General features: G+C 36.9%; 16 protein-coding genes, 1 non-coding gene and 7 pseudogenes across 20 annotated transcripts; 11 read left to right on the top strand and 13 right to left on the bottom strand.

Annotated features, from left to right (window-relative positions):
- LOC141830478 (uncharacterized) overlaps positions 1–820 on the bottom strand; it is a 3,691-nt pseudogene extending 2,871 nt beyond the window's left edge.
- A 6,390-nt stretch (positions 821–7,210) lies between these two features.
- Positions 7,211–7,815, bottom strand: LOC141830603 (uncharacterized). Its single transcript, XM_074718005.1, has 2 exons — positions 7,744–7,815; positions 7,211–7,669 (listed from the first exon to the last, which is right to left on the bottom strand). Exons 1-2 carry the CDS (start codon positions 7,813–7,815, stop codon positions 7,211–7,213), a joined length of 531 nt encoding a protein of 176 aa, XP_074574106.1.
- A 467-nt stretch (positions 7,816–8,282) lies between these two features.
- On the top strand, positions 8,283–9,453 carry LOC141830477 (uncharacterized). The gene is made up of 3 exons (XM_074717905.1): positions 8,283–8,804; positions 8,910–9,047; positions 9,131–9,453. Exons 1-3 carry the CDS (start codon positions 8,283–8,285, stop codon positions 9,263–9,265), a joined length of 795 nt encoding a protein of 264 aa, XP_074574006.1. The 3' UTR covers positions 9,266–9,453.
- Positions 9,454–9,730: 277 nt separating this feature from the next.
- Positions 9,731–12,904, bottom strand: LOC141831247 (uncharacterized). Its single transcript, XM_074718658.1, has 8 exons — positions 12,823–12,904; positions 11,770–11,911; positions 11,579–11,686; positions 11,215–11,427; positions 11,004–11,114; positions 10,450–10,644; positions 10,017–10,191; positions 9,731–9,908 (listed from the first exon to the last, which is right to left on the bottom strand). The coding sequence occupies exons 2-8, from the start codon at positions 11,842–11,844 to the stop codon at positions 9,871–9,873; spliced, it is 915 nt and encodes a 304-aa protein (XP_074574759.1). The 5' UTR covers positions 11,845–11,911; positions 12,823–12,904; the 3' UTR covers positions 9,731–9,870.
- Positions 12,905–13,886: 982 nt separating this feature from the next.
- Positions 13,887–16,187, bottom strand: LOC141830476 (uncharacterized). The gene is made up of 3 exons (XM_074717904.1): positions 15,486–16,187; positions 14,424–14,678; positions 13,887–14,351 (listed from the first exon to the last, which is right to left on the bottom strand). Exons 1-3 carry the CDS (start codon positions 16,185–16,187, stop codon positions 13,887–13,889), a joined length of 1,422 nt encoding a protein of 473 aa, XP_074574005.1.
- Positions 16,188–18,357: 2,170 nt separating this feature from the next.
- LOC141830475 (uncharacterized) lies at positions 18,358–19,822 on the bottom strand (annotated as a pseudogene).
- A 2,949-nt stretch (positions 19,823–22,771) lies between these two features.
- Positions 22,772–24,312, bottom strand: LOC141830474 (uncharacterized; annotated as a pseudogene).
- A 3,167-nt stretch (positions 24,313–27,479) lies between these two features.
- Positions 27,480–28,957, bottom strand: LOC141830473 (uncharacterized). The gene is made up of 2 exons (XM_074717902.1): positions 28,016–28,957; positions 27,480–27,941 (listed from the first exon to the last, which is right to left on the bottom strand). Exons 1-2 carry the CDS (start codon positions 28,955–28,957, stop codon positions 27,480–27,482), a joined length of 1,404 nt encoding a protein of 467 aa, XP_074574003.1.
- Positions 28,958–33,910: 4,953 nt separating this feature from the next.
- On the top strand, positions 33,911–34,511 carry LOC141831185 (calmodulin-binding protein 25-like). Its single transcript, XM_074718602.1, has one exon. The coding sequence runs from the start codon at positions 33,945–33,947 to the stop codon at positions 34,452–34,454; it is 510 nt and encodes a 169-aa protein (XP_074574703.1). The 5' UTR covers positions 33,911–33,944; the 3' UTR covers positions 34,455–34,511.
- Positions 34,512–37,432: 2,921 nt separating this feature from the next.
- On the top strand, positions 37,433–38,888 carry LOC141831244 (uncharacterized). The gene is made up of 2 exons (XM_074718654.1): positions 37,433–38,362; positions 38,448–38,888. Exons 1-2 carry the CDS (start codon positions 37,433–37,435, stop codon positions 38,886–38,888), a joined length of 1,371 nt encoding a protein of 456 aa, XP_074574755.1.
- Positions 38,889–40,395: 1,507 nt separating this feature from the next.
- LOC141830733 (guanylate kinase 2, chloroplastic/mitochondrial-like) lies at positions 40,396–43,520 on the top strand (annotated as a pseudogene).
- Positions 43,521–49,648: 6,128 nt separating this feature from the next.
- On the top strand, positions 49,649–51,126 carry LOC141830472 (uncharacterized). The gene is made up of 2 exons (XM_074717901.1): positions 49,649–50,584; positions 50,671–51,126. The coding sequence occupies exons 1-2, from the start codon at positions 49,649–49,651 to the stop codon at positions 51,124–51,126; spliced, it is 1,392 nt and encodes a 463-aa protein (XP_074574002.1).
- An 801-nt stretch (positions 51,127–51,927) lies between these two features.
- LOC141831016 (guanylate kinase 2, chloroplastic/mitochondrial-like) lies at positions 51,928–55,234 on the top strand. Of its 2 annotated transcripts, none has more exons than XM_074718467.1 (5): positions 51,928–52,233; positions 52,381–52,512; positions 53,847–54,038; positions 54,401–54,755; positions 54,825–55,234. In XM_074718467.1, the coding sequence occupies exons 1-4, from the start codon at positions 52,009–52,011 to the stop codon at positions 54,737–54,739; spliced, it is 888 nt and encodes a 295-aa protein (XP_074574568.1). In that variant the 5' UTR covers positions 51,928–52,008; the 3' UTR covers positions 54,740–54,755; positions 54,825–55,234. The 2 variants fall into 2 exon arrangements, with proteins under 2 accessions (XP_074574568.1, XP_074574567.1); XM_074718466.1 differs by having other exon boundaries at positions 52,378–52,512.
- An 8,174-nt stretch (positions 55,235–63,408) lies between these two features.
- LOC141830470 (uncharacterized) lies at positions 63,409–65,025 on the top strand (annotated as a pseudogene).
- Positions 65,026–73,004: 7,979 nt separating this feature from the next.
- LOC141830732 (guanylate kinase 2, chloroplastic/mitochondrial-like) lies at positions 73,005–76,143 on the top strand. Its single transcript, XM_074718155.1, has 3 exons — positions 73,005–73,109; positions 74,401–74,592; positions 74,955–76,143. Exons 1-3 carry the CDS (start codon positions 73,005–73,007, stop codon positions 75,291–75,293), a joined length of 636 nt encoding a protein of 211 aa, XP_074574256.1. The 3' UTR covers positions 75,294–76,143.
- A 1,380-nt stretch (positions 76,144–77,523) lies between these two features.
- On the bottom strand, positions 77,524–80,818 carry LOC141830678 (UDP-rhamnose/UDP-galactose transporter 6-like). The gene is made up of 6 exons (XM_074718098.1): positions 80,622–80,818; positions 79,333–79,543; positions 78,849–79,033; positions 78,578–78,778; positions 78,246–78,407; positions 77,524–78,154 (listed from the first exon to the last, which is right to left on the bottom strand). Exons 2-6 carry the CDS (start codon positions 79,460–79,462, stop codon positions 77,822–77,824), a joined length of 1,011 nt encoding a protein of 336 aa, XP_074574199.1. The 5' UTR covers positions 79,463–79,543; positions 80,622–80,818; the 3' UTR covers positions 77,524–77,821.
- Positions 80,819–82,375: 1,557 nt separating this feature from the next.
- Positions 82,376–89,598, bottom strand: LOC141831207 (uncharacterized). Its single transcript, XM_074718621.1, is given in 14 exon segments — positions 82,376–82,429; positions 82,431–82,553; positions 83,412–83,579; positions 83,708–83,732; positions 83,813–83,868; positions 84,335–84,503; positions 84,569–84,715; positions 85,516–85,580; positions 87,276–87,417; positions 87,507–87,632; positions 88,106–88,669; positions 88,877–89,053; positions 89,163–89,283; positions 89,535–89,598. Coding segments are annotated over 14 exon segments (1,998 nt in total). The 5' UTR covers positions 89,596–89,598.
- A 9,720-nt stretch (positions 89,599–99,318) lies between these two features.
- LOC141830887 (putative protein ABIL1) lies at positions 99,319–102,234 on the bottom strand (annotated as a pseudogene).
- A 5,307-nt stretch (positions 102,235–107,541) lies between these two features.
- Positions 107,542–118,317, top strand: LOC141830595 (uncharacterized). Of its 2 annotated transcripts, none has more exons than XM_074717998.1 (16): positions 107,542–107,860; positions 110,208–110,329; positions 110,434–110,522; positions 110,593–110,634; positions 111,075–111,168; positions 112,155–112,194; positions 112,277–112,374; positions 114,609–114,673; positions 114,831–115,327; positions 115,406–115,490; positions 115,575–115,688; positions 116,636–117,204; positions 117,301–117,436; positions 117,544–117,612; positions 117,750–117,878; positions 118,009–118,317. In XM_074717998.1, the coding sequence occupies exons 1-16, from the start codon at positions 107,640–107,642 to the stop codon at positions 118,120–118,122; spliced, it is 2,484 nt and encodes an 827-aa protein (XP_074574099.1). In that variant the 5' UTR covers positions 107,542–107,639; the 3' UTR covers positions 118,123–118,317. The 2 variants fall into 2 exon arrangements, with proteins under 2 accessions (XP_074574099.1, XP_074574098.1); XM_074717997.1 differs by having other exon boundaries at positions 115,575–115,700.
- Positions 118,318–119,084: 767 nt separating this feature from the next.
- LOC141830646 (reticulon-like protein B2) lies at positions 119,085–121,567 on the bottom strand. Of its 2 annotated transcripts, XM_074718053.1 has the most exons (6): positions 121,295–121,567; positions 120,035–120,215; positions 119,808–119,949; positions 119,655–119,724; positions 119,368–119,580; positions 119,085–119,287 (listed from the first exon to the last, which is right to left on the bottom strand). In XM_074718053.1, exons 1-5 carry the CDS (start codon positions 121,485–121,487, stop codon positions 119,411–119,413), a joined length of 756 nt encoding a protein of 251 aa, XP_074574154.1. In that variant the 5' UTR covers positions 121,488–121,567; the 3' UTR covers positions 119,085–119,287; positions 119,368–119,410. The 2 variants fall into 2 exon arrangements, with proteins under 2 accessions (XP_074574154.1, XP_074574153.1); XM_074718052.1 differs by having other exon boundaries at positions 119,186–119,580.
- A 6,739-nt stretch (positions 121,568–128,306) lies between these two features.
- On the top strand, positions 128,307–129,174 carry LOC141830934 (pathogen-related protein-like). Its single transcript, XM_074718384.1, has 2 exons — positions 128,307–128,456; positions 128,529–129,174. The coding sequence occupies exons 1-2, from the start codon at positions 128,328–128,330 to the stop codon at positions 129,105–129,107; spliced, it is 708 nt and encodes a 235-aa protein (XP_074574485.1). The 5' UTR covers positions 128,307–128,327; the 3' UTR covers positions 129,108–129,174.
- Positions 129,175–129,590: 416 nt separating this feature from the next.
- On the bottom strand, positions 129,591–129,664 carry TRNAE-UUC (transfer RNA glutamic acid (anticodon UUC)). The gene has a single exon. It is a non-coding gene; the product is annotated as a tRNA-Glu (tRNA).
- Positions 129,665–135,213: 5,549 nt separating this feature from the next.
- On the top strand, positions 135,214–136,194 carry LOC141830593 (uncharacterized; annotated as a pseudogene).
- A 1,304-nt stretch (positions 136,195–137,498) lies between these two features.
- LOC141830591 (heat stress transcription factor A-4b-like) lies at positions 137,499–139,405 on the bottom strand. Its single transcript, XM_074717994.1, has 2 exons — positions 138,919–139,405; positions 137,499–138,619 (listed from the first exon to the last, which is right to left on the bottom strand). Exons 1-2 carry the CDS (start codon positions 139,156–139,158, stop codon positions 137,624–137,626), a joined length of 1,236 nt encoding a protein of 411 aa, XP_074574095.1. The 5' UTR covers positions 139,159–139,405; the 3' UTR covers positions 137,499–137,623.
- Between the last annotated feature and the right edge of the window lie 1,815 nt (positions 139,406–141,220).

The raw sequence follows: 141,220 nt of genomic DNA, 5'->3' as shown, positions 1-141,220 counted from the left end.
ATTAGTATGCGCATAATTTTATAATTTTATTATTATCATTATTAATTGTATTTTTATTTTTTATATATATATTTATTATATATTAAAAAAATTAAGCCCCGGTTGAAAAACTAGTCTGGATCCGTCACTGGATGGAGGTGGAGTGGATGGTTAGGTCGCGCACGTTGAAGTCACTGCAATCTATGAAACGCATAGTCTCGAGAAAAGGGCAGGAGGAAGCGAGGAAGGCACAAAGGAAATTAAAGCTTCCGTCGTACATGTCGAGGATGATGCACTGATCCATTTTGAGGGAGGTGAAAAAGGTGGTGAAGGCGACGGTGGACGGAACGAGGCGGTTGCAGAATCCTAATCCCACCTTGATTCTGCGCAAAGAGAGACTCCTCAGCTACTTGATGGCGAAGAAGCTGCAGCTTTCCCATCTGAGATTAAACCATATCCTGTATCCGGAGGTTTCGAGGATGAGATCTTCCACGCCCACCTCAATGAGTTCGCCGACGAGCAGTTGCCGGAGGGGTTTAGGTAATTCGGTGACTTCGTGGAAGACGATGTGGCATTGGCGGATCAGGGCGCGGGGGAAGGTGAACTGCTGGCTGATGTCGACGCCGCCGGAAGGCTGAACGACGTTGAGGCGGAAGGCGTCGAGTCGGGGGATGGAGGGGAGGAGACGGCGGAAGCGAGAGCAGACGGCGGAGAGGGCGACGCGCTGCTTGATGGGGAGGAAGGAGAGGATGGAGATGAGGAGGTCGTCGTGGAGGGAAGTGAGAAGGTCCTCCGCCGGTGCGCTTACCTGTTCACGCCGGCGCTTGCATTGGCTCTCCATCACGTCTATCGAACTGCATGTCTCTGCCGGACGGCGACGGTGGCTATCCTCAAACTTTCTCTCTCCCCTCAAACTTTCTCTTTCTCACATTCTAATGACATTTCTATCCTCTTCTTTTTATTTATTTATTTTTTAATTTTTATTTAATTTTATTTTTAATTAAAAATAGCTCTCATATATTTTTAATTTTATTTAGTTTTATTTTTTTAATTAATTTAATTTATTATTTTTTCATCAATACGGTGTTTTTTTCAATTTTATTTAATTTTTATTTAGTTTTATTTTTTAATCAATTTTATTTATTATTTTTTATCAATACTTTGTTTTTAGAATTTTATATAAATTTTATTTAATTTTATTTTTAATCAATTTTGTTTATTATATATTTTTTCAATTTTATATAAATTTTATTTTTAATTAATTTTATTTATTATTTTTCCATAATACTTGTATTTTTTTCAATTTATTATTTTTTAAATTTTGTTTTTTTTATTGATTTTATTTTTTTGTTAATCAGATTTTTTTAAAATTTTTTTATCAGTTTTAATTTTTTGAATAATTTTTTTATATGTTTATAATCTTTTGTTTATTTTTAGTTATAAATTTTAGGAGTTATTATTTATAAAAAATTTAAAAAGTATAAAAATATGGATCAAAATAAAAATTATATACTAAATAAAAATTAAATAAAATTTAAAAAATAATAAAAAATTAATTTAAAAATAAAACTAAATAAAAATTAAATAAAATTAAAAAATATATATATATATAAGTATTAATGAAAATTAATTAAAAAATTAATTAAAAAAACAAAACTAAATAAAAATTAATTAAAATAAATATATATATATAAGTAAAATAAAATTTAAAAAATAATAAACAAATTAATTTAAAAATAAAACTAAATAAAATTAAAATAAAATTAAAATATATATATATATAAGTATTAATTAAAAAATAATAAATAAAATTAATTAAAAAATAAAACTAAATAAAAATTAATTAAAATAAATAAATAAATAAATATATAAGTAAAATAAAATAAAAAACAAAGAAAAAAAGGGTAAAAATGTAATTTGAATGGGAGAGAGAGAGGAGGGGAGGGGGGGGGCATGCGGTGTGAGGGGTGGGAAAAGCAATTTGCTTTAAATGCGCGTAGGCGGTTGGTTTTAATAACGTTACCGAAAAAAAATATCAGATAAATATACATTTAACTTTTATTTTATTTTATATAAAATTATTATTGTTATTGTTAATATAGATTATTATATGGTCGTTTTAATTAAGAAAAATCTTATGAGAAGATATACTGATTAGATTTAGTCATTGTTTTATTTATTTACACCTATGACAACTTCAATTACTTGACAATTATAGTAAAAAATCAATTACTAATTTTTTAGTTTTAAATTATCAATCTGATGAATTCAACAAAAAGTGAACAATATTTATGACAATTTAATTATGCAATTTCTTAGTATTTAAATTTATCCACAATATTTGAGAAGAGTTTTATCCGTAATTTAAATTTAAATTATTAAGTGCAAAGAAGAGATTTATCCTTAAAATTAAATAATTTTTCACTTATCTCCGTCGATATTGCAAGAGGAATTTAAGAAATATTAAAAGGTCCTTCGTACAAAGATTTATCTAATTAAACTTTTATTTTTATTTTATATATATAAACTTTTTTTCTTAAATTAAAGTTAATTGTGAACCCCATCAATATTCTTTCTTATTGGTGAGAATGTTGCGTCTTAAAGCGAAGCACCCGTGTAAGCAGGTGTGGACGAAGCGGAAGTGAGAATGTCGTCTTGAGTAACGCAGACATTAGTGGGAATCCAATACCCCGAAAACCTAAGGGTTCCTCCACAAGATTCATTCACGGAGGGTGAGTCAGGGCCAAAGATCAAGCCTAAAGGCATAATTGATATATGGACAATAGGTGAATATTCCTATACTACCCCTTGTTGGTCCCGAGGGACGGAGGAGGCTAGGTTAGCGAAGGATGGTTATCGGTTCAAGGATGCAAGGTGACCTTGCTTTTTCAGGGTAAGAAGGGGTAGAGGAAATGCCTCGAGCTAATGTCAGAGTACGAGGTGCTACGACGTGGAAGTAACTCACGAAAATCCATCATGAGATTTATGAAAAGATTATGATATTCTAGAGACATTAGATTGGATTTATAAGTATTTGGTTTGATATAATGAAAATCGTAGAGTGATCACAAAACCTCATCCAATGGTATCAAAGTACTTATGATCTAAACAAATAGTCACAAAGTGTGAAGTTGATAGATCATAAAGTAATGCATATAGGGCTTTAATTTGTAAGTAGATGAAGTAATTAGTGTAAGGACCTTGTGAGCTAAAAGGGAGGTTGAATAGCTCTACTTGAACTTTTGTCGACGAAGGATTCTTGCTACATAGCCTCTCAACTCAACAATGCTAACACGAGGAATTTACTTGGTATCCGCCTCCTTGAAGCGACTAATCCAAGGATCTTCACTCAGCTCACTCTTCCACTATATTCTCTCATTTTCGGACAAATCTCTAAGGCGGAGAAACCTTCTTACAACATATTACAAGTTGTATACAAAACAACCAAGCAACACAAGGAAGAAGAAGAGTAGAGATGTTACACAAAAGTGATGAGTATGCTTCTTCTTCTTCAAGAGGTTGCTTCAAGCTTTGTAAATGAACACCAACAGGTTTCTTAATCACAGTAGCACAAGGACTTGGAGCATGAACAGTATGGATGTATCCTTCCATGAGCAGCTCTCACCATTTAAACCAGTTCAATTTTTAAATCATCAGTCGACTGATTTTACCATGCCAGTCGACTGATTTGGTCAATGTCAGAAAACAGCCACTGAACTGCTGAAGTCACACCTGATTCTGTCAGAATTTCAAATCCCAGTCGACTGACTTTTTCTTATTAGTCAACTGTTATGCTATCAGTCGACTGATGTGAATGATCAGTCGAGTCATTATTTTACCTTCTGTTTGCTTCCGAAGCAAAGATAGTCGACTGATACAAAAATCCAGTCGAGTCTATCAATTCCAATCGACTGATATGGAGATTCAGTCGAGTCGATTCTCTTCTGTTTGCTCTCGAAACAACTTCAGTTGACTGACTTTGAGAATTAGTCGACTGATCAGAGAAACTCACTCGACTGCATGACTTTGAATGTGTAGATTCTATAAGCATTCATTAAAGGTTATCTAAAGCTGGTAAATCATAAGTCCAATAAACTAGTCATCAAAAATTCATGAACTGAGCTTCTAGACAATGACACTACTGTATGATTCAAATCCAACATTAATGTTCTATTTGGATGGGGGTGATAGAAGATTCATTAACGAACGAAGAAGAGAAGGAAAGAAAGAGAAAAAGAGAGAAAGTAAAATATTTATGTTTCTCTTGTTTGAAAGAGATAGAAAGTTTATTAACGTAATATGTGCTATCTTGTTTGGAAGGAAAGAAAGAGGTAAAATTCTATCAATATTACACGTAAAAATTGAGACCCATTAGCGACGAATAACCCATTAGCGACGAATGCATATTATCGTCGCTATCTAACAGATTTTAGCTAACTAGCAGATTTTCTACTCCCGTTTCTCTTTTTTTCCCTTATATCCGGTAATACATGCACATCACAATAAACCCTAATACATACACATCACAAAATAATATTCAATAACATATTCACACACAACAAACACAAAGTTTAACACAAAGTTTATCACATAAATTTATCACATCACAAAGTTCAACACAATGTTTAATACAAAGTTTATCACAGCACAACAAATACAAAGTTTAACACAAAGTTTCAAAATACAAACATTATTCCAAGAACTATGGTAAACAAGCTCCCCGATAATTATATGGAAGTTCGAAGCCTGCAATGGAATAATAAAATGTTAATTTGATTAACAAACTGACAGGAATATCAAAATGTTGAAATAGTGTTAAACATTGTGTAAGAAGCAAAACTGATGCGGAGAATACATACCACACGATTGAATTTTAGAATCAAGAATTGATAGCTCCTCCTGAAACAGAAATTAGGTTAATTATAACTACAATAATTAAGAACCAAACAACATTGTCAACATTTCTACTTTACTGACCTGTAAATGCAAAATCTCATTCTGTAACATAAAGTTCTTGTGAAGAAGTGAACTTAGGCATGTCAAGCTACTTACAATGCCAATGTGATGTAAAATATTAAGACAACTATTAAAAATACCACATTAAATAAGTTTTTGCACTTGTAACTTTTATGCTAATTAAAAGGCACTGAGACACAAACTAATCGCATCAAATTCTAAAAATATGTACCTCCCATATAATTGCAGATTTATCATTTGATGATGATGCTAAATACTTCCTTGGTTGGAGAACTGTAAGAACCATACTTCATCATGGTGTTCTTGCAATATCTGTCACGATGAGGAAAAAATGGTTCAGAAAGACAAATAGTAGAACTGACTTAAATAATTAAATAATCTATCAATAAACATATTGCTAATGCTCCAACTATTCACACACTCCCAAAGCAAATATATGCACATAAATGTTAACTCTGAACAATGCAAAATAGCTTCAAAAAAATAACATATGAATGAAGGTATAGACTATCAGACTTCAGAAATTTGTGTACTTAAATACAAGAGAATCAAATATATAAATAGCACACTAATGAACACTTCCCACCTGTGTTGTTTGAGAAGGTAATTGGTCCTTTCCACACTGATGATCTGTGTACAATGAGAGACAACCTTCAACAGAGTTGTGGAAATAACAAGCTTCTCTTTGAACATTAAGAGCCTATTCAACCAAGTGCTCCAACCTCCTCTCAGGTATCATTATTGATGGAGGAAGCAATTTTTGCAGCTCATCTAGAAGTCTCGTCCGTGAATCTGAAATCTCTGTTCCCGCACCAGCAATTTCTTCGACACCTCCCATGGATTTTGATGAGATTTCCAAAAGGAAAATAGGGATGGGGGCGGGGCTAGGGTTTACAGAGTGAGGAATGGCGGGAGGAAAGGCAGAACTGGGCAAGGGGAGGGGTGTAGGTGAGGCACTGGAGCACGCTATTAAGAAAGCAAGAGTTACCGAGGTTTTTAAGGCCGAGAGGAGCGGCGCCTCCCCTGCGGCAGTGCGCGTGCCATGTCATATGCAGACCCATCAACGCCCGCTGCCGAGAGCCGCATTAGTGGTTCCGTCGGCGATTTCCCTTTTCCTCTTCGACGCGTCGGAAACCTCCTCCTCTCGCTCCTCATTCGCCGCATCAAATCCGATGGCTCCGCCGCGCCACGTCTGCCGCACCGGTGTCGTCACTGCCGGTTCCTCGTGGTGGTCGACAACGCCACTCGTCCCCAGATGCCTAGAGGAGGAGGAGAAGGCGGGGTAGGAGGCGAAGGAGGAGGAGGAGGAGGAAGGCGAGGCGGCGAAGCGAGGGAAAGAGACGTGAGAGGAGCAGCGGGGAAAGGAAAATGGGGCGGCAGGGTAGGATTTTAGCGAATGTTAGCGACGAAATGTTATGTTTCGTCGCTAAACATTAGGATTATTAAATTATTAGCGACGAATTATTAAGTTTCATCGTTAAACATTAGGATTATTAAATTATTAGCGACGAATTATTAAGTTTTGTCGGTCGCTAATGTTTAGCGACGAAAAAATTATTTCGTCAAAAAATTGAACGGAAGCGGGATTAGGATTTAGACAAAAATTAACGAAGAATTTTAAAAACTGAAGTTAGCGACGAAATATTAATTTAGTCGCTAACTGTTAGCGACGAAATTAATATTTCGTCGCAAAAACTGAAGTTAGCGACGAAATATCAAATTTCGTCGCTAACGTTAGCGACGAAATTAATATTTCGTCGCAAAAAACTATAATTAGCGACGAAATTTGATATTGCGTCGCTAATACTTATATTAGTGACGAAAATAGAAATCGTCGCTAATATTTCGTCGCTATTTTTATAATTTCTTGTAGTGGAGTGCGAGCGATTAGACACTAGACGGTGATGACACATGTTATGTGAGGAACGACGACGCAATACCAAGATATCTAAATAGATATAAGTTAATTTAACAATTAATATTTTAAAATAAAAATAAATATAAATATAAATATTTTTAAGTTCTCTTCCTCTTCCTTACACTCCAAATTAAAACATAAGAAATTCTAATAGCATGGAAAGGTAAAATTTATTTTTCTCACTCATTCCTCTCCTTAATTCACTCCATCCCAAACAAGATTAAAATTTTCCTTCCCCTTATTTACTTTGTTCTCCCCTTTCCTCACCTCCTCCCACACAAAGTGTAAAGTAATAAAAGGGTTAAAAACATTTGTATCGATTACAAGTTAGCAACCCTAAAATTTCATTTCGATGCAGTTAGTAATACTGGAGGATACTTCAACAAGAGACTCATTGGAAGCTAATACATCGTCGAATTGATCTCTGCTGGTGCGACTCTTCAGCTTTCGCAATCCCAGCTGCTTTAACTCCTCCTCCATCTCCTTCTGCTTCGAGAGAAACCCTCGAAATGTCTTCTCGGGCATGATCATTCGCAATTTAATTAGCTCTACTGCATCTGTAGATCCATGATGAAGCAACTGATCGTCCCTTGCTGTTTCATTGGCGCTCTGTATATGAGCAGCACCTACATGGATATCAAATTCGTTATCACTGTGATGGCACTTCTTCAGAAACTGCGTGAATATCATAGTCGACGATTGATCTTTCAGATCGAAGTCGAGGTTGAAGATCACGACGCCCTCTTTGTCTTCCCGAGAAACAATTCTATCAATTTCGTTTTCTGCTGCTAATCCCTGTCGATCAAAGCATGCAAATTATATATGTCAGTGTGCATAAAATATCTATCTATCTATCTATCTTCTCTTACATTTGGGGTTGTGCTAGAATTCAGCATGAGCCAAGCGGGGACGGATCGAAAAGCAGTTCCGAAAAGCTTCATCAATGCATAGGGAGGATCTACCGGCGGATCGAGGCAGAGTAGTAACGACGCGTGCTGGACCTTGGGAGCTTCAATGCGCAGATCATTGGTGACGTTGACGGTGAGCGACTCGAGCTTTGGGCAGCAGACGTCGGTGGTGCGGATGTAGGGGCCCTTGTGTAACAGGACTAGATGCTTAATGGAGGTGGAGCGGATGGTTAGGTTTCTCGCGTCGAGTTCGTGGCAATATATGAGGTGCAGAGTCTCGAGGAAAGGGCAGGAGGAGGCAAGGAAGGAGTTAAGGAAATTGAAGCCTCCATACAGGCTGATGAGGAAGCAGTGATCCATTTTGAGGTAGGTGAGAAAGGTGGTGCAGGCGATGGTGGCCGGAAGGAGGTGGTCGCAGAAGCCTCCCACCGAGAAATGATAGAGAGCAGGAAAATGTAGCAGGAAACATAGCATGACACACGTGGCGGTCCACGTGTGTCATGCCACGTGGACTGCCACGTGGGTTTCATGTTCTCTCCCCCCTCCCCAAAATCCCGAAATCGAAGCCTCTTCGCCATTTCCCTCCTTCGGCGAAAACGCAAACCCTAACCTCGTCTCTTCCTCCTCCTCCTTCGCGCCGTCTCTTCCTCCTCCTCCTTCGCCAGCTTCCGTTTGCCGCCGTTGTTGCCGCCGAGAGGACCGCGCGTTCCTCCTCTCTGCGCCGCCTCCTCTTCTGCGCCTTTTCCTTCTCTTCTCTGCCGCCTCCTTCTTCCTCCTCCTCCTTCGGCGAAAACCCATTTCCCTCCTTCGGCGAAAACGCAAACCCTAACCCTCGTCTCTTCCTCCTCCTCCTTCGCCAGCTTCTGTCGCCGTCTCTTCCTCCTCCTCCTTCGCCAGCTTCTGTTTGCCGCCGTTGCTGCCGCCGAGAGGACCGCGCGTTCCTCTTCTCCGCGCCGCCTCCTCTTCTGCGCCTTTTCCTTCTCTTCTCTGCGCCGCCTCCTCTTCTCCGCGCCTCAGTCGATGTAACGAGAAATAATTCAATGGAGAGATAGAGTTCTTGTAGTCAACTTCAAATAGTTGGAATACACACAACTTCTTGATCGATTCTTGATCGTGATGTTTCGCAGGTATCGTTTGGCCCGATCAGTTGGCTGATGGTTTCTGAAGTATTTCCTATTCGTACAAGAGGGCGCGGAATCAGTCTCGCAGTTCTAACCAATTTCGGGGCGAATGCATTAGTCACATTTGCCTTTTCTCCCCTGAAGGTATCATAAAGTTCAAGATTCGATATCATAGTGTTCTTAAGTTTTATATCAGGCAAATTATATACTTCGAAACCATAATGTAGGAGCTTCTTGGGCCAGAGAACATCTTTCTTCTATTCGGAGTGATTGCCTTGCTCTCGCTTGCCTTCGTTCTTTTCTACGTCCCGGAGACGAAAGGCCTGAGCTTGGAGGAAATAGAAGCTAAGATTCTGAAATGAAGCTGTTCATCTTGTGTCGCAAACGAATTGTCGATAGCTGACAAAGCTATTTCCAGAAAAGTTTCAGTGAAACACATCTTCATTGTTCAGTTAAGTAGCACAAGTCCCTTCCTAGTGCCAAAATGTTTCACGATTTCACTTTTCAGATATCATTTTTGTAAAAGTAAATGGATTTATACAGATTACTATTGTGATGTGTTAAATGGATTACAATAAAATGAAAAGAGAATAATTCACACCAAAGCCACAAATAAAAATGTTTCAAGCATTTGAAGAACATATATCTATATAAAAGATCATCCCAAGAGTAAACACGGGAAAGAAAGATGAACTCCTCATCTTCCTCTATATCGTTCCAATTTTATCGGATGTCTCCGAAGCGACATGAACTCATCTTCCTAATCGACAACACTCTTCTATGCTTCCTTTACATCCATAAAGCTATTAGCCATCTGAGCCTCAGCCTTAGCATAATTAAACTACCTTCAAATTACAAAATGTACAAGATGGATTCCATTCAAGCAACATTGTTCTTATTTCCAGATCAAAGAGTGAGCTAAAACTAGCCTCAGTTAGCTGTACAACTTCGTCGGTGTGCTGCCGTCTCAAGACGGAAAGGGCGGCTGGAGCCCGATCCTCCTCTCTGCGGCAAAGATTCAGAAACTTGTTTAGTTTTTGTTGGAGGAGAACAAATAAGCGTCTCAGCAAATGACAGTCATTTTGTTTGAGAAGAAACTGATAGCAGACTCACCTCCGGCCGCGACGAGCTTCTCGACACGAGCAACGATATGCTTCCCGTAAGTGTATTTTTTAAGCACGTTCAAGTGGACCTTGATTCGCGAGAGGATCAGCTCCCGCTGCTGATCGTCGCACGTCTCTAACACTTTCTGTACGACGTAGTTGCCAAATTGATCTTTCATCATGGCCTGCCATTGAACAAGTAGAGAAACATACAAATTCAAGAACAAGGAATGTGGAAAAGGCAAGGCAGAACCAATGCCGAAACTCTAAATTCAAGTACTCAGAATTTAAATGCATGAACCAATGTCCAAACTCTAAATTCAAGTAGGGTGTCAGCTAAATTGCATCATTAGAAAAGCTCAGAAGGAAACAAACACAATAGACCAAAGGCAGGCAATATATCCAATTACGATACTTCGACGAAAAGCATGGATGAAGCAAACCTGGAGAGGCTCATTTTCATCAGTCGAACCCAACATCTCATTCACCAAAAGCTGTCGTTCTTCAAGACTACCAAAAGTCAAGCACTTTTCAATGACATTTGAAGCAAATTTCTGCTGACTCATCTGTACTATTTGTCCAGTTAATTGCTTAATCATCACAGATCGCTCATCCGGCTTTCCATGCTCCAGCACATGCTGTCAATATACATACATACAATGTCGTAAACAATGTTCTGAACTTTAAATCGAAAGAAAAACAAAAGCTTTTTTGAGTTACTTTGCAGAAGCATGGAAGAAGAACAAAGGTGAATAATTGAACAACTTCACCAAATCTTAAGCAAGGTCACTAATGCAAGATAATTGGAGAACAGGTTGCCATTGATACATTCTCAGGAAGAAAATTGAATGAGTCTGCACGGTGCTTGTGAGATTCGCAGACTTTAAAGAAAATTTAATTGGCTTGTCATTGCAAACTATATAAAAAGGAGGAACAATTTTTTAATGTATCTGAGGCTGATCCAACAAGAATAGATTATTGTTGAGGAACAACAGACCTGAACAACATAATTACCATATTGGTCTTGTGCCAACATGGAAACAGAATGTAAAATCTCATCCATGACAATCTGCTGAGTATTAGGATTGCCACAATGCTCCAGCACTCTCTGAGACGATAGAAAAAAAAAAATAATAATAGAAGTAAAATACGCAATCACATATACTAGTACGACAGCGAGTCAAAAGTTTAAAAAAAAACTGCAGAACCTGTATGACACGACAACCATATGGATGAGTAGATAGTGTCACAACTTGATTATAGAATGTTGAGATGATGAACTGAATTGCATCTTGTGGGACACACTCAATACACTTTTGAATGACATGGTTCCCATTTTGATCTCGCACACAGTGGATGACGTGCCCATCAAGCTCTTGAACCATCTTTATCTTCTGGTCCAAGTCAACTACTTCTATTGCCTGAAACAAGAAGTGAAACACAACCATGAGCATACAGTAAAGCAGAAGTATGGGGATTATAGTGTAAACAAAAAGCAGAGTAAAGTATCAACTGAGGTGAATTAATATATTTTATAAGACACTAATTGGATATTTTTCAGCTAAAAAGTACCTTCTGGATCACTCGACAACCATACATCTGGAGGCTGAGAGCCAATACATGCCCATTAAGGTGGTCAGCTAATTCCCTTCTCTGAGCTGATGAGCCATGTTCAAAAAACTAAAAGCAGAAAAATTATAAGGACCTTTTGAAGCAATTCAGAATAGAAACTTCATAGAGTTCATTGGAAAGTCAAATTCTACCTTCTGAACCACATAATTCCCAAACACATCAGTCATCAGAGACAAAGCGTGAGGCATTATCTCAACAAAAACCATGTTTTTTTCTTCAGTAGTAGCTGTTTCAAGTTTCTGCTGTATGAAGCGGCTTCCATACTGATCAGCGCTGGAAAGGAAAGTTAAACTCAGAAATTTTTATGTATGCTAATGAAAAATATCTGATACAACGGTGAATAAATTGGAGTATTGACTACTATTGTAAAACATAGATGTACTAATAGTTTAGTATGACGAATTAGGCAGATAAGATTAAGAGGAAGATCAGAAAATTCACTATTAAGGTGAGAATTTTGTTATGCTAGAATTTCCAGAGTAGTAAGAAAAATTCCTCAGAGATAACAGAAAATGTTAGGTGCTGTGCAATCATCTAGTGGTCGTATACTAATACTATTAACACCTAATCTGAAAGTGAATACCTGTATCTCCATAGCCAATAGCTGTGAGAAGGATGCCAGTTATCATTTTTATATGATAGTCCTTAAACTAAACTTGCTCAATGTAACAATACCGAATAAAAAGAAAACCCACCAATATCCCAACAAATATGATAGTTCCACGTAATTATAACACAGCTGTGCAAACTAAAGCTATTTATCTACCTGAATTCTGAGTGTATATGAATTTGTTTACTCTGCTGGATCTTATCACATGAAAGTTACTTATTTGTTGATACTGATCTAGTTGGTATTAGCACAACCCATTCTGATTACAGAATTACACTATTCATTCACCAGGTAGGGATGAACCACATGACTTTGAAATAAAGTCCATACTAAAGCCAGTAGACTGTTATAGGCCTTAAACCAAAACGATCTGTTGGCAGGTTTAGCTATGAGACTAACTTCTATAGTCTAGCAACTTACAACAAATACCTATGGCAAAAAGTGATCTACTAGGCAGCAGTTGAAGTCCACCACCACTGATATGCTTTTTGGGGTTTGTTACCCACCATTGGACTACTAGTTCTACTCCAAACCATTGGTAGGAACTTCAGATATTAAGAGTTTGGTCCCTAACCTCAGACGCAGAAGAAGGAAAAGGCGCAGAAGAGGAGGAACGCGCGGTCCTCTCGGCGGCAGCAACGGCGGCAAACGGAAAGGGAGAGAGGAGGCGGCGCGGAGATTCTGCCGAAGAGGAAGAGACGCCGACAGAAGCTGGCGAAGGAGGAGGAGGAAGAGAGTTTTCGCCGAAGGAGGGAAATGGGTTTTCGCCGAAGGAGGAGGAGGAAGAAGGAGGCGGCAGAGAAGAGAAGGAAAAGGCACAGAAGAGGAGGCGACGCGGAGAAGAGGAACGCGCGGTCCTCTCGGCGGCAACAACGGCGGCAAACGGAAGCTGGCGAAGGAGGAGGAGGAAGAGACGGCGCGAAGGAGGAGGAGGAAGAGACGAGGTTAGGGTTTGCGTTTTCGCCGAAGGAGGGAAATGGCGAAGAGGCTTCGATTTCGGGATTTTGGGGAGGGGGGAGAGAACATGAAACCCACGTGGCAGTCCACGTGGCATGACACACGTGGACCGCCACGTGTGTCATGCTATGTTTCCTGCTACATTTTCCTGCTCTCTATCATTTCTCAATTAGATAAATCTTTGTACTACACGAAGGTTATATATATATATATATATATATATATATATATATATATACGAGTTTGATATCCTGCGCAACCGCCCGATGCGCGCTCGTGCGCGATCCCATCTCAGTCGTCCATTTCTCGCGATTGCACAGTGTTTCTCTTCGGACGTTCGCCGCTTCCCGTCGTCCGTTCATCGCCGTCCGACCACCGATTGCCGCCGGACCGGACCCATTGGAACCGCAACTCACCGGCGGTCCGGCGGGTGCCGGAGTCCGGCCCCGATTCGGCCGGAATCCGGCCGAATTCCGGCTGAAATCGGCCAACAAACATTAAAATTAGATATAAGCATTAATTAAAGGTTATATATGTCCAACAAACTAATCATCAAAATGCATGAACTGAGCTTCTAAACAATGACAGTACTACTGTATTTTCAAATCCAACAGTACTTAAGTAATAAAAGGGTAAAAAACTAACACTTCGTATCGATTACAAGTTAGTTAATTAGGAACACTAAAATTTCATTTCGATGCAATTAGCAATACTGGAGGATACTTCAACTAGGGACTCATTGGAAGCTAATACATCGTCGAATTGATCTCTGATGGTACGACTCTTTAGCTTTCCCAATGCCATCTGCTTTAACTCCTCCTCCATCTCCTTCTGATTCGAGAGAAACCCTCGAAATGTCTTATTGGGCATGATCATTCGTAATTTATTTAGCTCTACTGGATCTGTAGATCCATGATGAAGCAACTGATCATCGTCCCTTGCTGTTGTTTCTTTGGTGCTATGTATATGAGCAGCACCTACACGTATATCAAATTGGTCATGATTGTAATGGCAATTCTTTAGAAACTGACTGAATATCATAGTCGACGATTGATCTTTCAGATTGAAGTCGAGGTTGAAGATCACGACGTGGTCTTTGTGTTCCGGAGAAACAATTCTATAAATTTCATTTTCTGTTGCTAATCCCTGTCGATCAAAGCAAATTATATATGTTAGTATATACATAAAAGATCGATCGATCTATATATCTTCTCTTACGTTTGGGGTTGTGCTAGAATTCAGCATGAGCCAAACAGCGACGGTTCGAAAAGCAGTTTTGAAAAGCTTCATCAATGCATCTAGAGGATCTACCGGCGGATAGAGGCGGAGAAGTAATGACGCGTGCTGGACCTTGGGAGCTTCGATGCGCAGGCAAGCGACGACGTCGACGGTGAGCGACTCAAGCTTTGGGCAGCGGACGTCGATGGTGTGGAAGTTGGGGGCGATGTGTAATAGGACTAGATGCTTGATAATCTTTGTCGGAGAGATTAATATTTTATTGAATTATAATACAATTCAACTTATCTGTAGAGATGACTTGAACTGATAATTTCAAGCTGCCAGAAGGGACTGGTGTTTTCTTGATCACCAATGCTAAGTCAATCTCATGATCGACTCACCGAGTGTCGAGTCGAGGCCTGCGTTCAACGCAGTTTCTTTAAAACAGATTCGTCCCCTCCGGTGATGCTTAGAGGTTTCGACGGACGTCTGTTTCCCAGGATACAACGACAAAACCGCGCTGTCCACCAAGCACAGACAAATCGCGGCGAACTGAGGTGTACCTGAATGCTAACACGAGTGAGAGAGATGGGGAGGTGTGGTGGTGGCTTCTTGTTATATATATATATAAATTTTATATCTCTTTAGCTCAATATTTGGACTCTTATATAGAGTCTTTACATGTACGTTTACATGCAAATAACTGACATTCATGCATAGGTTTATGCATTTAGCAAGCATAACGTTCATGCATTTATGTATGAATGTTCATTTGAGCAAAAGAAAATATTTTCAAGTGGCAAAATGTTGGTTCATTCACTTGGATCAATTTTGCCCTGACCGGTCCGACATTTAATGCACATAGGTCGCACTCACACACAAATTACCTTACAAATAGTGCAATCTGGGCCCTGTATTTGCACCCTAAGCATTTGTTCATAACATTAATTCTTGTGACACAATATAAACCAACTACTATGCCTTAAAACTTTTAAATTTCCATTCACAAAGGAACTTCCTCCTTCCACTATTTTTTTTTTTTTCCATTCAAATTTCCAACACTAGATGCTTGATGGAGGTGGAGTGGATGGTTAGGTTGCGCACGTTGAAGTCATCGCAATCTATGAAATGCAGAGTCTCGAGAAAAGGGCAGGAGGAAGCGAGGAAGGCACAAAGGAAATTAAAGCTTCCGTCGTACATGTCGAGGAGGATGATGCACTGATCCATTTTGAGGGAGGTGAAAAAGGTGGTGAAGGCGACGGTGGACGGAACGAGGCGGTTGCAGAAGCCTAATACCACCTTGACTCTGCGCAAAGAGAGACTCCTCAGCGACTTGATGCCGAAGAAGCTGCAGCTTTCCCAGCTGAGATTAAACCATATCCTGTTTCCAGAGGTTTCGAGGATGAGATCTTCCACGCCCACCTCAATGAGTTCGCCGACGAGCAGTTGCCGGAGGGGTTTAGGTAATTCGGTGACTTCGTGGAAGACGATGTGGCATTGGCGGATCAGGGCGCGGGGGAAGGTGAACTGCTGGCTGATGTCGACGCCGCCGGAAGGTTGAACGACGTCGAGGCGGAAGGCGTCGAGTCGGGGGATGGAGGGGAGGAGACGGCGGAAGCGAGAGCAGACGGCGGAGAGGGCGACGCGCTGCTTGATGGGGAGGAAGGAGAGGATGGAGATGAGGAGGTCGTCGTGGAGGGAAGTGAGAAGGTCCTCCGCCGATGCGCTTACCTGTTCACGCCGGCGCTTGCATTGGCTCTCCATCACGTCTATCGAACTGTCTCTGCCGGACGGCGGCGGTGGCTATTTAAATGCGCGCAGGCGGTTGGTTTTAATAACGTTACCGAAAAAAAATATCAGATAAATATATATATTTAACTTTTATTTTATTTTATATAAAATTATTATTGTTATTGTTAATATATATTATTATATGTTCGTTTTAATTTAGAAAAATCTTATGAGAAGATATACTTATTAGATTTAGTCATTATTTTATTTATTTACATCTATGACAACGTCAATTACTTGACAATTATAGTAAAAAATCATTTACTAATTTTTAGTTTTAAATTATCAATCTCATGAATTCAACAAAAAGTGAACAATATTTATGACAATTTAATTATGCAATTTTTTAGTATTTAAATTTATCCGAGAAGAGTTTCATCCGTAATTTAAATTTAAATTATTAAGTGCAAAGAAGAGATTTATATATCCTTAAAATTAAATAAATTTTCACTTATCTCCGTCGATATTGCAAGAGAATTTAAGAAATATTAAAAGGTCCTTCCTACTAGGGCTGAGCAAAATTTTGATTAAACCGAATAAACCGATCAAATCGAACCGAATTAAAAATTCAATTCGGTTTATTCGGAATTTCGGTTTTATTTAATAAAAAAATTGGGTTTTTCGGTTTAATCGGTTCGGGTTCGGTTTTTAAAAATTTCGGTTCGATTTACCCGAATAAACCGAACTAATCTCATTTTAATCGGTTCGGGCAGTAAAAAAATCTGCAATAAAATCTACCCGGCCCGCTACGGCAGTAAAAAAACCCTAACCTTTCCGCCTTTCGCCTCTCGCGACTCTCCCTTACGCCGCGATTCCCTCGCTGTTGCGACCTTCCTCTTCATCGCGATTCCCTCAGAGTTCGCCGGCGCAACTCTCCACAGACCGCTTACGCCGCTGCGGCTCTCCCCTTCGGTTCTTCTCTTATTCTCGCTCTCTTCGGTTCTTCCCCTCATTCTCGCTCAGCGCCGTCGCGAGTGGCGATTCCCCTCATTCTCGCTCAGCGCCTGATCCCCTCTCCTGCTGGCCGCTCGATCCTGCCTGTGCTCGCCAGTCGCCGCCGACTTACCCTAAATCCGAGACTTGAGTCTCTCCTCAAGAATTACAGCACAACAATGGCTGGTTTAAGGGTACTTCAGATTTCCGTTCATTAAGGTTTTTGTTTCAGTTACAGTTCTTGAGCAATTAAGCATAGTTTTCTTCTTGTTAATCCTTCACGCCATTGGCTATAGCTTTGATTATGATGATTATCACAGGTATTGACACAAAACCTTTGTGAAAAATCAGTTAATTCGGTTTATTCGGTTTTTAACCGAATTAACCGATATTTTATCGGTTCGGTTTATTCGGTTATTATTGAAAAATTCGGTCGGTTCAGTTTGGTCGAAAAAATTTGGTTTATTCGATTTTCGGTTTATTCGGTTCGGTTCGGTTCGGTTTTAACCGAATACTCACCCCTGCTTCCTACACAGATTTATCTAATTAAACTTTTATTTTTATTTTATATATATAAACTTATTTTTTCTTAAATGAAGGTTAATTGTGAACCACATCAATATTCTTTCTTATTGGTGAGAATATTCTACCTTAGAGTGAAGCACCCGCACAAGTAGGTGTGGACTAAGCGGAAGTAAGAATGTTGATTTGAGTAGTGCAAATATTGGTGAGAATCCAATACCTCAAAATCTAAGGGTTCCTCGGCAAGATTCGTTCACGGAGGATGATTACAAAATAGGTGGATCCGTTGAGACTTGGACCCGTGGATTGTTGAGATACAATCAAAGTCTCAGATTGAACATATATGAAAAAGATCTTGAAATAATTACAAAATAAAGATATCTATATTATTAAAATAGACAATATGATACCATTGTGAAAATATGTGTGAATTCCATATATCCTTTCTAATATAGGCATCGAATAAACCTTATCGAAAATAATTTCTAGTCTCCTCCTAACATTTATTTTTGGGTGTGCAGAGTCTATAAGCATTAATTAAAGGTTATCTAATCACAAGTCACAACAAACTAATTATCAAAAATGCATGAACTGAGCTTCTAAACAATGACGGTACTGTATGATTCAAATCCAACACTAAAGTAATAAAGGGTAAAAAACACTTCGTATCGATTACAAGTTAGCAACCCTAAAATTTCATTTCGATACAGTTAGCAATACTGGAGGATACTTCAACAAGGGACTCATTGGAAGCTAATACATCGTCGAATTGATCTCTGCTGGTACGGCTCTTCAGCTTTCTCAATCCCATCTGCTTTAACTCCTCCTCCATCTCCTTCTGCTTCGAGAGAAACCCTCGAAATGTCTTCTCGGGCATGATCATTCGTAACTTAATTAGCTCTACTGCATCTGTAGATCCATGATGAAGCAACTGATCGTCCCTGGTGCTCTGTATATGAGCAGGACCTACATGTATATCAAATTGGTTATGAATGTATGGCACTTCTTCAGAAACTGCGTGAATATCATCGTCGACGATTGATCTCTCAGATTGAAGTCGAGGTTGAAGATCACGAGGCCCTCTTTGTCTTCCGGAGAAACAATTCTATTAATTTCGTTTTCTGCTGCTAATCCCTGTCGATCAAAGCAAATTATATATGTCAGTGTGCATAAAATATCTATCTATCTATCTATCTATCTATCTTCTCTTACGTTTGGGGTTGTGCTAGAATTCAGCATGAGCCAAGCGGGGACGGATCGAAAAGCAGTTCCGAAAAGCTTCGTCAATGCATCTGGAGGATCTACCGGCGGATTGAGGCGGAGAAGTAACGACGCGTGCTGGACCTTGGGAGCTTCAATGCGCAGATCAGTGGCGACGTTGACGGTGAGCGACTCGAGCTTTGGGCAGCAGACGTCGATGGTGCGGATGTAGGGGGCGTTGTGTAACAGGACTAGATGCTTAATGGAGGTGGAGCGGATGGTTAGGTTTCTCGCGTAGAGTTCGGAGCAATATATGAGGTGCAGAGTCTCGAGGAAAGGGCAGGAGGAGGCGAGGAAGGAGTTAAGGAAATTGAAGCGGTCCGTACAGGCCGAGGATGCAGTGATCCATTTTGAGGGAGGTGAGAAAGGTGGTGCAGGCGATGGTGGCCGGAAGGAGGCGGTCGCAGAAGCCTCCCACCAGATTCTGCGCAAAGAGAGACTCCTCAGCGACATTGATGCCGAAGAAGCTGCAGATTTCCCTGAGATTAAACCATCTCTTGCATCCGTAGGTTTCGAGGATGAGGTCTTCGACGCCCACCTCGACGAGTTCGCCGACGAGCAGCTGCCCGAGGGGTTTAATTAAGTAATTCGGTGACGTCGTGGAAGACGATGTGGCATTGGCGGATCAGGGCGCGGGGGAAGGTGAACTGCTGGCTGATGTCGACGCCGTCGGAAGGGAGCACGACGTCGAGGCGGAAGGCGTCGAGTCGGGGGATGGAGGGGAGGAGACGGCGGAAGCGGGAGCAGACGGCGGAGAGGGCGACGCGCTGCTTGACGGGGAGGAAGGAGAGGATGGAGATGAGGAGGTCGTCCTGGAGGGAAGTGAGAAGGTCCTCCGCCGGTGCGCTTACCTGCTCACGTCGGCGCCTGCACTGGCGCTTCTTCAAGCCCATCGAACTGTCTCTGCCGCACGGCGGCGGTGGCTATTTAAATGCGTGCCTGCGGTTTTAATAATATTACCGAAAAAAATATAGCACATAGATATAAATTTAAATTTTATTTTATTTGATATAAAATTATTATTGTTGGTGTTATTGTTAATGTAGATTATTTATAAATAAGAAATAAATCTTTTGAGAAGATGTGATCATTAGATTTAGTTTATTATTTTATTTATTTACATCTATGACAAAGTCAATTACTTAACAATTATAGTAAAAAATCAATTACTATTTTTTTAATTTTAAATTATCAATCTGATGAATTCAACCAAAGAGAACAACATTTATAACAATTTAAATATATTTATATATATATAAAGATTTATCTAATTAAACTTTTACTTTCCATTTATATATATATCAAATAGTCACAAAGTTTGAAGTTGATAGATCATTAAAAAAAAATGATAAATCTCAATCAATTAAAGGACTTAATCTCTGGAGATGACCGGTTCGGTTACACGGAAGTTTCCTACCGACCACCAATACTTAAATCGAAAAAATTCTTACAAATACGCCATAACTAGGGATCAAACCATGGGTCCCTGGGTCACAACTCGGATGTTCTACCATTGCACCATTACCCTCAGGGACGAAATTGATAGATCATAGAGTGATGCATATAGAGCTTTAATTTGTAGTAGCTGATGCAATTAGGGCAGATGATTTGTTCATTGAATTCTAAATCTGACTCTGATTTTTTTTTTTTCTTAAATGATCAGATTGGATTCGGATTGATCGGATTTAACTTGAATTTAAGATGGAGAAATTATTTTAAAATCAAATCAAATTTTGATTTAAAAATTAAGATATTTTATATACATAAAACCAAAAGGTTAGTATGAGATAGAATTGAAAATTTATGAGAGAAAATAGTAAAAAAAATAAATTAATCAGGTTATTTGAGTTTGGGTTCGAGTTCGGATTTATAATTTTCAAATTGAGTTTGAGTTCAACCGTTCATGTCAAATTTGGATTGAGATTTTTTAAATTATTTTTATTTTGATCCGAAAAAAATATAGCAAATGCTATTTTGTTTAACCTCGAAGAATATAAAATTAAATATAGCTAATGGTTAGTTATGCTTTATATGGAAATTAATATATTTTTAATATGTAATTATTTTAAAGAATTCTTCTTATTTAATATCTTATTGATAAATATAATCAAGGGTGTCAATTCGAATTGGCACCCTAATAAAATAAAATAGTGTATATTAAAAAATATAGCAAATGCTATTTTGTTTAGCCTTTTTGGGAAGAATATAAAATTAAATATAGCTAATGGTTAGTTATGCTTCATATGGAAATTAATATATTTTTAATCGACATCGATGTGATTATTTTAAAACTTAAGAGTAAAAATTAATCATAATCTTCTTCTATTCCAATGAAGAAACTTATCCAAGAAGCATATGTTTATTTTAAACATATATCCCAATTTTTATATGTAATTGTTATGGTCGTGAGAAGCGGGTCTCGGTTATCAATCAAAGAGCCCAAGTGAGTCGAACCCTCCTTCAGTCGTACATCCGAGTTTGCAGTCCGAGTCGAACCCCTTCAAGGGCCCGAACCGAGTCAAGGCCGAAGCCAAGTGGACGCTCTCTGCGAATACGAATCTGATTCCTTAGAGATACGGACTCCAAAAACCCGATCCGAATCCCCGAAACGGACTCCTCAATCCGAACCGAACCGATTCTCACTATATACCCGAGCTCTCGGATATTCCGATCAGAGCAGCCGGGTCGACTCGGAGACCGAGTCGGATTCGCGAGGGAGCGGGCACCCCGAGTTGAGTCGGCCCTGCTGGAATGCTAACCTTGGAGACCGGTCCGAAGCCTTGAATCGGATTCTACCACCCGAGCCGAGTCAACCCACTCGGATTTAAGCCGTGTCGACTCACCTACTTTGCCCTGACCCGATCCCGACACTCCTCAACTCTCGTCACCCCTCTCCATCAAAGACCACTCCTCCCATCATACGGTATGGGTAAGATTTCCCTAACACCCCTGCTACTAATCATGATAATCCTCTGACAGATGTACGTGAAATGACCCTGCAATCGCAAGTCAACGATGAGGCATATATCTCCATTCCTTACTGGTGATGGGACAACCACCTTACCAGTGATGGGACAACCACCTTACTTACGACGTGACCTGACGTCTAGTACTGATATATAAGGTCAGTCCTCTCATAAAGGAAGGTATGCGCTCTCACAATCCTCACTTCCCATTCTCCTTCTTCTCCGTTTTCTCCTTCCTCCTTCGCGAACTGACTTAAGCATCGGAGTGGCCGCGCCAGGACAACTCCTGACCTTCCTTCTCACGGTTGCTGTGACTGAAGGTCTCGGCAACTCTATGGTTCCTTCCTCTCAAGACCTCGTTCGAGCTTGGTGCTGAGAAGAGTCAGACGCATCCAGGAGCGGATCTCAACAGGAACAGTAATATTGACAGAATTTTATAATTTCTCATTCGTCCTCTACATACGTTATCATTTTTAAAAAGTGAAGATATTTTTATAACTTTATATATTTAATCTTCATTCACTTTCCTTCCTCTCAAATAAAATAAGATAACACATGTTAAATTAATGAACCTTCCATCCCTTCCAAGTATTCCCTTTTTCTTTCCTCCCAAATAAGGTAACACGTGTTAAGTTAATGAACCTTCCATCCCTTTCAAACAAAGAGAACATAAATATTTTACTCTGGTCACTTTTCTTTCGATGTTAGTATAACTTAAACATCGAAAGAAATTTATCAAAAATAATTTCTAGTGTCCTCTTAACTTTTATTTTTGAGTGTGCAGATTCTATAAGCATTAATTAAAGCTTATCTAAAGCTTGCAAATCATAAGTCCAACAAACTAATCATCAAAAAATGCATGAACTGAGCTTAATTCTAAACAATGACCGAACTGTATGATTCAAATCCAACACTCAAGTAATAAAAGGGTAAAAAACATTTCGTATCGACTACAAGTTCGCAACACGAAAATTTCATTTCGATGCGGTTAGCAATACTGGAGGATGCTTCAACTAGGTCGAAGTTTGATCTCTGCTGCTGCGACTCTTCTGCTTTCTCAATCCCATCCGCTTTAACTCCTCCTCCATCTCCTTCTGGTTCGAGAGAAAACCCTCGAAATGTCTTCTCGGGCATGATCATTCGCAATTTAATTAGCTCTACTGCATCTGTAGATCCATGATTAAGCGACTGATCGTCCCTTGCTGTTTCCTTGGTGCTCTGTATATGAGCAGCACCTACATGGATATCAAATTCGTTATCACTGTGATGGCACTTCTTCAGAAACTGAGTGAATATCATAGTCGACGATTGATCTTTCAGATTGAAGTCGAGGTTGAAGATCACGAGGTCCTCTTTGTCTTCCCGAGAAACAATTCTATCAATCTCGTTTTCTGCTGCTAATCCCTGTCGATCAAAGCATGCAAATTATATATGTCAGTGTGCATAAAAGATCGATCTCTATCTATCTATCTATCTTCTCTCACGTTTGGGGTTTTGCTAGAATTTAGCATGAGCCAAGCGCCGGGGACAGATCGAAAAGCAGTTCCGAAAAGCTTCCTCAATGCATATGGAGGATCTACCGGCGGATCGAGGCCGAGAAGTAACGACGCGTGCTGGACCTTGGGAGCTTCGATGCGCAGGTCGGCGGCGACGTCGACGGTGAGCGACTCGAGCTTTGGGCAGCGGACGTCGATGGTGCGGATGTAGGGGGCGTTGTGTAGTAGGACTAGATGCTTAATGGAGGTGGAGCGGATGGTTAGGTTGCTGGCGTAGCGTTCGGCGCAACATATGAAATGCAGAGTCTCGAGGAAAGGGCAGGAGGAGGCGAGAAAGGAGCGTAGGAAATTAAAGCGTCCGTACAGGCCGAGGACGCAGTGATCCATTTTGAGGGAGGTGAGAAAGGTGGTGCAGGCGATGGTGGACGGAAGGAGGGGGTTGCCGAAGCCTCCCACAGCGATTCTGCACAAAGAGAGACTCCTCAGCGACTTGATGCCGAAGAAGACGCAGATTCCCCTCAGATTAAACCATCTCTTGCACCCGGAGGAGGTTTCGAGGATGAGGTCTTCCACGCCCACCTCGACGAGTTCGCCGACGAGCAGCTGCCCGAGGGGTTTAGGTAATGCGGTGACGCCGTGGAAGACGATGTGGCATTGGCGGATCAGGGCGCGGGGGAAGGTGAACTGTTGGCTGATGTCGACGCCGCCGGAAGGGTGCCCGACGTCGAGGCGGAAGGCGTCGAGTCGGGGGATGGAGGGGAGGAGACGGCGGAAGCAGGAGCAGACGGCGGAGAGGGCGACGCGCTGCTTGATGGGGAGGAAGGAGAGGATGGAGATGAGGAGGTCGTCCTGGAGGGAAGTGAGAAGGTCCTCCGCCGGTGCGCTTACCTGCTCAAGCCGGCGGCTGCATTGGCGCTTCATCGAGCCTATCGAACTGTCTCTGCCGCACGGCGGCGGTGACTATTTAAAAGCGCGACGGTGGTTTTAATAACGTTACCGAAAAAATATCAGATAAATATAAATTTAACTTTTATTTTATTTTATATAAAATTATTATTATTATTGTTATGGTTAATGTAGATTATTTTATTTATTTACATATATGACAACGTCAATTATTTAACAATTATATTAAAAAATCAATTACTAATTTTTTTAGTTTTAAATTATCAATATGATGAATTCAACAAAAAGTGAACAATATTTATGACAATTTAATTATGCAATTTCTTAGTATTTAAATTTATACGAGAAGAGTTTTATCCGTAATTTAGATTCAAATCATTAAGTGCAAAGAAGAGATTTATCCTTAAAATTAAATAATTTTTCACTTATTTCCGTCGATATTGCAAGAGGAATTTAAGAAATATTAAAAGGTCCTTCGTACAAAGATTAGAATAAAACTTTTGGACGGCAGCCGAAAAAGGATCGCCGGTGGGTAAAATACGCGTCGCCTTGACCTAGAACCGGACGCAGCAGCGACCACTCGGCGGTGGATCTCTCTCGCACGGTAAGTTGAGTGAGAAGAAAGTGCATGGAAGCGGTGCTTCCTGTTCATTTGCCTCTTCTATCTCTTGAGTAAATACTGTTAGGTATTCAAGATAAGACAGGCTGGAGATATCGGAACAGGGCCCTCTGATGGGTGGAAGTCAGTCGGTGTCGATGATAAATCATGCTCCACATACTTCACATCAGGCCGGTCAAGATGGGGCTGCAAGTGGCGTTGGACAACCCCCTTTGCGAAGGAATTGGACGGGACTTTTCAAGGATAATCGCAATGTTACAAAAGCTATGGGTCTAGATCAGTATGAAGCGAAAAAAGCAAGGTTAGAGTTCAACTATGATGATATTGATAGTGTGGAAGAATCGATTGGCTATATGTCTTGTAGGTTGTTTCATGGGAAGGCATCCGGGCAGAGACGGGGTGCGTATCATTCGCTCCAAATGGAGAATTCCTCACCAGTATTTCATGCATAAAAGTGGTTGGATGGTATTCCATTTTAACAAGGAAGAAGACAAGGAGACAGTGCTACATGGCGGACCTTATTTCGTCTTCGGTATTCCTCTATTCTTGAAGATCATGCCGAAATGCTTCATGTTTGAAGAAGATGGACGATATGTTCCAGTGTGGATACAAATACATGGGTTCCCTCCAGATTGTTGGTCACAATTGGTGTTAAACAAAGTTGGCTCTGAGGTGGGCAAACCATTATACACGGATAGTTTGACGCGCACGCGAGAGCGATTGGATTATGTACGGCTAATGGTGGAGATTCCTACCTTTGGAGAGCGAATTCATGAGGTTCCCATAACTCTTCCAACAGGGGTTCAAGTGGACTTGAAGATCAAATATGAGATGACTCCTGCGTTTTGTCAAGAATGCAAAAGGATGGGGCACCAAACGGAGACTTGTCAACGAAGGGAGAAGCAGGTTGGACAGTGGCATACTCGGGCTGAGCATCAACCCCGAACTGATCCAAATGCACATGATCAAGGGCGGCCACGATCTCAATCGGCTAGGGGTCGAGGGCGGCAAAGAACAAGGTATCGAAACCGTACAAGGCCGAGATGGAGGCCAATGCAACAACAACCAAATGTTACGGTGTCGGAGGCTTAAGAAGGACTTGCAATAGTTTTGAGATGCAGCCTCGGTCCCGGTGGCTATTGTGCCCTCGGATGATGGACATGTTGAGCAACAAGGTACGGGTACGAGAGCGACACAACAACCCACACAAGTGGTGAGGTGGAATGAAGAATTGCAGTAAGAAGAAGTGGCCAGCCGACCACAAGATCCAGTAGTACAACTGGCCTTTACAGGTGGGGGGAGTTCCTCCTCCTCTTCGTCATCAGATGCGTTATGTGATGGTATACCGGCTGGTGAGGACCGTTGTACAGCATTGAAGACATCTACATCCTTTATAGTGTCTCCAACTACCTTAGCAACTACAAATATGGACAATGGGAGTAACACACTGGTTCCAACAGTTGGACGAACCCTAAACCCTAAACACCGGGCATGAGCAGTCCGAAGAGGTGGACAATGAAGGTGGCTTCATGGAATATTAGGGGCTTCCACAAGCCTCTAAAGCATGGAAAAGTGCAACATCTTCTCCGACAAAAAAACATTCAAGTTTTGACGTTATTGGAGACAAAGTTATTGGAGACATTCAGGTTTTGGTGTTATTGGAGACAAGCCTCTAAAGCATGGGGAAGTGCAACATCTTCTCCGGCAAAAAGACATTCAGGTTTTGACGTTATTGGAGACAAAGTAAAGTTTGCCTCTTTAAGCACAATTTTACAACGAAGGTTCTCAGATATGGCACATGCACATAACTTTGATTTTTCTAGTCATGGGTGAATATTACTTTCATGAGATTCCCAGAGGGTGGATTTGGACATTCTAGTAACTACGGAGCAATATATGCATTGTCATGTTTGTTGTTGTATTTTTGGCAAGAGCTTTCTTGTCACTTTTATATATGAACTTTATTCTATAGTTACACGGCGGTCGTTATGGGAGGCACTTACGGATTTGGGGGACTCTATTTCTACTCCATAGATGGTTATAAGGAATTTCAATACTTTTCTATCCATCGATGAAAAACAAGCTAAGGTGGGCACCGGTCACCTAAAGCTGGCAAATCATAAGTCCAACAAACTAGTCATGAAAAATGCATGAACTGGGCTTCTGTATGTGATTCAAATCCAACACTAAAATTTCATTTCATTGCCGTTAGTAATACTGGAGGATACTTCAACTGGGGACTCATCGGAAGCTAATATATCTGTCAACCTAATAACTTATAGATGATCCTCATGAAATTCTGATTTTCATACTTTGTATCGTCCATTACACATTTAGTATAATTTAAGCATCGAAGGAACCTTATGAAAATAATTTCTAGTGTCCCTCTTGACGTTTATTTTTAGGTGTGCAGATTCTATAAGCATTAATTAAAGGTTATGTCCAACAAACTAATCATCAAAAATGCGAGCTTCTAAACAATGACAGTACTGTATGATTCAAATCCAACACTTGAGTAATAAAAGAATAAAAAACATTTCGTATCGATTACAAGTTAGCAACCCTAAAATTTCATTTCGATGCAGTTAGCAACACTGGAGGATACTTCAACTAGGGACTCATTGGAAGCTACTATATCGTCGAATTGATCTCTGCTGCTGTGACTCTTCAGCTTTCTCAATCCCATCTGCTTTAACTCCTCCTTCATCTCCTTCTGGTTCGAGAGAAACCCTCGAAATATCTTCTCGGGCATGATCATTCGTAATTTAATTAGCTCTACTGCATCTGTAGATCCATGATGAAGCAACTGATCATCGTCCCTTGCTGTTTCCTTGGTGCTCTGTATATGAGCAGCACCTACATGTATATCAAATTTGTTATCACTGTGATGGCACTTCTTCAGAAACTGAGTGAATATCATAGTCGACGATTGATCTTCCAGATTGAAGTCGAGGTTGAAGATCACGAGGTCCTCTTTGTCTTCCGGAGAAACAATTCTATCAATCTCGTTTTCTGCTGCTAATCCCTGTCGATCAAAGCAAAGTATATATGTCAGTGTGCATAAAAGATCGATCTATCTATCTATTTATCTTCTCTCACGTTTGGGGTTTTGCTAGAATTCAGCATGAGCCAAGCGCCGGGGAATGATCGAAAAGCAGTTCCGAAAAGCTTCGTCAATGCATCTGGAGGATCTACCGGTGGATCGAGGCAGAGAAGCAACGACGCGTGCTGGACCTTGGGAGCTTCGATGCGCAGGTCGGCGGCGACGTCGACGGTGAGCGACTCGAGCTTTGGGCAGCGGACGTCGATGGTGCGGATGTTGGGGCCGTTGTGTAATAGGACTAGATGCTTGATGGAGGTGGAGCGGATGGTTAGATCGCTCGCGTAGAGTTCGGCGCAACATATGAATTGCAGAGTCTCGAGGAAAGGGCAGGAGGAGGCGAGGAAGGAGTGAAGGAAATTAAAGCGCCCGTACAGGCCGAGGACGCAATGATCCATTTTGAGGGAGGTGAGAAAGGTGGTGCAGGCGACGGTGGCCGGAAGGAGGCGGTTGCAGAAGCCTCCCACCGCGATTCTGCGCAAAGAGAGACTCCTCAGCGACATGATGCCGAAGAAGCAGCAGATTTCCCTGAGATTGAACCATCTCTTGCATCCGGAGGTTTCGAGGATGAGGTCTTCCACGCCCACCTCGACGAGTCCGCCGACGAGCAGCTGCCCGAGGGGATTAGGTAATTCGGTGGCGCCGTCGTGGAAGGCGATGTGGCATTGGCGGATCAGGGCGCGGGGGAAGGTGAACTGTTGGCTGATGTCGACGCCGCCGGAAGGGTGCCCGACGTCGAGGCGGAAGGCGTCTAGTCGGGGGATGGAGGGGAGGAGACGGCGGAAGCAGGAGCAGACGGCGGAGAGGGCGACGCGCTGCTTGACGGGGAGGAAGGAGAGGATGGAGATGAGGAGGTCGTCCTGGAGGGAAGTGAGGAGGTCCTCCGCCGGTGCGCTTACCTGCTCACGTCGGCGCCTGCACTGGCCCTTCTTCAAGCCCATCGAACTGTCTCTGCCGCACGGCGGCGGTGACTATTTAAATGTATACCGGCGGTTTTAATAATATTACTGAAAAAATATAAATTTAACTTATTGTTGTTATTGTTAATGTAAATTATTATATGAATACGGTAGTGCGTTTTAATTAAGGAAAAATCTTATGAGAAGATTTGTTTATTAGATTTATTCATTATTTTATTTATTTACATATATGACAAAGTCAATTACTTAACAATTATAGTAAAAAAATCAATTACTAATTTTTTAGTTTTAAATTATCAATCTGATGAATTCAACAAAAATGAACAATATTTATGACAATTTAATTATGCAATTTCTTAGTATTTAAATTTATCCTTAATATTCGAGAAGAGTTTTATCCGTAATTTAAATTTAAATTATTAAGTGCAAAGAAAAGATTTATCCTTAATCTTTCACTTAGCTCCGTCAATATTGCAAGCGGAATTTAAGAAATATTAAAAGGTCCTTCGTACAAAGATTTATCTAATTAAACTTGAATGTAAGATGAAGAAATTATTTTAAAATTAAATTAAATTTTATTTTAAAAATTAAAATGCTTTGTATATATTAATATTAGAAGGTTAATATGACAATGATAAAATATTAAGTTAAAAGTGAAAATATAATAGAAAATAATAAATTAATCAGATTATTCGAGTTTGGATTAAGTTCAGATTTATAATTTTCAAGTTGAGTTCGGATTCAACCGTTCAGATTGAATTTAAGAGATTTTTTATAATATCTTTATTTTGATCCGAATTTAATTCATTCGAATCATCCGAATTGATATCCCTAATTTAAAATAGTGTATATTAAATAATATAGCAAATGCTATTTTGTTTAGCCTCGAAGAGTATAAAATTAAATATAGCTAATGGTTAGTTATGCTTCATATGAAAATCAATATATCTTTAATATTATATTATTTTAAAGAGTATTATAGCTTATTTAATATTTTATTGGAAAAATAATTATTTTATTACGATCCTTGCATAAATATAATGGTGTCAATTCGAATAAGCTAGATAGACTCGAGCCGGATTAAAATAATATATTATTAAAAAATCTCAATTTGAATTCAATTCGAAATCCTAAATTTAAATCCATATAATCCAACCAACTCAAATAATCTTAAAAAAACTTTTTTAATTATTTTTTGATAATTTTTTATTTTTATCATAATATTTTATCATTATTATACTAATATTATATAAAATATCTTAATTTTTAAATAAAATATGATTTAACATTAAAAAAATCTCATAAATTCTAAATCCGAGTCAATATGAACCCGACTTAAATTTAATCCAATCAAAAACATCCAACTCGAATCCAAAAACTCTCAACCCTAACTTTTTTTTTTTTTCAAATGATCAGATCAGACCTAATTTTTGACACTCCTAAATCTAACATTCATAAGAGTTATGGAATTTTTAAAATGGGATGGAGATTGAGGCCGTGTTTGGTTAGAGGACGAAAATAAAAATTTTCACTGTAGAAAACTTTTTTATATTTACTTTATAAAAAATAGATGAATTATTTTCTATTCTTCTATATAAATTTATCCGTGAATATTTTTTATATATGTCCAAATTTATCAGAAAGTAATTTCTTTCCTCCTAACTTCCAACTGTACAGTCGAATTTCCTCCTAACCTCCTTTTTTTTCCCTTTTCTTTAAGATTTTTTTCTTTTTTCTTTCTTTTTCCTTGTCTTTCTCTAGAATTTTTTTTTGTCCACTTTGAATTCCTTTTCTTCTCCGTTCCATCATTCGGAGTAAACAAAAGGTAAGAGTGCAAACAAATCAAATTGAGTCAAATAATATATATATTGATAAAATATATATATATATATATATATATATATATATATATATATATATATATATATATGATATTCCAATTCAATTTCCAAGTCAAAAATACAAAATATGTTTACACTTTCAGTGGATAAATTGGCATTAATTATCTTTTTAATATATAAATTGGATTAAAACTAGTCAAAATTGCTTACATTAGCGTCAAGTCAACTAATATTAGTTTATTAAATTTAATGACAAATAAAAAATTTCAAGTTACAATATTATATATTTAGTTTTATTAGGCTCTTTTAGCAAAAATCCAAAGAGTTTCTAGAACGAGGAGCAAAAAAAAAAACTGTTGATTTTAGAAATGAGATAAATGGAGAATTTTCTTATTTAATTTTTGCCCCCGTAATGTTTGACTTTCTAGAACAGATAATATTAAAATTGCAAGAATGTGGAGGGGCTTGTTGAATAATCTAAACCTGCGTGGAAAATTAAGGGGGGATTTTTTCAATTTACACCCCCTTAGCTTGTTACTTAATATAGAAATTTAAATTGTAATAGCTCTTCCCTGATAATTGAAATAAAATAGATAATTAACGAAGTAATATTATCATTAATGGGTGAAATATATTTGATCTTAGAGTATTTTTTATATAATTTAAAATATTAAGTATATTTTATTTTACTTATAAATTTAACACTCATCTACTAGACTAAAACTATAAACGAATCAAATGTACATGAACAAATTTAATATTTAATTGATAGAAAAATCTTTATATTTATTCAATATAAATGAACAAACTTGAAAATTATATTAAACTAAGTAATTAAAGGTGTAAATAAACAAAGAAATCTTCAAACAATCTCAATTTAAAAACTTAATAATGTCAAAATGAATCAAGCTCGAAAAAATAAAAATAAAATTAAGTTTGAACAATCATGTTGGTAGCTTTGGTTAATTTTATATTCAATTCTCTTTTTTCTGTTAAACAATCTTGAATAATATAAAATTTAATTTAACTCACACATCAAATTTGTAATGACAAGAGTAAAGTATTTCTAATAAGAATATAGTTACATCATCAATTCTAAGTTTCTATCTTTTTATACTAATCATAGATGAATTCACTTGACACATCCAACATACGGTACCATGATGCATGTTATTTGCAGATGATATTATTTTAATAGATAAGACACGTGAAAAAGTAAATGTTAAATTTAAATCATGACAAAAAATATTAGAAGTAGAAGGTTTTAGACTTAATAGAGTAAAAATAAAATATATAAAATTTAAGTTTAATAATATTAAACGTAATGAGATAATTGTTAAGATAAGATATAGATAATTGTTAAGATAAGATATGAAAAGTTATCTATAACTAAGAGTTTAAATATTTAAAATTATTTTTATAAAAGGATAGATATAGAGATTAAGAAAGATGTCTTATATAAAATACAAGTATGATAATTAAATAGAAGAGAGTGTAAGGTATTTTTTTTATGATTGTAAATTACCTATAAGCAATGGCAGAGTCAGAAATTATAATATACTTGGACTGATCTAATCCCAAAAAATGTCTCGAGCCAATTAAGTTTTTATAGCCTACATAATTAAGTTTTTCTCTTTTCCAATAACATTGGTTGTTTCCATCTACCTTCCTCTCTCTAGATCTTGGTCATCGAGCCTCGAGGTAAAGCCTAGGTAAACTAACATGTGCCTCCCCCCCTTACCTCTAAGATTAAAAAGAGTTTTATAAAATAACAATTAGACATATTATTTTATATGGAGTTGAATGTTAGACTATAACTCTAGCATATCAATAGAAAATGAGAGTTGTAAAGATGAAAATGTTAAAATTTATGTGCAAACATACAAAAATTAACAAAATAAAAAATGAAAATATTAGAGAGAAAATCGTGATTACACATATTAAAGGAAAACACATTTAAGATGATATATACATGTATGTGGACGATTAATATATAGATCAAAAAAGATTTGATTAGTAATTATAAAATGAGATAAAATTTATTTAAATATAAATGATGATATAATAGGGGATAGAGTTCAATAGTGTAGAATGATCTATATAGCTGATCTTATCTTAGTAGGATAAAGATTTATTGTTATTATTGTATTCAACTCGCTTCATTTATAACCCTAGTGCTCTTTCAAATCTGAGTGTGTATTTTAGTAATTGTGAAAATACAACGGATAAATTTGAAAAAAAAACACAATGAAAGTTCTCGGGGTGAAAATGGAAAAAATCGTCATTAAAAATGCGCATTTATAATATTCTCGAGCGGGCCCCTCAAACAATAAATCAAGCACGTGGATCGCATCTGACGTCATGCGTGGGCTCACCGCCTCGGGGATTAGCTAAGTGCTCACGCAAACGCATGTGAGAACGCGGCACCCGGTCAGCCGGACGGCCCGACCGCCCCCGGACCGGTCCGGGCCCCACAACCTCGCCTCCTCGCTGTCGGTCCCTCTCCTCGACGCCCCAGCCGCAACGCCGTCCTTCCAACGCGCCCCACCGCGCACGTGACCGAACCGACTTCCGCACCTCACTATATTTTTTATTCGGCAAAAAAATCTGCGCCGTTGAATTCCGACATTTCGCGAATCTCCATGTAAATAAACCCGGCCGATTTCTCCGGTCCAGTTGGTAAGCAATCGCCCACTCCCCACAGCAAGCAGAGTACGGAGTGCGCGGCAACACGTGGCCTCAGCCACGCGCTTTGCCGGGTCGCCTCCACCGCCTTCATTAATCCCCTACACAATTTCACTTCGCCCCTCCCAAAAATTAATAAAATCTACCTTTACTTCTCATAATTTATAAAATATAATGCATATCCTTAATTTCGCACTTAATTAAATTGTTTATTTTCCATATTTTAATTATTTTTATTTATGTTTTTTGAACTGAATAATTGAATAATGTTTTTGACAATAAAAAAACAAGGGGCAAAATAATAATTTTTAAATAATTGGAGCTTAAGTGAAAGTTTTGAAGATGGGGGGCTGAAGTGAATTTTGCTCTTAATTCGCCGACCGCCCACCCACCGCCACCGCCGCTATAAATTTCGCGTCTGCGATTCCGCTTCGATGGAACGCTTCGAAGAAAATTCTGAGAAGGAGGAGCAGAATCCGAAGATGGAGAATTTCTCGTCCATGGATCCGTGGACCCACCGCCCCAGCGCCTTCGCCGGCGGCGGCGGCGGCGGCGACTCCGCCGGCCTACTCTCCGAATCCTCCTCCGCCGTCTCCACAGCAGCCGTCCCCTCGCCGGAGTCGCTCTCCTCCTACCCGCCGCCGCGCGGCGACTCGCGCGCGGGCCGCGTCGCCAGGAAGCGCAAGTCGCGGGCCTCCAAGCGCTCGTCCACCACCTACATCGCCTCCAGCCCGGCGCACTTCCGCGAGCTGGTCCAGCGCGTCACCGGAAACAGGTCCGCGGACGAGGTGGATCCGCCGGCGACGGAGGAGGTAGGGAGCCGTGTCTTCTCGCCGCTCGACGCGGCGTCGGCGGCGGCGGTCTTCGACCCCGCCGGATTCTTCTGGCCGGGTGGCAGAGGCCTCGTTCCGGATCCGGCTGTCGCGGAGTTCGACCCGTTGCTTTTGGCGGCGTCGGGTTTTCCCACACTCGACTCCTGGCACATGATATGAGGGGTGATGTAGAAAATAGTTTTTCTCAAGTGGTTTTTTTAGAAATATTTTTGTGAATTTCCAATTTTCAGAGGGCCTGTGTGATAAGTTTTCCCGGTGAAGAGACAAGACGAGATCGTAAAACTAGGGGCGTTGGAATATCTGGGAGCAGAAGAATGATCTCAAATTTTTTATTTAAAAATAGATCAAAAGTATATTTTTTTTAAAAGGAAAATAAAATAAAATTCTACTCTATTAATGTAAAAGGCGTATCCAATTAGATATTTTAAAAATAAATCTGATCGATCAATTCGAGTCGATAGATTAGCGTTGGAAGTTTGGGGATTCATGTCGGATTGGATGCAGAATTTAATTTGATTTTTTGTTAAATTGGATCGGATGAATCCGAATATATTTAAATTTAAGAATGGATTCGAAATTTGATTTAATTTTTTTTTAAATTGAATTGGATTAGATTCAGATTTTTTTTTTAAAAAAAAAAATTGAATTGGATTAGATTCGGAATGATCAGATTGGATTGATTTGAATTTAAGATAGCAAAATTGTTTTGAGATTAAATTAAATTTTATTTAAAAATTAAAATACTGTATGATGAAATAAAACATTGAGAGTTTTTTTTTTTTTTGTGTGTACATCGAGATTAAAAATAATGACGTCTTAAAAGTGGTGACCTTGGAATATCTAAGTGCAGAAGAATGACGATAGGTCAAATTTAATATTTAAAAATGCATCAAAAGTATTTTTTTTGAAAAAAAAATCTAAATTATTAAAAAGATATATTACTTCACTATTTAATTATGTATAATTATTTTATTATTTAACTCTTCCTCAATGTTATTATTTTTTATTAAAATTTTAAATCAATCAAACATATAATAATTACAAAAATATAATTACTAGATTTGAATAAGAATAATAAAAATTTATATTATAATATTATTAAACAATATTCAAGGATAGGATGGGAGAGGGAACTTACCATGATAAATTGGGAAGCGCACATAGCGGCCAACCCAGATGCCAAACCCAGATGCCCAGTATCCTCATTTTAAATCTATCAAAGATTGTTAATATTATTTAAATCTTTTAAACTTTGATAGTTATATTTATCTAAGCTATAATAATCATGATATATATATATATATATACTTTATTACTATGAAAAATAAAATTAGTTCATTAAGCTTTAACAAAGATTAGTAAAATATTATATAATTATAAAAAATATTAAATAATTATAGGAGGTATTAATAACACATTCCATGACAGTTTTATTTTACGGCAAAAAAAATGCCCTTTATTATTATTTTTATCAAAATAATATCTTTTTCTAAAAAATATCAAAACAATTATTTCTTATCTTGAAAATATTTCATATTATAATAAAATTATTTTAAATAATTAAAATTATTATATATGAAACACTATTATATCAGATACACTCAAAATCATTTAAACTTTGTTGGAATAAAATAATAATTTTGATTTAGATGGAGAAAATATTAAGTTTTTAATAAGTACATAAGAATATTTTTAAATAAAAATATACTAGAGTAATATTTTATTTTAACTTTTTTTTAAAAGTAGTTTTTTAAAATACTTGTTTTTACAAAATCTTTAATAAAATAATGGATGATGTTTTGATTTTTACCCTTTATTTTAATATTCAAATCAATTTTATCAAAATTTAAAAGAGTAAAAATGACGTCATATTTTTTTCCCCAAAGGGCGCCCATTTTTAATGTTTATGAAAAGGCCATTCTGGTAATTTCCTTGAATTCGGGCAAGGAAAAAGAGAAAAAAAATAGTGGGTAAAAATCCAACCCCTCCAATCTAATCTGATCGAATCCGAAAAAAATTGAGGTTAGAGTTGATAATTTTTGATTTTGAGTTGGAGGTTTTTGATTGGATTAAATTTAAGTCGGATTCGGATTGACTTGGATTTAGAGTTTACGGAATTATTTTGGATATTAAATCAAATTTTATTTTAAAAATTAAAATATGATATAATATTAATATAATAATGATAAAATATTATGATAAATTGAAAAATTATCAAAAAATAATAATTTTTTTTTGAAATTATTCAGATTGATCAAGTTATATGAGTTTGAGTTTAGGATTTGAATTCATATTGAGATTTTTAATAATATTTTATTTCAATTTGATTCGAATCCATCTCACTCGCTCAAATTGATACCCTTAGTTATATTTATGCAAGATTATAATAAAATAAATATTTTTTTCAATAAGATATTAAATAAGATAGAAGACTCTTTAAAATAATAACATATTAAAAATATATTAATTTTCCATAGGAAGCATAACTAATCATTTGCTATATTTTTTAATAAACACTATTTTAAATTAGGAGTATCAATTCGGATGGATTAGATGAATTCAATTTGGATCAAAATAAAAATATTATAAAAAATCTCAATCCAAATTCGACTTGAACGGTTGAATCTGAACTCAACTTTAAAATTTTAAATCCGAACTCGAACTGATCTTTCCAAACTTGAATAACCCGATTAATTTATTTTTTATTATTTTTTCTCATAAATTTTTAATTCTATCTTAATATTTTATTTTTGTCATACTAACTTTCTTAAATAAATATTGTTCATTTTTATTGAATTGATCAGATTGATAATTTAAAACCAAAAAAAAATTAGTAACTGATTTTTTACTATAATTGTTAAGAATTGACTTTGTCATAGATGTAAATAAATAAAATAATAAACTAAATCTAATAAACATATCTTCTCGTAAGATTTTTTTCTTAATTAAAACGACCACTGCTACCGTATTTATATAATAATCTACCATAACAATAACAATAATAATAATTTTATATAAAATAAAATAAAAGTTAAATTTATATTTATCTGATATTTTTTTGGTAACGTTATTAAAACCGCCGTCGCGCTTTTAAATAGTCACCGCCGCCGTGCGGCAGAGACAGTTCGATAGGCTTGATGGAGAGCCAATGCAGGCGCCGGCGTGAGCAGGTAAGCGCACCGGCGGAGGACCTTCTCACTTCCCTCCAGGACGACCTCCTCATCTCCATCCTCTCCTTCCTCCCCATCAAGCAGCGCGTCGCCCTCTCCGCCGTCTGCTCCTGCTTCCGCCGTCTCCTCCCCTCCATCCCCCGACTCGACGCCTTCCGCCTCGACGTCGTTCACCCTTCCGGCGGCGTCGACATCAGCCAGCAGTTCACCTTCCCCCGCGCCCTGATCCGCCAATGCCACATCGTCTTCCACGACGTCACCGAATTACCTAAACCCCTCTGGCAGCTGCTCGTCGGCGAACTCGTCGAGGTGGGCGTGGAAGACCTCATCCTCGAAACCTCATCCAGATGCAAGAGATGGTTTAATCTCAGGGAAATCTGCAGCTTCTTCGGCATCAAGTCGCTGAGGAGTCTCTCTTTGCGCAGAATCGCCGTGGGAGGCTTCTGCGACCGCCTCCTTCCGGCCACCATCGCCTGCACCACCTTTCTCACCTCCCTCAAAATGGATCACTGCCTCCTCGGCCTGTACGGACGCTTCCATTTCCTTCACTCCTTCCTCGCCTCCTCCTGCCCTTTCCTCGAGACTCTGCACCTCATATATTGCGCCGAACTCTACGCGAGAAACCTAACCATCCGCTCCACCTCCATTAAGCATCTAGTCCTGTTACACAACGCCCCCTACATCCGCACCATCGACGTCTGCTGCCCAAAGCTCGAGTCGCTCACCGTCAACGTCGCCGCTGACCTGCGCATTGAAGCTCCCAAGGTCCAGCACGCGTCGTTACTTCTCCGCCTCAATCCGCCGGCAGATCCTCCAGATGCATTGACGAAGCTTTTCGGAACTGCTTTTCGATCCGTCTTCGCTTGGCTCATGCTGAATTCTAGCACAACCCCAAACGTAAGAGAAGATATATAAATAGATAGATAGATGGATCTTTTATGCACAGTACTGACATATATAATTTGCATGCTTTGATTGACAGGGATTAGCAACAGAAAACGAAATTGATAGAATTGTTTCTCGGAAAGACAAAGAGGACGTTGTGATCTTTAACCTCGACTTCAATCTGAAAGATCAATCGTCGACTATGATATTCACTCAGTTTCTGAAGAAGTGCCATTACAATATTGATAACGAATTTAATATCCATGTAGGTCCTGCTCATATACAGGACAATCAGTTGCTTCATCATGGATCTACAGATGCAGTAGAGCTAATTAAGTTACGAATGATCATGCCCGAGAAGACATTTCGAGGGTTTCTCTCGAAGCAGAAGGAGATGGAGGAGGAGTTAAAGCAGATGGGATTGAGAAAGCTGAAGAGTCGCACCAGCAGAGATCAATTCGACGATGTATTAGCTTCCAATGAGTCCCTTGTTGAAGTATCCTCCAGTATTGCTAACTGCATCGAAATGAAATTTTAGGGTTGCTAACTTGTAATCGATACAAAATGTTTTTTACACTTTATTACTTTAGTGTTGGATTTGAATCATACAGTTAGTTCTGTCGTCATTTAGAAGCTCAGTTCATGCATTTTTTGATGACTAGTTTGTTGGACTTATGATTTGCCAGCTTTAGATAATCTTTAATTGATAGTAGTGTGTTTGTTCGTTAGCTGGAAGGCTTGAGACTTGAGTTTGAGCTGATGTCTGAGTGGGAAGAGATGCCCGGGACCGTCGGTAGACGGGATTATCCAAGTAAGTCGGGTAAATTGAACGGATGAACAGAGCCAGAGGGTTGAGCGATCTGAGGGATACAAGTGCGGATGTCAGGGTAAGGCAGGTTACTTGAGATCAACCATATACAACCTCATCTGGGTAAATGGAAGTGAATAACAGAGGATGTCGGGTATACTAAGTAATCTACAGAAGCTGAGAGTGCTGGGTTAACAGAATAAGTCTGAGTAGACCAAACACTAAATGACTTGAGTGTTGATGACGGAGGCAACTTTCCCGAGACCACCCATAGATGGGCTTACCCGGGTAAACGACATGGATGGCCAAGTAGGCCGGGTAGCCTAAGTAGTGAGTAACTTGCGTAGTGACAACGGATTGAAGGGGGAGGCGTGTTACCCGGAACTGGCCATGGGTGAGAGTAGCTGGGTAAACACTATGCATTACCGATCATGCCGGGAGAATTGAATAGTTGGAGTTAAACTGACTGAATGAACCGAGTAGGTCAGGCAAGCCTAAGTAGGTCCCTTGTTAAGCAGACCTGATTACTAACCGCAGCATGAGGCGAAGTGCTCGGGACAAACCAGAACCGGGCAAACAGGGTGAAAGATCAAACAGGCCGGGTAAACAGGGCTAGCTGGATAGGCTGAATGGCCTGCGCCATGGATAACTGGGCTTGGGTTCATAGGGTCACGTTGACCATGGACCCCGGGACCGGCCAGATTGGATCGCCTGTTGACCTCTCCCGCCACGTCGGACCCGGACAAGACTTACCACATCACTTATAGAATTTGCACACCCAAAAATAAACGTTAAGAGGACTCTAGAAATTATTTTCGATAAGGTTCTTTCTATGTTTAAGTTATAGAGAAAGTTTATTAATGAAAGCGAAAGGGAAGGGAGGGAGGTAAAAAAAGGAAAAAATAAAATATTTGGAAATATTTATGTTTTTGTTATTTGGAAGAGATGTATTCATTAACGTGTATTATCCTATTTGAAAGATTCAATTTGAATTTTTATAAAAAAATCATCTTGTTAATTACTTTCAACTACTATTAGCGTGAATGAAGGGTAAACATCTATATTATAACAATTATAAAATCATAATTACGAATATTTTTAAATAAATTATATTTTAATTATATTTAAACAACATATTTGATAAATTTAAAATTTCGATGGAAAATAAAAATATTGAATAATATTTAAAGATAAATGTATAATTATACGTGATTGCGATTGCAACTTCGAACGGACGAACACGAACGGCGCTCGAGCCGAATACCGGCGCCTTTTTCTCTCAGACGTCATCATCTTCTCTTCTTCTAGATGCTTCTCCGAAGTCTCTTCTCGTCCCTCTTGCTCGATCTCAGCTCCCTTTCTCGCCGTCTCTCTTCCTTCGCCGCTCGATCGCCGGCCCTACCTCGCCATGGATCTTCCCTTCTTGTCGCCAGCCGGCGCGCTTCGGATCCGTCGTCAGGGCCTCTTCTGCCGCCACCGGCGGCGACTCCCCGCGGCCGCCCGACCCGCCTATTGTTCCTCCAACCCCTTCCAAGGTCCTGCTTCTCCCTCTGAATCATGATTTAGGGCATAGCTTTCATGCGTGTATTCCTCTATATGATCTTCAGAAGCTAGATCATAATCGATCGATTTGCTTATGTGTTGGCTGAACTGATGAAATTGATAACCGAGCTTTGCAGCAGGCGGAAACGGTAAATGGGATTGAAGCAGCGTTGGGTTCGACGTTCAGTTCAGATCCCTTATCTCCTCCTTCGAGTCCCCTAATCCTTGTTATCAGCGGACCAAGTGGTGTTGGCAAAGATGCAGTGATCAAGGTAATATGCCATATTTGCTGCATATGTTAAGGTTGCCCAACCTGACTTGAGCATTCATAATCAGTGCCATGCGGACCTTTTTCTAGATTAAAACGTTCCTTTGTCGATGTGTCTGACAATATCTACTGTTTTACTTGATTTATTGCACTCAACAGATATGTGGAATCTAGGAGGGTCTCTCATCTTGTTAGAGGAAGATGTTTACTTTATGCAAACTCATTTGAGTAAGCAAGTAAGCAAAGAATATTTAACTCTTTTTGTTTAACCACTAGTTCTGAACCAGAAGGCTAAATGTGGAGTCAATTCTTCTATTGTAGTGGCTGGCTGATACACCATTGTCACTTTGTGTATCTTCATCACGGACAGCCTATTAAATTCTATACAATGCTATTACTTGGGGCTAACTTTCCAAATAATGTTTCATGACCCAACAAAAACCTAAAAATATACAAAATGGTTAGGCACCTTGATGATCTATCATGTGAAGGATTTATGCCTCATACACACCTAAAAAAAAGCAGGCAATTTTCATTATCATGTGAAAATCATAGAGTATCATTTTATTATTTTATGCAATTTTATGATCTATCTTGTTAGAGGAAAGATGTTTACCCTTATGCAAACTCATATGAGTGAGCAAAGAATATTTAACTTATTTTGTTTGACCCCTAGTTCTAAACCAGAAGGCTAAATATGGAGTCAATTCTATTGCAGTGGCTCGTGCACTATTGTCATTTTGCTTAATCTTCATCGTGGACAAACTGTTAAGTTTGATTTTCATAATGCTATTACTTAATGGGGCTGACTTTCATATAATGTTGCATCACCCAATAAAAACCAAAACGTAGGACATTTGGCCCACAGACTTGTCATAAAAAACCAAGCGGTTAGGCACCTTGATGATCTATCATATAAGGGATTTATTACACCTAAAAAAGAGAGGCAGTTTTCATTAATGTGTGACAATCATATAGTATCGTTTGAGTCAATATTGCTGTCAAGATAAAATCAGTTTTTTCTTTGAAAAACAAAATGCAATTAAAGATCAGTTGAATATCCTGAATCCAATTTCTATTTTCTGTAAATTGAATTGATTTTTTTAATTTTCAAAAAACATTTATTTGATAATGTAACTTGTGTCATGTTGTCATACTTTTTTCGTGTTTTGTTAGAGTCTTGTGTCTGCAATCGTGTTATGGGGTGGGTAGTGTCTGTTTGATTTTTTTTTTTCTGTTAGGATTTTGTTTTCATCGAAGCCTGCCTTATCATGCTTACTATTGTCTTAATAGAGGCTACAAGAAGTTCGGGAGGGGATTCATTTTGTTGTCACAGCAACTAGCAGAGCACAACGTCCTGGTGAAGTTGATGGGAAGGATTATTTTTTTGTTACAAAAGAGAAGTTCCTGTCAATGGTTCAAAGGAATGAGCTATTGGAATATGCCCTGGTTTATGGTGACTATAAGGGAATTCCGAAGCAGCAGGTATGCACAAACATTTTGCTCTTATCAAATGTTAAATCACTTATCACGAACAATTACTTCAGTCATAGAATTATTTTATTAATGTTTGATTTACTATAGATGGTTAATGTTGGCAATCTTTCCTTGACAGGAGAACAACAACAGATCTTAATTTTAATTTTAGGAGGAATTATCTCTTTCATAAACTTTAGAAGTCTTTTCTGCTGCTATGATGCTTAGAGTTATCATTGTGCACATTTCCTTTTCTTATTTTTGTCATTATTTTAGTGATTATTTCGTGGCACATGTTAATGGAACAATATTTTCATTTATCTGATTTGGTACATTTATCTTCTATGACATCTCAACAAATCTTCATCTAGATTCGAGAATACATGGCTAAAGGTTTTGACATTGTGTTGAGAGTGGACATACAAGGCGCTTCGACTCTGAGATCAATACTAGGAAAATCAGCAGTCTTCATCTTTCTGGTCGCAGAGAGTGAAGCTGCACTTGTGAACAGACTTATTGCTCGTGATACAGAATCACCCGAAATGCTCTTCGTTAGGATTGCCACAGCCAGGGAGGAGGTGAAGCACATGAAGAAATTCGACTATGTGGTCGTCAATGCTGAGGGGAAACTTGATGGTGCAGTTAAACTTGTAGAATCCATCATCGACGCGGAGAAGGCCAGAGTTTCACAGCGAAGAGTTGAAATCTAGTCCAGTTCTTCAAGAGGTAAGCATTACCTCTTTCCCCTTGCATATTTGATTTACTTTCTGTGAAATAATTACTTCTGATCTATAGGTATCGTTTGCCGGTGTCAACTCTCAAAGTAACTAGTTCATTTCTTTTAGTTGGAGCATGCATAACTTATCAACCACAACTTTGTTATCCCCTTTTTTTTACCTCAAATTTGTTTTTCGATCAAAAAGGGTGGAGATTTTGTTGTTATGATGCAATTATTCCCATTTTTCTGATCTGTTGTATCAATTGCGAAGCTAAAGTCATCCTGCTGCTAGTAAATTTCAGACAGAAGTATCATCGATATCACCCAAACGGGATCTAAAGGTCACTATTTGCATGATCCTGATTTACTATTTTGTCAATCGAAATATTTCATTTTCTTTCATCACCAAGTTAGGTGTCTATTGGTAGCCTCATCTGTTAAATTCAAATTTTAAATGGAATGAATATTTTAAAGGTCGATTTCTGAGGAGTTGAGGAGTTGTGCTTCTGATTTATTGATAGACAAACCAAGAGAAAGAGTTGTGCTTCTGATTTATTGATAGACAAACCAATAGAAAGGTCGTCTATGTTCACAAATATGGAGTGTGTGTGTATATATATATATATATATTGATGTCTCTAGGGGTGTAGTGTAGTATTAGAGTACTTTAGAATAATAAAAGGATCAAAGTATGAATTCTAAATAGGACGAATATTTTAGAGGTCTATTTTGTTGAGTGTGTATAAGTTATGTTTTGGATTTATTCGATAGATAAATTGCATTATGCGGATAAAATCTGGACATCTAAATTATAAAATAATTATTATCTTAGTTTTATGAATTTGCAATGTTATGATACCCTTAACAAAGTCAAAAAAAATTATAAAACTTATAATTCAAAATCTAATGTATGTAAATTATGGACGAGACTTATGAATTTTTTTATATTATCTCCTCTTTCTTTCTTTTTTTTTTCTCTCTCCTTTTTAAAGTCTTAAATGAATTAAACTTGTATGAGTAAGTTTGATATTCCATTTGATAAGAATTTATTTTTATTCATTTAATACATATAAAATTAATTAAATAAATAAATTTAAATAATTTATTAAATTAAATAAATGAATTTGAACATATATATATATATATATATATATATATATATATATATTCAGTTCAAAGTTTATGATTGTGAAATTTCATCTATAAAATTTTTTATCTACATCATAAATAAATAAAATTTTAAAATAAATAAATTAATTTATATTATCAAGTTTAATAAATAATTAAATAAAATTAAAATTATAAAATTTTTGAATAAGTTTGAATTGAAAATTTAATTTGAATAAGTTTAATTTAAGTTTAATAATTATTAGGTGGGCTTGATTATCTTTCCGTGATCATATCTTCAGATTCTATAATGCACAGATTGTATAATGCAAGATGTTGGCTGAATACACTTGCTTATTTCTTTAAGGGACAAATTAGGAGAAAAAACCGAACGTTAATTTGTTCGCGCGCTAGACCGTTAATTTGTTTGCGCGCTTCTATTCTTGCCCCTCACAACCCCAAGAAGAACCCCAAGAAGAATGAGATCAACATTCCGCGGTATTTAAGTACGCTTCCACCCACTCGTGTTGGAACCCGCTTCCCCCACCAGAGTGAGAATTCATGGATCGAATCCTTAGCCAAATCCTGGACGCATGCTGGCACGCTCAGGAACTAGACCGCTCGATCCACCTCTCCGCCAATAGGGGTGAGTATTCGGTTAAAATCGAACCGAATAAATCGAAAATCGAATAAACTGATTTTTTTCGAACCAACCGAAATGATCGAATTTCTCAATAAAAACCGACCAAATCGAACCGATATTTTATCGGTTAATTCAGTTTTTGACCGAATTAACCAAATTTTTTTAAATATTATAAAAATTTTAGTAATAAATTAGTGATTTATATATTTATTTACTTAAAATTTATAAATTATTTTTTTAATTTAATTAATTCGGTTATTCGGTTTAATCGAATAAGAAAATTTAAAACTGAAATCGAACCGAATTAACTGAATTAATCGATTTTTTTAAAAAAAATAACTGAACTTCCGAAATAACCGAACTGAATTAAAAATTTGGTTCGGTTTGATCGATTTATTCGGTTTAACCGAATTTTTGCTCACTCCTATCCGCCAATGCCCTCGACCGTGACTACCTCTTCACCTCTGCGAAGAGATCGCCGCCGGCTTCCACTAGGCCGCCGTCGCGCTCCGCACACAGGCATCGACCCGAGAGGAGCAGCAGGCGGCGCAGCAGGGCGGGCGCCGGGAGTCGTCGTCGGAGCGACGGCCGTCTAAGAAAAGGTACGTAGATTTTATTTAGTCAGTATGCTTCCATGATCGCGTCCCACTTCCATGATCGTCCCGACTCGATCTTGGGTTCCAGGAACGAGGGGGCCGTGACGGAGATAGTCCCGGCGAGGAGGGTCGGCGACGCCGAGTTTCCTCCGGAAGACGAGTATAGTTGGAAGAAATACGGCCAAACGAAAATTCAGAATTCCAAATTTCCCAGGTTATTTCTTCTTTCTTCCTTGATCCCATTCCCGAGTTCTTTTCTTTTTCTTTTTCCTCTTCATCCCACTGCAAAAGCTTGAATTGATGTACTAATCACAGGAGCTATTACCGGTGTACGCACACGAAGTCCGGCTGCGAGGCTAAAAAACAAGTCCAAGGGTCGACGACGACCCCTTCTTCAAGGTCACTTACATCGGGGAGCACATCTGCCAAGAATCCACCCCGTATAAAAAATCGATTAATTCGGTTCGATTTTGATTTTAAATTTTCTTATTCGATTAAACCGAATAAACTGAATTAACCGAATTAATTAAATTTAAAAAATAATTTATAAATTTTAAATAAATAAATTTATAAATCTCTAATTTATTAGTAAAATTTTTATAATATTTTAAAAAAATCGGTTAATTCGGTCGAAAACCGAATTAACCGATAAAATATCGGTTCGGTTTGTTCGATTTTTATTGGAAAATTCGGTCGGTTTGATTGGTTCGAAAAAAATCGATTTATTCAGTTTTTGGTTAATTCGGTTCGGTTCGATTATAAAAAAATTAAGTCAAATTTAAATAATTAATTTTAGATTTAATTTAATTTAATATAATTATCTTATCAAATAAATTTCGATACTAGTAAGTAGGATTCAACTCCACTCTTGTACGATCCTACTCCTCTTCCATCTTCTTTAAACAAAGTTTAGGGAGGACAAGCAAAATTTGTTTTGGCCACGTGTATGGCTTATTTACCAACCCCGCTTACAAAAAAAGAGGGCTGCTTTTCCCACCTCCCTTGACACCGCACCCCTCCTCCCACCTCCTCTCTCTCTCACTATTAAATTACATTTCTATCCTTTCTTTTTATTTATTTATTTTTTAAAATTTTTATTTAGTTTTATTTTTTAAATTAATTTTATTTAAAAATAGTTCTCATATATTTTTAATTTTATTTAATTTTATTTTTTAATTAATTTAATTTATTATTATTTTCATCATTTTTTTCAATTTTTTCAATTTTTATTTAATTTTATTTTTTAATCAATTTTGTTTATTATTTTTTATTAATATTTTATTTTTAGAATTTTATATAAATTTTATTTAGTTTTATTTTTTAATCAATTTTGTTTATTTAATTTTTTTCAATTTTATATAAATTTTTAATTTTTTTCAATTTTCATTAAAATTAAAAATATATATATAAGTAAAATAAAATAAAAAACAGAAAAAGGGTAAAATAGTCATTTGAATGAGAGAGAGGTGGAGAGGGGGGGGGGTGCGGTGTCAGGAGGGTGGAAAAACCAATTTACCAAAAAAATCTCACGCCTTTGACCTTTCTTTAAGTCTCCAACTCCCACGCCTCACCTACTCCCGCTTGGAGTCGAGTAGCTTCCAATGAGTCCCTAGTTGAAGTATCCTGCAGTATTGCTAACTGCATCGAAATGAAATTTTAGTGTTCGATTTGAATCATATAGAAGCTCAGTTCATGAATTTTTGATGACTAGTTTATTGGACTTATGATTTGCCAGCTTTAGATAACCTTTAATGAATGCTTATAGAATCTGCACACTCAAAAATAAAAGTTAAGAGGACACTAGAAATTATTTTTGATAAGGTTCTTTTGATGTTTAAGTTATAATAATGCTTTACTTGGATGGGATAAGAGAAAATTCATTACTGAAAGCGGAAGGAAAGGGAAGAGAAGAAAAGAGAGGGAAAGTAAAATATTTATATTATCTTTGTTTGGAAGAGATAAAAGGTTCATTAACTTAACACGTGCTACCTCATTTGGGAGGAAGGGAAAGCGAATGTTTGGAAGGGATGGAAGATTCATTAACTTAACGTGTGTTATCTTATTTGGGAGGAAAGAAAGAGAATGAAGATTAAATATATAAAATTATAAAAATATATTCACTTTTTAAAAAGATAACGTACGTAGAGGATGGATGAGAAATTATAAAATTCTGTGAATATTACATATAAAAGTTGGAATATAGAAGGTTCTAAAATAAACATGTGCTTCTTGGATAAGTTTCTATCATTGGAATAGAAGAAGATTATGATTTTCTGTTTCTATTCTCTTAAGTCTTATCCTCGAAAAGATTTATGGTGAGGGTCGACATCAATGTCGATGTCGCGTGGAGTGCAAGCAATTGGACATTGAACGGTGATGGCGCGCATTGTCTAAGGAATGACAACGTAAAGATGAGATATCTAAATAGATGACTTAATTTGAGAATTAATATTTTAAAATAGAAATAAAATTAGAATAAAATATTTTTGAGTTCCTCTTTCTCTTCCTTACATTCCAAATCGTAGTGTAAAAAATAATTCATGAACATGGAAGGATAAAACTTATCTTTCTCTCTTCTTCTCCTTCTTAACTCACTCTATCCCAAGTAAAGATGAAAATTCTTCTTCTCCTTATTTACCCTCTCCTTCTCTTTTTTAATAACATTTTATTTCAATATGACTTGAGTCTATTCGACCCACTCGAATTGCCACTCTTGATTATATTTATGCAAGAATTATAATAAAATAAATATTTTTTTTACAATAAGATATTAAATAAGATAGAATACTCTTTAAAACAATCACATATTAAAAAATATATTAATTTCCATATGAAGCATAACTAACCATTAGCTATATTTAATTTTATATTCTTCAAGGCTAAACAAAGTTGCATTTGCTAAATTTTTTAATATACACCATTTTAAACTAGGGGTATCAATTCGGATGGATCGAGTAAATTCGATTTGGATCAAAATAAGGATATTATAAAAAATCTCACCCAAATTTGACTTGAACGGTTGAACCCGAACTCAATTTAAAAATTATAAATCCAAACTCGAATAACCTGATTAATTTAGTTTTTTTACTATTTTCTCTCATAAATTTTTAATTCTATCTCATACTAACCTTCTGGTATTATATTTTTAAATCAAAATTTAATTTGATTTTAAAATAATGTCTCCATCTTAAATTCAAGTTAAATCGGATCAATCAGAATCCAATCTGATAAAAAAAAAATCAAAGTCAGATTTAGAATTCAATGAACAAATCATCTGCCCTAATTGCTTCAGCTACTACAAATTAAAGCTCTATATGCATCACTGTCTGATCTATCAACTTCAAACTTTGTGACTATTTATTTAGATCATAAGACCATTGGATGAGATTTTGGGATCACTCTACCATCGTTTGCTTGATTTTCACTATATCAAATTAAATACTTATAAATACAATCTAATGTCTCTAGAATATTATAACCTCTTCATAAATCTCATGATGGATTTTCGTCTCTTAATTAGTAGAATAATATAAACATACAAATAAAGATAAGAATATTGATGTGGTTCACAATTAATCTACATTTAAGAAAAAATAAGTTTAATTAGATAAATCTTTGTATGGAGGACCTTTTAATATTTCTTAAATTCCTCTTGCAATATTGATGGAGATAAGTGAAAGATTATTTCACTTTAAGAATAAATCTCTTCTTTGCACTTAATAATTTAAATTTAAATTACGGATAAAACTCTTCTCGAATATTAAGGATAAATTTAAATACTAAGAAATTGCATAATTAAATTGCCATAAATATTGTTCACTTTTGTTGAATTCATCAGATTGATAATTTAAAACTAGAAAATTAGTAACTGATTTTTTACTATAATGGTTAAGTAATTGACTTTGTCATATATATAAATAAATAAAATAATGAACTAAATCTAATAATCATACATTCTCAAAAGATTTATTTCTTATTTATATAATAATTTACATAAACAACAACCACAATAATAATAATTTTATATAAAATAAAATAAAAGTTAAATTTAAATATATTTGTTTATTTTTTCGGTAATATTATTAAAACCGCCGGCACGCATTTAAATAGTCACCGCCGCCGTGCGGCAGAGACAGTTCGATGGGCTTGAAGAAGCGTCCCTGCAGGCGCCGGCGTGAGCAGGCAAGCGCAACGGCGGAGGACCTTCTCACTTCCCTCCAGGACGACCTCCTCATCTCCATCCTCTCCTTCCTCCCCGTCAAGCAGCGCGTCGCCCTCTCCGCCGTCTGCTCCCGCTTCCGCCGTCTCCTCCCCTCCATCCCCCGACTCGACGCCTTCCGCCTCGACGTCCCTTCCGACGGCGTCGACATCAGCCAGCAGTTCACCTTCCCCCGCGCCCTGATCCGCCAATGCCACCTCGTCTTCCACGACGTCATCGAATTACTTATAATTAAACCCCTCGGGCAGCTGGTCGTCGGCGAACTCGTCGAGGTGGGCGTCGAAGACCTCATCCTCGAAACCTACGGATGCGAGAGATTGCTTATTCTCTGGGAAATCTGCAGCTTCTTCGGCATCAAGTCGCTGAGGAGTCTCTCTTTGCGCAGAATCATAGTGGGAGATTTCTGCGACCGCCTCCTTCCGGCCACCATCGCCTGCACCACCTTTCTCACCTCCCTCAAAATGGATCACTGCTTCCTCGGCCTGTACGGAGACTTCAATTTCCTTAACTCCTTCCTTGCCTCCTCCTGCCCTTTCCTCGAGACTCTGCACCTCATATATTGCCACGAACTCGACGCGAGAAACCTAACCATCCGCTCCACCTCCATTAAGCATCTAGTCCTGTTACACAAGGGCCCCTACATCCGCACCACCGACGTCTGCTGCCCAAAGCTCGAGTCGCTCACCGTCAACGTCACCAATGATCTGCGCATTGAAGCTGCCAAGGTCCAGCACGCGTCGTTACTTCTCTGCCTCGATCCGCCGGTAGATCCTCCAGATGCATTGATGAAGCTTTTCGGAACTGCTTTTCGATCCGTCCCCGCTTGGCTCATGCTGAATTCTAGCACAACCCCAAACGTAAGAGAAGATAGATAGATAGATAGATAGATAGATAGATAGATATTTTATGCACACTGACATATATAATTTGCTTTGATCGACAGGGATTAGCAGCAGAAAACGAAATTAATAGAATTGTTTCTGATCTGGAAGACAAAGAGGTCCTCGTGATCTTCAACCTCGACTTCAATCTGAGAGATCAATCGTCGACGATGATATTCACGCAGTTTCTGAAGAAGTGCCAGTATTATCACACTCATAACCAATTTGATATACATGTAGGTCCTGCTCATATACAGAGCACCAGGGACGATCAGTTGCTTCATCATGGATCTACAGATGCAGTAGAGCTAATTAAGTTACGAATGATCATGCCCGAGAAGACATTTCGAGGGTTTCTCTCGAAGAAGAAGGAAATGGAGGAGGAGTTAAAGCAGATGGGATTGAGAAAGCTGAAGAGTCGTACCAGCAGAGATCAATTCGAGGATGTATTAGCTTCCAATGAGTCCCTTGTTGAAGTATCCTCCAGTATTGCTAACTGTATCGAAATGAAATTTTAGGGTTGCTAACTTGTAATCGATACGAAGTGTTTTTTACCCTTTATCACTTTAGTGTTGGATTTGAATCATACAGTTCTGTCGTTATTTAGATGCTCAGTTCATGCATTTTTTTGATGACTAATTTGTTGGACTTATGATTTGCCAGCTTTAGATAGTCTTTAATTGATCGATGCTTATAGATTCTGCACACCCAAAAATAAATGTTAAGAGGACACTAGAAATTATTTTCTTTCTATGTTTAAGTTATAGAGAAAAGTTTATTAATGAAAGTGAAAGGGAAGGGAAGGGAGGAAAAAAAAAGAAAAAAGAAAAATGTTTATGTCTGAAAGGGATGTAAAGTTCATTAACGTACCATGTAATATCTTATTTGAAAGATCTATTTTGAATTTTTATAAAAAAATTCATCTTGTTAATTACTTTCAACTACTATTAGCTTGTATTATAACAGTTACAAAATTATAATTATTATATATGTTATAGCAACTATAATTTCTTACTATACTATGAATGTTAGATGAGCAAATCGAATTCATATGTAACAATTACGGTTTTATAACTGCCACAACAATTAAATAACGATAGTTTTGTATATGCTATAACGTGAATGATGTGTAAACATGATTAAATTTATATTGTAATAATTATAAAATTATAATTATTATAATGGAAATATTTTTAAATAAATTATATTTTAATTATATTTAAACAACATATTTGATAAATTTAAAATTTAGATGGAAAATAAAAATATTGAATAATATTTAAAGATAAATGTATAATTATACGTGATTGCGATTGCAACTTCGAACGGACGAACACGAACGGCGCTCGAGCCGAATACCGGCGGCTTTTTCTCTCACACGTCATCATCTTCTCTTCTAGATGCTTCTCCGAAGTCTCTTCTCGTCCCTTTCTCGATCTCAGCTCCCCTTCTCGCCGTCTCTCTTCCTTCGCCGCTCGATCGCCGGTCCTACCTCGCCATGGATCTTTCCTTCTTGTCGCCAGACGGCGCGCTTCGGATCCGTCTTCAGGGCCTCTTCTGCCGCCACCGGCGGCGACTCCCCGCGGCCGCCCGACCCGCCTATTGTTCCTCCAACCCCTTCCAAGGTCCTGCTTCTCCCTCTGAATCATGATTTAGGGCATAGCTTTCATGCGTGTATTCCTCTATATGATCTTCAGAAGCTAGATCATAATCGATCGATTTGCTTATGTGTTGGCTGAACTGATGAAATTGATAACCGAGCTTTGAAGCAGGCGGAAACGGTAAATGGGATTGAAGCAGCGTTGGGTTCGACGTTCAGTTCAGATCCCTTATCTCCTCCATCGAGTCCCCTAATCCTTGTTATCAGCGGACCAAGTGGTGTTGGCAAAGATGCAGTGATCAAGGTAATATGCCATATTTGCTGCATATGTTAAGGTTGCCCAACCTGACTTGAGCATTCATAATCAGTGCCATGCGGACCTTTTTCTAGATTAAAACGTTCCTTTGTCGATGTGTCTGACAATATCTACTGTTTTACTTGATTTATTGCACTCAACAGATATGTGGAATCTAGGAGGGTCTCTCATCTTGTTAGAGGAAGATGTTTACTTTATGCAAACTCATTTGAGTAAGCAAGTAAGCAAAGAATATTTAACTCTTTTTGTTTAACCACTAGTTCTGAACCAGAAGGCTAAATGTGGAGTCAATTCTTCTATTGTAGTGGCTGATACACCATTGTCACTTTGTTTATCTTCATCACGGACAGCCTATTAAATTCTATACAATGCTATTACTTGGGGCTAACTTTCCAAATAATGTTTCATGACCCAACAAAAACCTAAAAATATACAAATGGTTAGGCACCTTGATAATCGATCATGTGAAGGATTTATGCCTCATACACACCTAAAAAAAAGCAGGCAATTTTCATTATCATGTGAAAATCATAGAGCATCATTTTATTATTTTATGCAATTTTATGATCTATCTTGTTAGAGGAAAGATGTTTACCCTTATGCAAACTCATATGAGTGAGCAAAGAATATTTAACTTATTTTGTTTGACCCCTAGTTCTAAACCAGAAGGCTAAATATGGAGTCAATTCTATTGCAGTGGCTCGTGCACTATTGTCATTTTGCTTAATCTTCATCGTGGACAAACTGTTAAGTTTGATTCTCATAATGCTATTACTTAATGGGGCTGACTTTCATATAATGTTGCATCACCCAATACTTTTGGCCCATATAATGTTGCATCACCCAATAAAAACCAAAACGTAGGACATTTGGCCCACAGACTTGTCATAAAAAACCAAGCGGTTAGGCACCTTGATGATCTATCATATAAGGGATTTATTACACCTAAAAAAGAGAGGCAGTTTTCATTAATGTGTGACAATCATATAGTATCGTTTGAGTCAATATTGCTGTCAAGATAAAATCAGTTTTTTCTTTGAAAAACAAAATGCAATTAAAGATCAGTTGAATATCCTGAATCCAATTTATATTTTCTGTAAATTGAATTGATTTTTTTAATTTTCAAAAAACATTTATTTGATAATGTAACTTGTGTCATGTTGTCATACTTTTTTCGTGTTTTGTTAGAGTCTTGTGTCTGCAATCGTGTTATGGGGTGGGTAGTGTCTGTTTGATTATCAGGTTGATTCTTTCATTCTTTTTCTGTTAGGATTTTGTTTTCATCGAAGCCTGCCTGATCATGCTTACTATTGTCTTAATAGAGGCTACAAGAAGTTCGGGAGGGGATTCATTTTGTTGTCACAGCAACTAGCAGAGCACAACGTCCTGGTGAAGTTGATGGGAAGGATTATTTTTTTGTTACAAAAGAGAAGTTCCTGTCAATGGTTCAAAGGAATGAGCTATTGGAATATGCCCTGGTTTATGGTGACTATAAGGGAATTCCGAAGCAGCAGGTATGCACAAACATTTTGCTCTTATCAAATGTTAAATCACTTATCACGAACAATTACTTCAGTCATAGAATTATTGTACTAATGTTTGATTTACTATAGATGGTTAATGTTGGCAATCTTTCCTTGACAGGAGAACAACAACAGATCTTAATTTTAATTTTAGGAGGAATTATCTCTTTCATAAACTTTAGAAGTCTTTTCTTCTGCTATGATGCTTAGAGTTATCATTGTGCACATTTCCTTTTCTTATTTTTGTCATTATTTCAGTGATTATTTCGTGGCACATGTTAATGGAACAATATTTTCATTTATCTGATTTGGTACATTTATCTTCTATGACATCTCAACAAATCTTCATCTAGATTCGAGAATACATGGCTAAAGGTTTTGACATTGTGTTGAGAGTGGACATACAAGGCGCTTCGACTCTGAGATCAATACTAGGAAAATCAGCAGTCTTCATCTTTCTGGTCGCAGAGAGTGAAGCTGCACTTGTGAACAGACTTATTGCTCGTGATACAGAATCACCCGAAATGCTCTTCGTTAGGATTGCCACAGCCAGGGAGGAGGTGAAGCACATGAAGAAATTCGACTATGTGGTCGTCAATGCTGAGGGGAAACTTGATGGTGCAGTTAAACTTGTAGAATCCATCATCGACGCGGAGAAGGCCAGAGTTTCACAGCGAAGAGTCGAAATCTAGTCCAGTTCTTCAAGAGGTAAGCATTACCTCTTTCCCCTTGCATATTTGATTTACTTTCTGTGAAATAATTACTTCTGATCTATAGGTATCGTTTGCCGGTGTCAACTCTCAAAGTAACTAGTTCATTTCTTTTAGTTGGAGCATGCATAACTTATCAACCACAACTTTGTTATCCCCTTTTTTTTTACCTCAAATTTGTTTTTCGATCAAAAAGGGTGGAGATTTTGTTGTTATGATGCAATTATTCCCATTTTTCTGATCTGTTGTATCAATTGCGAAGCTAAAGTCATCCTGCTGCTAGTAAATTTCAGACAGAAGTATCATCGATATCACCCAAACGGGATCTAAAGGTCACTATTTGCATGATCCTGATTTACTATTTTGTCAATCGAAATATTTCATTTTCTTTCATCACCAAGTTAGGTGTCTATTGGTAGCCTCATCTGTTAAATTCAAATTTTAAATGGAATGAATATTTTAAAGGTCGATTTCTGAGGAGTTGAGGAGTTGTGCTTCTGATTTATTGATAGACAAACCAAGAGAAAGAGTTGTGCTTCTGATTTATTGATAGACAAACCAATAGAAAGGTCGTCTATGTTCACAAATATGGAGTGTGTGTGTATATATATATATATTTTGATGTCTCTACGGGTGTAGTGTAGTATTAGAGTACTTTAGAATAATAAAAGGATCAAAGTATGAATTCTAAATAGGACGAATATTTTAGAGGTCTATTTTGTTGAGTGTGTATAAGTTATGTTTTGGATTTATTCGATAGATAAATTGCATTAGGCGGATAAAATCTGGACATCTAAATTATAAAATAATTATTATCTTAGTTTTATGAATTTGCAATGTTATGATACCCTTAACAAAGTCAAAAAAAATTATAAAACTTATAATTCAAAATCTAATGTATGTAAATTATGGACGAGACTTATGAATTTTTTATATTATCTCCTCTTTCTTTCTTTTTTTTTTCTCTCTCCTTTTTAAAGTCTTAAATGAATTAAACTTGTATGAGTAAGTTTGATATTCCATTTGATAAGAATTTATTTTTATTCATTTAATACATATAAAATTAATTAAATAAATAAATTTAAATAATTTATTAAATTAAATAAATGAATTTGAACATATATATATATATATTCAGTTCAAAGTTTATGATTGTGAACTTTCATCTATAAAATTTTTTATCTACATCATAAATAAATAAAATTTTAAAATAAATAAATTAATTTATATTATCAAGTTTAATAAATAATTAAATAAAATTAAAATTATAAAATTTTTGAATAAGTTTGAATTGAAAATTTAATTTGAATAAGTTTAATTTAAGTTTAATAATTATTAGATGGGCTTGATTATCTTATCGTGATCATATCTTCAGATTCTATAATGCACAGATTCTATAATGCAAGATGTTGGCTGAATACACTAGCTTATTTCTTTAACGGACAAATTAGGAGAGAAAACCGAACGTTAATTTGTTCGCGCGCTCGACCGTTAATTTGTTCGCGCGCTTCTATTCTTGTCCCTCACAACCCCAAGAAGAACCCCAAGAAGAATGAGATCAACATTCCGCGGTATTTAAGTACGCTTCCACCCACTCGTGTTGGAACCCGCTCCCCCACCAGAGTGAGAATTCATGGATCGAATCCTTAGCCAAATCCTGGACGCATGCCGGCACGCTCAGGAACTAGACCGCTCGATCCACCTCTCCGTCATTAGGGGTGAGTATTCGGTTAAAATCGAACCGAACCGAACCGAATAAATCGAAAATCGAATAAATCGATTTTTTTCGAACCAACCGAACCGACCGAATTTCCCAATAAAAATCGAACAAATCGAACTGATATTTTATCCAAATTTTTTTAAATATTATAAAAATTTTATTAATAAATTAGTTAATTCGGTTTTCGAATCGAATTAAAACCGAAATAACGAACCGAATTAATTTTTTTAAATATTATAAAAATTTTATTAATAAATTAGAGATTTATATATTTATTTACTTAAAATTTATAAATTATTTTTTTAATTTAATTAATTCGGTTATTCGGTTTAATCGAATAAGAAAATTTAAAACCGAAATCGAACCGAATTAACCGATTTTTTTTTAAAAAAAAATAATCGAACTTCCGAAATAACCGAACCGAATTAAAAATTCGACCGAATTAATCAAATTTTTTAAATATTATAAAAATTTTATTAATAAATTAGAGATTTATATATTTATTTACTTAAAATTTATAAATTATTTTTTTAATTTAATTAATTCGGTTAATTCGGTTATTCGGTTTAATCGAATAAGAAAATTTAAAATCGAAATCGAACCGAATTAACTGATTTTTTTTTAAAAAAATAATCGAACTTCCGAAATAACCGAACCGAATTAAAAATTCAGTTCGATTTGATGATTTAATCGAATTTTTGTTCACCCCTATCCGCCAATGCCCTCGACCGCGACTACCTCTTCACCCTGCGAAGAGATCGCCGTCGGCTTCCACCAGGCCGCCGCCGCGCTCCGCGCACAGGCATACCCGAGGAGCAGCAGGCGGCGCAGCAGGGCGGGCGCCGGGAGTCGCCGTCGGAGCGACGGCCGTCTAAGAAAAGGTACGTAGATTTTATTTAGTCAGTATGCTTCCATGATCGCGTCCCACTTCCATGATCGTCCCGACTCGATCTTGGGTTCCAGGAACAATGGGCCGTGACGCCGAGTTTCCTCCGGAAGACGAGTATAGTTGGAAGAAATACGGCCAAACGAAAAAAATTCCAAATTTCCCAGGTTATTTCTTCTTCTCGATCCCATTCCCGAGTTCTTTTCTTTTTCTTTTTCCTCTTCATCCCACTGCAAAAGCTTGAATTGATGGACTAATCGCAGGAGCTATTACCGGTGTACGCACAAGAAGTCCGGCTGCGAGGCTAAAAAACAAATCCAAAGGGTCGACGACGACCCCTTCTTCAAGGTCACTTACATCGGGGAGCACGTCTGCCAAGAATCCACCCCGTTCCCCATCCCAGCCATCGCCGCCGACGAGGGCGATGATCCTTCGGTCCAATTGCACCTCCAAACGGGGACGTCGTCACAACCGCAGCTGGGCGGCGTAAACAGAGCCCCCAGCGAGGGCCCTTCGGCCCAGCTCCAAGCCACGGGGACGTCGTCGTCACAACCGCAGCTGGGCGGCGTAAACAGAGCCCCCGGCGAGGGCCCTTCGGCCCAGCTCCAAGCCACGGGGACGTCGTCGTCACAACCGCAGCTGGGCGGCGTAAACAGAGCCCCCGGCGAGGGCCCTTCGGCCAAGCTCCAAGCCACAGGGACGTCGTCGTCGCAACTGCAGCTGGGCGGCGAGAACGAAGGTCCTGCCGACGGCGATGACAAAGTTGGCTGGGGGACTCCTCTTCTGGATTAAGTCTGGTTGCTGCCTCGTTCTAACGTCGACCATTTGCATTACATAAAAAAAAAGTTTTTTTTTTGTTGGTTTGTTGTGATTCTTTTGTTACAGACAGATACAAACTGCCTTAAACAGTGCTGTAGATTTTTTTTTTTTTTCAGATATCAACAAATCCAATAGTTTGCAAGACTGGATGAGTTTACAATCGTTAGATGTAAAAATTAGATTCACCAAAATATATTTTGATGGTCCAAGATCGTTAAAAGAAAAGACGTGGAGGAAGACAACCAAAGAAATAAATTGCCTTAGAAATGAAGACATGCAAGACAACGAAGAGATTAAAGAAAACTTGAGGACTTAATCACTTACTTACAAATGCTTAGGGTTCATCCCTTTAAATACTACTCAAAAAGAACAATCTAAACTTTCTTCTGTAATAAAGTAATCAACCATTGAAAACATAAATTATGAAAAGACTAAAACCATTTAATAGTTTCAAGTAGATCTCTTGTACTTCCAACATGATATAGGTGATAGAATATGTTCCATTGATGTGGATAAGGTTGTAGGGAGACATCTAACTAGTGCTTGGTAGTTAGTTCCTTTGGTTGTGAGAGTTGGGAAAGTGAACTGTACAGACATATGGATTATATATATATAACTTCTATTGATGTCTCTATAGGTGTAGTGTAGTATTATAGTACTCAAGAATAATAAAAGATTAAAGTTTGTATTATAGTACTCAAGAATAATAAAAGATCAAAGTTTGAATTCTAAATAAGATGAATATTTTAGAGGTTTATTTTTTGAATGTATATAAGTTATGTTTTGGATTTATTTTTTGAGTACTCCATAATAATAAATATTATCTTAGTTTTATGAATTTGAAAAGTTATGATACCTTAACAAGCTAAGTCAAAAAAAATTATAGAACTTACAATCCAAAATCTAATGTAGACGGGATTTATGAATTTTTTAGATTATTTTCTTTTTCTATCTTTTCCTCTCCACTTTAATGTCTTAAGTGAATTAAACTTTGAGTAAGTTTGATATTTGATTTGATAAAAATTTATCAATATATGATTAATTAATTAATTTATTTATTTATTAAAATAAATAAATATTTTAAATTTTAAACTTTAAACATATGTATTAATTAAAAATTATTCATGAATAATGTTCATGAATAATATTTATAAATTATTTTTATTAATAAATTTTTTATTAACATGATAAATAAATAAAATTTTAAAATAAATAAATTAATTTACATTATCTAATATAATAAATAATTAAATAAATTTAAAAATATAAAATTTTTAAATAAGTTTGAATTAAAAGTTCGATAACGTCTAAACAAATTAAGTTTAAATTAAATTTGAATCAATTTTAAATTTATATAAAAATTAAGTCAAATTTAAATAATTATTTTAAATTTAATTTAATTTAATATAATTATCTTATCAAATAAATTTCAATACTAGTAAGTAGGATTCAACTCCACTCTTGTACGATCCTACTCCTCTTCCATCTTCTTTAAACAAAGTTTAGGGAAGACAAGCAAAATTTGTTTTGGCCACGTGTATGGCTTATTTACCAACCCCGCTTACAAAAAGAGGGCTGCTTTTCCCACCTCCCCTGACACCGCACCCCTCCTCCCACCTCCTCTCTCTCTCACTATCAAATTACATTTCTATCCTTTCTTTTTATTTATTTATTTTTTAAAATTTTTATTTAGTTTTATTTTTTAAATTAATTTTATTTAAAAATAGCTCTCATATATTTTAAATTTTATTTTATTTTATTTTTTAAATTAATTTAATTTATTATTTTTTTCATCATTTTTTCAATTTTTATTTAATTTTATTTTTTAATCAATTTTGTTTATTATTTTTTATCAATACTTTATTTTTAGAATTTTATATAAATTTTATTTAGTTTTATTTTTTAATCAATTTTGTTTATTATATTTTTTCAATTTTATATAAATTTTTAATTTTTTTCAATTTTCATTAAAATTAAAAATATATATATAAGTAAAATAAAATAAAAAACAAAAAAAGGGTAAAATAGTCATTTGAATGGGAGAGAGAGAGGTGGAGAGGGGGGTGCGGTGTCAGGAGGGGTGGAAAAAGCAATTTACCAAAAAAATCTCACGCCTTTGACCTTTCTTTACGTCTCCAACTCCCACGCCTCACCTACTCCCGCTTGGAGTCGAGTAGCTTCCAATGAGTCCCTAGTTGAAGTATCCTCCAGTATTGCTAACTGCATCGAAATGAAATTTTAGTGTTCGATTTGAATCATATAGAAGCTCAGTTCATGAATTTTTGATGACTAGTAGTTTATTGGACTTATGATTTTCCAGCTTTAGATAACCTTTAATGAATGCTTATAGAATTTGCACACTCAAAAATAAAAGTTAAGAGGACACTAGAAATTATTTTTGATAAGGTTCTTTCGATGTTTAAGTTATACTAAGAAAGTAAAATATTTATGTTCTTTTTGTTTAGAAGGGATGGAAGGTTCATTAACTTAACACGTGTTACCTTATTTGAGAGAAAGGAAAGAGAATGTTTGGTATTATCTTATTTGAGAGGAAGGAAAGTGAATGAAGATTAAATATATAAAGGTATAAAAATATCTTCACTTTCTAAAAAAGATAACGTATGTAGTAGAGGACGGATGATAAATTATAAAATTCTATCAATATTGCATATAAAAGTTTGGATATAGAAGGTTCTAAAATAAACATATACTCATTGGATAAGTTTCTATAATCGGAATAGAAGAAGATTATGATTATTTGTTTTTATCCTCTTAAGTTTTATCTTCGAAAAGATTTACGGTGAGGGTCGACATCGACGTCAATGTCATGGAGTACAAGCAATTGGACATTGGACGGTGACGACGTACGTTATCTGAGGAATGACAGCGCAAAGATGAGATATCTAAATAGATAACTTAATTTGACAATCAATATTTTAAAATAGAAATAAAATTAGAATATAATATTTTTGAATTCTCATGAACATGAAAGAAGGATAAAATTTATCTTTCTCTCTCCTTCTCCTTCTTAACTCACTTCATCTCAAGTAAAGATGAAAATTCTTCTTCTCCTTATTTACCCTCTCCTTCTCTTTCTTTAATAACATTTTATTTTAATCTGGCTTGAGTCTATCCGACTGACTCGAATTGACATCTTTGATTACATTTATGCAAGAATTATAATAAAATAAATATTTTTCCCCAATAAGATATTAAATAAGATAGAATACTCTTTAAAATAATCACATATTAAAAATATATTAATTTCCATATGAAGCATAACTAACCATTAGCTATAGTTAATTTTATATTCTTAAAGGCTAAACAAAATAGCATTTGCTATATTGTTTAATATACACTATTTTAAATTAGGGGTATCAATTCGGATGGATCGAGTGAATTCGATTTGGATCAAAATAAAAATATTTTTAAAAATTTCAACCCAAATTTGACATGAACGATACATTGAACCCAAACTCAACTTAAAAATTATAAATCCGAACTCGAACCCAAACTCAAATAACTTGATTAGTTTGTTTTTTTACTATTTTCTCTCATAAATTTTCAATTCTATCTCATACTAACCTTCTGGTATTATGTATATTAAAATATCTTAATTTTTAAATCAAAATTTGATTTGATTTTAAAAAAATTTCTCCATCTTAAATTCAATTAAATCGGATAATCCGAATCCAATCTGATCCAAAAAAAAAATCATCAGTCAGATTTAGAATTCAATAAACAAATCATCTATCCTAATTGCATCAGCTACTACAAATTAAAGCTCTATATGCATTACTTGGGGATCGCAATCAAAGGATGCTGGGCATCTGGGTTGGCCGCTGCGTGAGCTTGATTTAGATCATAAGTATTATTTTTCGCATACAATTCAAACTTTGTGACTATTTATTTAATTAGATCATAAGTATTTCGATATCATTGATGAGGTTTTGCTATCGCTTCCAGTGCATATATAGTTAAGTAGGTTATGATGGATTATACTTGTTAAAATAATGGATCGAATTTTCGTGTCTTAATTAATAGAATAACAAAAACATACAAATAAAGATAAGAATATTGATGTGGTTCACAATTAATCTGCATTTAAAAAAAATAAGTATATATATATATATATATATATATATATATATATATATATATATATATATATATATATATATATATATATATATATATATATATATATATATACTGCGCGGCGAAAAAAATCCGATCCCGTGCGCGATCAATCCACGCTGTCCACGCCCGATCGCGATCAACCCACACCGTCCAAAAATCACAATTGCACAGTGTTTCTCCTCGGACCTTCGCCGCTTCCCGGCGTCCGTTCATCGCCGTCCGACCACCGATTGCCGCCGGACCGGACCCGTTGGAACCGCAACTCACCGGCGGTCCGGCGGGTGCCGGAATCCGGCCGAATTCCGGCCGAAATCGGCCAACAGACACTGTTGGCCCATTTCGGCCGGAATTCGGTCGGATTCCGACCGAAATCGCCGCCAGACGCTGGCGGCCGATTTCGGCCAGAATCCGATCGGATTCCGGCCGAATCGGGATCGGACTCCGGCCAGATTCCGGCGAAATCAGCCACCAGCGCGTCTGCTCTATTTCGGCCGGAATCCGGTGCCGATGTGTGCGCCGTCGAGTTGCGCTTCCAACGAGCCCGGGATGGTGGCCGGCGGTGACCGGACGGCGACGAACGGCGGCGATGAACGCGGGGAGGTCCGGCGGTCGCGCACGGGAGGTGGGTTTTTTCGTCGGGCGCAGGATATCAGACCTGTATATATATATATATAAATAAGGAAAGCAAAAGTTTAATTAGATAAATCTTTATATATATATATATATATATATATAATTAAATTGTTATAAATGTTGTTCACTTTTGTTGAATTCATCAGATTGATAATTTAAAACTAAAAAAAATAGTAATTGATTTTTTACTATAATTGTTAATTAAGTAATTGACTTTGTCATAGATGTAAATAAATAAAATAATAAACTAAATCTAATGATCACATCTTCTCAAAAGATTTATTTCTTATTTATAAATAATCTACATTAACAATAACAACAATAATAATAATTTTATATCAAATAAAATAAAATTTAAATTTATATCTATGTGCTATATTTTTTCGTTAAAATTATTAAAACCGCCGACACGCATTTAAATAGTCACCGCCGCCGTGCGGCAGAGACAATTCGATGGGCTTGAAGAAGCGCCGGTGCAGGCGCCGACGTGAGCAGGTAAGCGCACCGGCGGAGGACCTCCTCACTTCCCTCCAGGACGACCTCCTCATCTCCATCCTCTCCTTCCTCCCCGTCAAGCAGCGCGTCGCCCTCTCCGCCGTCTGCTCCTGCTTCCGCCGTCTCCTCCCCTCCATCCCCCGACTCGACGCCTTCCGCCTCGACGTCGTGCGCCCTTCCGATGGCGTCGACATCAGCCAGCAGTTCACCTTCCCCCGCGCCCTGATCCGCCAATGCCACCTCGTCTTCCACGACGTCATCGAATTACTTATAATTAAACCCCTCGGGCAGCTGGTCGTCGGCGAACTCGTCGAGGTGGGCGTCGAAGACCTCATCCTCGAAACCTACGGATGCGAAGAGATGTCTTATTCTCAGAGAAATCTGCAGCTTCTTCGGCATCAATTCGCTGAGGAGTCTCTCTTTGCGCAGAATCGTGGTGGGAGGCTTCGGCAACCGCCTCCTTCGGTCCACCATCGCCTGCACCACCTTTCTCACCTCCCTCAAAATGGATCACTGCTTCCTCGGCCTGTACGGAGACTTCAATTTCCTTAACTCCTTCCTTGCCTCCTCCTGCCCTTTCCTCGAGACTCTGCACCTCATATATTGCCTCGAACTCGACGCGAGAAACCTAACCATCCGCTCCACCTCCATTAAGCATCTAGTCCTGTTACACAAGGCCCCCTACATCCGCACCACCGACGTCTGCTGCCCAAAGCTCGAGTCGCTCACTGTCAACGTCACCACTGATCTGCGCATTGAAGCTCCCAAGGTCCAGCACGCGTCGTTGCTTCTCGGGCTCGATCCGCCGGTAGATCCTCCAGATGCATTGACGAAGCTTTTCGGAACTGCTTTTCGATCCGTCCCCGCTTGGCTCATGCTGAATTCTAGCACAACCCCAAACGTAAGAGAAGATAGATAGATAGATAGATATTTTATGCACACTGACATATATAATTTGCTTTGATCGACAGGGATTAGCAGCAGAAAACGAAATTAATAGAATTGTTTCTCCGGAAGACAAAGAGGGCCTCGTGATCTTCAACCTTGACTTCAATCTGAGAGATCAATCGTCGACGATGATATTCACGCAGTTTCTGAAGAAGTGCCAGTATAATTTCTGTCATACCCAATTTGATATACATGTAGGTCCTGCTCATATACAGAGCACCAGGGACGATCAGTTGCTTCATCATGGATCTACAGATGCAGTAGAGCTAATTAAGTTACGAATGATCATGCCCAAGAAGACATTTCGAGGGTTTCTCTCGAAGCAGAAGGAGATGGAGGAGGAGTTAAAGCAGAAGGGATTGAAAAAGTTGAAGAGTCGCACCAGCAGAGATAAATTCCTAGTTGAAGTATCCTCCAATATTGCTAACTGCATCGAAATGAAATTTTAGGATTGCTAACTTATAATCGATAGATAGGAAATGTTTTTCACCCTTTTATTACTTAAAGTACTGTTGTATTTGAATCATACAGTAGTACTGTCATTGTTTACCCTTTATAGTAGCTTCCAATGAGTCCCTTGTTGAAGTATCCTCCAGTATTGCTAAATGTATCGAAATGAAATTTTAGGGTTGCTAACTTGTAATCGATAAGAAGTGTTTTTTAGTGTTGGATTTGAATCATACAGTACCGTCATTGTTTAGAAGCTCAGTTCATGCATTTTTTATAATTAGTTTGTTGTGACTTGTGATTAGATAACCTTTAATTAATGCTTATAGAATCTGCACACCCAAAAATAAAAATAAATGTTAGGAGGAGACTAGAAATTATTTTCGATAAGGTTTCTTCGATGCCTATATTAGAAAGGATATATATATATATATATATATGGAATTCACACATATCTTCACAACAATATAATATTGTCTATTTTAATAATATAGATATCTGACGCCGGACGGGATAGCGATTATCCTGGGGCTATATTGAACGCCGAAAATAATCTTCTAAAACCTATTAATTCGGAAGAATAATAGGAGATTATAAGGAAATAAACGGCATTGCCAAAATTATTATTAAACCAAAACTTTTTTCCTAAACATCAACTCATAACATGTTTATATAGACTCAAACTTTAAGAAAGATTCCTCGTAAAAAGGAAAATTTCTTAACAGACTCAATCTTAAAAATCCTAAACGGATTTAAAAAAATTCTAAAATAAAAAAATAGAACTTTTCAAAACTACTCTAAATATCAAAAACTCTAAAAATAAAAATTATCAAAATTAATAATAAAAAATCTTTAGAGGCTTCTACATCAGTCACCCCAGGTTGAAAGAAACTCGTCCTCAAGTTTAGAGTAGCGTCAGGTGGTCGCCTAGGAAGAAGATCATCTTGCACCAAATCAATAAAATTAATTAGTTGCTGGGCTTTAGAAATTCTCGTCGATTCGCTAATGAATATGACATCAGGAGGCCACAGGTCGATCATTTTCCTTGTTGGTAGCCTCAATCGTCTTTCTTCAAAGCCCAAAAGAAAAATTGATAGCCTCGATTTCTTCTCATTACAACTCAAAAGGAAATATAATTGTATTGAAAGACATAAACTAATCATGTTTCTAGATGCTCCTGCATCAATATCTTCATTTTGTAATTATCTCAAGATCTTTTTCATATATGTTCAATGTAAGACTTTGATTGTATCTCAACAATCTACGGGTCCGAGTCTCAACAGATCCACCCATTTTGTAATCATCCTCCGTGAACGAACCTTGCGGAGGAACCCTTAGGTTTTCGAGATATTGGATTCTCACCAATGTTTGCATTATTCAAATCGACATTCTCGCTTCCGTTTCGTCCACACCTACTTGTGCGGGTGCTTCACTCTAAGGTAGAATATTCTCGCCAATAAGAAAGAATATTGATGTGGTTCACAATTAACCTTCATTTACGAAAAAATAAGTTTATATATATAAAATAAAAATAAAAGTTTAATTAGATAAATCTTTGTAGCAAGGACCTTTTAATATTTCTTAAATTCTCTTGCAATATCGACGGAGATAAGTGAAAAATTATTTAATTTTAAGGATATATAAATCTCTTCTTTTGCACTTAATAATTTAAATTTAAATTACGGATAAAACTCTTCTCAGATAAATTTAAATACTAAGAAATTACATAATTAAATTGCCATAAATATTGTTCACTTTTGTTGAATTCATCAGATTGATAATTTAAAACTAAAAAATTAGTAACTGATTTTTTACTATAATTGTTAAGTAATTGACTTTGTCATAAATATAAATAAATAAAATAATGACTAAATCTAATAAGTATATCTTCTCATAAGATTTTTCTTAATTAAAACGACCATATAATAATCTATATTAACAATAACAATAATAATTTTATATAAAATAATATAAAAGTTAAATGTATATTTATCTGATATTTTTTTTCGGTAACGTTATTAAAACCGCCGGCGCGCATTTAAATAGCCACCGCCGCCGTCCGGCAGAGACAGCAGTTCGATAGACGCGATGGAGCGCCAATGCAAGCGCCGGCGTGAACAGGTAAGCGCACCGGCGGAGGACCTTCTCACTTCCCTCCAGGACGACCTCCTCATCTCCATCCTCTCCTTCCTCCCCATCAAGCAGCGCGTCGCCCTCTCCGCCGTCTGCTCCCGCTTCCGCAGTCTCCTCACCTCCATCCCCCGACTCGACGCCTTCCGCCTCGACGTCGTTCAACCTTCCGGCGGCGTCGACATCAGCCATCAGTTCACCTTCCCCCGCGCCCTGATCCGCCAATGCCACATCGTCTTCCACGACGTCACCGAATTACCTAAACCCCTCCGGCAACTGCTCGTCGGCGAACTCATTGAGGTGGGCGTGGAAGATCTCATCCTCGAAACCTCCGGATACAGGATATGGTTTAATCTCAGCTGGGAAAGCTGCAGCTTCTTCGGCATCAAGTCGCTGAGGAGTCTCTCTTTGCGCAGAGTCAAGGTGGTATTAGGCTTCTGCAACCGCCTCGTTCCGTCCACCGTCGCCTTCACCACCTTTTTCACCTCCCTCAAAATGGATCAGTGCATCATCCTCCTCGACATGTACGACGGAAGCTTTAATTTCCTTTGTGCCTTCCTCGCTTCCTCCTGCCCTTTTCTCGAGACTCTGCATTTCATAGATTGCGATGACTTCAACGTGCGCAACCTAACCATCCACTCCACCTCCATCAAGCATCTAGTGTTGGAAATTTGAATGGAAAAAAAATAATAATGGAAGGAGGAAGTTCCTTTGTGAATGGAAATTTAGTCTCACATTGAAAGTTTTAAGACATAGTAGTTGGTTTATATTGTGTCATAAGAATTAATGTTATGAACAAATGCTTAGAGTGCAAATCCAGGGCCCGGATTGCATTATTTGTAAGGTAATTGTGTGTGAGCGCGACCTGTGTGCATTAAATATCGGACCGGTCAGGGTAAAATTGATCCAAGTGAATGAATCAACATTTTGCCACTTGAAAATATTTTCTTTTGCTCAAATGAACGTTCATACATAAATGCATGAACGTTATGCTTGCTAAATGCATAAACGTATGTATGAATGTCAGTTATTGGCATGTAAACGTACATGTAAAGACTCTATATAAGAGTCCAAATATTGAGCTAAGGTATATATATATATATATATATATATATATATAAAAACAAGAAGCCACCACCACCTCCCCATCTCTCTCACTCATGTTAGCATTCAGGTACACCTCAGTTCGTCGCGATTTGTCTGTGCATGGTGGACAACGCGGTTTTGTCGTTGTATCCTGAGAAACAGACGTCTGTCGAAACCTCTAAGCATCACCGAAGGGGACGAATCTGTTTTAAAGAAACTGCGTTGAACGCAGGCCTCGACTCGACACTCGGTGAGTCGATCATGCGATTGACTTAGCATTGGTGATCAAGAAAACACCAGTCCCTGCTGGCAATTTGAAATTATCAGTTCAAGTCATCTCTACAGATAAGTTGAATTGTATTATAATTCAATAAAATATTAATCTCTCCGGTAAAGATTATCAAGCATCTAGTCCTATTACACATCGCCCCCAACTTCCACACCATCGACGTCCGCTGCCCAAAGCTTGAGTCGCTCACCGTCGACGTCGTCGCTTGCCTGCGCATCGAAGCTCCCAAGGTCCAGCACGCGTCATTACTTCTCCGCCTCTATCCGCCGGTAGATCCTCCAGATGCATTGATGAAGCTTTTCAAAACTGCTTTTCGAACCGTCGCTGTTTGGCTCATGCTGAATTCTAGCACAACCCCAAACGTAAGAGAAGATATATAGATCGATCGATCTTTTATGTATATACTAACATATATAATTTGCTTTGATCGACAGGGATTAGCAACAGAAAACGAAATTTATAGAATTGTTTCTTCGGAACACAAAGACCACGTCGTGATCTTCAACCTCGACTTCAATCTGAAAGATCAATCGTCGACTATGATATTCAGTCAGTTTCTAAAGAATTGTCGTTACAATCATGACCAATTTGATATACGTGTAGGTGCTGCTCATATACAGAGCACCAAAGAAACAACAGCAAGGGACGATGATCAGTTGCTTCCTAATCTCTTTCTCCCGCCACCCTCTGCCGCCGTCCTCTGACGCACCACGTTGGCTCTTGGTTTGAAAGGATATTACCAACTGCCTTCACCTGGAGTTCTGGGTGCAGTTCGGAGCGTTTTAAGCATTTCGAGCAAATACCATCATGTTTGCATGATTCGACCTTGGAAGCGGCGATTTTTACCTTGGAAGCGGTGGAGGAAGTCCTCCACGTGGATCTCGAGCAACGCGTGGTGGAGGCGGCAGACAAGTTCCTCGGAGTCCTGCATCGTGGTCCGGAGCAGAGGAGGGCATCATCGAACAGCAGAGTCCTCGCCGCCGCCTACTGTGGAGAAGACGCCGACGCCTCTTTCCGTGTCCAGTCGCCCCTTCAGTCGCTGTCAGCATAACCTGCCGACCTTCGAACCTCATTGCGTGGTGATCGGGCAAGATATTGCTGGCGACTTACCGCTCTTTCAATATCTAATCGCCTTAACCAGCGCAAAGATGCTGATCAGATAAGCCTGCTAGATGTCGTGGTTGTCCGAATGCTGATCATGCTTGCATTCATTGCCCCAACATTGAGTGTCATTATTGCCACAAAAAGGGTCATGCCCGTCAGAACTGCCCAGCAAAACTGAGTCGCAGATCTTCTACAACTGGCTCTTCCTCCTCCATAACCGCCGTCACAAAGGTTTTGCAGCCGCCTCAGCCCACTACTCCTACCCTTATGGATATCCATAAACTGCTCACTCAGGTTTTATCTACCAATCCTTCATGACTTATCAGCTTAGAACTCGACAAACTGTTCTCGAAGATTCTGCGTCGCAACCATATCACCTTGAACATTAATCTGCTACATCTATAAAATCTCTCGCCACCTCGCCTCCCATTCACACTGCAAATGGTGCACCCATGTACATCACATACTGGTCATGCCACTTCACCATCTCTCCAGATGTCTACTACATTCCCCATTTAACATTAAACCTTGTCTCATTTGTTAGTTGGTTTAGTAGGGACTTTACTGTTATTTTCACGTCTTCTGGTGTACAGGTTCAGGATTCGCAGACGGGCCAGATTCTTGGGACGGGGCGCAAGAAAGGTCGCCTGTTTGAGCTTTGTTCCCTTCAACCTTATCCTTCTATCTCTGCTGTCGTTCTCCTTCTTCCATCTATCAGTGGCATCTCAGACTTGGGCATGCTTCATCACATAACCTCCATCTCTTGCTGCTAAAGGTTTTTTTGGTTCTATTAAATTTGAATCTTTTGATTGTGTGCATTGCAAGCTTGGCAAACAACCAGCACTCTCTTTCTCAAATAATCATTCTATTGCTGATAAACCTTTTTCCCAGCCTTACTGAGCATTTGGGCTCCTCTCCATCTGGAACGTTCAAAGGTTATCGATATTTTGTAATCTTTGTTGATGATTATTCCCGATTCACTTGGATTTATTTCTTGAAAAATCGTTCTGAACTTGCCTCAACTTACTCCACTTTTGCAAAAATGATTCAAACACAATTCTCATGTCCTATTAAAACACTCCGCACTGACAATGCTTTGGAATATAATGATTCTACCTTTCTCAATTTTCTTTCTGCCCAGGGCACTGTTGTTCAACGTTCATGTCCTTACACTTCACAACAAAATGGTAGGGCTGAAACGCAAACATAGGCACATTCTAGATACTGTTCGTGCCATGCTCCTTTCTGCTTCGTGTCCTGATCGGTTTTGGGGGAGAAATGCCCTTCTACTGCTGTCTATACAATCAACCGGATGCCTTCTTCTGTACTTCAGGATGCCATTCCTTACGAGAAACTCTTTGGTCAGCCACCAGATTACTCCATTCTTCGTCCATTTGGCTGTGTCAGTTTCGTCCACCTTCCCCCACATGAACGAAACAAATTGGAGCCTCAGAATCGTCTGTGTTGTTTGTTGGGATATGGGGTAGAACATAAAGGCTATCGTTGTTGGGATCTGTGTCAATCGAATTCGCATTTCTCGTCATGTCACCTTTTGGGAACATAAGATGTTCTCTTCTGAGTCCAAGTTTACCATTCCTTTTCATACTGATTCTCCTTTCTTTGTTTTGGATCCATCTCCTTCTTCTGGATACCGAAGCTTACACAGATTCATGTTGACACTGCCGATGCTTCCCCGTCAACTGATTCCCCTTTCTTTGTTTTGGATCCATCTCCTTTTTCTGCAGGTCCCGAGCTTGACAAGCATCTGTTGACACTGTCGATGCTTCCTCTGTCACCTCAAGCTGACTCATCTGCGTCTCCTGAACAAGCATCTCAAGTCCCTGCTGCCACTGGTCGACGTTCAAGACCCGTGTAAGTCGTCCTCCTTCTCATCTCCTTGATTACCATTGTTTCTCTGCCATTCTATCTAACCATGAGCCTAGGACTTTTCGTGAGGCAAACTGTGATCCAATGTGGCGTGAGGCTATGTCTGAGGAACTGCAGGCTCTTGAGAAGACTGGGACTTGGGATATCGTTGATCTACCACCTGACAAGAAACCTATTAACTGCAAATGGGTGTACAAGATCAAAACAAATTCTGATGGATCTGTTGAGCGCTACAAAGCTCGTCTTGTGGCCAGAGGTTTCTTACAGGAGTACGGCATTGACTATGAAGAGACATTTGCTCCTGTTGCCCGTTTGACTTCTCTACGTTGTCTTTTAGCTATTGCTGCTGCTCGTCGATGGTCTCTTCACCAGTTGGATGTGAAGAATGCTTTTCTTCATGGAGATCTTTCTGAGGAGGTTTATATGAGTCCGCCGCCAGGTTCAGACATTTCGGGGAAGGTATGTAAGTTACGTCGTGCTCTTTATGGTCTGAAGCAGGCACCACGAGCTTGGTTCGCCAAGTTCAGCTCAGCACTTATTCAGTATGGGTTTACCGCCTCTCCCTATGACTCTGCTTTATTCATTCGTCGCTCCTCATCCGGGATTATTATTCTATTGTTATATGTTGATGATATGGTGATCACTGGAGACGATGCCTCTGGAATATCTGATTTGCAGACCTATCTTCATCAGCATTTTGATATGAAGAGTCTTGGTAAGCTGCGTTACTTTCTAGGTCTTGAGATTTCCGACACGGCAGATGGTATCTATTTGTCCCAGGCAAAGTATGCTTCTGACCTCATCTCCCGTGCTGGTCTGACTGACAGCAAGACTGCATCAACTCCACTTGAGGCAAACTGTCGTCTCACTCCTCTCGATGGCGCCCCTCTTGAGGACCCCACACTCTATCGCCAGTTAGTGGGCTCCCTGATATATCTGACAGTCACTCGTCCTGACATAGCTCATGCAGTTCACATCGTTAGTCAGTTCATGACTAGTCCCTGTACAGCTCATCATTCTGCTGTATTACGTATTCTTCGCTATGTTAAGGGCACTCTTCTACATGGTCTTCACTTCTCTGCTGATTCATCATTGGTGCTCACTGGTTACTCTGATGCTGATTGGGCAGGCGATCCCACTGACCGACGCTCCATCACTGGTTATTGTTTCTTCTTGGGTGATTCCCTTGTTTCCTGGCGAAGCAAGAAACAGACTGTCGTTTCTCGTTCCAGTGCTGAGTCAGAGTATCGTGCACTTGCTGATTCTACTTCCGAGCTTCTTTGGATTCGACGACTTCTCTCTGATCTTGGCATTCCTCAACCGCCAGCCACCGATCTTCATTGTGATAGTCAGAGTGCCATTCAAATTTCTCGAAATGATGTGTTTCATGAGCGCACTAAGCACATCGAGATCGATTGTCATTTTGTACGGCAGCATGTTGGTGCTTGCACGTGCAATTGCAGTCCGTGTCTACCGAACATCAGATTGCAATATTTTCACCTGAAGTCCCTCTTCCGGGTCGCTTCTATGGGTTATCGAGCAACTCAAGCTGATCTCTACTCTACCACCTTAAGTTTGAGGGGGTGTTAGAATATTTAATTTATTATATTAAATATTCTGTTATATATTCTATTAATATTCTGTTTAGAATAAATCGTCTAGAATGTTGGGTTCGACGTTCAGTTCAGATCCCTTATCTCCTCCTTCGAGTCCCCTAATCCTTGTTATCAGCGGACCAAGTGGTGTTGGCAAAGATGCAGTGATCAAGGTAATATGCCATATTTGCTGCATATGTTAAGGTTGCCCAACCTGACTTGAGCATTCATAATCAGTGCCATGCGGACCTTTTTCTAGATTAAAACGTTCCTTTGTCGATGTGTCTGACAATATCTACTGTTTTACTTGATTTATTGCACTCAACAGATATGTGAAATCTAGGAGGGTCTCTCATCTTGTTAGAGGAAGATGTTTACTTTATGCAAACTCATTTGAGTAAGCAAGTAAGCAAAAAATATTTAACTCTTTTTGTTTAACCACTAGTTCTGAACCAGAAGGCTAAATGTGGAGTCAATTCTTCTATTGTAGTGGCTGGCTGATACACCATTGTCACTTTGTTTATCTTCATCACGGACAGCCTATTAAATTCTATACAATGCTATTACTTTGGGCTAACTTTCCAAATAATGTTTCATGACCCAACAAAAACCTAAAAATATACAAAATGGTTAGGCACCTTGATGATCTATCATGTGAAGGATTTATGCCTCATACACACCTAAAAAAAAGCAGGTAATTTTCATTATCATGTGAAAATCATAGAGCATCATTTTATTATTTTATGCAATTTTATGATCTATCTTGTTAGAGGAAAGATGTTTACTCTTATTCAAACTCATATGAGTGAGCAAAGAATATTTAACTTTTTTTGTTTGACTCCTAGTTCTAAACCAGAAGGGGCTAAATATGCAGTCAATTCTTTTGTAGTGGCTCGTGCACTATTGTCATTTTGCTTAATCTTCATCGTGGACAACCTGTTAAGTTTGATACTCACAATGCTATTACTTAATGGGGCTAACTTTCATATAATGTTGCATCACCCAATAAAAACCAAAAAGTAGGACATTTGGCCCACAGACTTGTCATAAAAAACCAAGCGATTAGGCACCTTGATGATCTATCATATAAGGGATTTATTACACCTAAAAAAGAGAGGCAGTTTTCATTAATGTGTGACAATCATATAGTATCGTTTGAGTCAATATTGCTGTCAAGATAAAATCACTTTTTTCTTTGAAAAACAAAATGCAATTAAAGATCAGTTGAATATCCTGAATCCAATTTATATTTTCTGTAAATTGATTTGATTTTTTTAATTTTCAAAAAACATTTATTTGATAATGTAACTTGCGTCATGTTGTCATACTTTTTTCTTGTTTTGTTAGAGTCTTGTGTCTGCAATCGTGTTATGGGGTGGGTAGTGTCTGTTTGATTATTTTTTTTCTGTTAGGATTTTGTTTTCATCGAAGCCTGCCTGATCATGCTTACTATTGTCTTAATAGAGGCTACAAGAAGTTCGGGAGGGGATTCATTTTGTTGTCACAGCAACTAGCAGAGCACAACGTCCTGGTGAAGTTGATGGGAAGGATTATTTTTTTGTTACAAAAGAGAAGTTCCTGTCAATGGTTCAAAGGAATGAGCTATTGGAATATGCCCTGGTTTATGGTGACTATAAGGGAATTCCGAAGCAGCAGGTATGCACAAACATTTTGCTCTTATCAAATGTTAAATCACTTATCACGAACAATTACTTCAGTCATAGAATTATTGTACTAATGTTTGATTTACTATAGATGGTTAATGTTGGCAATCTTTCCTTGACAGGAGAACAACAACAGATCTTAATTTTAATTTTAGGAGGAATAATCTCTTTCATAAACTTTAGAAGTCTTTTCTTCTGCTATGATGCTTAGAGTTATCATTGTGCACATTTCCTTTTCTTATTTTTGTCATTATTTCAGTGATTATTTCGTGGCGCATGTTAATGGAGCAATATTTTCATTTATCTGATTTGGTGCACTTATCTTCTATGACATCTCAACAAATCTTCATCTAGATTCGAGAATACATGGCTAAAGGTTTTGACATCGTGTTGAGAGTGGACATACAAGGCGCTTCGACTCTGAGATCAATACTAGGAAAATCAGCAGTCTTCATCTTTCTGGTCGCAGAGAGTGAAGCTGCACTTGTGAACAGACTTATTGCTCGTGATACAGAATCACCCGAAATGCTCTTCGTTAGAATTGCCACAGCCAGGGAGGAGGTGAAGCACATGAAGAAATTCGACTATGTGGTCGTCAATGCTGAGGGGAAACTTGATGGTGCAGTTAAACTTGTAGAATCCATCATCGACGCCGAGAAGGCCACAGTTTCACAGCGAAGAGTCGAAATCTAGTCCAGTTCTTCAAGAGGTAAGCATTACCTTTTTCCCCTTGCATATTTGATTTTACTTTCTGTGAAATAGTTACTTATAGGTATCGTTTGCCGGTCTCAATTCTCAAAGTAACTAGTTCATTCCTTTTAGTTGGAGCATGCATAACTTATCAACCACAACATTGTTATCCCTTGTTTTTTACCTCAAATTTGTTTTTGGAGCAAAAAGGGTGGAGATTTTGTTGTTATGATGCAATTATTCCCATTTTTCTGATCTGTTGTATCAATTGCGAAGCTAAAGTCATCCTGCTGCTAGTAAATTTCAGACAGAAGTATCATCAATATCACCCAAACGGGATCTAAAGGTCAGTATTTGCATGATGATCCTGGTTTACTATTTTGCCAATCGAAATATTTCATTTTCTTTCATCGCTAAGTTGGTGTTTATTGGTAGCCTCACTTGAAATTTTAAATGGAATGAATCTGTTAGAAAAAATGATGATAAATCTCAGTCAGTCTCGTGGACTCAATTCCTGGGGTGGCCGGTCCAGTTCCATGGAAGTTTCCCACCGACCACCAGGGTTAATCGGGAAGCGCAAACGGCGGTCAATCCAGATGCCTAACATCCTTTGATTGCGTTCCCTATTTGGAGGAAAATTCCTGCAAATATGCCGTAGCTGGGGATCGAACCGCGGGTCCCTAGATCACAATCCGGATGTCCTACCGTTCTCCAATGAATCTTTTAGAGGTCGACTTACAAGGAGTTGTGCTTCTAATTTATTGATAGATAAACCAAGAGAAAGATCGTTTATGTTCAAACATATGGAGTGTACATATAGGAGTGATATCCTGTGCGTCTGAAAATATGTGACTGTGCGCGACATAATATTCAGAAGAATTTTCAACACTTAGAATAATAAATATTTTTTTATTTTCATTTTCATTTTTTTATGTTTAATATTATAACTCAATCTCTAAATTGTAAAGAGAAAATCTTAAATGATTTAATCCTAAAAAAATAAAAAATAATTTTTATTTAATTTTTTTGTAAAAAAAAATTATAATAATTTTTATTTTAAATTTTTTTGTTTAATATTATAATTCAATTTCTAAACTCTAAAGGAAAAAAATTTTAAATGGTTTAATCGTAAAATAAAATATATAAAAGAATATTATTGTAGGTGTTTAGAATTTTTTTTTAATTCCTATGTTGCATACAGTTGTCGATTTTTAATATGGGTAAGATATTAATTATATATATATATAAATTATATATATATATATATATATATATATATTTATTGATGTCTCTACAGATGTAGTGTAGTATTAGAGTATTCGAGAATAATAAAAGGATCAAAGTATGAATTCTAAATAGGATGAATATTTTAGAGGTTTATGTTGTTTGAGTGTGTATAAGTTATCTTTTGGATTTATTCGATAGATAAATTGAATTAGACGGATAAAATCTAAACATCTAGATTATAAAATAAATAAATATTATCTTAGTTTTATGGATTTGAAAGTATCGATTATGCATTAGTTGGATGTTGTTTTAGAGATAATATTTTGTTTTAGAGTTTAATATTTGGTTTTATAATGTTATTTTGTAAGGATTTTATAATATATATATATATTTAAATTAATATTTAAAAAAAAATAAGACGGGGATGGAGATGGGTATGGGTATGGGGATACCCATAAAAATATCCGCGGGGAAAACCAACCCCGAAACCCGCGGGGATCCCCGAAACCCGCTGGATATCCGAAACCCGACGGGGATGGGGATGATATTTAAATTATGATACCCGACGGGGATGAGGACGGGGATGGTATATAGGTTTGGGTTTCGGGGACGGGGATGGAGAAGGCTTCCCCGCGAACCCCCGAACCCGTTGCCATCCCTACTTAGTTTAAGAATTTGAAAAGTTATGATACCCTAATAAGTCAAAAAAAATTATAGAACTTGCAATTCAAAATCTAATCTATGTAAATTATAGATGAGACTTATGAATTTTTTATATTATTTTTTCTTTCTTCTCTTTAATTCCTCCCCTCTACTAAACATGCATAAGTAAATTTGATATTCTATTTAGTAAAAAAAATATTTATTTAATACACATAAAGTTAATTAAATAAATAAAAATAATAAATAATATTGAAGGACAACATGATGATGGAATCTTTTAATAAAAAATTTAAAATAGGTATGATTTTAAAAAAACAGAGGCTATCCAGTAGAGGCAAACCTGTTGATAGCTAAATAGGATACATCCATCAAATTCAACATCAGATATGCAACCAACAGTCAAAAAATTAAAAGGGATCCTTTTTGGTGGGAAATTAATACAGACCTTTAAATAATAATAACAAAAAATTGTAGTTCCTCATCCACCATAATCTCCAATCTTGAGTTTGTTAACGTATGGAGGAAAGATTTCATCTGCTCTTCCCTGTTTTACTGCAGTATCATAACTGACAAGCAATGCTATAGCTGAGAGAGGGAAGTAGTCTGAAAATCAAGAGTGGTTTTCAACACTACACTGAGCATTATACTTTGTCACTGTGATCTCCAGATTCTGCTAGCAGCCCATGCTTTTGAGACTTATTGGTCGGCGATGAGTACGAAAGACGTCGCTCTTTCCCGCCTGGCTTTGACGATGCCTTTCCGTACCAGATCATACCTAGAACAGCTAAGATCATTCCGAAGATAACATGTAGATTGAGGCCTTCTCTTCCAAATAAGAAGAATCCCAAGACTAGGACTAGGATTGTCTTCATGTGTCCAATGACTTGAAAAGAGACAGCGGTGAACCGTCCTATGCAAATGAACTGACTGAGATTGGTTCCTACGGCGATGGTGCACGAGAGGATGATGAAGAACTGCAAGATAAGAACAAAACAAGTGCTTTACTACTACATTATCAAAGATAACATCTCGAAAGGAAGTTTGGGAACACCAGCATCTACTTACGACGCAGGTGATATTGTAGTCGAATGCATCCACCCTTTTGTTCGTCAACCAATAATCAACAAAAGGGCCTAATACCAATAGCGATGCTGCCTGAAACGGGGCAGTATGTCCAAGGAGGTTGAACGATCCAAGTGAATACTTCTTTTGAAGAAAATGCACATACTGAAGAAGACAGATATCTGCAACTTAGTACAATAGAACAATAGAACCACCAACTTGATGTAAATAAAAGTTATAACTTGAGTTCTAGTGCCCAAAAGGTGTGAGCAAAATATCAGATGTCGAACATATTTGGATCAAAATATATCGATATTTGTCCATATGTTACTTACATATTGTTGCAGAGCAGTGCTCCAAACTGCTATAATAGCAGCTATGAGCCCTTTCATATTGACACTCACATCGGTAACTGTGCAGATGCCAACACCTAAAAGAACTATCAGTATGCTAAGCTTTGTGGCCCTCGAGTATTGAATTTTGTCAAACACAACTTCTAGAAGACATGATACTGGAATCATGCACAGCTTTGCAATCTGTCATTTAATTCCAAAATCATATTACTATATGAAATTCTATGATTTATTAATTGAAAACAGGACAAACCTGATAAAAACCAACTGAATTCCACATCAGACTTATATTCATTCCAACGATAGATAAGTTTCCAAAAAGAACAAATCTCATAAGGTTGGATAAAGGTAAATGAGAAGGTTGAATGTATCCAAGCCACCTAAATACGAGAGTCAGGAGTGTGGTTGTGGCAAAATGTAGGCCGGTCAATGTTGTAGCTGCAGTAGAAAACATATTGCATCATGTAAGAACTGAACAATAAAGATTAAGAAACTTCTAAACTAGTTGATATGTCAAACTTCAATGTAAAAGAACTAGAAAGACGGCATAAAATTATGATTTTCTCCGAGAAAATTAACTCCTACTAAGGAAACTCATCTCACCCTTGATATTAGTTAGAGAAAAAAGGAATGTATATTCACGAGTTTGAGATTATTTTGACATCCATTGGCCGTATTACAAGGCATTACTGCAACATGATAACAGAATTGCAAAAGTAAAATTCTTGTAGGCGTACCGAATGTGAAGCCATATGTTGCCATTAAGGCCTTATTGACCATGATAATTCCGACTGATGTAACAATATTGAACATCCATGCAGCTGCATCCAATGCTGCCTTCCTATCAGCCTTACTTGCAGGTGCCATACTTTCTGCCTTGTACAGTTCTTACAGAATGTCTCTAAATCTCCTGATAACAATTAACATTGCCACACAAACCGCTCCTACCTAAGAAAACATTAACAAAAACGAATAAGCTATCTTTATGAATTATAACAAAAACTCAGAATGTAATAAAGAGACTGTAGATGTGAACATATAGTGGCATTTACCCAGTCAACTCATAGAATCATCCACCTTAGTAACAAATAGTAATTGATCAAAAGAATTGTTTCAGAAAGTTGCAGGATATAGCTTTGATTAAAGCATTTTCTCATCCTAAGTCCTTATCCTAAGCAAAACAAATTTCCTTTTTGATTATACTGGAGTACTTTTGTAATTTACACTTTGTAGAAAGTAGTCCGATTGCAAACGTAGAGAGAAAACTAGGGATTCCAATCTGTTGTGCGTCTTATGTATCAATCACAACTTGTAAGAGGTGTGCAGATAAACATATCAAGGGTTAGTTTCCTTTTGAACTCATTCAGTGGATATAATAACTTTAGTTCTTAAACATAGTTTTTCTAATTGAGTAATTTTAGTTTGATAGTAGAATACAACCAAAGGTACCAATCTCCCATACTTGTGTATCTATCGATCACAACTTGTTTAAATTGCACAGATAAATATACCAAGGAATAATTTCCCTTATCCAGCAACAAGCACTCACCGATCAGATAGAATCACTTCAGTTCCTAGTTATAGTTTTTCTTATTGAGTAATTTTAATTAGTTAGATAGTAGAACACAACTGAAAGGAGTGAATTCATGTGTGATGTGTTCATAAGACGGAAAATCCACGGAAGTAAAATTTCACTAACCATCACAATCTCAAAAAAAAAAAAAAAAGCTTAGATCTAAACAACACATCCAATAGATCTCATCGACTACTCATCAGCGGGAGTCTAAAACCCGGTCCGAATCGAACTCATTGAACTCCAGAGCAAATGCCCACTGCCCGAGCAGAAAGACAAGCATCCAACCCGTCGATCAAAATCACTAGATCCGGCCAAGAAACATCAAAAACCCTAGATTACATAAACCACACACCTCGAATACGATCTAAAGACGATATCCCGCGATATCAAACAAAACCATCAGGAACCAATAAGACAAACAGATCGAAGAAGGCAGTCGATCCAACTCACCGAATCGCGCGAGGGAAGATCCAACTAGCTGAAGCGGCTGCCGGATCCACACTCGGGGAAGGGCGTATCGGGAGGTAGCGGGAGTGAAGAGGCCGTCCAGATCTCGATCTAGCCTGAGATGAGAGGAAGCTGCAGCTTTACTGTCGGTTTGGTTTCCGTTTCCTCCTCGATTTGGTTGCGAGCGAGGAGACGATCGAGCAAGCGGAACTGGCAATTAAGAGTAAGGATTACACTAATGGATACTTTAATTGGATCCGGATCCATTTAACGGGGGTTTTAAATTTTGTCTATTTTAAGTATTTCGCGAATTAGTTTATTATTATACTAAATCAAATTTTCTGTTTTTCCCGTTTACTTTTTCTGCATTGTTGAATCCGCTACTTTAGTGGTTTCAAGGATTAAAGTGGTTTCACAGGTGGATCAAATTTTCTATTTTTCCCATTTACTTGCAAGGATGGAAGGTGGAGACAATGGCAAGCGCAGTCCATATTATTAATGATAGTTAAAATACTAATTAATTTAAATTTATACAGATTATTTGATATCGACGGTTGTGTATATATATATATATATATAATTATTAATTTATTTATATATATACATAATTTTTAAAAAATTTTAATTATTAATTATGTATGAATTTTTAATAAGATCCTACCATTCTACAATTCAATCATGACCAATTCGATGGACAATTATGATGCTAATAACTATGGTTACACCTCTCCTTTCCGCTCTATTAAACGAGACCAGCCGCCAATATTGTTTTGTTCTCAGGGATGAAATGCTAAATAAAAAAATAATACTTAGAGCAATTTGTCATATGGCATTCGAAAATTCATATTTATTTCATGTGTTTGAATTTTTTTTTTGTACTTTGGTAAATTTAATGAAATGAAAATTTCAATCAATGAATAATAAAAATTAAGAAATATTTAATTAAATAATATATACTTTCTCTTTTTCCAAATAGAATCTTTGATTAATTAATTAATTTAATTAGCTGTACATTTACACCTTAACTAATTTGATTAAAAGGTAGAAATTCAGCAAAGAAAAAAAAAGAACGCTATAAATACACAAATAAGATTAGTGTCGTGCATATTCAACTTATTTCAATAAACAATAAACACACAAATAATATTATCTTTCCTAATCTTCATTTGGAAAAGGAGTCTTATATCAATTCATTTTGAAAAGGAGCCTTACACAACTATAAAACCATTACAAAGTGACCTAAAGATAACAAATTTGAATCTTAAAAACAAACTATAGAATCATTACAAAATGAATGAGTAAAACTTTTACGTACACTACTAGATCCTTCCCCAACAGTCAACATTAACGAAAATTTAGTTTACCGAACTATCATTTTTTATCTTATATCAATGCACTTAGTTCCATACCATCTACCTAACACTTATAACTTCAACAATGAGCTTCTCATCAGATGTAGCCAAATTTAAATGATACTAGTTTAGATTCGAGCTCACATGAAAAAAGGGTCTAAAATTTGAAAAATACAACAGAATATTTCTTAAGAAGCACTAGCATATCGACTTAGAGCTATGAACAAGAAGCCCATAATAGGCTCATACATGTTTTGAGAAAAACAAATGTATCTAGTAAAAGTACCCAAAAACGTATTCATCAGTTGATGTCAAAATTTTATTGGCGGGTAATCGGAGATATCTAATATTCTCTCGATTTCAAGCCGGTGGCGAACCTCTGAAGTTGGCGAATGTACCTGATCGTCAAGGAAATGAATCCAGCTCGAAAGAAGAATGCTTCATTAAGTATATAAAAAGGGCAAAAGGATATCTTCTCATCGATCATGGGACTGTTTAGCATCAACAGTCTGTTGTTGTTGACGACGGCACGGACTAGTAGCTCCTTTGCTTCCTCATGTTTCTTCTTCAGCATGTTAGATAGCTGCAGTAATCACTCAGTTAGCATGTCTTAGAGGAATCATCATAACAATACGCCTACTCTTTTAACATTAGCATCATACTTCGATTAACTCTTTGGGCAAAAATCATAGGCTAGGGGAATCCTTAGGCGCCTTGCATAACTATTAGCATTTTAACACTTATTTATCTACTTTCCGTCTGGGTGTACATATACAGTTAAATTTTTATCAAATTATATTCACGCATTAAACTTCTGTGCCTATGATATTTGATTTTAAGGAATTAGCAGTCACAACCAAGCTGGATGAGAACAACAATAGCAAAATGGTCCATACAATGGGATGAAAGTTATTTAAAGATAGATGACGATATAGTACGGGATCGAGCTCAATAACGTAGGAGGATCCATATAGCCAATCCTGTTCAGTGGGATAAAAGTTTAGTTGATGTTGTTGTTGTTATAGCATTTACCTAATCGCCTAGCAGGTAAACAATTAAGAAGTTCAAGCTAGAACACACCTTGCTAAAGTATCTTGTCAAGAATTTAATTCTGAGATTTACTATTAAATATCCTACTAATCAACATTTTAACAATTGCGAAATTTACAATGAACCTGCAACCGACAAACCTAAATTTCTGTTGCACAAGAAACAAAGAAAAAAGTGTATAATAGAATTAAATTGGCGTTGAAAGAACAGACAAAAATTCAAATTCAAAATTTACCATGGAAAAGTAAACAGTTACTGATTAATTGTAAAGTGGAGCCTTAAAATAGGTACGCCGAACAACTTATGTTGCATACAAAATAAACTAGTATATATCATGCAGAGATGAAACAATTGATGTTTTCAAAATCATTAAGGAAATACTTTAACTTACATCATCAAGTTTCTTTGAATAGAATTCAGCTTTCTCTGCATTGCCATCATCTTCTATTTGTACGGGCTCATAGTCCATGTTTTGTACCTCAGATGCACTGTCTACAGAACCATGATTGGAGAATGATGCAGCATTGCTAGAACCTTCTGGATTTTCTTTAGTCTGTACCTAGTTATGAGTTTGCATAGTGCATCGGAAAAGAAACTAGATTGTGCCAATTGTTTTCAATAAAAAAAAGTATATTTATGTATTTAAGAATTAATCCTGAAAGTAACCCTTTAGTAGACTAAATATACCACTGGGGAGGTTACTCCTGATTTCCTGCAAAAGATAATGGAGCTTTTATCAAAAAGAGGCAATAATTGATGCAAAGGCTAAAAAAGTTACTCTCATTGATAAACCTTTCAGGTGAAGGATCCATTGGTTTTGATGTAACAGCGGCCTTCAAATATGAATCCTGAAAAAAAAAAATTTAGTTCTATTTCAAATGTATTTTATGAAAGATGTCCATACTTGAAAGGCACAAATTTTTAGGATTTCCAAATCCAAAAAAGATATAGCATGATACTATCATCCATTATTTAGTGTTGTTTCAGGAAGGAATATAACATTCAGATAGCAGAAAAAATGATCTGATATTGGAACTTAATGATTGGTTATGAATGCCTTCAAATGAGAATTAACTGATTAATTTGGTTAAGAGTATTAACCACCCATGCTGAACTCAATTCATTTAAAAGATGGTCAGCAACTTCCTAACTATTTTGACTTTATAAACAATTTATGCGCCATGACAATTTTCAGCTCAAGGACTAGTTTGAAGCAAACAGATTGTCACATTCTCAAGCACAGACAATAATGTTGTGGTAAATAGCCACGTCTATTTCATTAAACTTAGATACTTACAAAGATTGAGAAATTACCTTATGTGTCTTTATCTTGAGAGGTGGATCTAGGAAGGCTAGCTTCCTTGTATTAGAAGAGCCAATTGACTTGGATGCTAACTTTAGTTCTGTTTCTGCAGTCATGTTCGTTTCTTTGATCACCACAGACTTTGATATGGTGCTGTTCACTTTAGTCAGTCTAGATTTACTGTAATTTGATTACCAACTGACCTACTAATATGTAAATAATGAAGGGAAAAGGGTATAATTAACCTTAAAGTCCTCAAACTAGGTGTACGTGTTTTGACATCCTTCTTTAGGCTATCTTGGACTTCAATAGAATTATTATTTGGCGTGCTCATAATTGCACTTGAAAGAACATTGGATGTCATACTCTTTATGGTGTCGCTTGGAGTAACCCTGACAAGAAAATTGGATGGAAAAATATGGAAAATGCAGGAATACCTTATATCAATTTATTGCTCGGTCAACAATGATAAAACAAGAAGAATTTATTTAAATATAGATAATGATATAGTAGAGGATGAAGCTCAATAATGTAGAAGGATTCATATAACCGATCCCACCTAATGGGAATAACTTGTTGTTGTTGTTATTGTATCATAGACTAAGATGCATCTACAACCATTTCTAAGAAAATTGTCAGAAACATAAATCTGTCGGTGATGAGCAATCTATAACTAGAACTGATTAAATAATGGATAATTCAGGAACAACAAATAATTACAGAATGCACAATAATTGCACATGTGGAATAGCAATCAATTACGCAATGCTTGGTAATTCCATGTATTCTGAAGTTAAAATCAAGGTATTCTGACAACTAAATTTGGTTTGAAGAATTATGCAAATAATATGCAGGAGAAGAATGACTTCAAAGAATACTTCTAGAAAACACTAATCTCATAGGCCAAAATAACTATAAGTTGATTGGAAGTGAAATTAAGTTGGATTAAGAGATAATCCCATCAGAGTTCATAGTCGACGATGGAAGAGCTTTACTATGAACCAAACATTCCAGTAAGGGACAACAATTATTATTTCTCAAATCAATTTTCAGATCACACTCCTCCATCATAAGTTTTTTTCTGTAAAAGAATCTCACCTCATTAACCAGCTATTGGCTTGTGATGCCAAATTATTACAAAATGAAGATACACAGACCGACAGAAGACAACTAAAAAAAGTCACTAGCAAACCTTCGTTTAGGTGAAGAATTGACATGTTCAAATGTATTTAAGATCTTTGGTTCTGTCAAAGGCTCCTGAAAGCATTTAAATGGCGATTTAGATTAGAATACAAAATAACTGAAAGCTTGCTGATTACTAACTACCATACTCTTTTAAGGTCGCGCATAAAGAAAGTCAATGAAACAAATGTAGATGAAAACCTGAACTCGAGATAAGGTGGAGGTGAGATGTCTTATAACTTGCAATATGGGGATACCAAAATAAGCTAACTCTGATAAGAACTATGTGTGATTGTTATAGTGTTGATTCCATTGATATTTAGTTTATCTTACCAAAATCATCATGATTATAAGATCTGTGATAATGCCTACACTTTATCTTCTTGCCTCTCTATGGAAAAACTGTCCATTATCTGAGAAAAAAGAAAGTTATATAATTTTCAATGCATGGGTCTTCTTTGATCCATTTTCAGCACTATTTTGTTTCCAATATTTGTAGTAAACATGTACCTACTTAACCAGGTATGCCTTTTGTCCATGATACATTTTGTAAACTCTATGCAATTAATTAAATTGCACAATGTTGCATATTAACATTTTGGAGACCAACTGGAGGTCACATTACTTCTATGCTTCTCTACTTCTGCTTCGACTACTTTGCTGCCCAAACTGGATTGAAATTGAAAAAACATAAATTCTACAGTCCATCCTTGATTGAGCTTGGAGCTTTAATCCAATATGGATTGAGGGAACAACCTTATTGTTCCACCAAAACAAGCAATTAGACTTTTTATGTAATAGCTTGAAAGTTGAATTTCCAAACTTCACAACAATTTTCTCTGCTCTCCTTAGAACTTGGGAGCATATTTCTATGTAGATAAACTTAACCTAGTTATTTTAATATATTGGATGGGGTCCTCCACCCTTTTCACTTACAATATTAACATGACTAGGAACACATGGTATGGAGGAAAACGGAAAATAGAATTTTAAGCTGGTAACTGATTTGTATTACTGATTTTGTAATTTTAACTGGTCCTAAAGTTGTTAGCAAATTAAAACTGCAAAGTGTATAGAGGATGACAATAGACAACATTATATTCAGTTATTGATTCAACAATTTGCATTCAAGTGCAAGTAAAAATTTAACTGTTATTAGAGAAGAATTTTGCATTAATTTTACTTCTGAGATCTTTTCATCTCATTCCTGTAGTCATCTCATATATGAGAAAAGATCATGCAATGTCTTGACAAAAGTTGGAAGAATTTATATGTTATTTAGTGCCATGATTACGCAGCAGCGGCAGTATCATTCAGTTGCTTTTAAAACAATGATTAGAAAGCACAGCCTTCTCAAATAGATTTGGATGAAAAATGACATTCATGACTCTAATTAATAGATCTATTCTAAATATTCATATAAAATATTTTGAAATTTTTAGCACTTTACTTTTGTTATAGAAGTTAGAGTACTTGCCAATCAAACAGGTAAAATTTAGTTCCATGTATTTTTTTTAGACTTCTGTATAGCTAGCTATACATCAGAATTTTTTTTAGAGTCCTAAAAGCTGGTTATGTATCTATGAGAGGGAACATATATTTACAAAAAAAATAAGATGTTGCTTTTAATAAATTGTAGGGATTTATGATATTTTATAGACCTGTCAAAAACACTCAACAGTCTAAAACAAAATATATAAAAAAAGGAAGATAACATCAAAAATAAGAGATATAGATTTTACAGAAAAGAAATCGAACCAAACAAAGAACCTTTAGAGTTTTCCGCTTCAAAGGTAGCATATTGGTGATGGAAGGGACAGGCAACTTTAACAGCAAGTTTCTCTCAGAAATGCCAATTGTTTTTAATTCCTTGTTGAATGAGGAGTTTGACATATTGTTGTTTTCATTCATCCTATATAACATCAGTTCATTCTTGACAATGTGGGACCCGCAAATAGAAAAAAGTAGAATAGTCACATTAGAGGATCCTAGTTATTTCACCTTAAAGCCATTGATTTTGTTAAATGATTTTTCTCATCTGTCTGCAATTTATCTCGTACTTGAAGAGGACTATTTACATTGCTTCTTGTAGTTTCATCAGGAATCATAGAGGAAGGAACTTCAATACTACAAAATAAAAAGTTTTAGCATCAAGAACAAATGAAGTAATCAACTTTTAATACCCAAAGACTTAGATAGAATATGAAATTGCAGATGTGTTATAGTAAAATTGAGAGATAAAGAAATCATGAAATTTATCATTAAATAAAGTAGAAGGGAAAAAATAAAACCTGTTTAGTTAAAAAACAATTCTGTAAATCTTACAGAGCTATATAAATTGATAGTCGGTAATATGATAGTATATTGAAAAGCTGCCACTTAAAATGTACTTTTTATATACAGTAAGATTTTGAAAATGGGATATGTAAACATGGGGTGACATTGACTTCCTAACAACTTTTTTGATTGGAGAAGCACTAGCTATTCTTTGTTTCTTAGTTGTCAAGATAATCTCTAGGGAAATGATACTTTTTTCAGAACAGTGAACAAGAAACTGGCATCAACACTTTAAAGCATAGAAATTTCATTGACATCCTCACCAAGAAGATTCAGTATGTCTCTGTGGAACTGCAGTCATGGAATTCTGCACAACTTCATCATAGACTTGGAATGATCCGGTCAAGGGTTTATTTATTCCAGTTGCCTCATCTTGGTCATCCTCATGATTCTGAAGTGTTGTGGCATCTTTTGATCCTGTTCTGTTTTTTGGTGGGCAAGAAGACCTTGAGTTGGAAGACTTTACAGGGCTGGAATTTCTGGATTGAAAACTATTTGAATTTGCACCAGTATCCTGTATCAAGGAAGAAATACACTTAGAGTTCAGACAACTTCGTTCTTTGCTAACCCAAGGAAGTGCTTCTCCTGCCGGTTCAGTTAAAGCATCAGGCCCCAATGTTTGATCAGATGTGGATGTGGACAAGCTTTCTTTAGTTTTCAATATTTCATCTCCATGACTCGATATCACAGGGCTATCCCTTTTCAAATCAAGGTGTTTTTCATGCTTATGAAGCTCTTTTTCAGAAATATTAGGTACAATGTCATCCATGCATTTACCAGAAGGGATTTCAGTCTTGTCCAATTTTGTAGGATCAAACTTGTCCAGCCTACAGTCACATAATAATTTTATAATAGGAAAAATATATTAAAAACAACTGAATAATATGAAAAATATATCAAGATGTCCTTATTTAGAAACTAGATAACTGTTGACGAGAAAGAACCAACATAGATCCTGACAAAAATAAACACACAAGAGAAGCAACAAAAAACTGGTTCAAACTTTAAAAACTCATAAGAGTTTGAAAACATACTCGTTAAAATCGAACATGAAAGTGAAATTGTCTTTCTTCAGATCTTGCTTTCCAAGAAGAGTTTCGTTTTCATTGGCCTTTGTAGTCTTCTTGAGTGACACTGGGAAGTCCAAATCGGACATATCAATTCGAAAAGATGATAGTTTCCCAAAGTCACCACTGAGATCAAAGTCATCGCTAGAAAAAAATAAAAAAGTAATCTTAAAATTCATGAGTTTAATCAAATAATGAGTGGATACATTTTTCCTGAAAAAAGGAAATAAATTAGAGGGAAGAAATTTCTAACAGTTTGTCAAAGTTAAAGAAACTTTTGCCAGTTTGCGAAACTGTTTCTACATCATAAGCCATTGAATTTTTTGACGTAGATGATTTCCAGACATTAAGGAAATCCTTTCCGAAATCATCTTCTGCAATTAGCAAGATATGAACATTACATTCTCACGGAAATCCTGGATATTAAGGAAACATGAACAAATAATTGCAAAATTACAGTCCATTTATATTTTAACTTTATGTTTGGTTTTTCCATCATAGTTCCATGTCTGAATAAACTAGTTCCTGGGAAGGTCTACATTGCACTAGATTAGGAAATAAGCACATCTGCTTTGAGGAGAAAAAGATTACTGAGATAGATATGCAGAAAGCTAGAGTAACTTACCTATTGCCGTGCTCCTTTTTCTTGGAGCAGAAGTGGAAGCACTTCTCTCTGGCTGTGCCATTCTTTGTTTGTAACCAACAGTACTGCAACAAATTTGCAGCTAATAAGAGGATCACACATATGAAATACTGCAACCAGTTTGCAGCTAATAAGAGGATCTCACATATGAAATCAATGAATAACTAAATCTTGATGAATATGATAAAGACCATTTGTTGAACATTTTTAAATATGGAACATAAAAGATTTTTAAATAAATTTAAATGCTAAGGTAGGCTTTGATTACTTCCAACATGAATGTCAGGACAATGTTTTCACAATCCTACAGATTATATAGATCCACAAAGAAAGATAGCACGAGCCACATTAGTTGCAGAATCGCCTCAGTAACTATTCAGGTCCAACCACTAGCCCAAAATACTTAAGCTCAAGAGTAAATCACTCATGTGGGACAAAACTAACGTGTCACAAATCACCCTTTTTAAGGCTTGACGTCCCAATCAAAATCAAACCCACAACTCATTACCTAAAATCATCTCTAATCAATGGTTTGCGAGGCCCAATAATAGCTCCCACATCATGCAGGCAATCTTTCCTACATCTCACCATGTATAATATTAGTTGCATTCTAATATCAATTTGAGATGCTCCTCATACTCAGCCTCTAATTAGGAGAACACCAAGATAATATGAAGACAATCACAAGTAATCCAAAAACATTTGGTTCATTAAGTCCATGAAAGCAGCTAGGGTAAAGAGTCCAAACCACATCCTCAGGAATTCTTACCAGGTGCTGACTTCTCAACATCTGAGTCAACTCAGCTGATGATATATAGATGTCAAATCAATATTTAAGAGCATACACATATCTTTAAGTTAGTCACATAAATCAACAATCCAAGGTAGAGGATACTTATTTATGATGATTGTAGCATTTAACTAACAATAATCAGTGTGTATCCTCATAGATCCTCAGAAATCAATGATTAATTATTAGTATTAATCTCAATTGATCTCAACTCTTAGCAAATTGCTCTTCGTTTTGGTTGTGCTACACAATTTACTCTATTTTAAACAAGTAAATTTGAAATGGTGATTTTGATTGTTGATTAGTCAAGTTAATTAGTTAATTAATGCTATTTGTTGTTGGTTAGTGATTTTAAACAGTGATAGTTGGAGAGCATATGAAATGTTTATTGGATGTGCACTCAAATTTTGAATCGATAAGCATATAATCTAATGATAATATATGAAAATGGATTATCTATTGTGATTTCAAGTTAAGTATGAAGGGAACTATTGAGAAATGTTGAAATTAAGATTAACAATAACGAACCAGAGGTGTTATGCATTTTTTAGATTAAAAGCTGATTTTTCTCCTAGTGGAAGTAAAATTTTGATTGAGACTTATGATTTAGAGGAAGTTATAAATATTTACTTTAAAAGTATGTATGAATTATAATAAATAGAATTGAACTCCGGATATTTGTATGAATTTTGGAGAAAAAGTTATGATAATATGTATCCACGAGGTGGAGTTGTACTAAAAGATTTTTGAAAAAAAATAATTGATGAACTTGTATAGTTTATTATCCTTTGATTAAGCTTCTTTGAAAAGTCAACATTGACAAGATTGTGTTAGGGGATAAAATTAATATTTTGCTTGTGAGAAAAGTTAGGCTAAACCTTAATTGTAAAATTGAGTTGTCATGACTATAATTTGAAATACTAGAGGTTAATCATGTCATACAGTGACTGACCATCTTTCCCTCTCACCTTGTATGGGCAGTGGCAGATTGCATTAAAAAAAAGGATCAATATGATATTAAAACTAAACAATAAACTGAACATAAAACCCTCATTAAACCAATTAAATGTGAAATAAAAGTAATTAGTACTGATAATTCTTTTGACCTTTACATTAGCATCTCATCTTGCACTAGGTTCTTGAAGTTGATGATGATCTAATGACCGATCCTTCATCTAGTATGCTGAAGTTGGAAAACAGAAAAGGCAGAAGGGAAATGACTGTTTTGAACAGCAGATGGAATTTACCAGCCTAGCTATCCACCTCATGCACATATTCACTAAATCATGCTACAATGCACCTTCTAATCCAATTTTTTGTTTTATAAATATCAATGTGATTCGAACGCTGTCACTCGTATGCATTATTAACATACTAGCTGTAGAACAAAGCCTCAGCTAAACAAACTTGCTCACCAAACAACACCCACGGAAAGGGAGAGGAGGAAGAGGAAGTCGGGCGGGGGAGCGTTGGCGGATGTCGGTGGACGAGAACAACACGATCGATAAACTCCACTATCAAAAGTGAAATAAACGTCAGCCAACTTTGAGTGCGCTAAAAATTTTAGCCATCGATAATTTTAACAGAAGAAAACGAAATCGAACACAAGTCTAACGTCAAACAACTCCATTATCAAACAACTCCTTTACCAAAGTGCAAAAAGTATACGGACAAAGGAGACTGTGGGGATTGGAATCACCTGCGCTGCCAGAAGTCAAGGTATCCTACGCAGATCCTTCAGCCCTTGGCGATCCGCCTCCAAGCCATGGACGTCGACCTAATCATTCCAAAATCCCACCAAAAACTCAGGTTCGAGGGTCTGAAAAGAGAACGATCGAGGAGGAACTACAAATTACTGAAAATGCACAACGATTTCTCACGCGACTCTCTGCATTTCTTCTCCGATCGCCCTTCCCCGCTTTCTCGCGACGTAGAACTGGCGAAGAAGAGGGAAGCGAGGACGAACAATGGCACTAGTTTTTAAAGGCACCGCCTCCGAGGACCACTTTTAGTCACGCATTAAGCACGTGAATTGATAGTGTTTATAAATTTTTTAAATAAAAAAATTAGTTTTTTTGTAATATTTTATCTTTTCTTTGTAAAAGATAGGATCATTACTCATTATTATTTAAATTATATGACAAAACAGATTTTTTGATCCACAATCTGTAATCTTTTTTAATGAATGCGCTAACATTACAAAAAAAATTGATGAATGTAACTAAATTCTACGAGTGAGAGACATAATTTAAAAGAATTTGCAAAACTAGTATTTACAACTAAACTTTATGATTATAAGATTTATAATTTACACAATCTATAAAATAAATATTTAGATGCTCTTGGAAAAAAAATGAATACAAAATTCTCACATAAACAACAATGAACTTCATCTTGAGGCGAAAGCTTATAGCGTGCCAACAATGCTAAGTAATTGGAATACATTTTAACACCCTCTCTTCATAGGGATCAACTGTAATTCAATTTATTTCTTCATAGATAATTGCGAGATCGATCATGTGAAACCGTTGAGATGATGAATTCCATCTTTTTACACAAGAAAAAAAATAGATTTACACATATACATTACATCTGAAAAGTTTAAAATTTTTATAAAATAATATTGTCCATCAAAATATCTATGCTTCTTAATTTATCCAGATAACTATAAAAAACTATTGAAAATATCAAATTGATCATCTTCAACATTAGTTAGATTGTAAAACATAAATACTTACCCAAAGGCATGGTTGAAATGATTATTGCGGACAAATTTAGTGAAGTAGACAAAAGTTGAATCTCGACCTCTAATATCCTTCCTGTAATAATAAACTGTAACTTCCTAATTTACCTTCTCACAAATGGTCATAGAAGTCAACCGTATGAAACCATTGAGATAGCAGATTTCACCTTTTAGTAAAGAAAGTAAAATATAAATACTTGAATTCTCAATAAATACATAATGATCCACGGGTTTCCTCATCCCCTACAAGCCATTGGTAGGACAAATCCTTCAATGATTTATCTCTTTTCAAAAAATATAAGGTCACCAAGGTGACAGTTCCAACTTTAACTACCAATCAATTCAAAAAAAAAATAATTGAGCATCTTAAATAAAGTTGAATTAGAGCCCATGACATCCATTATATGAAATAATCACGGATTGACACAGATAATTTTTACGAGAGTATTGTTACAAATAGATCTAAAATTGATTCTCAACCAGTGCAAAAATATTACTGTTGTAGGACGAAATCCTCGTGATTTACCTATCAACAAATGTGAATTCACAAAGGTGATCCTGGCTATCAAATAAGAATTAATACTTACTAAATACACAGTTAAATTTTGACAATAAAAAAAGATACATAATTTACAGGAGCTCCCTTCAGTCCATGCAAGAAGGGAGGAAGGCCTTCTCCTTCTTCCACTTCTCGCATGGACAGAAGTGAGCTCCTGCAAAATCAATACTTTTATCGTCTTTTAAGAAAAGAAAATACTTACAAAACGCACAGCAGTAATTTACAAAAGCCAAAAACTATACAACATGAAGAGAAGAGAAGAGAGGAGAGGAGAGGAGAGGAGAGGGATGGTTCAGGGATATTGAAGGATGGCTCGATGTTTAAATAGACCGGCGATGAGACAAATATGGCGAGAAAGCTGTGGATAATTGTTGATAATTTCAAATGTTTCTAATTTTGCTCTGTCAAATTAAATTTGTTTCCCTGTAAATAAAAAAAATCATTAATTAAATTTAGAAAGACGATTCCATTATTTTTGTTTCCATTTATTTCCTGTATTAATTTTCCATGTTGGATGTTAAAATCCAATTTATTTATTTTTCAAGCCATTAATGTCGAATTTTCCTTTTTTATTGATAATTAAAAAACAATTAAAGATTAATTCTTGTTGATATAATTGAATCGATCACTTTTCCGCTTTGTGCGCCACGTCGCTAACAGAAATTGTCAATCGAATTTCAAATTAATATAATTAAAATATTATATTTTGAATCAACAGGAATAAATTAACCTGTAATTGAAAGAAATAGGGTTTAAATAAAAAATAACATATTTTAATAGTAAATATATAAATTTATTCTATATAATTTATTGCATTACTTTTTAATGTATTATGTGGCTGAGAAAGTATTAAGGATTTAAATTTTTTTATTTAAATAAATGAAAATGTTAAAAAACAAATAAACAAACATATTTAATATAAAATATAAAATATAAAAGGCCGAACCATTTATTTATGCTTCCAGGTTTTTGGTTCAATTAAATAAATATACTTAAAGGACTCATTCAATTACAAAAATGTTCAACTTATTAATATTTATGAATAAATTGTTTATAAATATTATTTTTTATATAAACAAAAAAAATATTTTTATATGCACGAATAATAAAAATATTTATATATGGTGAGAAATTTCATTTTATTTTTTAATAATAATAAACCGAACAAAAGCATGCGAATCGAGATGAGAATCGAAACCCATTCTCCCTTCTCTCGATCGCGAGGAGCCAACCCTACGCCGACTCCTTCGCTCTTCTCCCTCGCGACCCGGCTTTCGTCGCCGTCGCCGATAGCGTTCGCCTGGAAATCGCGAGCGCAGTTGCCGCATGCGACTTGCTGTGCAGCCTCTTCCGGTGCCGTGCCGCTCTCCCGCCGATCTCCGCCGACTCGGCCTGTTGCGCATCTTCCGGCCGACGCCAACACTGTTCGACTTGCTTTTCTCCCTTTCCGTGGGTGTAGGTTGCTGAGTAAGTTATGTTCTACAGCTAGAATGTTAATAATGTATACGCATCTACTCGCGAGTGGGATTTAGTGACAGTTTTTGAATCACGTGTCGATGATTATAAAACAAAAAAATTGGATCAGAAGGTGAATTGTAGCATGATTTAGCGAATATGTGCATGGGTTGATAGATAGGCTGGTAAATTCCATCTACAGTTTGAAACAGTCATTTGCCTTCTGCCTTATCTGATCTCCAACTTCAGCATACTAGATGAAGGATCGGTCATTAGATCATCAACTTCAACAACCTAGTGCAAGATGAGATGCTAATGTAAATGTCAAAAGAATTACTGGTACTAATTACTTTCATTTCACATTAAATAGGTTTAATGAGTTTTTTATATTCTGTTTATCGTTTAGTTTTAATGGCATATTTCTCCTTTTCTTTAATGCGGTTTGTTTGTTTCACCTTTTTAGATTTATGTAATATTTCACCAAAGTATAACGGACGTGATTATGCTTCCAGGTTTATGTAAAATCAATGAATGAGATTAAAGGGCTTCAAGCCTTTTTCAGTTCACTTAAACATGGACGATATAGTCAGGTGACTATCAACTTTTTGACTCCATACTTAGTATCATGTTTTGTTGAAATTGGCATTTCATCTTGAATTATGTTTATGCACTGAAAATGATTTGAGGTTATTGCCCTTTGATCTTGATTTTTCTGCCGGAGACTTCATTACAACCTGTCATTTTCTGCTTTATTTATTCTCATAAGAATTCTGCTCCAGTATCCTCTTCATATACCATTTAGTTGTAGGTCACACTGAATCATAAATTCATTTATCCTCTATAGTAGCCCCCACGGTTGGCTCAGCTGGTTCCAGCATGAGAGTTGCCACAGTAAAAATATTGAGGTTGATTCCTAGCGGGTGTGGAATGCCCGCTGGTTGTTTCATCTCCTTATGCAGTGGGCCACTGGACTAAGATGAAGCCCCTCATGATCTACCTCCATTCCAAATCACTTGGGGCAGTACTGGAGGGGCCTCCGGGGTGAGGGTATCACCTTTTGCCACAATTTATCCTCTATAGTAAGGCATCATTTGATTCAAATGCATTAATATAAGAGCATCCTTTATCTCAGTGAAATCCAAAACACCTTCCATTAGTCCCTTGATTTCAACAATAGCACCAATTAACATCTTTAAAAGTTATATTTTTTCTATATATTTACTGACTTTGTATTTATTCCATCGCGGATAATTATGGTCTGTGTGGATATTCTACCTATTGTCTTTCAAGATTAATTGAGACCTTAACTTTGAAGCATTTCTTGAGTTCAGTGGTTATCACATAACAAATTACTATGCTATTTTTCTCGTCCTTTTGTCCATCATAAATGTTTATGCGATCCTTTACATATATGTTATGCAAGCCATAATACTCATGTTTGCATCTTTCAGACTGTGCCTTTGTTCGATGCCAACAAGATTTCAATTTTCTGTTGTCGAGGTCCAGTTAGGTCTGTTACAACATCAGAGCATTCAGATGAAAAGGCATTAGCAGGAGCCGCAACATTTGCTTCAGATGATAAAAATGGCAAGCGGATTCAGATCAGACTGTCTCTCTAAAGCCTGTCAGAGGAGGGGTAAGTAACTTTTTGCATGTCTCTTTGCTAGTGAAATAGGAGATTCAGTTAGAATGGGCTGAACTATAGTTGGCTATTAAATTTGTATCTTGAAAATGAGTTAACAGAGACCTCTTTACATAATGGTTAAGCTTCCATTTTTTTATAATCTCACTTTCTATATTCTTTCTACCAAACATGGATTTGCTATGCTCTACCAAAACAAATCATGTTCATGGAACTTGAGCACTTATGATAGCAACAGACAAGCTTCAACTATACCATCATTTTTTTAAAAACTAGTTTTTCTATGTTCCAACTTCCAAACAGTAAGACTAGCTTTTAGAACTTCAAAATAATCATAAATGTTTTCATGGAATATCAAATATTTAGATGGAAAATGATTCCATGCATCTGCATCTAAATAATTGTGGATATTCTAAAACAGTTACTCTCAAATAAATATGTTGATAAGATTGTCTGTAAGGATATTCATCTACCCATTAGAACCCAATAGTAAATATTTATATTCTTTGCTTGAAGACAACTGTATTAGTTAGTGTTTCTGTAATCGTATCTCGATTGTCTACAGGCCTAGAATATTCAACACAATTTTGAATTAAAAATAAATGTTTAGAGTTTTTGGCCCTTTTCTCCATACCTTGTACAAAAAGGTTTCAACACTATGAAATTAGTGTCCTATTGTGCATATATTGTTGTATTTTTCTAGTTCTTTGCTTTCTAACTTGAGTGAAAGTTACGGTGTTTGTTTGGAATTTTGAGTTATGAACTGGTGCATTAAAATGTGACCGGTGTTACTAAATATGAAGTTTGTGATAGAGCATGTATCCATTAATTATCTATCGTTTATGATATTTCGTGTAATTATACATCAAGGGTTGGTATAGCTGACTAATTGAGAAACATTCAGTGCTTATTTTTTTTGTTACACAAAACTTTTTGTCTATTTAATTTTGTGTTAAGCTTAACTTGAAGCAAGCTTGATTATGCCAAATTTCTATTGTAAACATATTAGAAAAGTCATGTCGTTGAAGGGGTGGTATTTTGAGCAATAATCATCAACATTCTCTTTAGATACCACTATTTTTGGTGATATTGTGTCTGTACTATATGCTATTTGATACTTCAAGTTGCTTATGAATGTGTATGATGCATCTTTTAAAAAAAAAAAATTATCACGGGCATAAAAGGACATGAGAGACAGTTATATGAATCACTCTAGAATCTCCTTGCCTACATTTAATCAACGCTAATACTAATCACTTTTAGTTAATTTTTGAATCTTATTTTGTTAATTAGCAGGCACCTTTCTCAATTAATTACATAGTCTGGATATTACATATTATCGATCCAAGAAGAAAGTCTATTAAATATGCAAGAATAGAAGTCTTATTTTGCTAATTAGTAGATACCTTTCATGATTACATGGTCTGGATATTATATATCATATGCAAGAAGAATTGAATGAATTAAAGTGGAAAAAGTAAGCCCAAAGGAAACACTAGCTAATGTAATAAAAAAATATTTAATTGATTTGAATTATACTAATGATATTGTCTTGGAATTTGGTCGTGTATTTTCACATGAGGAATTTGGTCGTGCTAGCTTTCCTTTTGGCAGTAAATGCAAAGTTCTGGGTAAGAGGATACATGGTTAGTGTGAAAAGAACTGCAGAACACCTTATAATTATGGAACTTAACAATTGAAACGCCGATTGCATATATGTTGTGGGTTTGTTTTAAGAGTGTTTATGGGATCACGATTCTTTGCCTTGTTCATAAACCTTTCTTTATATGTAGCTTGAAGTTTTTAGTAATAATAATTATTCATGCTACAACTGATCGACAAATCTGCATACTAAATTGAGATTACATCCTTGTCTGATATTCTTAATGGGAGTTGTGCAATGAAAAATATTTAACCGATTGGTTGTCAACGAGAAACAACAATTTGTTTAGGATTTGTATGCTTATCTTATCAAGCTTTTTTAAAAGTGATTTCATTTGCTGTTTTTTATTACCTTCTTGAAGGAAAAAAAAAAAAGATGCATCTTTGAGTTCCTGGTCATAACAGATAGGTTTGGAATTCGATGAATAAATGCAAACTGCTTCCTTGCGAGCATAATTGGGTAAACATGTTTCTTACAGGTACTTGATGAGCCCAAAGATGGAGTTTGTCAAATTTTTTGGTAAAAATTATAACGAAGATACCCTTGCAGAAGGCATAATCAACTCGATCAAAGAACACAAGCAATTGGAAATCTGACCACCTTTTCTCTACATGTTTTTTTTGAATCGAACAAACACCAGTTTTGCATAGAGAAATTTAATCTTTATGCTTTGTGGGGAGAAACACGAAGCTGATTCATGAAGAAGGAACCTGATGTGTCTGCAGTTTCTTCAAGAAACTTGGCAGCAAATACTTGCAGTTTTTTGACGTTATACATGATCTTTGAAAACATGGCAGAAATAGTAGTTGACAATATTTTAAGGTACGCTTTTAGTTTTTTTGAAAAATATTTTTGTTGTCATTGATATTGGTAGATACGTTATTTTAAAATTTCATATTTTGTATAATGAACGCTTGTTTTGTTCTTATTGAACTTAATACAGGTAAAAATTGTATATAGTTGCTGAGTGTTTCACCAGAATACAGAGCTTAAACAGAAGCTAACAAAGGAAATATATAGCAACATCAAGAGACTGAGATGTTTCTCGACGTCGAGGTTTTTGGCTTTGAGAAAAATACTGAAAGCATGCTTCTGGTTCGAGTTTCGAGGCCTATAAATTTGAAGTGCATCATGACCATGAAGGGATTTTATCGCCGGGATAGGTTTTGATGCCTCTTTAGAACCCTGTAAAGAAATAAACCAACCACTTCTGAGATGTGGTAGCCACAGATACGCTAAAGAAGGTTACTTTTCTAACTGGCGAGTATGATCTAGCTTTCCTGACCCTCAGTTTCAGTGGTAGACTTAGATTTGCATGATTGTATCAGAAAGACACCGAGTTTCCATGACTTTGACCTCCCTAAGGGCATGAAGAGCCCCATGAGTAGAATGAATTCAATCGAAGGAGATGAGATGAGAGTCAGATGTCGATGAATGGAAGGGAATGAGGAACTCATCCAGTCATTCTTGTCTCTCACACACTCATCCCTACTAATTGTAAACAGTTTGGAAAATGCCACAGTTGGAGTCCTACACAGAAGGAAACCAAGCATTTGTGCGAGGAAAGTTTAGTCCACTTATAAATGGGCCCTCGACTTTCCCTCATAGAGGCCAAAGTCTCAGCTTTCCCTTACCTTTGAACTCCTTCTCAATGGAGGAAAAGAGTGGAAGGGAATCAGATATCAGTTGTTTTACCTCATAATTCTCAGGTTTGGATGAATGGGAGATTATAGTTAATAGGAGACTTACTGCCAAGCCAAATTTGTTAGAGGCTGTATCTGAAGTTGCATTGCCATTAGCTGCCAGGAGATGGTTTGCACTTGGAGAGGAAAGTGATGCTGCAGCCTCTTCTGGGACTAAAATTTCATTTCGCAATCAACTAATGGCAAGCCACATAAGTCCATCTTAACGAAATGCTAAACGATCGAGCATACCTAAAAGATGGAATAGTTCAGGCTTTAGTATTGAAGTCCTTGGATCTCCGAGGCTGCAAGAAGGGGAAACCGTAATGTTTCGATAATACCATGAACATAGTATCAGCATGATCATACTTGCAAAACACAATAGACTTGCCATGGCGATGCGCGGGAAGTTCCACTTGATGTAGCTAAATGCCAGGAAAGAGTTTTTGAAGAAGATTTACCTATGCCAACAGAATTTGAAGTTATCATTGGGCAGCAACGGTCCGAGGAATGACCAATACGATTTGAAATACCTGATGTCTCAGAATTAGGTTTGGCTGTTATATTGCTTCTACTGCTATTCGCAGTTTTATCGGCAAGATCTGGCTTGGGCATTACCAATGGAAATTACATCAGTGGTATCTTTGCTTCTCAAAACTCAAAACTGAACAAGAAAACATACTTGGCAAAGTGTAATGCTTATGATGCCTCAAAGTTCTGAAGGACATTTGGTGCTGGCTACGACCTTCTTTATCCACATAAGCTTGGCAAGTCAACGATCGCTGAGAAGATAACGGCATCAACACACTCCAAGCAACCAGTTAAAACTGTTGGAAATTATCGCCATTTCGCCAACCAATAGGCCTACCTGGCTCAAACATGAAATCCCAGTCTCCACGATTGATACGTCGAACATTTGTTGTTCAAACAGGTCTGTCAGTTTAGAAGCAACAGCGCCAAGATGATCCACAGCATTCACAAGAGCTCGAACAGCATAATCTTTCAGATTATCCAAAACCCTACGCGATAGTTTAAGTTTGAAGATGAACAAAGAATTACGATACATATTCGCACTGAAACAAGATGCATATACAAGTTCCACAAGGAATCATTAATCTCACCACCAGTGTTCTTGAATGATATTCATTCAGAAGTTTTGCCCTAGTCCCTTTGAAATTTGACTCAAACTAGATAGTATGAATCAGTGAGGGCAGTCTGGTGCACAAAATTTGTGTCGATACAAGTCAAAGAGATTATTTTCGCGACTCGTGACTATTAGATCACATGATAGCAAACTCATTAGATCACATGATCAGGGTTGAAGAAATTGTGCAACATGTAGCATGAGGAACCAAAGCAAGAATGAGAGTAATCCCTAACTCATTCCATGGAAAATCGAAGAAAGGACTGAAATAACAATTGAAAAGATTCAATTGAAGAAAAAGTGAAACTCACATCTGTTTCTGCTCGCTGTGAAGGTAAGAGCTTTCACAATACTCAGCAGCAGTGTAAAGTTGAGGTCTGAGGTTCCTGAGTTCCTGCATTGATTGAGTGAGTTGCAGATCTGATTCACGTCTATACTTGAATTAAAAGCGAACCACCGTCAAAAACAAAATCGAATGCAAATTTTAACTGGCCTATTTCTTCAACTCAAAGTCTTCTTATGTTCTTCAGAAACGAACAAAAATAACACTTTCCTGGAATCGCCTGCATTAATTGAGTGAGCTGCAGATCTAATTCCCAATTTCACAAAGCGAACACTTCCACACAAAGTATTTTAATCTTTTGCAAAAACGAACAAAAGGGGAAACTTTGGAACCGGACCAAACAGATGTATCGCTCTGCTCAAATCCCGGAAAACCTAGCACGGCGAATGGGACATTGCAGACAGATCGATTCGCCAAAGCAACGCAAAAGCTCGAGAAATCCGACACCATAAGGCGAAGAGGGTTCGAAAGAGGAAAGGCGGATTATCGAAGGCGCGACCGATCTGGAGACGGACGTGAAGGTGTCGGCGAAGGGGAAAGGGTACCTGCAAAGCCTTGACGAAGCTCTTGCTCCTCTCCATGGAGACCTCGTCGAATGTCATAGGGCGGTTCTCCGAACGTGGTGGCTGCATCCTCCACCACCGCCGCCACCGCCACCGCCACCGCCGCCACCGCCACCGCCACGTGAAAAGGAGGATTACTTGAGCGTGGCGCCGGGGAAATTGAAGACGAAGCAATGCCGGGAATTGGGTTTTGGTATCGCAACTTTTAACATTTTTAAATGAACCCTTATTAGTTAATATATTACATTTTGCCCCTGACTTTTAATCAAACCACGCCGTTATCTTTAACAAAAAAGATGAAATTGATGCCGCCAGAGCTATCGATGGTAAGCCCTCGACCATCTTGAGGACGACGTAAAGTTGTAGAAATTATAATTGATCACGATGAAGTCAGGTAATACTCTTCTGCATTGTGATCAACTGTAATTTGAAATTTATCTCTTTTATAAATTTGTTCCCGGGATCGTAATTAATTCAGCATATGAGCTAAAGTAGGAATAGAGCTAAAGTGAAACAAACTTTCTAGTGGAATTAATTTTTTAAGATAATGATATTTGTGGAATTTTAAAAAATTTATAATGTTAGATAGTTGGTTAAAATTTATTTGTACTTTTTGATTTAATAAAAAAATTTCATCAACCGATTAAATCAAGGTTAATAAAGATTTTAAACATTTAGTTTTCTTTTAAATTGTAAAACCTTATCATTTGTCCAATCTATTAACATGGTTATTTTTTTATTTTTAAAAAATGTTACACGTATTTTTTTAATTAATTGATAATGAGAAAATGAAAATTAAATTTATAAAAAGTTAATTTTTTCATTTATAGTTGATCATTATTATTCTTACCTAACAAAATGTGGAAAAGATTGAAATCAATGTTTCTTAAAATATACAGGGTGAAATAGAGAAATTAACAAAGGACCAAAGTGAATTTTTCTACATGTTTTATAATTGACCATATGTGATTTGACAATGTTGAATTCAGGAGTAACACGGCGAAATTCTGAAAAGGTTGGGACTAAAATGCATTGTAAAGATTAACAAGGGGCTAATGTGAAAATTTTCTCTTATCCGGATGAGGGAAGGGCAACCATACATGCGACGACGGACATCAACTGTTCGTTTGCTTTAAGATTCGTGCTAGTGCGAGTGTTATATCCTCTTCTGTAAAAGATAGAATCCATCAACCAGCGATTCTATACGATCAATCTCATGATCATCTGTGAGGAGGTAAATCGATAAACTGTAGTTAGTCACGATGGAAAAAGATATTGTTCAGCTTCATCGAGATTCGAACCCTTATCTTCTTCTATAAATCTATTCCATCGTAACCAACTCAATTATGCCCCAAAAGCGAGTATTATACCCTCAATCGTTAGCTGGCCTGTATTTAAATTTATTTATTTAATTAATTTTATATATATTAAATGAACATAAATAAATTTTTATCAAATTAAATATTAAATTTATTCATAATTTATTTACGATAGCATTTCCACCACCTGCTAATATCTTTGATTTGATCTGGTGCAATGTCGACTATCAATTACACTAATACATAATTACGTGTGAATTTAAATTATATTTTATATTAAATAAATATGATAATTGAATGTGAAAAAAAATGATTGTTATCTTCGATTATTGATATTTGAAGAACATTTTGAACATCACTTAATATTGTTTAATATTTTAGAACCTTCTAAAGATTAAATTATTATTCTTGAATATTTATAGGTGATTTATTATCATCCTCAGTCCATCTTTAAAATTATAGTAAATCATGGCAATAATCGTACACTTAATTAAAAATATGATATACCTATTAAAATAAAATTTTAATTAATTATGTATATTTAAATTTTATAATATATGATTATTTAATTAACATAAAAGATTATACATAATTAAAATTTTAATAAATACGTGACACATGTAAAATTTATGATTAAAATAAAATCTTTCTAATAAATCTCTATCCATTCATCAATTAACACAAAATACAATAAAACAACACCTAAACATCACGCACAATTCCACAAAAAGTAGTTGAGAAAAAGCAGGACGCGGATTAATTAACCTCTAATAACGTCATTAAAGCCACCTAATTAATTACTACACCGCACGAATTTTAAAGCTGCATGACGCGCACTGATAATTGACGGGCCTAATCAGCCTCGCTCGGTCCAGGCCTGGCCCTGGGCCGAGGCCACCCGGTCAGATCCGACCGCAACCCTGGGCCGAGGCTGCTGGGTTCGATCCGGCCGCAACCCCGGCTCGTAGTCATTTTCTTTCGATCTTTTTGTATATAATCGAAGAATGGAAAAAATTGAGAAAAAAAATATCTTGGTCTCAACAATATCAAACAAAGTGTTATTATTGTCCTAAATATCATCTATAAATTTTGATGTTATAAAAAAAAAGAAGATAAACTCGATGTACGAAACTTCCGTTAATGCAAATTTCGGAGAAGATTCGAACCACAACTTAAAAGTATTCCTTATCTCCTTTTTCTTTTTAAACTAGTTCTTTCTTTATGAAAGTTTGCATAGGGCCACTTTGCTCCTCACTTATTATTAAACAATATTTCCATCAAATTAATTCCTTCCTAAATAAGTTTGCAACTTTGCTACCACAATGAGGTTGACTTTCACTAAGATAATTAAAAACTAATTGTTAGTTAAGAGAGATTAATCGCCTAGCAAAAGCATTGGAGCAATCAAACTAATTTGCTTCCTACAAAAAGCATTGGAACAAAGGAAACCCCACCACACCACAAAAGTGGCTTTTGCATTAAGCCTATGCTTGAAAGCTTTTCCCTTTTTCTTTAAAAAAAAAAGAAAATTAAAGTCTCAAACTTTTCTTTGTGAAAAAGTTGAATCTCACTTGAAAAATCTAGTTTAATTATAGTTTGGCTCAAGTTTGGCTCGGATTAAGATCGAGTGACAAAGTTAAACCAACCCCTTCTGGCTCGTACACCACTTCACGGCCGGGTTCAGTAGAATTCGGAATTGTGGAGGGGCCTACCGTAGACATGCCATGTCGGCCTAATTGGAAGGTGACTCGGATGGTGCTGTTAAAGGTGAGCAAATGGCATCTGCAACAGCAGATCTAGTTGCCAAGTTCGTGCTCAGTGTAGACTCAGAGGGCAAAACCAACAGTCCAACCGAGTCGAATCTTAGTCGATATCCATCGAAAGACATCCATTCGCCGGCCCCTCTAAATCTTATTCAAAGATCCCACTCGAGTATCGCTGCCGCGAAGAGTTTGAGCCGCGGACCGGCCGATCACATTGGCACAGCTGGGTGATCGATGCATCGACCCGGTCCCTAGATCCGTTATAGCCGATGGAGGCTGATGGGAAGGCATGCACGGGTTCAGTCGGTGGTGCGACGATAAAGTTAAAGTGGGCCCGGTAGAATCTTGGCGACCTAAAAAACACAACTTTGGGTGGCGGCCGCTGAGTTTGTTGATTGGAAAAAAAGCAGCAGCACAAAATGGCACTTGCACGATGCGTGTACCGCACAAGCTCCTGCCCTCTTCTGATGCAACAACACACGATAGGGAGAAAAAAAAAAAAAAGAGAAAAGCCCCATCACTACCGAAACCCTAAAGTTATTCTAAACCAAAGTCATTCTGCATGATAACCTATACATCTGCCCTATCACACTAAATATCAAACACCGTCACAATTCCATTACACATGGTCATCACAAATTGCACATGGTAAAAAATATAGATATAACCCTCGAGATTATAATGCGATGGTAAGAAATGTGTCACTCTTGGGACATAGTTGAGTTGGTTACGACGGAGCAGAGTTACTGAAGTGGACAAGAGTCGAATCTCGACGAAACCGATCAATACCCTTCTCCGTCGTGGTTAATTGCATTTTCTCGATTTACCTCTCACATATGGTCGTGGGGCCGACCGTAGGGTCGCTGACAAATTTCACCTTTGTTGAAGATGAAAAAATGTGATAGATTTCCTAAACAATAATGGTTTAAATCTCATCCGGACACATTACATTTTAGGATTTAGAACATTTATGATGTTGGATCGTCCGTCCGTTAGGATCTATTTTCATTTATCTTATGGTGGATAAGAAACTTACGGAAATCGTAATCAATCACTTCCATAATTTATCGGATCAAAGAATTACTATTAATAAATAAATAAATAATATATATTATTTTTTCATTACTAAAAATACTTTTATTTCTTTATTATTATTACATCACTTAAAATATCCCAACTCTCAATAGTTACATATGAAATGTCTATGATAACTTGAAAAAATGACAATGGTCGTGGAGCTGATCGTATGAGGCGTGTTTCACTTTTTACTGAAGGATGAACCAAATTCTCATTTAAAAGAGCTCGTACATACTTGATACTTGTGAATACTCCACCGATATGGGAAGTTCTTAATATTAATTGAGACCCTAGTTGCCCAATTGATTGACTTACAATAATACCTATAATTTCTCTCAATTCGGCTAGGTCACCATGAGTAGGAGTGTAGGACTATAACATAATCGGCTTTCAAATATTAATTAAAATATTAAAATATGGAATAATTTTGATCAATCTACTTCTTAAAATGATTTGACTAAAATTGTACTTATAATAATAATAATGAAATAAATATATTGTTTAATAAAAACATGATGAGATGGTGTTTTATTGTTTTTCAAAATAAAGCATTGTTTTAATAATAAAAATAAAAGTAAAAGGCACCCTTTTAATTTTTATTCTCTTTTAATGGTGCTTTTGGAAGAAAAAAAAAGGCTTAAGTTTTTGCAAGTGCTTATATTGATGCGGTTAGGTAAGCGAGAATGTTTACTTATTTGTGCTCACTTTTGATGTTAAACTATGTAATACTTTTTTTCCCTTCCCTCCTAAGTAATTTTGTCCTTTTAATTTTTTTTTATAATTTAGATATTTAATTTTTATAATCTGATTAATAAATCAAAAAGTGATCCAGCATCATAAATTTTTCATTATAATGTTTACTTTTTTTTTGTTCTCCTTTATTTATTTATTTATTTTAAGAAACACTTATTTCGCTGTCTATCATTGAGTTTATTAATTATTGTTATTTTAATATTTACGTGGCAAGCCTTGATAGGCGGACGGCAATGAAGAAAGAACGGCCAGAGCCGCCGGGGCCCACGCCAATAAAAGACTCCTGTCAGTGCCACGTTCAAAGCCAACCAAGCCACGTCAGACCCACTCGGCCTTTTCCAACTCGGAATTTGGAAAATCCTCTTTTTAAAATGTATATTTATTTATTTATTTCGATAAAATAAAATAAATTTAGCGGTTCGCTTCTATAAATAGCGAGTTGGCGTCCTCCGAAATCGTCTCTTGGTCGCTTCTAGAATTCCCATTTCCTTCCTGGTCAAGCTTCTCTTCTTCCTCGAATCCTTGCATGCCAATCCGCGCGAGCGGCGAGCTCCAGATCCGTCGGACAGCAGCGTGTTGTGGGTGCCCGCGATGGAGCAGAAGAGATTGCTGATGTCGGCCATCGGGGTCGGGCTCGGCGTGGGGATCGGGTTGGCGTCGGGCCAGGCGGTCGGGCAATGGGCCACGGCGCCGAGGTCGTCGTCGTCGCCTAGTGGCCTCACGCCGGAGTTCCTCGAGCAGGAGCTGCGCCGGCAGGTGGTGGATTGGGAGGATAGTGGAGTTACCTTCGATGAGTTCCCTTATTACCTTAGGTAATTGACAGCTTCGTCCTCGAAAAAGAAACAGTTTAGGCAATTATCAACTCGTCTTTCTGTCGAGGTTCGGTTTGCTTTCTAGGCCTGGGTCCACTAGGAAGAGAACGCCCATCAGAATCACGAGGGTTTTCTGATGGAAATCATGTGCTGCTTTCCTTGGATTGTCTTGTTCCCATTATTTGATATATTTTATTCTATTTTTTCTGCAAGGATAACATTCCTTGCTGAGATAGATGGGTGACAGGGTGTTCGAGGCTTTTAATTTATCGATCCTCTTTAGGATTTGCTTAGCTCGTTTAGCCCAGCGTTTAGCATTCAATATTGTTATTGTTTTCACTTTTCAAATCAATGGAGGAGGTAATCTACTTAGGGTGATTGAGACCATGATTAATCTGTTATTCCCTTTTCACCTTTTTGAAAACAATGGTGGGTGTTAATTGACTGCACCAACAGCCAGCTGATTTCTCTTCCTGGCTATCCTTTTGTAGTTCATTTTGGTTTATTTTAAAGAATAAATCTTGGAAAGCAAGAACATAGCAGATTTTTGAAAACATGTTTTCAAGATCTACGAATGCAGCAGATTTTCTTTGTTCTCTGATTGCCTAAGAAGGCAACAACATTTTAGGGATCGTTTGTATAACTAAGGTGCAAGTTTGACATTACGATGGTGTATTTGAACTGGCAAAGATCACAAGTGTTGTTATTCAGAGTTAGGGAGTTAGCTGCACTTTAGGGTCAAATAAATAGTAGGTGATAGTGGTCCATCTAGTGATGGTAATTTGTTTTTGTACAATTGATTAACTAACCACTCATAGAAAAAGCTCAACCTATTAGGAAAGAAACCAATTTATATATTTATACCATAAATACTCTCCCTTCATTTGCAAGTGGGTTGTGGGCGTACTTCATTTTATTGATCCAAACCCAACATATGAATTGATGATGTAATATTTTTTCACAAACAAAATTTGAATTGTGGACCTCCTACTCCTACTCTGATATCATATTAAAATATTAAAACTGATTGACTAACCACTTATTCAAAAACTCAAATTGGTAGGAAAGGGAAATTTACATATTTATATCCTTAATATTTTTCTTCAGCATAAATGTGCAACAGAACTAGAACTTCTTCTCTTGGTAATAATAATTAGGAAAATATAGAACAACATTAGGCCATACATTTGATAGTGTTTCCATGTGCCAAGTGCAAACTTTGTCCATATCAGAAGGTCATCTAATTTTACTATCATGGTAGACATATTTGCTTAAGTTACGGAAATTGTTAATATGACCTGATTCCTACAAGTAACATAGTTGTCTATACTAAGAGCTATAAAGCTAAAGGTTTTCTAGTTAGTTGACAGAAGTTTTAGGTATTAATGTGTCTGCAAAACTCCAAGGCACAGTAAAAACTGCTCTGAAGACAACATTGTTGTGGCCATTCTGGTTGGCTTTCTAATGAAATATGCTGGTTGGTTAACAACAATAAATCATGACTATCCTAGATCCGTCCGTGGGACGAAGCATTGAATCAGATATTAGCTCGAAATACAAGCTATGTCAGCAGATAATCCCCTACATTGATCTTGATATGCCTTTAATTTCTTGCACTGTCATTTACCTTCTTTGCAGGGTTACAGTTGCTTCTAGCCATGACTACTAAACCTTAAAGCAGCTTCGAACCAGGAGCATAATGTTGTAGACTTGTAGCAACAAGGAAATACCTCTGCGCTTCCATATATACACCAATAGCAGTTAACAAATGGCAATCTTTTAGTGTGGATAATTTCTTTTTATCATCTTGAATAAAATGTCCTTATTCATTGCACAGTAACCAGATACCTATCACTTTTTTTTTCTTTCAATTCAGTGAAGGTAGTAATTTCCAAGACTCACACATCACTTCATTTATTAAAACACTCGTTTCTTCAGTTTTCAGAAATCAGAACTATGCTTGGCTTAATTTTCTTGCTACCTCTATCGTTGAGCAGGTCAGATGTTTTTGACTTGCAAGATATTTTGTTTGCTATCACTGTGTTTTCTGATTGTACCTCAGCAGAGATATGTTGATAAAAACTGCAATAGCTATTAATGCATTAGCAACAGCTTCTTCATCTTTGGTTGTCTTTAGTGCCGAGTTTTGTGGCTACTATCAGAAGTGAGCTCTTATCAAAGCTTACTTAAAACTCCTTATAACCTAGCATTCTCAGATTAATATCCCCAAAATTTTGGTTGTTTTAGTTTATGTTTTTGTGTTTTCTGTTGATCAAGTATGCCCTGTTTTGTAATACTGGGATCCAAATACCTTATTTCTTTGTGCTGCTGCTGATTTTGATGACAGTGAGCAGACCAAAGTTATACTGACAAGTACAGCCTATGTACATTTGAAACAAACAGACATATTGAAGTACACTAGGAACCTTTCTCCTGCAAGCCGGGCTATTTTGCTTTCAGGCCCTACAGGTAGTTTGTAAACCAGAAATATTGTGTTATGTGACATTTGAAGAATTTGTTTCAATCCTGATATATTGAAATCTGTAACTAATTATAATGACCTTTAATTGAAGAGCTTTATCAGCAGATGCTTGTGAAGGCTCTGGCCCACTACTACAAGGCTAAGTTTTTGTTGCTGGATGTGATTGATTTCTCCATTAAGGTAATTAATTCTAGATATATTTTTCTTTCTAACCCTGCTTCTGATTGTGATACCTTTTGTTTGGCCACAGATTCAGAATAAATATGGTGACAGTTCCAGAAACAAAGATGTGGTAAGGTTTCTTATCAAATTTTATAGTCTAACATATAATAAAGAAACTTTCATCAACTAAAAAATCTATTTTTCCTAGTAGAGTTTGTTCAGGATTCATGTTTTTCTTGTTTGTTGGAATGATGATTTTAATTTCTTTTTTATGTTCTTCAAATTAGTTTCATGTTGACTTGTTTTTATTCCTGAATGTGAAAAAAAAAGCAGTTATTTAAATATTTTTCATAGTTGATAATAAACTCATATTTACTATGCTTTCTTTAATGAAGCAAACTAACCTGTCAACAAAATGCCATTTATGCTAATGTCAGTTTTTTCCATGTTAATAATAGTCGAAAACTGACAGTAGCTACTCTTCTTTTAAATGTAATTGTTTCTTCTCTGTTACTTTCACATCTTAAGTACTTTTAGATCTTTTTCATCCTTGCCTATGTTTTTTTGCAGTTTGTTAGGAGATCTATGTCAGTCACAGCATTAGAGAAGATTTCTGGTTTATTTGGATCTTTTTCAACCATTCTCCAGAAGGAGGATCCTGAAGGTACATAAATTAAACTACTTGACTTCCATAGGTTGTATTGAATGTGCATATGCCACATTGCATTTTTTTTCTATGATTGGATTACTTCCATTCCCCACTTATTAAATGTTCACTGTGATGCATTACATATGTGTATTGGTATCTTACCAAATAAGATTCCAATGTACTGTGAAAGAACAAGTATGTCTGGGCTTGTTAAATATCTATGTCATTAGATGGAAGATCCAGTTGTCTTGATGAAGTCAGCTGAAAGTAACACTAGCTAGGAGGCCCCTGAAGGTTTCTTTTCAATTTAGTCAAAGGTAACTATGGAATTATGTGATCATTTTGAGTCTAATATGACTTTTCTCTGTCATCTAGAAAGCCATGCATGTCATTCCTAATGTGGCTAGTAAAATTGTAAGATTTAAGATGATTAATTCTGTAATACGACAATTATTGTCTTACCTGTGAATCACCATACATATTACCTTATTCAAATTCCAGTGTAATAAGTTCCCAATTAGTTGATGCTTAAGGTCCTAGTCTGTAATCCCAATTGATTGCTTTAGTTTGTTCTTTATGCTGTTTTCATAGGAGAGTCAAATCACATGACATTGAAAGCAGTTATATTGTTTTAAGTTTCCATTGAACTTCTACCGGAACAAATTATAAGAAATAGAACTGTATTAAGCGTGTCTATTACAGGACTTGTATATTGTGCTGGAGATTGATTCTCAGCATAGGTAAGTAAAAGCATATCTATCAAGATTGACATTGAATGCTACCATCGATAGTCAATCTTTACTTATTCTAGACTATGATTAAGCTAAAGAAAGCTAATGGCTGCAAAATACAAAGTGCATTTTAGAGTTTAGACAATTTCCAGTTGATGGTTATGCTTTACCTTTTGTATGATCTCCATATACTATATATCACATAGATTAATGAAAATCAATAACAAGTTCTTTTATGACAGAGGTTCTCTTTTTCACATCCAATTGCAGGATCATTCTGTAAGCAAAGCAGTTGGGAGTTGAGGCCAAGGTAATGGCAGGAAAATGAAAGAAAGTCCATACAGGAACGACATTTATTCTACTTCTCTTTATTCTTTATCTTGTATTTTCAGAAGATCTGATTGTGATAATAACACACGACATCGTAAGACTGCTTCACTCTCAGCTGATATGGATGTCCATAGATCAGAAGGTGGTTCTGTAAACGCAGGTACCGACTGTATTTAGGCTTACTACCTAAACATTGCTGCTGTAAATTTAACTGATTTTCAGTTTCACATGGGTTGCCAACTGTGAATTTTTTTATCTTCTAAAACTGAATGGATACAACGGAAAATGATTTTATCCATTTGAGGAAGAGTTACATCTGAAGACTATGGAAAAATGCTGCTGGTTTTGAGTTCTAGTTTTCCAAACTTTTTAACTATCTTTGGATCACAAAATGGTCTTTGGATTTGCTTTCACATCCTGACTTTTATTCAGGATAAGAATATAATGGGCAATTCAATGGCTATGCAATAGAATTATCATTTAGATGATGGCTATTGGTCCATATGCTCTCAAGGCAAAAATTTAAATGGAACGTGACAATCATGTTGGAGCCATCACCGAAAAACACTACTGGTGTAAGGTTTCAACATCACATTAAAGGATTATTTCTTTTTGATGCTTTGGATTTGTCACTGTGGAAACTAAGAACATTTAATAGATCAATGAAACTATAGAGCACCAAGGTGCACTGTGGTTGCAGCATTTTATATCTCTTGGCTAACTTCTTAGCAAATCTACAATGTAGCTTTTCGTGGACATAGATTTGCTTGTGTACAGGGATCTTATATTTGTTGTTTTTTTTAGCACTGAGGGTCCTTGATTTTCCCAAAATTCTTGGAAGACTACGCCCCTAATTTTTAATTGTTTTAGTTGTTAAAACCTTTTTGACTTATTTTAATGACTGCATAATTGTCAAATTTTTTTTATCTTTGAAAATAGCCTTTTACTTCAAAAATCTGCATTGCCCTCATAAACCAAAACGAGGGACCATTTTTGTTAACTTGACCGAAAAGTTAGGAGACTAACATGAAAATAGTGGCAGAAGACACTCTTAGTTTATAATTAGGTAGCCACATCCAAAACTTGAAATTATTCTAGGTTCTAGCAAGTTTCAAATGGCATATGCCCCAAAAATAGCTGAAAAGAGATATCTTTTGGCCATATTACTTGTCAATTTGGTTCTGAGTTAATAATATTTCTTATGTTGAGAGCCCAAAGTAAAACTTCTAAAATAAGATGATTGGGTAAATAGTTCTTCATTCAATATTCAATATATTATGATTACAATAGATGACTACTCTCTTATAGGTGATAATATGACTAAAAAGATAATTAATATAAATGGAGAAGATGTATTACATCATGTAAACTGGAAAAATATATTGAAAGTGAATCAAAAGAGAACAAAGATGAACCCCATTGTAGTGGGTGCAAACCGGTAAGAGATTGCCAAATAATCTCTTTCCTTTAACACATACCTTAAACTAGAGATACAATTTACATCAAGTATGGATGAGATTTTTTTGAATTTCCAAAGTTTGGTTGCGCAACACACCTAGCCTAGAATGATCTGCACAACTTTCAGGATGACATAATATCTGCAATATTTTATGATTTTCAGATTACCATCTAATGTCAGATCAAATGATCTACATGGTTTACAAATGATTTGCATATTTATGGTTTTGTGCGCAATGGTGGAGGAACTGATGTGGAGCACTAATGGTGGATAATTGGATTTGAGGCAACTCTCGCCAACAAAATAGCTTTGGATTTGAAAGGCAAGCTGTGGCTTTAGGCAACTGTGACTGATAACTTAATGACGGTGGGTGGTGGCTCGGTGGAGAAGCACCATGAATCACTAAATCAATGTGACAACAGATGAAATAAAGAGGATTAAAGATGATGTTGAAAGGGATGGGAGACCATGACTATCTTGCAAATTCCCATATAACCAAGACATAAACCTCTCCTGTAACTCAGAACACAAAAATAAATGCCAGAGGATTGAAGTCGGCTCTAATACCATATAAAATAAAATGATTTGGTGAATAATTCTTCATTCAATATATTATGGTTATACTAGAAGAAAACTCTAGGTGATAGTATAGGCAATTATAATATACATAAATGGTATTGTATTAAGGCAAATCAGAAAAATATCAAAGGCATATGGGAAATAATCAGAGATGAACCAACCATAACCCGTGCAAATCAGGAGATAACTAAATAATCTTTTTTCTTTAACACTTGCTTGGTGTGCTTGATGATATACAAATCATGGTAAGGTTGTGTTTCTCCAAAAACATAGTGCAAAAGTACTGAAGATGGATTTTTGTCGATGCATTTTTTATGTCTAATTCTTGGTTTTTTTGTTCTTTCTTCAATCTTCAGTGCCCCTGCAACGAACCAGCTGCTGGTCTTTTGATGAGAAAATTCTTATTAAGTCACTTTATAAGGTATTTTCTAATTCCACATTTTTGCAGTTCATGATCTCAAGAAAATGCTTATCCACTAAACAACATGGTATAAAAGTTAATACTTTTCCTAAAGAAATCAGTGAAACTTGGTTTTTTGGTAAATTAGTATGTTGCTTAACATGCGACTGTTCTCCAGGTTCTCATTTCAGTGTCTCAGAGTAGTCCAACAATCCTTTACATAAGGGATGTTCAGGATTTCATTAGTAGATCAGAAAAAGTATATTCTTTATTTGATCAGCTGTTGACAAAACTATCAGGACCAGTGATAATAATTGGTTCAAGATTGTTAGGAACTCATAAAGGATGTGAAGATGTTGATGCAAGAGTTACCACTCTATTCCCTTACAGTGTAGAGGTTAAGCCTCCAGAAGATGAGACCCATCTTGCTAGTTGGATCTCCCAGTTGGAGAAAGATACCAAAGCTATTCAGGTTCAGGATAACAAAAATCATATCACAGAGGTTCTTGCAGCAAATGATCTAGAGTGTGATGACTTAGGTTCCATTTGTCTCTCAGATATGAAAACCCTTAGTACGTACATAGAAGAGATTGTCTTGACAGCAGTTTCTTACCATCTGATGAATACCAAAGATCCTCAATATAGAAATGGGAAGCTTGTTATCTCTTCAAAGAGGTTAGTCAATTTCTCGTAGAGCTTATTAGTTCTGTGTTGTTCTTGATCTCTGTTACCTTTATTTTTTCAATGCAACAGTCTATCACATGGCCTGAGTATCTTTCAAGAAAATAGGCACTGTGGCAAAGACACCATAAAGCTAGAAGTAAATGTTGAATCAGGGGTCAGTGGCACTTCTATAATCAATTTCAAGTCTATTAAGATATTAATGCTCACTTTTATTTATCTATTTATTTCACTTCTTCAGGTAGGGATAAAGGGTGACAATGCAAATGCCTCAAAGGGGGAAAACAGTGCCACTTCTTTATTGCCTGAAAACAGTGAGACAGGAAAATCAGCAACAGTCGTTAAGGATGGCGAGGCAATAATACCTGTATACTTCATTTTGTCGCTATTTCTTTTATTTGCCTCTTTATACTGTCTGATGTCACAACTACTAAGAAGAATATAGATACAATATAGTCTTACTCTAAAAATTTGATTTAATTTTGTGAAAGGATTTCTCTTAACTAGAAATATATAATGTGGATCCAGTGAAAGACTAATGAGATAGTCAGCTAGTAATCTTATCTTTTATTTTGGCTGGGCAGACTATAGGAAGCATAATTAACAGAAGCTTATCGTTGAACATGAGATTTATATGCATATAATCTGCTTTGTAAATAGCAACATTAAATAGTGACATGGTATCGTGGCTAAGTCTGTGCTCTTTAAGGGATCAAGGGATTGTTATAGAGCAGTCTCTAGCATAGTTCACATGGTAGTTGGCATTCTTTATTTTTAAGAGAATATGTGACTCCCTTCCTAGCTATATGAGTTCTCCTTGAGGAATCAAGGGATTGTTAGAGAGCAGGCTCTCGTTACTATAATTCACATAGTAGTTGACATTATTTATTTTTTAAGAGAATACGTGACTCCCTTCCTAGCTATATGGGCGCTATTTAGGCAGTAGAAATCATAAATAACTTCAATTTCTAGCATCTTGTAGACTTAATATCTTCTTTTGCACCAAGATGGGATGATCTTACTTCAACTTTCTATGATCTTACTTTCACTCATTATGTCCCAAGCCACATCTAATGAGTTTTTTCAGGTCGGAAGTTGAAGCTAAGGCAAGTTAATTGTGTTTGTTCTTAATCATGATTGTGAAGCTAACAGACATTTGAATCCTATGCCGCTTCCTTTTATGTGCTTTGGTTTCAATATAGTTGCTCCATTTACCACCACAACAGATTCAACCTTCCAATGAATAACAAGCCTACCTGCTATATGATTCTAAGGCCAGACATATATGCCACTTTTTTGCAGGAAGTTGCCCCAGATAATGAATTTGAAAAGCGGATCAGGCCAGAGGTCATTCCAGCTAATGAAATTGGAGTTACATTTGATGATATAGGTGCCTTGGATGAAATTAAAGAATCCCTCCAAGAACTGATCATGCTTCCCCTCAAACGACCGGACCTCTTTAATGGTGGTCTCCTGAAACCATGCAGAGGAATACTACTCTTTGGACCACCTGGTACAGGAAAGACGATGCTTGCCAAGGCCATAGCAAATGATGCAGGAGCTAGTTTTATTAACGTGTCTATGTCCACCATCACCTCCAAATGGTTTGGTGAAGATGAGAAGAACGTTAGAGCATTGTTTTCTGTTGCTGCAAAGGTTTCCCCTACTATCATTTTTGTGGATGAGGTTGATGCCATGCTCGGACAAAGAACTAGGGTAGGAGAGCATGAAGCAATGAGGAAGATCAAGAATGAGTTCATGACCCGCTGGGATGGACTTTTAACAAAGTCTAGTGAGAGGATCCTTGTTCTTGCAGCAACAAACAGACCGTTTGATCTTGATGAAGCCATCATCAGAAGATTCGAGCGCAGGTATTTCTGTTGTACCTCTGCATGATCATTTGCAGAATGAAGATTGTTCAGTCCCTTGAAAGATATGGATCCTCATGTCTGTCATTTCTTGAACAGGATTATGGTTGGACTACCATCGCCCCAGAGCAGGGAACTAATTTTGAAGAAACTTCTGTCAAAAGAAAAGGTAGATGGAATTGACTACAAGGAAGTCGCGATGATGACAGAGGGATATAGTGGTAGTGATCTTAAGGTTAGTTTTTTTTTTTTTCTCCCCTGCGAATAAGAAGGTAACCTGCGTCCATTTGATTGATAAAGCAAGACCAAGACATCAGAATTATTTGATAAATTTCTTTTCAGAATCTATGCGTCACGGCAGCGTATCGTCCTGTCAAGGAGCTGCTTCAGAGAGAAAGATCTAAGGAATTGGTAAGTTTTACATCGTCAGTGTTGAGGAGCTAGTTTAACAAACATATTTCTCCTAGTCTATTCCTGAATTTTTGCTTCCTAAAATCTTTTAAATTGTAGCCAATATTTCTTATTTCTTCTTCTTCTTCTTGTTTCAGGAAAAGCAGAAAATCGGTGAAGGTGGCGACAATTCTTCAGCAAATTCAGCCATTACAGGAGAAGATGGCGAAACAGCAGTTGCCCTTAGGCCATTAAACATGGACGACCTGAAGCAAGCAAAGAACCAAGTGAGTTTAATCTTTTAAATCAATCTTCCTGGTCGAATGCATGATTCTTATAGGGTATTATAATGCTCATCTATCTTTTTTCTTGCTAACATATGTCATAGATAAACAACGGATTATTTTGCAAATGCAGGTTTCTGCTAGTTTTGCCGCGGAGGGTTCTGTGATGAACGAGCTAAAGCAATGGAACGATTTGTACGGAGAAGGTGGGTCGAGGAAGAGGCAGCAGTTAACGTATTTCCTCTGAAGTATACATGTACATACACGTTACCTCACAATCACTGTCCAATGAAAGAAAAGGAGAAACCCAGAGGAGGAGGAGGAGAAGAAGCATGCATATGGTATTTGTAAGTAAATTAGCACAGGTATGTGTGTGTGTGTGTGTTTTGGCTATTGGGACGTAATAATGTTCTATATTCTTTTTGTAATATTATCTTCGTATTTCTAGTGTCGTCGATTCGTATTTCTAGTGTTGTTGATCCGATTGTCCTATTATCTTCGTATTCCTTGTTAGAGAGTTATGGTGGAAATGGAGGAAGGAAACCCACAATTTGAAAAATATTAGAAGAAAAGTCTCTTTTTTAAAAACTTGTTCACCACCCTCTAATTTAACCAATATCTAATAAAAATATTAATATTTAAATTTGAATTTAAAATATATAAATAATATTTAAATTTTAAAATTTTAAATTATTAAATAGATTAAATTATAATTTAAATATATTTAAACTTAAATTATATAAAAATAATTAAAATTTAATTAGAATCAACTCACGAATCATGTATAATTAAATAAAATATTATAATTTTAATTTTAATTTTTAAAAATTATTAAACATATTCAAATTCAACTTAAATTTAATAATTTTGAATAAAAATTAAATACTTTACGAGCTGACTTGAAATGCTCCAAAGAGACTTGATTCATATGCACCCGCTTTCGCTGGATGAAAAAGATAAAGAAGGTAGACACGCTTGTTTCCAGAGTATCGCTGGTGCAAATAAACAAGATGCCGCAAGAACCAGAATTTAGAGTCGATCTCTGAAAATTGCACACAAGATGTGACAAGAACAGGTTGCAAATCCTCAAACTTCACTAAAAGAAGATACATTAAAGGGAGTAACTAATCATAGCAGCATGATCATCACTAAACAAATACGCGCACACAGCCAAATAAGCAAATACAAAGCATACAGATAAACGTAAACTTAAAGCCTTAACCATCCGTTTCAGATTCCCTGCATAATTTACCAACGTCACATACAGAAAGTCTTGCAAACCCATCAATTCTAATTCTAACACCACTCCAAACAGACATAAATATTACATGTATATTTGCAATACCACAAACCGATTTTAGGAGGCCGAAACCACATTAACAAAAACGCAAGAACAGCTCCCAGCCACGACACTACAAGTTTCAAAAACCAGTAACTCGATTCAGCGCACTGAGAGACTGAAGTAGAACTAAAGCACGAAAATGATAGCTACCATTGAACATCAGGACACCACGGGATACCATCTGTTTTTTGTCTTACTGGATTTTTTTGCCTTTCAATGACCCTGTTGGTATCTTACTCAGATACTTGGCATGAACCACTGCATAGTACTTCTTGAATTCTGCAGTTGCCTTCTCCCCGAATGCATCGACTTGGTCTTCATATTTGTCATACAAGAACGGCACGGTGTGAAGCGTGATGAAAACTGCGAACAAAAGCAAAAGAATAGGTTTCAGCTGCCTGATAATACGAGGCATGTAAGAAATTTGAAAGTCATACCGATATAAAACAATGTCAAGAAATTGGTGCAGCTTCCAACGATTGAAATAACCCATAGACCAGCAATAACCTGCATCCATAACATGAATCAGGGAAAAAACAAGAAAATTGAGATCCAAATCTTATTAACAGAACAAATTTAGAAGCATTTACAGCAAGGAATTTCTTCAGGTCGCGTCCTAATGCAATTTCCCTTAAAACAGCAAGACTCCTGTTGATCTCGTATCTCAGAGACAGGGCAATTTTCACGGTCATATCTTCGGGAATGCTCACCACAGGAATGTTAGGCCGAGACCTACCATTAAATAAACAAAAATAATCAATACGAGGATTCCATGTTCAAAGACAGAGTAAAGAAAATTGAATAGTAATGATCTTACTTGTTAATCATGTTAGAAGCATTGGACCAGAGGAAAATGATAGCAAGGGACAATATAAGGGAGTGGCAGACCAGAGTAAGCAAATGATATTCCATAAGCTCAAACAGGATCCAAATTGCTGTTGCCCCACCAAGCACAGCAGCTGAGGCTTTCTTGTCCTTCCATAGAAAAACATCAGCAGCTGCAAACGACTAATACAAGTCAAATCAACAAAGAAATATTTGGATCAGTGATTAATTCCAAGGTGCACTCAGTGAATAATTGAAAAATCCATCAGATATTTCTTCTGCTGACGGATGACTTTTCATGATAACTAGATTTGAATTGTTTTTGATTGGAAAGATGGTTGGACTGAAGATTGGACTGTCGGATACCAAAGATGAACTAACTAATTGAATGCTCGCATCACAGTCAAGCCAGCAAAATGTAGATTAAAAGGTTTTCTGATCAACAGAACTAATCACACTTACAAGCAGACTGGGACTGACTACCAATGAAGACAACAATCAGACTACAATCGAAGCACCGATTAGGGAACAAGTCAAATCAGAGAACAAGTTGAAACTTCATGGTGCATGGAATCACACTCCAAGCACCTGGAGACAGATTTTTCTGGAAGTTGAAAACGAATTCTATTAGCTCTGCAACTTAGATCCATTGGACTTTCAAGATAAAACATGATCCACTATTATTTTTTCTCATGCAACTAATTCTTTACAGATTTTGTGACTACTACACACAGTAAAAAGGAGATAAACACAAAAGACCTAACGTACAGATCGGACTGTGTTTATTTGTCTCCTTGAATGCCCCTCACTTTTTGGCTGAACAAAGTTGTGGCAGAGTATTCAATCCTTAAAAAATGTTTTGTCTATGCTGGAAGATGATTGCATCTCTCAGAAAATGAAATTGGTTCCCACGGTAAATCGTTAACAATCCACACGAAACTAGTCTGATGGAATAGTCTATGATAAGAAACTAGGTTGTCACTTAAATTAATAAACAAAGTCAGGTTTTTCTAATAAGAACAAAAGACAATGGGTTTGTTCTTTCATTTTTTTTTTATGAAATCATAGGTGAAAAATCCCACCGAATCCATGCAAAAAGCGATAGATCAGCCAGATCGTTCGCAAAATCCACAAAACCACAGATCAGAATAACCACGATAACACACGAACCGACATACAACTGCAGAAATCAAATCAGGAACAATAAACGAATAGGCAGAAACCCTAAAGAAAAGAAAGATGAAGATCCTACGCTTTCCGCCGCCCAAGATCTGGTGCACGGGCTTCTCCCGGCCGAAGAGTCGGTAGATCTTGGCCTTGGCGGCCTCCACCGCCTCAGTCGCCTTCGACTTCTCGTCGTCGGAGTCAGACGAGGACGAAGAGTCGCCGCCGCCGCGATCCTTCTCCTCTACCTGCTCGATCAGCGTCTCCTCGTGCTCCGCCATCGCCGGATCGCCTCCCCAAACCTCCTCTCTTCTCTCCGATCTTCAGATTCGCTTCGCTTCGCTTCAAGACGAGTGAGGGGGACGCCTCCGTGGGCCGTGGCCTTGTACTCCCACGACGCTGCGGCTCCGAGATGAGATCAGGACCGTTGAATCCAGAAAGGGACCAGAAGGTTCGAAGGCGCTCCGTCAACTACCGTCGCCGTTACTTTTGGGGCACGGCGGGACGCCACCACGTGGAATAGCGACACGTAGGACGGTGGAAGATTCTAGATGGCATGCAGGCGAGGGAGGCCCACTTGATATGAGATTCCTTTCACACGGTCCGCATAGCTTATCGTCTGTGGTCAATTGCATACAGTTCTACGGTATCATCACGCAAACCAAACTGTTCTTGATCCTCCGCCGGCCGGGGATCGAGTTGTCGCCGTGCAATCCGAGCTCTGCATCACTTTCCGACACAGTCATCCGCCGCTTTAATCCCCGTGCGGTTCTCCGGTCCAGCCGCGCGGAGCCGCTTTGAATCAGCCCGGGTAGATCGATCGGCCTCCGCCATTGCAGCCGCGTCCCCGATCGATCGACGAGCACGTCCACGCTCACCGCCACCAGTACCAACGCCTGGCGGTGGGGTGGATGGCGTCGACGGGGGGGATGAGGCAGCGGCGTGGGGATTCGTCTCCTCCTCCTCGGTCAATCAAGTGCAGTTGAAGCATTAATGGGTATAGTTGAATCTACCCGGGCTTAAGCCCGGGTGCCGACGACGGACGACGACGTTGAGAAAGAGGATGTCAAGTGAGTCGGCGGCGGGAGAAAGGAAGGCAGACCGGGGCGGAGTCAGCCCGGGTAGATCGGCCTCCGCCATTGCAGCCGCGTCCCCGGTCGATCGACGAGCACGTCCACGCTCACCGCCACCAGCACCGGCGCCTGGCGGTGGCGTGGATGACGTCGACGGGGGAGATGAGGCAGCGGCGTGGGGATTCGTCTGCTCCTGCTCTCCTCCTCCTCCTCCTCGGTCAATCAAGTGCAGTTGAAGCATTAATGGGTATAGTTGAATCTACCCGGGCTTAAGCCCGGGTGCCGACGACGGACGACGACGTTGAGAAAGAGGATGTCAAGTGAGTCGGCGTCGGGAGAAAGGAAGGCGGACCGGGGCGGAGTCAGCCCGGGTAGATCGGCCTCCGCCATTGCAGCCGCGTCCCCGGTCGATCGACGAGCACGTCCACGCTCACCGCGCGCCACCAGCACCGGCGCCTGGCGGTGGCGTGGATGGCGTCGACGGGGGAGATGAGGCAGCGGTGTGGGGATTCGTCTGCTCCTGCTCCGCCTCTCCTCCTCCTCCTCGGTCAATCAAGTGCAGTTTAAGGGTATAGTTTTTGTCGTATTGGATACGGTCGCATAGCCGAGTTGACACACAGATTTCCTCGATATCTGATTTACTATTTGTAGTTCGCTATGGACCGATGATATTAAATCGGTTGGGATCGACGAGATGTTTGGATGAGATAGATAAAATAATATATATATATATATATATATATATATATATATAGAGTCCTGATCCTCCTGCGCGAACCACCGTACGCGACACCTGCGCACCGCTCCGACCCACCGCCGTTTCCACCGCCGTCGCGCCGCCGTCCGGTCACCGACGGCCGCCGGACCGGATGCGTTGGAAAGCCATCTCGCTGGCGCTCCGGCCGGGGCCGGATTCCGGCCGGATTGTGGCCGGAATCCGGCCAGAAACGCGACAGAACGGCTGTTGGCCGATTTCAGCGGAAATCGGCCGGATTCCGGCCGAATCACGGCCGGAGACCGGCCGCGGTCGACGCGCCGGCGCCGGGCGCGTCGACCGCGGCCGGTCTCCGGCCGTGATTCGGTCGGAATCCGGCCGATTTCGGTCGGAATCGGCCAACAGTAGCTGTTGGCCGATTCCGGCCGAAATTTGGCCGGATTCAGGCCGAATTTGGCCGGAATCCGACCACCGGACCCGGCGCCGGTGAGTTGCGCATCCATCGGTGCCGGTCCGGTGGCCGGAGATGGCCGGACGCCGGTGAACAGATGCGGTGAAGGAGCAAACGTCCGAGGAGAAACACTGTGCGTCGATCGGAGAAACGGACGGTCTTGATCGCGTCGCGCACGGGGAGCGCAGGTGATCAAATTTCTATATATATATATATATATATATATATATATATATATATATATATTTTTTTTAAATAGATGAAAAATTTATTAATATAATATATCTTGAAAAGATAATGTATATATATATATAAGATGGATAGAAAATTATAAAATTTTATTAATAATATATATATAAATTGAGAAAGAGAAGGTGTTAAAATAGATAGTGTATATTTTTTAATAAGTCTTTATCATTGGTAAGGGCGGAGCCACATTCATGCTTATTCGGGTTATAGTCTGGGAGCTCAATGATATTAGAAAGGAGAAAATTTTTGATTTACTACTACAGAAAAGAGAAAATGATAAGATTAGCATGCAAGACAACATCGATAATGATGTTCATGACATGCAATTTGGGATCAGTCTGGATAGATCGCCTGAGCTGGCTCCGTTATTGGTCGTTGAAGAAGAAGAAGATTAGAGTTATTTATCTCTGTCCTTTTGAATTTGCCCTCGAAAAAATTTGTGATGAGTACAGACATCTACGTCAATGTTGTGAAATATGAGTGGTTGGACATCGGATGGTGGTGGCGCATATTGTGTGAGGAACGACGGTATAAAGATGAGATATCTAAATAGATTAATTAATTTGAGAATTAATATTTTAAAATAAAAATAAAATAATTTTGAATTTTTTTTTTCCTTTTTACGTTTCAAATCAAAGTGTAAAATTGTTTAATAATTTATGAATATAAAAAAATAAAATTTATCTTTCTCTCTTTTTCCTTTTTAACTCACTTCATCTGAAATAAATATTAAAATTTTTCTTCTTTTTTTTTTCCCCTTTCTTCTCTCGACTCTTCTCAAATAAAACGTAATGGGTATAGTTAGAAGGGTAAATTGATAATTAACACGCTGGTCTTCGTCGCACGAACTACTGTAGGATAAGTGGAGCTGGTGGAAAGTTGGGAAGTACGGAAACCATCAACGAACACCACTCGTCGTTTTAAAAATTTATTTTTTTGAGTTATAACGAAAATATAAAAAACATAATAATATAGAAATACATAGATTGATTAATCCATAATTTTCAAATTTTTTTATAATTAGCACTGAGATTCAATTCTCGGAATCGGCCAATTCTATTCTGATGGAATGAAGATAGAAATAAGAGTATTTACTAGGATCAAATCGGAGGTCAAATGGTGAAAGCCAAAGTGGGCACTCGACTTGGTCTACTTGACTCCTTTGGCTTTGTCCATCCTGATTCTTTTCATTCGGCCATCCAACTCTTTCAACTTGATCGACTCGACTCCCTTATCTTGGTCCATTCTAATTCTTTTTGCTCAGCCACTCGACTTCTTCAACTCGGCTTGGTCATCTAATTCTTTCAGCTCAGTCGTCTTTGATGAGAACTTATATCCTACATTGTTTATCGTACTATTTTTTCTAAGAAACATAGGTAACGTAACCGTTTCTCCCTAAAGACACAAACAACGTAACAATTTATCCTAAATACGTGGGCAAGATAGTTATTTCATCCGAGAAACGTTTGCTTCCGCAGGCACAGACAGACAATCCACTTCTTCTATTGTTCTATTGCTTTCGCTTTTTTCTAACCACTTTTTCTAATATCTGATTGAGTGTTGCAGATCACCTAAGCATTTTCTTCATCACCAAGGTAGATCTTGTCTCTTTCCCTCAACAATTACCTCCAATTAACTATCAAATTGAGAAGTATTCATAGTCAATGTTCTTAGGTTCGTTTTCACTAAAAATAAAATCCTTTGTAGTGCATTACAACTGAGACTTAAACTTGAAATGTTTAATTATCCGTTGGAGAATCTAACTGTTATATCGTAGTCTCAGATATCTTAATTTCGAGTTATTATTCTATGATTCGTTCGGTGAATCATTAAGAAAAAAATATCTTACAATAATATAATAATATCGAAAATACAGTAAAGTATCTCAATTAAAAGAATGGAAGCTAATAAAGTTACCACAAAGACGGATTGCTCGGAGGGCTTTAGAGTTTGACAGCCACTGTTTTGGAGACGAATCTAAGCTTGAATTTAAGGATTCTTTTTGATCGATCAATAGACCTTCCGAGTCGATCAATTCGTAGCTTATCCTATTTGATCCTCTACTCTTATCAATTTTTCTTTCGATTGCTCGATCAACAGTAACGATTGATTGGATCTTGTTCACGTCAGTGTTTTCATCTAGGTTTATTTCTAATTAGGCTGATCCGTCTGGACTTTACGATTTTGTACTTATCAGGTCTTCTTATGCTTGGTAACTGATTGTTGTAACCCTTCTTCTGCAAAGGCAGAATCCGCCATCTTAGCGGCCCTACACGATCGGTCTCATGATCATTTGTAAGGAGGTAAATCGAAAAACTGCAGTTATCACGACGCAAGAGGGTATTGTCTGACTTTGTCAGGATTCGAACTTTTACCCTCTTCTGTAACTCTACTGTGTCGTAACCAACTCAGCTTCGCCAATATTATTGTAACCCACTTAGTCTTTTTCCCTTCTTTGAATGTCTGATTTTGCTGGGCTATTAAGGCTTATCTTATCAAATGATCTGCACATTCAACACACAAGTTAGATCTTCAATGTCTAATTTAAAATTTTTTTATTTATTTTAGTATTTTATTTTAAGATGGTTATCAAGAATTTCCCATTTTTTTACCCATTTTTTGTTCATTTTTATATTTTAATTTAAAGGAGACAAACTGTTGAGTTTCCACCCGAATCGATTGAGGATTGAATTTTATAGGGGAATTGAAAATGAATCGTTGAAATCGTAAAATTCATATGGGATCAATATGATCTTACATAGCAAACGATTATCTTCCGATGGATAATGTCTCATCAATGAAGGAGATGATACTAATAGCTTATGGAAGGATGCACTAATGCACGTCCCCGGGCCATGGTGTTGTGGTAGGACATTTAGATTGTCATGCACGTACATGCGGTTTGATCCCAAGCTACGACGTATTTACAAGAATTTTTATCTAAATGGGAAGCGCAATCAAAAAATGTTGAGCGTTTAGGTTGGCCGCTGCGTGCACTTCCCGATTTACTTTGATGATTAATAAAAAACTTTTGTAAAGCCGGATCGGTGGATAATCCTCAGGGATAATCCACACAATCAAGAGAATTAAAAGAGGATGCACAGTCAATTAAAAATTAGCACCGTGAATAAAACAAACACGTGAGTACAGTTAATTTAATTGATAATTAATTAATTCAATAAAATCTTACCTATCTTAAATAAAATAATTTAAATATATATTTTTAAATCTTAATCAAATTATCCTATTAAAATACATATAAATTTATTTTAAATTTAAAAAATATAAATAAGTAAATAAATTTATTTAACATATATGATATGAAGTCATTGATAATACTATTATTATTATTTATTATAAATAGAATTTTAATTAAATATTAAATTAATTTAGTCTATCAACTAATAAATTAAATTTTAAATATTTTTGAATGGATCCTAAGATTCTCCATCCAATTCTAATCAATTCAATTATAATCTCAAATCGATCATGCATGCATACACGATCCTACCGACTAAAATTTTTATCCACTCAATCTAATCCAAGTAAATAAAAAATTATTAGAATTATATTTAGAAATTAATTGATTAACAGTTTTACACGATCGATTTTATAATTATTTATTTTAAAAAAATTAAAAATTATAATTAATTATTATAGAAAAAAATATTATCTTAAGTTCATCCAAAATTAATGACTGACGTGTTGATAGGATATGAAAGCTACAAGAAACCACAATGCGATGGCAATTAATTCTTGGGTTTTCATCCCCGCTCACATTGCTCGATCGCTTTCTCTTATAAAAATATTATTTCAAATTTTTTACTTCAAAGTTAGCATAAAAGTCAAACGCTCATCCAAAAACAAGAAAAAGAATGGAAACAAAGTGAATGAAACAAAAAAAATGACCACACAAGGGATAATAAATTTTATACGTATCGATCTTAGAATTTTCTATTCTTAAAAATTTATAATTAATTTATTTTGTATCACTCTTTGCCTAATTTGTGTCATTATCTTTAGAGTTATCAAACTGATTTGATAGAGTGGATAGACTCGTTAAAAATTGATTGACAGGGTAGAATAAGGTGGGACAAATTGAAAATTTTCAATCTAACTCAATTCAAAATAGACCACAGAATAGATAAATTAATCAATTAAAAAATAAAAAATCTTATAATTTACTTAATTTGATCTTTTTATAAATAAATATTTCTAAAAAACTCTCTAATAAAATTTTTGCTCAAAATAATTATATAAAAAATTCACAACTTTTATTATATATATAACCATTAAATTCATAATTTAATTTTAGTTTTTTGTTTTCTTTGTCAATGCATGGGCCAACTTACTGGAAATTATGATCAGCCGACTCGTTTGGATCCACAATTTATACAAACTGATTCATTTATATTTATTTTTAAATAAATTTATTTAAATTATTTGACGGGATGAATTAATAAGCTGTCCAACTCAAATGGCCTGTTGTAATTATCTTCTGTGTTAATTTTCTCATTAAGTCAATAAAAATGTTTTAGAAAGCTAATTAATTACTGTGGTGCTGGAGTCGATATAAAGAGGCTTCGAGAGAGCTCCCTGCTCTGCGTCTTCACCTAGCCATTTCATCGAGCAGATGGCGGAGGCAGTCGACAAGTACCGGTCTCACCTCTCCGGCGACGGCGAGAAGCACACGCAGTGGCGCCACGGCGCGCCTCCCATCTACGACCTGGTCAACGACCTCTTCGAACGCGAGAGGACCATCGTACGATTTTGCGATCGATTAAAATTTTTGATTCTTAGTGGCGAATCACAATAATCCTTTTGTCACCTGCAGGAGTGGCCGAAGGGATCGCTGGAGGAGACGGTGCAGAACGCGGTCAAGACATGGGAGATGGAGCTCTCCCACAAGACGCGCCTCGCCGACTTCAAGTCCATCCACCCCACCGACTTCCGCTTCTCCGTCAACGGAGGCGCCGCCTTGAACGGGGAGGAACTGCTGGCGGCAGGGAGCTACAACGCTCTGCTGCGCTCGGCGCTGCCGGCGGAGCTCCGCCCCTACTACAACCCCGACGCCGAGACGTTCGAGTCGTCGCATGAGATCTTCCGGGTCGCGCTGCCCCGAGGCTTCGCGTGGGAGGTCCTCGCCGTGTACTCCCCGCCGCCGGTCGTCGCGTTCAAGTTCCGGCACTGGGGGTACATGGAGGGGCCCTACAAGGGCCGCGCCCCGACCGGCGAGCGAGTGGAGTTCACCGGCGTCGGCGTCCTCAGGGTGGACGAGGAGTTGAGGGTGGAAGAAGTGGAAATTTACTATGATCCCGGCGAGCTCTTCGCCGGACTTGTGAAAGGGGAGGCGGAGGACGGTGGCGACTCCACAGCTTCCGAGCTTCGATCGTGCCCATTTCTCAATAATTAATGTTTGTCCTGTGCATGACGATGAATTTCCTCAATAAATAAATAAATAAAAATAGCATTTTCTGTTTTATTGGATAAATTCAAAGCATAGTGAGTATTTTGTCGTCGATGACTTAATAATTAAAAATAAAAAATCAATTCTAATTTAAAAAAAACATGATAACATACTATTAAAAAATTTATAAGAGAACTTTTATACAATTTTTTTTACTAATTTATCAAAATTATGCAAACATAATTAAAATCATTTTAGTATGATTAAATAAAAGTATTATAGCAACTATTAATTAGTTGGTTATTTAAAGTAATTATGAGTAAATTTTAATAATTTAAGCAAAATGATTTTAAAAATTAATATAAATGTATTCTATATATAACTTTTTGATGAGTTCCAAGTAATTTATTTTTTATACTTTATAATAGTTAATTGTAAGTTAGAATAAAGAAATATGGTATTTTTTTTTTTGAAAAAAAAAAAAAAACCTTCCATTGCCGGGATTTGAACCCGGGTCGCCTGGGTGAAAGCCAGGTATCCTAACCGGACTAGACGACAATGGAATGCTGTAAGTTTTCTCTATAATATATTTATATTTTATTTCTTTTCTTTTGCCTTTCTTCTCATTTTTTAACTCTTATGTTACATGTCGTAGATATCACTCGTATTTTTATATAAATGTTATTATATATACTAATTAAAATAATAACTTTATTTGACAATAACATTGCTTTTCTATATTTATTTAGTTTACATTTTTCAACATCAACATTACCCTACCTCCTCTTTACTTTTATCATCCCTCGTTTTTAATCTACATAGTATATAATTTTTACGATTCAACTAATCTTGAAGATGATCGATCTCAAAGACAAATCTCAAAAGGACAAACAGTTTAACGTCAACAGCCGATCCCATAATCTTCCTTGTAAAACTTTGAAAATCTTTGTTACTGACTTAACCGCTCCACCAAGTTATTGGGGGTCATTTTCTTCCTTTGTCACTTTCAATGGTCGTGGATGCCTCCTTTACCACTATCCCTCTCCTTACATTTCCTCTTAGCTTTCAACGTTGTGTCCCCTTCATTTATAGTTGGTGCTACGATACGTCCTTTTTAATTAATTGACAATAGAGCAAATAGCGTATGTCAAACGTTTTAGATTGAGTGAATTCAAGGCTAGATGATTTAAAGGGCAAAAAAAAAATAAAACAAACAAACAAAAGAACACTCATAATTAGAATGAACACTTTTGCGCCCCCAAGTAAGCACTTTCTTAATTTTTTAGATATTTAAGGATCAAATGTCAACTTTGATGAATTAATGAACGAATTTCCCTTAATACTGATTTAACTATTGTAAGTATTTTCGATTTACCTAATAGTGGATGAAAATTTTTTATAAATTAAATTGGATGAAATTTTTTTATAAAATTAAATTGATCATTTTAGAATTAATCAATATAAATTGGATATTTAATACCAACCAAAATAATTGATTGCTTGTATTTTAAAAAAATCAAAAGGACATTTTATCATATTTTTTTATCAAAAAAATACGAATTTAATCATATAGCAGCTACTACTGTATAGAGTAACTGCTATCATGCTTTAAAATAAATATAATTTTTTAAGTTCAATTTAATCAAAAATATTATATATAGAATAATTTTATATTAAAAAATTATTTATCAACTTAATTAATAACATTTAAATTTGATCAACATTACTTTTAAAAGGTTAAAATAGTTATAAAATTATTATGACAAAAAAAAAACTAACAGTTATTTAGTTGATGTTATAACAGTACAGTAATCAATAAATAACTGCTATAATAATTTTAAGATGTTTTTGTTTAAATAACTGCTATATATATATATATATATATATATATATATATATATATATATACAAAAGGGCTATCCTGAGCACCGATCTCCTGAGCACCCGTGAGCGCTTCCATCCTAACCGTTCATCCGATCGCGCGCTCAAGCTCAGCCGTCCAAAAATCGCGATTGAACAGTGTTTCTCCTCGGACCTCCGCCGCTTCTCGCCGCCCGTTCATCGCCGTCCGACCACCGTCGGCCGCTGGACCGGACCCGTTGGAACCGCAACTCGCCGGCGGTCCGGCGATGGCCGGATTCCGGCCGCGATTTGGCCGGAATCCGGCCGGATTTCGGCCGGAATCGGCCAACAAACACTGTTGTCCGATTCCGGCCGAAATCGACCGGATTCCGGCCAAATCGCGGCCGGAGACCGGCCGCGGTCGACGCCCGGCGCCGGGCGCGTCGACCGCGGCCGGTCTCCGGCCGCGATTCGGCCGGAATCCGGCCGAATTTCGGGCGACAGCGGCGCCAGCCACTGCTGCCGTGTTTCGGCCGGAATTCCGGCCCAATCCGGCCGAAATTCGATACCGGAATGTGCGCCGTCGAGTTGCGGTTCTAACGGATCCGGTCCGGTTGCCGGCGGTGGTCGGACGGCGATGAACGGGCGGCGGAAGCGCGTGAACGTCGGAGGAGTGCGCACGCGGTGCGTAAGAATCCGGTGCTCAGGATAGACGAACTGTATATATATATATATATATATATATATATATATATATATATATATATATATATATATATATATATATATATATATATATATATATATATATATATATATATATATATATATATATATATATATATATATATATATATATATATATATATATATATGTTATGGGACTGGTATGGGTCGGTATGCCTTGGTTCAGAAAATCAAGATTCAATCTAAGAAGATGACATGACAGACAAAAAACATGATCTAGGGATGGCTGACTTGATCATGCGTCGAGCACTCAGCCACCCCGACTTAATAGTCCGCTCAACTCAGACTCACGAGTGTAACTCGGGAGGCAGCTCAGGTCCCGACTTGGTGTTAAGCCCAGCTCAGAATCTCACACCCGACCCCTCTCTCAAGGTTTAACTCCTGTTCTATGTCTAGCAACTCCTCTAAGTCTACTTCAACTAGGCTCCTCTCGGTCATATTCCGTCTCGGCCCCTAGTCGACCTTGACTCAGACTTCCTCTGGCAACCATGCTCCACTACCTCGGTGCCCTACTTAACGCTCAATCGATTCCGCTTTGATCATTTCCCGTAGTTAGCTAGTCAGGTTGCTACTAGAAGGACACAGACAATCATGTGATAGGGTGGTTAAGCTATTCCCCTACTAATGCGGCATGATGGTGTAATATGATGCTGTATCGAGATGAATAACATGACTTTTCACTACTACGACGAAGATGAGATGTTCTCCTTACCTAGATGAGACATCCCTTCTGACAAAATCTTCACTCAAGGATATTTTCCTTAATTTAGACAAGATAAGTTCTCATTATTCTCTCACGGGCCTTTATATATCTCCCCTTCATCTCGCGGAGACAGTTATGCACGCTTACACATGATCACTTAGAGATCTGTTCTCCTTTTTCATTCTCTCCTCTCTTTCTCCAGTGGAAAAATTGACTTAAACTTCGGAGTGGTTGAGCCAAACTACCCCTGACCTCCGTTCTCATCTTCTCCTCTCTTACTGTGCAGGTCTTAGCAGCACTTCAGGATCCTTCATCACCTTCCTTCTCTACCTATGGATATCGTCTTGATCGTCTACTTCCAAATCAGGTGGCTAGCGACTCAATTTCAACCGAAACAATATATAAAAGTATTGATTTTAACACATTATAATATAATAGTTAGGAAATAGCTATTATAACATGCAATTAAGGACAAAGAGTTAAGATCTTGATTCAATGTAAGTAATAATATAATATAATTCATAAAGTAAAAATATATATATATAATCTAATTTAATTTATAAAGTAACAAATATATATATAATTTTATAATCATGATCATAAGTACCATAAAATATTTATTTTGCAATTACAATTATTTTTTCGACTTTTCTTATTTTATAACTTTTTACGATAACTTCATTATCAAGGCAAGGACAATCATTTGCTCAAGATGAAAAAATAACACAGAACATAACAAAAGAGAGAATGTCATTCCTCAACCGGTTGACCATTTTAATTAAGGTTGAAGAATGTCATCTGAAAATTTTGGAATATAATTGAGTTGATCGATAGAGTAGAATTGTTGAAATAGATAAAGATTGAATCTTGGCGAAGCCAAGGCAATGCTCCTCTTCCGTCATGATCAATTGCAGCTTCTCGATTTACCTCCTCATAGATAATCACGAGACTGACCGTATGAGATTGCTGAGGTGGTTGTTGAAGAGGAATGTCATTTGAAAACTACTGAGTGACTTGACTAGTGTGGGAGGTTACAAGATCAACTATAATAGAGCAGCATCTCCTTCAACCAGCATCAAACGAGTGTAGAAGCAAAACTTGTCATGCAAGATTTAGAAGCTGATAGTGTGTAATTGTAGATAGATACAACAACGCAATTGAGTATGTTTCTTAAGATATCATCACTGACTACAGCAATGAGAGCAATTGAAGCAAACAACACAGTGATTTTGTTGAGTTTTCTTCATCTTAACTCAAGTACCCTTCTTTACAAAGTCAAATATGACAGACAAAAAAGTCAACACCGTCAAATTCAGTCGGTCAATTACATTACATAGTCAACCATGTCATCACCGACTTATCGGAAGGTAAAGGTTATTGGTTAGTTAACCGATTCCCCTTCTCCCTTTCTCCTTTTTCGCCATCATCGAGAGTGGCTTGACCTCTCCCTAGATCTCTTAACCCCCACCTCCACCAACCCTTGACTCCACGTTGGCCGACAGCTAGGCCACATCCACGTAGCTATTCTTAATGAACACTTCAACAAAAGTAAAATTCATCATCCTAACAGTCCCACACGGTCGACTTCATGATCATTTGTGAAGAGGTAAATCAAGAAGTTGTAATTGACCACAATTGACAAACACTTCTTCTGTTCTTCAACAAAATGTGGAATCCGCTATCCGTGGCCCCATGCAATCGATCCCATGACCATATATAAGGAGGACAATTGACGAACACAATCCACGTAAGCTTCGCTCTTGCATGCAGTAGGTACACTATAGTTGTTACAAACAAGCTTGTTCATTTAGATGTTATTAGATTTTAAATTCAAACTTATTTAATCATTTAAAATTTTTATATTCCTAAACTTATTTAGTTAATTGAGTTTGATTTTAAAAGTTTATTTACTTATCATATTAATAAATGTTTTATTGATTAGTATAATTTATAAATTTTATTTGTCATTATTAATGAATATTATTTATAAATATTTTACTCACTATTCATCAATATTAAGGATATATTTTTTAATTGTTCTCGTGAATATAAAATCGAATATTAAATTTTTTTCATGAATATTTAATTTATTTGCCGCCTTAAATAAGTAAGTATAATTGTATTCTAGGGTAGATAACCAAAATGACATATTAACAACGTGTTTATTGATGACTACATCATAAAACCTCTCATTACCCTTCCATTTACCATAATCACTATCATAATAACGTGTTTGAAATTAAATCCTATTTCCCAACGGGCACTCACATCTCAGTCAATCCCTCAGTCGCCCGACAAGCCCGATCAAACCCTCCCCCACGCAGGCGCGCGTGCGGACGGAAAACATTTTAAAGCCAAAAAGCAAAAGGAAGCCGCAGAAAAAAGAAAAGCGTACGACCGAGGCGGTAATAAGAATTCAAAAATCGGTCCGGGGAGAAAAAAAGCGACAGAATTAAAGCCAAAACGTAGCTCCACTTTATTTTCCTCTTCGGTTCTCGCCCGCTGTACGGTCTGGCCCACTCGAACCGACCCCGCTCGGTTCAAATCGATTTAATTAATAATTAATTAATTTTCCACTGAGAATAATAATCTAATAAAAATAATTTTATATTTATATTTTATATGCTGAGTCAGCTCCACTCCGCCACTTCGTTTCAAACCGCAACCACCGGAAGCTACTGGAATCATGATTAAACCGGAAAGTGACCGCCACGATCGTAACCGACACGGAGACCTCTCTCTCTCTCTCTCTCGCTTTTTTCGCTTCCATTTAAGCGACTCCGCTCCGATTTCTGCTTCGTCTCGTATCGTATCGTATCGGGTCGTTTGTAACAGCCGAAGAGGAAGAAGATGCAATGGCGGAGGAACCAGAAGCAACAGAAGGAAGCGGAGAAGCGTACCTCCGATGCTTCGCCGCCCGGCTTCTCGATCGCCCGCGTGCTTCCGTTCTCCTGGTTCGGTAAGCTCACCGCATCCGCGTCCAAGTTCCGGCGGGGGAGTGATCCCGCTGAGGCGGTCGCCGCCGTCGCTCCTCCGCCGTCGCCGTGCCCGGCGACGGATCCGACGCCTCGCTCCGCTTCCGCTCGCCTGCTCGCCTTCTCCGACCGCTTCCCGCCGCCCCTTGCCGTCGAGGCGCCCCCGCGGCGTGTCTCTCTCGGGGGAGAGGGAGAGTACCGGGCGGGGGATCTGGAGCTCACCCTCGGTCACATCATCCCCTTCTCGCGTCGTGCGGCGGCGGCGAAGCGGGTGGAGTCGGATTCTGGGAGCGAGGCTTCCGGCTGCGACCTCGGGATAGGGCGGCGTAGACCCCTCCGGCTCCGCAGGCGACGGCGGGTCCCGCCGGGTGATTCGTCGGGCCTGAGGGATGCGCAGCCGCGGCGGTCGATCAGCGGGAAGATTCGGCAGCGACCCAAGGTGAAGGTGCGCTCGCCGCGGCCGCCGGCGGCGGCGGCGGCGGCGGCGGCGGCGGCGGCGGCGGCGAAGGAAGAAAAACGCGGGGTTGGAGCGGTTCGCCGTGGTGAAGTGCTCCTGCGATCCGCAGCGGGACTTCAAGGAGTCGATGGTGGAAATGATCTGGCAGAAGGGAATCGGGCGGCCGGAGGAGCTGGAGAGCTTGCTCGCCTGCTACCTCTCCCTCAACTCCGACGAGCATCACGACGTCATCGTCAAGGTGTTCCGCCAGGTCTGGTTCGAGCTCAACCCGGAGCGAATCGTCGCCGAATCAGACCGGCGACGCGGTTGACTTCACTGTATTTTAACTCTCCTCGATAATTAAAATAATAATAAAAAAATATTTTTATCTTCTAATTTTACTATTTAAAAATATTTGAAAATCATGTTCTAACTTTTATGTTTATGAACAAATTTACATCACAAAAAGGTTCATTTTGTTCATTATTTGATCGAACACCACGAAGCACCACTGAAAGATAGGTGTGGTACAGAAACAAAACATTTAAAAAGATAAAATAGATATATATATATATATTTAAATATCAATGTGAGGAATATTTTAAAGATTGAACGTGCATAAATTATTGAATTTATCATATCAATGAATTAGTGTGACGTTCGATACTTATATAGTCATCTAAATTTAAATAAATTTTATTTATTATTATTATTAATTAAATTTTTTTTGCTCATTTAATAGATATATTTTTTATAATTTTATATCGTTTAATTAAAATATTTATTAATCATTATATTTATATTATTTTAAATATATATTTTAAATTTTTAAATTTTATTTATTTTTATATATCAATATATCCATCTTATCATTTTCATTTCTATTATTTTCATATTCAATTCTATATAACATAATAGATGTTATTTATATATATATTAATATATCCATCACTTTATTTATATATATATATATTTATGTTTATTATAATAGATGTGACTATCACTTTATATATATATATATATATATATTTAATTTTAAAAGTACTTTATGATAAAAAAAACATCCAAAGCTCTCTTACAAAAGTTAAACACCTAAATTATAAAATAAAATATTAATATTGATAGAATCAAAATATCTCCACAATGGTATGATATTGTCAATTTTGAAATTTTGATTGTTTCTCAACAATTCTCCCCTCAATAAAAGGATCATTGGGAGCTCCCCTACTATTATCCTCATGACCATTATCCTCATGGTCCGGGTTTGAACTTCCCCTACTGAAAGTTTCTCCTACTATTATCCTCATTGTCCAAGTCTGAACTCCTCCTATCATTATCCTTGTGGTTTAGGTCTAAACTTTTCTACTGGAAGTTTCCCTACCATTATCTTCATGATCCGGGTCTTCCCTCTTCCTATTGGAAGTCCCCCTACCATTATCCTCATGGTCTGGACCTTCTCTACCTTCTTCATTTTTCTTGAGGATTTCCACATAACTCTATATACACCATAGCTCTGACACCACATGTTAGTATCGATGAAATCAAAATATCTCCACAATAATATAATATTATCCATTTTGGACCTAAATCTTCATGATTTTATTTTTGAACTTAACTCAAAATGCTTCATACCAATGAAAATATCTTTCATTTTTATAAATTTATGATTTTTTCTATGTATTTTCAATGTAAAATTTTAATTGTATCTCACCACAAAAGTCATTATATGCTAAGTATTGAAGCTGAACTAATAGCAGAGGTATCTACATTCATATCTAATACAGGGAAACATTCTGAGAGTTATAATACAGAACTAGGATTAGGTTTTCTCTGCTGAAGTGAGATTCTTCTTCATATCAGGCGAAAAGTGATCGACTCTTTTCCTGTCACACCATATATTTCCTTGGCTGCCATCCGAATCTCTTCTAGTCGACTGAGCTTCCTTCGCATCGAAAGAGCCTGGAATTTCAGTGAGAAACTGCTCCCAGAATACATCATTTGCCCCGGCAGGCACCGCTGAGGTTGTGCTTGTGCCAACATCTTTTGATGAATCAACCTCAGTAGAATTGGGCTCCAAATTCACATCGATCTCGGAGAACTTGCTACCCGAATCCACTTCCTTTTCGATTGCAGGAGTCTCTGCGAAGCTTGTAGATTCTTGTATCTCCGGCGATGAATGCACGTTCAGCTGAGGTGAAGAAGAAAGCAGTCTCGGCACCGCCGACGAGGCAATTGTCTCAGAGATGATCATGTTATCGTAGGGCATGTCGTCCCCGGATGCTTGACTAACACCTCTGAAGAAATCCTCAAGTGAATTCAGAGATGATTCCATCTTCTCGAACGGCTCCATGTCGAACGCTTGGGCCGGCTGTTCTTCGCCGTGGATATCGTCGTCGTTCGAGCAGTCAATTCGTGGCAATTTCCTCTTCTTCTTGGTGTGAAGTTCCTCCAAGTGTTGCACGAAGTTAGAAAGGAAGCCAGGGTTTTGTATGGCCCCGGTCAAGAAGGACACCAGCCCCTTCTGCCTGTGTCCGAGAAGCTGCAACCTTTCCTCCAAAGCCTGCATTTGGCATTCTAACTCGCAATGATTCTGCGTGTGCCTCTGGATCTCACTCCAAAGCCTCCTCTTTTCCTGCTTGAGCTTCTCGATCTCTTCCTCGAGCTCTCGTTTATCGATCGAGGAATTCGAATGGGTGGCAGGCGAATGGCTATGGACAGGCTTGCGTCGGTGTATGTTCTTCAGGAGGTGTCTCTGTCCTCGCACAAAGTCCTCATTCGCAAACTCCCACTGATCGGGGTCTACCTTCCTGAAACCCTAGAACAGAACATGAACAACTCAAATCTCTCCGGACCACACGAAGAACATTAGGAAAAACACAGATATGGATGCTCAACCGATTGAGGCAATTCAACAAACACAAAGCCGGCGGGATTACAGGATCAGTGAATGAACAGAGAAGATGAACACCTCAGTTATCTTCGAACAACAAGAAGAACATTAGGAAAAACACAGAAATGGATGTTCAACGGATTGAGGCAATTCAACAAACATCGATGAATGAACAGAGAAGATTATCTGGAGGTGGTTTTGTTGGAAGATTTTTTTCCACTTACGTAAGTGTTGAGCTGCCTGACGAAGCTGGAGAAGTTGTTGTGCTTGAAGTAGCAGGGGAGGAGGACCCGGGAGAACTCCGGCGCGTTCCAGACGACGAAGCTCGCGTTGCTGGCGCTCCACGAGACGACGGAGTCCGTCGCCGGGTCGTCCACCATCTCGTACGTCTTGACGAGGAACGGCGGCGGCGAGCTCGAACCGCCGCGGGAGCCGCCGCCGCCGCCGCCGACTTCCGTCTCCATCGGCCGACCGGCGGCGGACCGCCGAGCGAAACCGCTCGTTTGCGGATCAAAAGCGCGCGAGAAATCTGCGGAAAGGCGCGACCTTTACGTCGAGCGCGATCGATCAAAATCCAAAAAAGGCGATCTAAAACAAACAGAAAAAAGATGATCTTTTTCTTTTCCTCAAGATCTTCTCCAGAAGCGAGAGAGATCGAATTCTTCCGAGTTCGCTCTCAAAATCTGGAACCATTCGCGAGTCGAAGTCGTTGGAATTTTCTAGAAGGCGAAGCGAGCAAGAAAGCGCAGAAAGTCCGTTCACACAACTAAATTATTCCTTTTTTAAATAAAAAAAGGAACCAAATCTACACAAATTTACTAGATTTTTTCCTAAAATAATTTTTTTATTTTATTTAAAAATATAACAAAAAGTCAAAAAAATTCCAAATTTTATTTAAAATCAAATTTAATGAAGAAAATTAAATCCAAATTTTTCCTTATTTATTTAATTATTTTAATATTCACATTTTGTCAAAATTAAGATAAAGTTGGGGAGACTAGTAGTCTTTGTTTCTATCCCCTTTCATTATTAATTAAACACGTGGCGGACAGAAAAAATTAAGCCATTTATTAAAATAAGGAAAAGAAAAGAAAATTTTTGGTTGGGTGGATTTTACGTTTTGCTTAAAAAAATAAATCAAAGAATATCGTGAGCGAAAAGATAAGGCTGATTGATTCGAGATATGATATTATATTTCTTTAAAAAAATGAAATGAAATTATTTATCAATTTTAGCATTTCGTATCCATTGAGAATTTATTAATTTTAATATTTTTATTGATACTTGCCTAAAGATAAGAATCCACCTTGCAAAATTAAATAATTTAACTCTTAGCATTAATTAAATAATATGGTCAGCAGAATAATATTATCCTATTCAACTAATTTATCATTTTTATATTAGAGGAAATGATTCTACCATTCTTCCTGACTTATTATTAATTAATTATTTGTAAATTCATGACGGTGAATATTTATATAGCTAATCTAACATAGGTTAGTTAATTATCTAATTCAATTAATAAACCATTTATTTAACTTATTTTAAATTATAAGGATGTCTCTTATAACAAAAGATAATAGTTTTAATCAAAATTAATATGGACTCAAATTATTTTAAATTTATTAAAATTAGTGGATTGAAAGTATTTTTATTTAAGCTTGATTAGAATTATTTTTAATTCAATCAATATAATTTATGATAATATTAATTAAAATTACTGCATGTTATGTCAATTTTAATTAAAATTATTATATGTTATAATAATGACACAACAGTATTAAAATAATGTATTATTAGATATTCTTTTAATATCCTTTTGATCCTAACAAAAAAAAACTTTTTATTTTTTTATTATACGACGTATCGAAAATATTTTAATTATAAAATTAAAAAGATGTTTTAAAAAAAGTTATTCATAACTATATTTTACTTAAGAGTGTAGGGAGATTTTTGAAATTTTAAATTTACTTATCTAACTTTCATAATACTAAAATACCGAGCACATAATATCTCTCCTCCTTTTATTTTACTATTCTTGAAAGTTTTTTCTATTTTTAATTTTTTACTCTATTAATTTAAAATTTTATTATTCTCAATTTACAATATCAAATTCATATTTGACGGCATAGATTAAAAGGTTTTAGGAATATATTAATTTTGATTTAAATGATTCAAAGTTTTCTAAGTGTATCAGTTAAAAAAATTTAATGTGTTTTTAACTAGGACCATCCTAGGAATTTATTAGCGATGTTTATTAAATTTTTATAATTTTAAAAATTTATTATTCTTAATTTATACTTATTATATGAAGACATACATACATTAAAGAGACCTCCGAAATTATATTGATTTTGGTTTGAAATTGTCCGGAGTTTTCTATGTCTATCAGTTAATTTCGAACAGAATTGACTGACAAATCTATAATATTCAAAAATTTAAAAATTTAATATTTTTAAACTACGAGCACTATAAAAATGTGCTGTTAATTAATAAGTATCATTTGTCATAAATTTTATAATGAAT

This window comes from Curcuma longa, chromosome 6 (assembly GCF_044706935.1).
Source record: "Curcuma longa cultivar G26 ecotype Majalengka, Jawa Barat chromosome 6, ITB_CL_G26_1.1, whole genome shotgun sequence".
Taxonomy (NCBI): domain Eukaryota; kingdom Viridiplantae; phylum Streptophyta; class Magnoliopsida; order Zingiberales; family Zingiberaceae; genus Curcuma; species Curcuma longa.
This window is presented reverse-complemented; position numbering and strand designations above follow the sequence as displayed.

What these genes read in the sequence shown, in the direction of transcription:
- LOC141830603 (XM_074718005.1), bottom strand. Translation starts at nt 7,815, where the DNA reads ATGAAGCTTTTCGGAACTGCTTTTCGATCCGTCCCCGCTTGGCTCATG. An exon ending in ATTCTAGCACAACCCCAAAT is followed by an intron (nt 7,670 to 7,743) that starts GTAAGAGAAGAT and finishes TTTGATCGACAG; the next exon opens with GGATTAGCAGCAGAAAACGA.
- LOC141830477 (XM_074717905.1), top strand. Translation starts at nt 8,283, where the DNA reads ATGCCACGTGGACTGCCACGTGGGTTTCATGTTCTCTCCCCCCTCCCC. An exon ending in TTCTCCGCGCCTCAGTCGAT is followed by an intron (nt 8,805 to 8,909) that starts GTAACGAGAAAT and finishes GATGTTTCGCAG; the next exon opens with GTATCGTTTGGCCCGATCAG. An exon ending in TTGCCTTTTCTCCCCTGAAG is followed by an intron (nt 9,048 to 9,130) that starts GTATCATAAAGT and finishes ACCATAATGTAG; the next exon opens with GAGCTTCTTGGGCCAGAGAA.
- LOC141831247 (XM_074718658.1), bottom strand. Translation starts at nt 11,844, where the DNA reads ATGGTTTTTGTTGAGATAATGCCTCACGCTTTGTCTCTGATGACTGAT. An exon ending in GTTGTCGAGTGATCCAGAAG is followed by an intron (nt 11,428 to 11,578) that starts GTACTTTTTAGC and finishes TTCTTGTTTCAG; the next exon opens with GCAATAGAAGTAGTTGACTT. An exon ending in ATGAAAATGAGCCTCTCCAG is followed by an intron (nt 10,192 to 10,449) that starts GTTTGCTTCATC and finishes GTTCAATGGCAG; the next exon opens with GCCATGATGAAAGATCAATT.
- LOC141830476 (XM_074717904.1), bottom strand. Translation starts at nt 16,187, where the DNA reads ATGGAGAGCCAATGCAAGCGCCGGCGTGAACAGGTAAGCGCATCGGCG. An exon ending in CCACCTCCATCAAGCATCTA is followed by an intron (nt 14,679 to 15,485) that starts GTGTTGGAAATT and finishes TCTCCGACAAAG; the next exon opens with ATTATCAAGCATCTAGTCCT. An exon ending in ATTCTAGCACAACCCCAAAC is followed by an intron (nt 14,352 to 14,423) that starts GTAAGAGAAGAT and finishes TTTGATCGACAG; the next exon opens with GGATTAGCAACAGAAAATGA.
- LOC141830473 (XM_074717902.1), bottom strand. Translation starts at nt 28,957, where the DNA reads ATGGGCTTGAAGAAGGGCCAGTGCAGGCGCCGACGTGAGCAGGTAAGC. An exon ending in ATTCTAGCAAAACCCCAAAC is followed by an intron (nt 27,942 to 28,015) that starts GTGAGAGAAGAT and finishes TTTGATCGACAG; the next exon opens with GGATTAGCAGCAGAAAACGA.
- LOC141831185 (XM_074718602.1), top strand. Translation starts at nt 33,945, where the DNA reads ATGGAGAATTTCTCGTCCATGGATCCGTGGACCCACCGCCCCAGCGCC.
- LOC141831244 (XM_074718654.1), top strand. Translation starts at nt 37,433, where the DNA reads ATGGAGAGCCAATGCAGGCGCCGGCGTGAGCAGGTAAGCGCACCGGCG. An exon ending in ATTCTAGCACAACCCCAAAC is followed by an intron (nt 38,363 to 38,447) that starts GTAAGAGAAGAT and finishes TTTGATTGACAG; the next exon opens with GGATTAGCAACAGAAAACGA.
- LOC141830472 (XM_074717901.1), top strand. Translation starts at nt 49,649, where the DNA reads ATGGGCTTGAAGAAGCGTCCCTGCAGGCGCCGGCGTGAGCAGGCAAGC. An exon ending in ATTCTAGCACAACCCCAAAC is followed by an intron (nt 50,585 to 50,670) that starts GTAAGAGAAGAT and finishes TTTGATCGACAG; the next exon opens with GGATTAGCAGCAGAAAACGA.
- LOC141831016 (XM_074718466.1), top strand. Translation starts at nt 52,009, where the DNA reads ATGCTTCTCCGAAGTCTCTTCTCGTCCCTTTCTCGATCTCAGCTCCCC. An exon ending in GCAAAGATGCAGTGATCAAG is followed by an intron (nt 52,513 to 53,846) that starts GTAATATGCCAT and finishes TTGTCTTAATAG; the next exon opens with AGGCTACAAGAAGTTCGGGA. An exon ending in AGGGAATTCCGAAGCAGCAG is followed by an intron (nt 54,039 to 54,400) that starts GTATGCACAAAC and finishes ATCTTCATCTAG; the next exon opens with ATTCGAGAATACATGGCTAA.
- LOC141830732 (XM_074718155.1), top strand. Translation starts at nt 73,005, where the DNA reads ATGTTGGGTTCGACGTTCAGTTCAGATCCCTTATCTCCTCCTTCGAGT. An exon ending in GCAAAGATGCAGTGATCAAG is followed by an intron (nt 73,110 to 74,400) that starts GTAATATGCCAT and finishes TTGTCTTAATAG; the next exon opens with AGGCTACAAGAAGTTCGGGA. An exon ending in AGGGAATTCCGAAGCAGCAG is followed by an intron (nt 74,593 to 74,954) that starts GTATGCACAAAC and finishes ATCTTCATCTAG; the next exon opens with ATTCGAGAATACATGGCTAA.
- LOC141830678 (XM_074718098.1), bottom strand. Translation starts at nt 79,462, where the DNA reads ATGGCACCTGCAAGTAAGGCTGATAGGAAGGCAGCATTGGATGCAGCT. An exon ending in ATTCAGTTGGTTTTTATCAG is followed by an intron (nt 78,779 to 78,848) that starts GTTTGTCCTGTT and finishes ATTAAATGACAG; the next exon opens with ATTGCAAAGCTGTGCATGAT. An exon ending in GCACTGCTCTGCAACAATAT is followed by an intron (nt 78,408 to 78,577) that starts GTAAGTAACATA and finishes TGTCTTCTTCAG; the next exon opens with TATGTGCATTTTCTTCAAAA.
- LOC141830595 (XM_074717997.1), top strand. Translation starts at nt 107,640, where the DNA reads ATGGAGCAGAAGAGATTGCTGATGTCGGCCATCGGGGTCGGGCTCGGC. An exon ending in TGATTGATTTCTCCATTAAG is followed by an intron (nt 110,523 to 110,592) that starts GTAATTAATTCT and finishes GTTTGGCCACAG; the next exon opens with ATTCAGAATAAATATGGTGA. An exon ending in CCAGAAGGAGGATCCTGAAG is followed by an intron (nt 111,169 to 112,154) that starts GTACATAAATTA and finishes ATCCAATTGCAG; the next exon opens with GATCATTCTGTAAGCAAAGC.
- LOC141830646 (XM_074718053.1), bottom strand. Translation starts at nt 121,487, where the DNA reads ATGGCGGAGCACGAGGAGACGCTGATCGAGCAGGTAGAGGAGAAGGAT. An exon ending in GATCTTGGGCGGCGGAAAGC is followed by an intron (nt 120,216 to 121,294) that starts GTAGGATCTTCA and finishes AGTCGTTTGCAG; the next exon opens with CTGCTGATGTTTTTCTATGG. An exon ending in GCTTCTAACATGATTAACAA is followed by an intron (nt 119,950 to 120,034) that starts GTAAGATCATTA and finishes ATTTAATGGTAG; the next exon opens with GTCTCGGCCTAACATTCCTG.
- LOC141830934 (XM_074718384.1), top strand. Translation starts at nt 128,328, where the DNA reads ATGGCGGAGGCAGTCGACAAGTACCGGTCTCACCTCTCCGGCGACGGC. An exon ending in TCGAACGCGAGAGGACCATC is followed by an intron (nt 128,457 to 128,528) that starts GTACGATTTTGC and finishes TGTCACCTGCAG; the next exon opens with GAGTGGCCGAAGGGATCGCT.
- LOC141830591 (XM_074717994.1), bottom strand. Translation starts at nt 139,158, where the DNA reads ATGGAGACGGAAGTCGGCGGCGGCGGCGGCGGCTCCCGCGGCGGTTCG. An exon ending in TCAGGCAGCTCAACACTTAC is followed by an intron (nt 138,620 to 138,918) that starts GTAAGTGGAAAA and finishes GTTCTGTTCTAG; the next exon opens with GGTTTCAGGAAGGTAGACCC.